At 36.6% G+C, this 144,179-nt stretch overlaps 3 protein-coding genes across 10 annotated transcripts; 1 reads left to right on the plus strand and 2 right to left on the minus strand.

Moving 5' to 3' along the window:
- Positions 1 to 2,856: 2,856 nt before the first annotated feature.
- SPCS3 (signal peptidase complex subunit 3) lies at positions 2,857 to 12,856 on the minus strand. Its single transcript, XM_059470025.1, has 5 exons — positions 12,611 to 12,856; positions 10,091 to 10,166; positions 7,500 to 7,574; positions 5,945 to 6,060; positions 2,857 to 5,501 (listed from the first exon to the last, which is right to left on the minus strand). Exons 1-5 carry the CDS (start codon positions 12,751 to 12,753, stop codon positions 5,369 to 5,371), a joined length of 543 nt encoding a protein of 180 aa, XP_059326008.1. The 5' UTR covers positions 12,754 to 12,856; the 3' UTR covers positions 2,857 to 5,368.
- ASB5 (ankyrin repeat and SOCS box containing 5) lies at positions 12,638 to 52,961 on the plus strand. Of its 5 annotated transcripts, XM_059470023.1 has the most exons (9): positions 12,641 to 12,685; positions 19,311 to 19,467; positions 42,400 to 42,467; positions 45,780 to 45,859; positions 46,922 to 47,029; positions 48,372 to 48,522; positions 48,656 to 48,790; positions 50,791 to 50,982; positions 52,355 to 52,961. In XM_059470023.1, the coding sequence occupies exons 3-9, from the start codon at positions 42,410 to 42,412 to the stop codon at positions 52,480 to 52,482; spliced, it is 852 nt and encodes a 283-aa protein (XP_059326006.1). In that variant the 5' UTR covers positions 12,641 to 12,685; positions 19,311 to 19,467; positions 42,400 to 42,409; the 3' UTR covers positions 52,483 to 52,961. The 5 variants fall into 5 exon arrangements, with proteins under 5 accessions (XP_059326005.1, XP_059326006.1, XP_059326002.1 ...); XM_059470022.1 differs by lacking the exon at positions 19,311 to 19,467 and having other exon boundaries at positions 12,638 to 12,685; XM_059470021.1 differs by lacking the exons at positions 12,641 to 12,685; positions 19,311 to 19,467 and adding an exon at positions 36,827 to 37,028.
- Positions 52,962 to 55,622: 2,661 nt separating this feature from the next.
- Positions 55,623 to 100,371, minus strand: WDR17 (WD repeat domain 17). 4 transcript variants are annotated; one of them, XM_059471102.1, is made up of 30 exons: positions 100,010 to 100,371; positions 97,478 to 97,641; positions 93,759 to 93,887; positions 92,621 to 92,804; positions 90,603 to 90,833; positions 88,230 to 88,481; positions 87,346 to 87,468; positions 86,838 to 87,025; positions 85,409 to 85,577; positions 83,365 to 83,456; positions 78,980 to 79,062; positions 78,004 to 78,090; positions 77,113 to 77,277; positions 76,033 to 76,235; positions 75,747 to 75,896; positions 75,509 to 75,639; positions 73,547 to 73,672; positions 71,347 to 71,502; positions 71,008 to 71,072; positions 70,494 to 70,626; positions 69,209 to 69,297; positions 67,979 to 68,078; positions 66,734 to 66,873; positions 63,235 to 63,346; positions 62,388 to 62,529; positions 62,197 to 62,299; positions 61,254 to 61,355; positions 60,117 to 60,212; positions 59,765 to 59,948; positions 55,623 to 58,073 (listed from the first exon to the last, which is right to left on the minus strand). In XM_059471102.1, exons 2-30 carry the CDS (start codon positions 97,526 to 97,528, stop codon positions 57,954 to 57,956), a joined length of 3,906 nt encoding a protein of 1,301 aa, XP_059327085.1. In that variant the 5' UTR covers positions 97,529 to 97,641; positions 100,010 to 100,371; the 3' UTR covers positions 55,623 to 57,953. The 4 variants fall into 4 exon arrangements, with proteins under 4 accessions (XP_059327085.1, XP_059327086.1, XP_059327087.1 ...); XM_059471103.1 differs by lacking the exon at positions 100,010 to 100,371 and adding an exon at positions 96,337 to 96,382 and having other exon boundaries at positions 97,478 to 97,640; XM_059471104.1 differs by lacking the exon at positions 60,117 to 60,212.
- Positions 100,372 to 144,179: the final 43,808 nt, after the last annotated feature.

The following is a 144,179-nucleotide window of genomic DNA, read 5'->3' on the forward strand; positions in this document are numbered from 1 at the left end:
GGGGACTAGAAAGGCAGGAAAGAAAAAGAAACCCTTGCCTGCTCTTTCTTTCAGAACTAGGAGAGAGAAAGAAAGAAAACATGAAGAAATTTACCTTCTAGAAATAAAAGTAAAGTAAAAAAAAACAAAAATCAACCAACCAAATAAACCAAAAAAACAGCAACACCACCAAACAACAAAATGCAAAACCCAGAAAGACTTCAGCAGCCACAATCTGATCGCTGTTACTTCCAAATTACAGTTAAACTAGTTTTATCTCAATCTTCAATTACAATGTCACACAAAACAGACCTCTGTCTGCCACTCATAACTACATCTAACACAAACCATTCTTAACCATAAACATTTTTACACTTCAACTCAGAAATCAGTGTTTTGGCTTATCTTCTTTCCCCATCTCATAGCTTCTACCACCACACTCTGAAACCTCATCTGTGTATCAAATCCAACAAATTCCCTTCAGCATGAGCACATGGGGCCAGAGCAGTCTCTTGGAAAACAAAAGCAAACTCTGACAGAGCAAGAAGAAACACTGAGCAAGGAGGCAGACTGAATGAATAGCACTGTACCTGCTGTGCATGATTTAACACAGAAGCAAAACTCCACACACGGCATCCAAATCCCAGCTCTGCCAAAGGCCTGCCCAATTAAGAGTTCTCAATTATCCCTTCTGGTTACCAACCACCTGTGCAGCCAGCTGGTGGAACCTGTGGTGGGTTTATCACATGCCACACAGGCAATTGTAGTTATCCCAGGATACTGTTTTGAAGACAGTTGCTTGCAAAAGCACTTCCAGTATGGCTTAAGAATGCCAGGATCTTTCTGGAATTAAATGTGTATTTTTCGTGTAAAGCACTTGGAAATCATTGCATTACAAGTGCAAAGCACATGATGACTGCTGCTAACAAAGTTAGTGGTATAATACAAACATGTCTTCTAATTACAGAAATGCTTGCTCACTGTCATGGTCTTCTAGCACTGGAAATATGTATGCCCTCTAACCCATTTCTGCCAATTTTATAATTTTAAAACGTGCCAGCTATTTCTTCAGAATTTGCTAGCAAGGAACAAAAGGGAATACAGCTGGGAAGCAGAAGAAAGTTTCAGATGAATTTGCCCATGGTTAACCCACAGTTGTTCTTTTTCCACTTTATTTTCTAAATAAAGAAAATACTTATTCACAGAGGATTTAGAATTTCATTATTAGACCATTAATGATTGAAAAAAGCAGTTGTGTTGAAGCTTGGAGTAAACAGGCAGGGGCAGTGAGAAGGAGAGAAGGGTGAGAGGAGGGAAAGAGGAGAAGGTGGAGAGATGGAGAGAAAAATCCTGGCCATGCAGATAATTACAGGGATGGCTGAGAGAATTGGGCAGTTCAACTGGAGAAAGTTCCAGGAACTTCTAATTGAGGCCTTCCAGCACTTGGGAGGGGCCCTAAAGAAAGACGGGCATTAACAGTTTAGCAGGGCTTGTTGAGAGAGGACAAGGGATAATGGTTTTATACTGAAGAAGGCTGGATTTATAGAAGGAAGAAGTTTGAGGGTGGAGAAGCACTGAGCATGCTGCCCAGAGGGGTTAGCTGTCCCATCCCAGGAAACATTCAAGGTCAGGCTGGATGGGGCTCTGGGCAGCCTGATGTGCTTGGAGATGTCCGTGCTCATGCAGATGGGTTGCATTAGATGGCCTTTAAATGTCCTTTCCAACCAAGCTGTTCTATGACCATTGTTAATACTGAATACTCGTTTCCATCTGTGCATCTTCAGCTCATTATCTTCAATAACATTGAGAAAATGGTCTGAGGGAAGTGTTGGAGGGCACCAGAAAAAGATCCAGAAATGATTTGGCTTGTTCAAGCTAAGTCTTGGATATTTATTTTTTGTTTAATAAAAAGATGCCTGATGTAACTACTGCAATATGAATATTTACCCATGTGTGTAGAATGAGACTTTTCAGGCTAAACAATATCTGTCTGCTGCTTTTGAATGAACAGTTTAAAATTTTATAATTTCTAACTGTTTTAATGAAAAAAAAAATTCCAAAATAAAGCAGCCAAATAAACCAGAAAAACTTTTTTGAAGTCTTGACAGTTATTCTGTATGGATTTTCTGACACAAATTTGGAGCAAGATTGCTTCTCCAGTACCTGAGTTTTCAGCTTAAATAGCTTTCATTTTGCAGAACTGATCTGTAAAACCTACCATCTCGAAGCAATTTTCAGAACAACATTTTCAACAGTTGGAATCCAAAAATTATGCAGGAACTCTATTTAAATCTTGCTAGTAAACAATATAATAGCTAGGTTTAATGTCATTGTTCATAAGAAATATATAAAATAATTAACAACTGATAGAAATAATTTTTCTTAATGTCTATTTTCAATAACTGTAGAGCCACCCATAAATAAGACTGCCTGCTCAGGGGAGCAGAGCTCTAAACACAGATTTGTCAAAGCTATTTTGCCCCTCCTGCATAGAGCTGTCAGTGTAGTGCTGCATGTTTTCGATGGCAAATGGAAATGCAGGCTACTTTAAAAATTTCCCTTTTCCAGTCCTTACACAAGAACTCCTGTCTCCAGAACCTCACTTAAAAATTACTATCTGAAATCTATCTTTAGCATTTCAGTTCAGCCTCTCTCCATTAAGTAAATCAATTGCCAGGGAATACCTTGTTTGTACATATTACTTCATAAACCAGCAATATTTGGTCAGCAACACAGCTAAGAGCACACTCAGCTGCCAGCAGTACTAGTACCTCATGAGATGTGTGAGACAAGAGGAAGTCAATGCCATTAGTTCCCACAAAAGCACATTCTTTTTGTAAATGCTTTGAGAATTGTCACAACAAAATACAGTAGCCATTTGACTTTTGGAAAGGCTTTTTTTACTTTTTTATAGAGATCAGTTGAGGACTTTGCCTCCTTAAACTCTGAACGAACACCCCATCTCCGTGGCTCAGGAGCAAAAGCCAAGCTATTACAGCATCAAGTGCTCATTTATGCTGGCCTTTTCATCAGGATAAAAACAAGTTCTTCTCTCCAAGAATTTGAACTCCATGATGGTTTCTTCTTCATCCCTCTAAAATGCTTACCTCAAACATAATTTCTGTTCACAGAGAAACACAAGTAAAGCATCAAACATCACATTTGAAAGCTACTGTTTCTGTGTTTTGAAATTCTGCTACTGTCTGCTGGGAGGAATATACCATTTTGTAGGACAGAAAGTAGCTTTCTCCCTGATGCTCTTTGACAGCAGATCCTTGTCTCTGTAGTTAAAGCTTCTCTTTAATAGGCAGACATTATATTCAATGGAAGAGTACTGCCAAAGGAATGCAGGGAAGTGGTTGAATGCCAAGCCACAAGAAATGCTTCAGTAAACAACTCAAGAATATACTTTATGAAAAAATCAACCACTTATTTGGCAATTAGCAAAACAAATCCACAACTTTGCCCAATTATCTCTAAAAATATTTTGTTTTCCTTCTCTATGACAGTTTTAAGTTCTCTGTAACAGTTTTTAGAGCCATATATACAGTTGATATCAAAGCACAGCAAAAATAATGTGTTTCAATGTGCTGATTATACTACTCTGTGGAAAACAGCACAAGTTCAGAGAACTGAAATTCATGCAAATATGCTGGATACAAATGACAAATTCTCCTACAACATTTATGTAAAAATTTTTTTTAGTTTTTTTCACTTAAAATTTTGTTTGTACAGACAAAGCACCTTTTGGGAATTTTTTTCAAGACTTTTTTTGATTAATATATCAACATGAAGAATGTATTCAATAGTCACTTAGGAAAAACTCACAAATATTAAAGATCCCTTTTTAAAAGCAGGTTAGTTCCTTCAAAATCAATCAGCTCTTAGGTGAACTCAAAGGGAGATACTCTGCTCCGATCTTTTGCATCTCTTTTTTTATAAGGGTTTTCACAATGCAGTTCTCATCATTTTTCCTATTACTTTTTTTCTGATTTACAGCATTAAAACCTGAGTTTTAGTTTCCTCTTTTTCCAAGTGTCCAGTACATCTAGAACATTCCATCTGGCAATGAATTCCCTTTGTTGTGCTTTGTTTGAAGATACACACGTAAATCAGGCATTGTGCCAGGAGGGTGACAGCAGATAGAGGGGGTGCTCCATCTCCTGGCTGTCCCCTGGATGGCCTGAATGCACCAGGCAATCATGCAAGCCACTGCTGTTGCCTAGAGGCATCCTGGTACCCTGCTCCTTCCCTCCTCCACACCCCAACAGCACTGCCAGCTGTGGCTGAGGGAAGGAGCACACACAGGGGGATGTGCAGCCACAGGGAGGCTGCTTTTTCTGCAGAGGTTTTGCCTGAAGCTGCTGCATGCTGCTTGCTACCTTTCCTGGCTCATGCAACTCAGCAAGCCTTACAGGTAGACCCACTGACAATCAGGCTGGGAAATCTGCCTCAATTACTCTATCTTACCACGGGGAAACCCTCTGCTTTGGAAAGGTTTGCCCAGACTGTTTAGGGAACATCTAGCCTATCCCTTGCTGTGGAAGATCCCCTCTGATATCAGTTGTCTCAGCCCATTCTGGGACAAGCACGTTCATTCTTCCTTGATGAACAGATCCCAGTAAAAATCTAGAGATTCCATTTCAGAAAGCCTTTCTCTACCTAAAGCTTTTAGTTTTCTTACTGACTTAGCCTTATGTCTTATGCTTAAAGAAATAAGAACTCATACTGAGTAGATTTCTTTTTATTCTTCCAGTTTGCTGTGTTGCAAGCAGTTATTAAAATGATTTGTAATACAGAACTGAATGTGGGCTTCATCAGTGGCACTCAAGATTTGAGGCTGACTGACAGATAATGAAATACCAGTTTTCCAAGTAGCTGCTGACAGTCCTAGAAAGGACCAAGTTTAGCCTACTGTAACATACTGCATATGGATTTTAAAAAATGCCCTAAAATGGAACAGCCATTTCCTTCTGGCACTTCCAGAAACCAACTCCAGAAAGTATATTTGAGTTCTACACAAAATAAGTAAGAATCACAGTACTTAAAAAGCCCAAACGCAGGAAGACTATCTTCTGGTTTAAAAATATTTATTTAAAAGAAAAGGAGATCTATACTTAAATGGCCAGGAAAAAAAAAATCCTCAGTTTTCCCCCTCAAAACCGTTACTCTGCAATTTACCTTTCCCCTAAGTTGCAGCTTCAATGTTTTATTAACAAAAAAAAAAAAAAAACACCTGAATTTTCATTTCCTTTTCCTATGCTACTATCCTGAGGAAATTAAGCTCCATTCAGTGAAAAGTTGCATGGGATGCAAGAAGAAACTGCAATAAAATGTATCCACAATATACAAGTATAAAAATATTTTGCTTATGATTCAGTACTATAATTTAATAACTTTTTGTTGTTTCATAGGTATCTGGAAAAGGTACAGACACATGTCCTGATCCTGTTACAAGAGGTAGAATGCCAGCATTTGGTACAACATTCCAGGAGAGAGTCAAGGTGATATTCCTGTTTCCCCTGCAAAAGCAACAAAGACTATCAGCACAAAAACTCAAGTTAAGTGATTTAATTACCAGTTACTAGTATTAAATAAATTAGGATACAGATTGTTTATCTGGTCCAGAAACAACAAGCTGTTTAATTTTAGGTAGTTACTGCCTACTTTTTTTTACTTGACCCCTTTGGAGTTGGGTGGACCACAAAACCAATTTTACACAGACTGAAGGCAGAAACCCAGAAGCCTGTTGCTCATAATAGCAGTGCATCTTCCAGTCTACAGAATACATAGGGTATCTGTACCCCAAGGCCATCTTCTACCAATCAAAGGTGCAATAGAGATGACAGAGTATCACACAGAATACAGGCACCTTACTACACCAATGCACACATGTATTAAATGCAAAGTATGTAAGTAAATCAAGATACCATGAATACTAGTAATAAAACAAATATTTACTTACTTGAGACCATTTCCATCATCAAAGAAAAAGTACTTTGACTTCATGTCTTTTAAGGACAGCCTTGGGTTATCTCCTCTCAACATGATCTTGTCCCAAAGGACCACCTGATTTAGGGCCTAAAATCACAATTGTAATTAAGTCAGCAAGGTATCTTACCAGATCACATTCAGACAATGGACCTTCATCGCACTATTCCTCTAAAAATCCCTTTTGCAAGTACATGCTTGCAATCCCTAGCTAATTTAACAAAGTAACACTTCACAATGGGGTAATGTAATACTACTACATGGTGAAGTGCGGCATGGAATAACCGGAAACAACAAGGAACATTTTAAAACACAAGAAAGACATTTTTAAAAAAAGTCATATGCTTTAGAAGAATTACAAAGCATAAAGGGGTTTCCTTCTGAATTGCAAAGTAAGTCACTTTCAAAGCAGTATTTAGACTTTGTTTCAAATAAAGGACCTAAACTGAGTTAGCGTGACTCTGCTTATGTCCGTATCATTTTTCCAACTTTAATGGAAATCTCCATTTTAATTGCAAGCATAACCCCAAAAAATTTATTAACAGTTGAAAAAGTGAGATCCCAAGTTCTTATGTTACTGGAATTTACACTCTAAAGTGTAAATTCTTTACACCCTAAAGTGTAAAGTTGTTTCAAGTAGATGCAAAACAGTCTTGTTTACTAATCTATAGAACAATTTAGAAAAATACATCCCAGTATTTGTGAGAAATGTTGAGTTACATGAAAGAAAAATCTAAAATATGGAACAATACAGTAAAATCACTGTACAATCTAGTACAAACACAATATCCACCACCTTGTTTAATATAACTAAGGTACTTGAAAAAAAAGTTAAAAAAGAAGGACAGTTTTGTACAGCAAGTTAAGAAAATCCTGAAGTTTCACCATTTCCTTGCAATGTCACCACAGCAGCTTTAACTAGAATTCAGTGGTACTATGGCAGCATGCTGTTTCATGAAAGCAATGTTTTAAATGCTGCTCCACATAGCTTCTATCAGATCAGTAAAAAGGGTTTTCAACTATCCCAAAGGGAAGGCTCAGTAGCAACCAATTTAAAGGAACGAGGCAAATTATATTGAGAAGTATGACAAGGTAATGTAAATGAATTACGGGGCTACAGTAACTGGTAGGGCCAACTGTGATCCATGAACAAAACACACACCACATCAGGCCAGCCCAGAAGCCACTCCCTCCTGTTTCTAACAGCAGTCAACTGCAGACATTTAGGAAAAAAGTAAAATGGACAGAAAAGGTGAAAAAACTTATTTACAGTATACTATTGTAAGTATACTGCAACACAAGGCATGTGTCATTTTTCTCCCATTTTACTGGGCATATATCAAGTTAGGTTTTATGGAAGTAAGCTTCCCAGCCTATGATTTAACTGTCAAGAAAATAATCATGAAGGCCAGCGCAGGCTAGTAGGAAATACTGGTGGCCTTAACTCTTCTCAGCAGAACTACAGAATGCTTAAAAATAGCTGCAGCACTAAAATGAGCAATTGCTTCAAACCTCTTTTTAATACTTACATTGTTTTTCGTTGAATATTCTGCAGACAAATATAGAAACAACTGTTTAACATTCCAATCAAATATACTCTGCAGATGTATGCAAGTTAAGAAAAATACCATACAGTACTTACATAACCTTGTTTTATTTAGTAGATCTAAGTAGTCTATAATCATTACAGTGAGCTCTTACCTTTCAACATACCTCATCTTACTCATAAATCAGAGCACTGCCAGCAGTTTGAACACAAGTTTTAGTCATAATAAAGTGACAGGTTTTCAGGTGGGTATTTCTTTTTACTACTTATGAAATCTAGCTGCTATTTCTCCTCCAATAATTTAAGAGTTCTATATTTGACACTGCAAGCTAGTAACCACAATCCTCTGCTAGACAACCTATTATAAAACCTTAAACATAAAAGTCACAACAGAATTCTTCCACAAATATCCCCAAGGCAATTTTTATAGTATCAGAGAACCCTTGCATCCAAATACAATAACGTTAAACAGTATATAAATATAAAATTGGTGAAGACTAGGGAATTCAAAGAGCCTTTAATGCCCATGTTAGAGAAATTAGAATATGGGAAGTATTTCATATTGGAAGGGACCCCAAAAATTAGCAAATTTGATTCTCTACTGACAACAAAGAAAGCTCATTAGACTTGAACAAAAAACTCTGATCAGATTTTTAATCAGCAGTAAAGAACTGATGACTGCCATTTGAGACAGTATAATAATGCTGGGAATCTAAATAGTTGTCTGTTTATTTAACAATAATGCGTGACTGCTAAGGAAAACACTTTTTAATTCACAATAGAGATTAGCTGTAATCTTTTATTTCCTAGTCCTCTTTTCTATTCTATTTGCCATTATCTCAAAAGAATAAATAGATTCCCTAACCAGCCTCAAAATCTGTTTCTCCTTCTTCCACTCATCCCAAGACACACATGTTTTTCAGCTACTAATTCAAAGGGCAAGAAAGGAAAGAATTAAATATTTAACTCCTGTCACAGCAAGAATAGGTAGAAATATTTTACTTGAAGATTTTTTTGTCACCTGGCTCAAAATATCAAACAAGATTTTGAAGATCTCCTTGACAGGATTTCTAATCACTTGCAAAAGTAAACAATGAATTAAATAAGCTTAAAGGAGATTGTCAAAATTCTATGCTCCCTTTCCTTTGCCTAGTTCCTTTTTCTAACTGCCATTTTATTTAACTTCTCCCAGAACTAACAACTTCTTTCTGGTAGTTAAGACAGTCCATGTACCTGTACCTCTTCACAAATTTTGAACAAAAAACCCTACCAGACTTCAACAGCTCTATGTATTGCAAGCTTTGTTTATGCCAGGCATGAGAGATTCAGTCAGAATATTTTTTTTTAAAGGCTGTTACTAGTAGCAGTCATTCAAACATGGAATCTTTATGCTCACATATTGCAGACTAATCCTTTTATAAGAACATTTCTTTTTGCGGTCCTGTCCTGCTTTGCTCTGCTTCTCTCTATACACAATGTGTACAGGTCTGTGCATCTAATTTAGAATTCAGTCTCTGTTTTTAATATGTATAAGCTTTTCAGAGGTAAAACTCAGGAACTTGCTTCTCCTGTTTCCAGTTGATTGAAAAAAAAAAATCCTCTTATTCCTGTGCAAACAGGCCTGCAAAAATCTGATTAGCCTGTTTATCCAGCATTTGTATCAGGAGTTGTATTTTGTGTGGTCTGCTCACACAAGACAGTGTTCTTCAAAAGGGCGAAACCAAAACACAGAGGTGATCAGTGCCTTGCCTAACAGACAAAACCCAGCAGACAGGGAAAAATCCCAGGATTCTCAGACCAGCTGCAAAACATGGTTTAGTGTAACCACCTGAACATGCCACCTATTATTTGGTACTGACTTCTGAAGAAAAACTCTTTCAAGAGCCTAAATGCAGACTAGCAGGGAAGCAAAGAAATACAAAAAAAAACCCCTGCAAAACTGCAAGAGCAATTGAGAAAGAGACCAAAAAACAATGTGATACATCTTTCAGTAAACTGTATGCTTCCCAATGAATTTCATACTATTCAATGCTAAAGATTAGAGTGTTTAACATCTAAGCAAGTAAACTATTACAATGCCTTTTTTATTTTTAGAAAATTATGGGTACTTCTATGCAACTTTTATACAGTCAGGACTTAGAAATCCTCACAACAAATTGAGTTTGAAAGGTGCAGTTCCTACATCAGGTGTGACATTCAAAACAATATCCTATATAAACCCTACCATTAATCCACTCCTCAAACCACTGATACAAACTTCACTTAAAAGTAATAATGTCTAGATGTTAAACTGCATTCCCCATTATTAGATACAGTGCACTTAACAAAAGAGCCTGATTTCAAAAAAAGGCATTAAACAACTTGTCAACTACTAAAGACCAAAGAGCTTGTTTAAGTTCTATTTCACTGCCATAGCTATGCAAAATACTATTTTTAGCTGCTTTAAATTTTTATTTTTAGACAAATTGCTAGTTTTCCCCGTGTCCTGAATATCTGAAGATTATAAGGTAACAAAAATAGCATCTAAGTGTTCTCATTCCAAAAAGTCTGCAAACCATATTTTCTATTAAGGATATCTGCAGTAATGTCAAATGTGACGAATCCCAGATCACTTCTTTCTCTAGGTCCAGTGAAATCTTCTACATTTTTTCTAGGAGAAAACAAAACACAAGATTATCCTTTCTCATTATTTATATCTTACACATTACAAAAATTATGGTTTTTATTAGATATTTCCCACATACATTTTCTGTATTTTGCTTTATATACTTCTGGCTAAAATGCAATCAACATTACAAACTAACACCCACCTTCCAGAAATTATGGTGTCCCAGTTTCAAATGTCAGGCCTTGACACCACAGCATCTAAGACATGTAAGTAGCCTATTGACTTTTTCCTGTTAACAAAAATCTGTATATAAGCTGGACTACATTTCACTTTAGTAAAATATGTTTTAGCATCTCCATATAAGTAAAACTGATTAGGACACCATCAGCATAGCAGTCTGCTGGCAAGCACATTCAATATTATTTCTCAACTGTCCTTGAAGAAACAAAAAAAACCAAAGCCTCTCGTGAGGCTTTGACCATTCCAACACAACAGTTTACATGCATAGTTCACACAAGTCTCAAGATTTATTCCTGTGATGTATTTAAGTAACAGCATGAAGAAAATAGTTATTTTCATCTACATTCTGGAAAATGGTATCATTTTGGAAGGCTTTATTATAAGTGTCCATTTGGAAAACTACCTCATGTTGGCACACTAAAACACAATGCAAAGAGTAACTGGAAAATAACAGACACACAGCAGATATTGCCATATGTATTCATAAAGCTTATCAGTTTACCAAACTTACCATCTACAAAGAGGAATACCACAGGCAATTGGCTTGGCCATCAACTATGAACCTCAACTCTTCATTGAACAATTTTTTTATGTATTATGAACTTCATAGCTATATTTATTCCAGTTCAGAAATTAGTCAATTAAAATATTATTTCATTAAAACCAGGTTTAGTAATCTCAAATTAAAAAAAAAGTTTACAAGTGAAGAAAATACTTTTGGAGATAGCAGATAAGAAAAACACCACTAAATCTTCACAACTTAAGCCCTGTTATGAATTTTCATCTCTTTGCAAAAAGCAGTATTTTTAAGTAGAAAACCTTATCAAGCACTTGACTTCCTCTCTTAACCATTGTCAGTCAGATGGAGTAGCAGGCCTGAGCTTGGGGACTCCAGAACTTCTCAGACATTCAAGAGAAGCAGATTAGGTGTAGCACCTCCCAGTAACACCAGATCTGCGTGCATCACACAAGGGACTGGCAATACACATTTCACCCGAATCAGGCATTTGTATGCTGCCCTATATATGCTCTGAGCTCACCATAACAGTCGAAGACATGCTTTTATGTTAAGTTTGTGCTTTTGCAATCCTCAGTGTAGCATGAATACAGGTTCTTGGTTTTTTTCCTGCGGTATTAAACCAGTCTGAAAGGTGATGGCAGTCCCTTTATTTGCAATCATGTCTCCTTTCAAGTCCTGCTATTAGGCATCCACAGGTGACACAACTTGGGGTGGTTCCAAAGCTCCACAGAATCATCACCAAATCACAGAATGGCCTGGGTTGGAAGGGACCTTAAAGATCATCAATTTCCAACCTTCCTAACATGGACAGGGACACCTTTCACTAGTCCAAGTAGTGCAGAGCTCCATCCAACCTGGCACTAAACACTTCCAAAGTGTGCTGCTTTAGCTCCCTAATCTGAGCCAAAACCAACCTAACAAAAAAACATGAGCTGAGTTAAAGCAGGTCAGTTAAACGTCCTATGACCCAGATTCCCCAGTGTCCTCTGGTAAAGAACCGCGTGGCAAAAACGGGAGCAAAGACCTCCACTCATAGGTGGCTGTAACAGCTGCTCAAATGCTTGTGGAACTACTGCCCTCCACTATATGGAAGTTCTCTGTGAGGAAGTCTCCTTTCAGAGAAAAAACCCCACCCCGAACTAACACCAAAACTGGGAAAAAAGGTTCCCCAGCACAAGTTTGCATCAGCCCATTTTATCTGTGTAGGCAATGCGTTTTGATGTGCTATTGTGTCCTACACTTGGTGCACTTCGCAGAAAAGAAGCCATCCCAATCACTTTGCTACCATAGGACAGAAAGTATGCTAGGTTATCAATGGAGGAACCCAAGAGAGCTACTAATCAAAAGCAAAAGGTACTACAATGGGATAAATGTTCATGGGATGAACTCCACGTTCCTGCAATCCCTGTCTCCCCCCAGCCGCGGGCAGCAGCTGGCTCCGCTCCGCTCCCGGGACCGAGGCGGCCGGGCCGCTCCCCGAGCGCCGCCCCGGCTCCCGCCCGGCCGCGCCGTCGTGGGGCTCCCCCATTGGCCCGCTCGGAGCGCAGGAGGCCGAGCCCGAACGCCGCGCGAGCCGCCGGCCGCCCCTGCCGGCCGCAGCGTCCCCTCACCCGCCCCTGGCTCTCGGCTCCCGAGCCCTTCACTCCCCAGCGGGCAGCGCCTGCCGCCCGGCCGGGCCCGGCCCTGTCCCGCCGCTCCCTTCCTTCCCTCTCCGCGCCGCACTCACAGCGTGACCCGGGAGACGGCGATGCGGACGGGCACGCTGCGCTCCTTGAAGGCGGTGGTGATGAAGCAGCCGAAGGTGAGCGCCGCCATCACGCTCAGCGAGAAGGCGAAGAGCGAGTTGGCCCGGGACAGCACCGTGTTCATCTCCCCGCTGGGCCCGGCCGGGGCTGCGGCCGCTGCTCGGGCGGGGCGGGCGCGCGGACGCGGCAGGAAGCGGGAAGCGGCGGGCAGGGGGGCCGCGCGCGCGACCGCCGGGAGGGGGCGTGGCGTCGCGCCGGCTGGGCGGGCTCCAGGATGGCCACGCCCCCTCGTCAACCCCGCCCCGTTCCGCCAGGAGATGGGCGGCGCCGGCGCCGGAGCGCGACATGGCGGCCGTGACATGGCGGCCGTGGTGGGGCGGGCAGGGAAATGCTCTGTGGGTTCTCTGTCTGCCTCCCCCTGTGCTCCCAGGGCACTCCCTCTTACAGAGCATCTGTCGCTCTCCTGGATTTTTGCATTCGTGTAGTAAAGCGTAAATGAGTTTTAGGCGGAGGCTCGTATTTTTACTTGATGTCTGTATCTTGCTTTCACTGGTGGTGCTATTTGCCATTTCCTCCCTTGCTTCCTATGGGATGTTCCTATTCATTTGCCCTTTGTTACACACGTGCTCAGTGTGTCAATGTTCTTGCTTAGACATTTCCTTTAGTAGCTGGGCGTGTTCCTGGATCTTCTTCTTTGGCGTGGTGATCCCACACCGTCCGGCAGGGTGAGGCAGCCTTTCACCTTACCCCACCAATTTGGTTGAAGTTTCAATTTAAATTGGTACCAGCAAAGATCAGTTTGTGTAGTGAGGTGATTCCTTACTCCTCCTGGGGCCCCTCTTTGGTGCCCATTCCTGCTTCCCGGACCTGCAACGTTATCCATGTGAGAGTCCAGGGGGATGAGAACTTTTCAATGCTTTGGTGCCCTTCTTTTCGGTGTTCCCAACCGCCGTATTCGTGTGTATTAACTATACCAGAACGGATAAACCGGGATTTCCGGGGCTGCCAATAGGTGTCAGCAGTGATTCGGTTACGTTTGATTTCCCAGCCCTGAGGTTGCAGCGCTGCAGACACAGGGAGTAGGAGCAGGACCTCCGAGCCAGGAGTCTGACAGGGTGGGAGCCTCATGGGGACTGAAGGGACAGGGAGAAGAAGGTGGGCACTGCCGGGCCTTTCTAAAATGTTCTGTAATGATGGTGCTGTTTCTTTTCCTCCCTGTAGCCAAGAGCCAGGTCTATGAATCAGGGAAATAAACCTTTGCAGAAAAAGGTAGGAAATAGAAAAGGAAAAAGATCATACTGAGGCTTTTTGTTTCCTCAGACTGAGTACCTACAGCACATGTCTGTTTGGCCTGCAGGATGTGAAGGTACCTATGGAGACATTCCTTTGGGAGCCCTGTGTTCCGCTATCTGTGCATTTGCCACATTGAGATCAGTCACAATCCGAAAGAGGGTAGGCTCTTTTCTGGATTGCATTTCCTAATTATTGGCCTTTTTGATATTTCATAAGAGTTTCAGCAGTACAGAGAGTTTCTTGTGTAAAGATTTTTGTTGGCTTGTTATTATTTTATGCTGTTCAAAATATTAATTATTGTCATGGTGCATGGTCTGGAACTTGTTGTTGCTGAAACCTTGGATTATTTTTACTGAAAAGTGGGTACTTTTCCCCAAAATAGTTGAAGACTTAGAAGCATTAAGGAAGCTTTTACTGTAAGCTTCATTTCATAAGTTATAAAATGTCTGCTGCTTTCAAAAGGATAGTTCAAAAGCGAATGCCGTTTTTTCTCATATCTATGAAGAACAGAAGGCTTAATCACCTTTGTTCTTGTTTTTAGTTCATGTAGTTGCTATTTCGAGTTTTTCATACTAAACAACTCTTTAATTAAAAATAGGCTCTTTGGCAGAATGTACAGGAATGAAGTAGTGAAATTTTGAAAGCAGTAGTTAGGTACCGGCAAAAGATCAAAATCAAAAGGCTTAGCCAAATTAATGTGTTTTTAAGGCAGTGGATAAATATGGCTATTGCTTGTGGAGGTTTGGATTTATTTTAGTAGAAACCTTAAATAAGTATCACTTAAAAGCACAGTAAACAGGAGAAGACAGATGGTGTAATTTATTCAAGGACTGATCTATTACTGTTTCAGAATAAAGAAACCTATAGCTTTTTAATGACTGAAATGTTGCAAAATCAAAATAGGAAAGTATCTTGAAATAAGGCAGTTGTGGGAGAAAATTATTCACAATAGCTGTTTAGTTGTAAGTTCTAGATTGCTCTTTGAAAGGTATAAAATATGATCTTTTGTGAAGAATGGTGACATAATATTAATATCAAAAGTTGATGACAGCTAAATAAGTTATGTTACTGGGAATTGAGCAAATACTATAATTATGGAAACAAATTTGAAGGAGCTTGGGGAAGCAGAAAACTTTGGGAGACCATTTCCAAGATGCAGTGGAATGGTATTCATTACACCCAAGCAGCATCCTTAAGCCCAGACCAGCAAAGCACAAGGCAGTGTCAGTGTTCAGGCTGGCTGTTACTTCAAGAAATGTCATGCTTTTCATTACAAACTCGTTGAAAAAAATTCAGAGATAGGATTGGCAGCAGGTCTGAAATGTAGAATTTGCCATCCTTCTCCAGTCCTCAGCCTAAAATTATCTGACTTTGCAAATGAGTTTTTGTACACTCTTTGATCTATTAAACATGTTCTTTTTTTATAGTGCCGGCACTTCAGCAGGATTGATCCTTGTCAGCAGCTGATGATAAGTGGTCTTTTGAGAGAGAGTAGCTTGCTTTCTTTGATTGATATGTTTCTACTCTGATGTTCAAGTTACGGAGCAATTCCTTTCATCATCTGTAAACAAAATAGCAAGTGTTGACACTGACCATCAACAGAGATTGCTATGAGTTCTTTGTTTTCCCACTGAAGTCATATTGGTTCTAACACAGAACACATAGATGGAAGCTTTGGGGTGTATGTTGTGAATTTCAGGTGAAAGGGAGGTGTTAACTTCAGCCCAGCACCTGTAGCCTTCTTGGGGCTTAAGTTTCTGACTAATTTTACAGCTGAAAATTTAGGTGCCTGTGGCATCTTTGGCACCTAGATAGATGAGGACCTTTTTTTTGATCTAGGTACATGTATGTATGTCTTGATCTTTTTACCATGAATGACTAAATAGTTTCTTGTATTTGTCCTTTATTAATTGTTGAAATGTTAATTCTTTAAGAGACAGTAGCAGCACACAGCCTCTTAGACAGCTCTGGGTAGGTAGGAAGATAAAGATTAAAATAAATGTGATGCTGTCATGATCAGCTGTCTCTTGCAACAGCCCCCTTTCAGTTAACACCTCTTCTGGATGGCTCATTTTTACAGCTGGCGTGGAAAGGCTGTGACTAAGAGAAGAGGCTTTTTGGACTGCATTTGATTCTAATGTTCTCCTCACCTCCATTTTTTAAGCTTTGGATCTACACAGTATGCAGAATAAGAAGATAAGCAAAAAGAAGTTTTCACTTGTCTTTGTGGTATTACTGTGAATCCTTCAGCAAGAAAATCTCGGGGAATTTTTAATTTCTGATTTCAGAATGAAGTTGATATTTTACAATATTGTCTCATTTAGTGGCATAATATATGGTAAAATAAAAGCTGCATCACAGAGAGAATCAAATGTTCTTGGCTCCAAAGTCAATATGTTTTGGAGCCTAACGTAGTTAAGTTTTGGCTCCTGTGAGGTTTGCCCATTTCATGGCCTATGAAGCCAGGTTAGTAAATTCATTCAAACATTACTAATTTAGCTTAACCTTTCTGACTTCATTGTGCTTTCCATTCTGGGCTAGAAACCCGAGTGCTACTGCTCCACCTCAGCTGGGGTTTAACCTCATTCACTCAGCCACTTGCAAGACTTCATCACAAGGTATTTTTATGTCTCTTGTAAAGGCATCAAGCAGAGACTTGTCATGCCTCAGCTTGAAGAAAAAGATGTTTTACTGGCTCTGTCATGGTGATATCATTTAGCTGATACCAATTTTAGTGGATGGAAAAAGCCTTTCTGTTACGAGCAGTAGCCATGGAAGTCAGCATATAATGACATAAGCTTGCAGAATAAACTTTTAACTCTCATCCCTACTATTGACTGTGTAATTTCCTTTTATTAACAACATTCTTAGGCAACAAAATACGCTTTACAGAGAAAGAAGAAAAATTAAACCACTTAACCACTTTTACTTAGTCAAGAACAAAACCTGACAAAGTTTGAAGAAAGGGGGAATAAAAGTAAACAAATTATTTCACTGTTTTGAGAAACAAAAAATATTTTTGAAGAAAAAATTTAAATGGTTAAAGAAAAATTTACAGACAGCCTGTAAGGAAGAATAAAATTAACAATTTTGAAAGGAATTCAAATTGATGACACAAGATTCACAGCTTAAGAATTGTTTTTATTTAGAGGCATCTATTTAATAAGAACAGGTGACATTTTTGCTGTTAGTTGAAGAAAAGATTAAAAACTACAAAAATACCAGGTTTACTTAATGAATTTAGATTAATAAGGTGGTTGCCCTGCCTACTAAAGTTAGTTTGTCAATCTAGTTGAAACACCAAAAGCATAGCTCCTGTGGTACCACAATCCTAAGAGGTTGAGTTGCCGCAGGGGGAATCTCTGTTCTGTAGACATGGTTTGCAATGAAAGAAATTGCTTGGACCCGAGAAAGGAACTCTACAAAGGGAAAGAGGTGCAAAATGAGGAGATTCTTCCCAAGATTCACTGATACACCTGTGTCAGTACATAAGGCCATCAAAAATTATGCCTAAGTATCCTTAAGAAGAGGCAGTGCGTATGTGCATTTTGACATTACTCTCCCCTCATAGTTTGCTACGAGTTTTTCCAGGGGGTCATTTGCCTTGTCACAGAATGGGTTGTAGAGGGTGGGTGTGAGTGGTTTTTTCATTGTAAAGTCCAACAAGATTGGTTTTAATTTATTAAGAGTTGAAATTGCCAGATTTTGAACTGAGGAATGTACCAGTACACATTCCTTCCTGTTGATTTCCAGCAAGGGAGAGAGAGGGGCAGGAACCTTTAGCTGAGGAATGGAGTGGGCAGCTGGAGGAGGTAACTTTAATTTAAACTTCTGGGGGGCAAGATTTGCTAGAGTTTGTCTGTCAGCAGGCTGCGTGTGCCTGCTGTCTGACACGTTTCAGGGGTTAGTAATGTCTCTAAGTACACACATGACTTATTTTGGAATGTTCTGTAATACTCTTAATAGTTGAGTTATGTTAGGTATCCAAAGAGGACTGCAACAAATACTGTAAATAAACTTACTACGTTTCTAGCAAAACTCAGATTGAATTTACTTGTAAACTTGTTGGTCATACCTGCTTCCCTTCTGGGTAGAACTTTGCTGTCAGTGATTAGATGGACTGGTTAAACAGATCAGGCACATTCATGTGATAATGTGACAGCACAATTGGCTGATGCCAGACTTGTAGCTGAAGGGGAATCTATCCCCATTATGAGAAGCAGCTGTCCAGTGGTGCATAACAAAGGGCTACGAACTAAACAGTACTATGTTATTTTTTCAAGGACTGAGAAAGTTAGAAGACTAAAATTTCATGATCACTTAAGTATCTGAGTTACTTTTTATGCTTTTAAATACATGTTATATGGAGAATGTCTGCTGTGTGCAGAGATGCTGATTGATATTTAATCTCTGACCAGTAATCCCATTCTCTGGAAATCCAGACATACAAGTCTGTAGGCTAGAATTATTTTCTAAGATAGGAGTAGTATTTCCAACTACTAGAAAAGGCAAAACACCTCAATGAAACCATTTTTAATTCATTAAGAGTTAGTAGAATAAACAGTCTTTTTATGATGTTAGAAATGAAATCATTAATGTACTCAAATAACTTGATTTGTATAGAGCCTAAACTGTGTCAGACCAACGATTTTAGTACACTGGACCAAAAAAGTACCACTGTACCTCCCAAAAGGATGAATTTGAACTTCTACAGCAGTTCAAGAGCTGTGGAAATAATGTGCTACACCAAAATATAAAGAGAAAGTATATACATAACAAACCTTTGTAAATTTTTGTGTATTAAAGCTCTTTTAAAGGAACTGTTGTGCTTCATTGTTAGAGAAGGCAAATGGTGTCTAAATAAGTAACTGTTAAGTAGAATGGGTGTCAAAAGCCAGAGCTCAACTATGAGGAGAAGTGTTTTAAGACACTCATTTTTCCCTGGTGTGCCACTAAAGTTGTCATTGCATTGCATTTTGAAACAGACTTTTGGTTCAAGTCTTTGGTTGGGTTATCAGGCTATTAGCAGGGATTATGAGAACTACAGAAATTGGAATGAAACTAACTTTGGTTATGAGTTGTAACTTCATGTTGTATGGTGTGTGTAGATCCTGGATAGACATGGCATTCAGGAAGAAATCTGTAAATAGGAGAAATGGGTCTTTCATTTCTTTGGTTTGCAGTGTTATATCTGTTGTAATTGGCAACACAACTCTCAGGTTTTTGTGCTGATAGTATGGCTTTGTCATGATACTCAAGTAATTTTGTAGAATTCTTAAGGATACCAATGAGGTGCAGTGAAAAAGCAGTTCAGATCTAAACCAAGTTTCCTCTTTTCTGGATGAAAAAGTTTGTGTTCTCTCATATTTTGTCTTTTCATTCTCCCAGAGCAGTAGCACACAGTCTGTACTTCAGCCACCTCTTCCCTTCATATTTTATGAAGAGTAGTATTTGGGTTGTACAAGTGGGCTTGAGCTCCTGTTTAGAAAAGGACACAGCAGCTGCTTGATGTTTCCCAGTCACTCCAGCTTCTGAATTTCTTCAGGTAAATATGACTTGTTTGGGTTTATTTTCTGTGCCTAAGCATAAATGCACCATATCCTTAACTTAAGAATTATATTAATGAAAAGAACATTTAAGACTTTTTGAAGACTGATTTATGGTATGTATGCCTTTTTATTGTCTTCACTAAGATGTCAAGGTAACATTTTGAATAGTGAGGAAATAAATTTTAAAATAGTTCTTTTGAGTCTAGATTTCTCCAGTTCAAATGCTTTGAATATAAAATGGTAGAAAAAAGTGCTGAACATAGATTAAGAAGTAAATGATATAACATTCAGTAGCTTTAGATAAGTAGGTAAAATATTGAAGATTAGCATATCATACACTCATTAAAATACAAGTCAGCTGGTCACTAAGCAGATAATTGTTGATGCTGAGTTAGACATTTCCTTTTCAGTAGCTCATGCTTCTCTTTTTTTGAGCCCTTCATGAAGCATTTTATGCTTATATCAGAAATTCAGTACTAAAATTTGATTTCTTACTCATATTTTATTTTAAACTCTTTGTTTCAAGGGTATTACTTTAAAAATTTCTCCTGGTTGGCTGCCTATAATATATAAAAGAATAAATTCTTATAAGCACCTAAGAGTTCCTGTTTCTCTGCCTCTTATCTGAAAATCTTCTCTTATCCCTGTAATTGGACAGAAGTGTCAGAATCAGGATGTCTTGTGTATATCTAGATGTCTCTTATATGTGGAGGAAGACATGCTGGTGAAGTGTCATAGAAATAATTCCTTGTATTGTATTTCATCTTTATCTCATTTTTAAAATAAACATTTTCCCTTTCAGGGTTTTATATGCATCTCCAAAATGGAGAAGATAACTGTTAAGACTAACTGTAATGGAATCTGTGTTGTGAATATAATTACTCTTTTACATCTTCTATCATTTAGTTTAAATAGATTACTTTAAAAAATATAAATAGAAAGAAGTATGTTTTCCAAACGTAACAACACAGCATGTGCTACAAAGAAATCATATTTCTAAGGGTTTTGTAGTCTTTGATGTTAAAAAAAGTGCCTTCAAAGACTAAATATTCTGTCAGTTGTGTTAATTTTCTTTTGTATCTCAGCTTACTGAAAATTAGACACACCAGTCTTCTAAAGCATAGAAGAAAAATTGTGAGAATAAAATAGTTTATGAATGTGGTTATGCAATTAATCATAGATGATAGAGCACAGGTTTTGTGGTTTTCGTTTTTTTTTTTTTTTCCCTTTGGTTTTTTGTTTGTTTGGTTTGTTTGTTTGGTTTGTTTTTCTAAAAATTACTTTGTTTGGTTGAGGGTAAATTGTACACTAGATTTTGGACAGTTTGAATTAGCACAAACAGGTGCCAATGCTGGATACTTTCTTTCTGCACTTGGCTGCTACACAGCAAAGCCTTAAAGGCCAGCGTACTTTGTCTGAGCTCTGGCATTTGAAATGAACCCCTTTATGGTCATTATAAACAGCAGGATTGCTATCTTGATTCTACAGATTATGTTCTTGAGAAATGATAGCTGACCAAGCTACATTAAAAGGGAACTCTAGGACCATAAATTCCAGCATTTGAAGTTTCTTAAGGGGTTTTAAAATTAAAATAGTTAATTGCCAGAAGTGGGGAAGCATATCAGAGGAATCATTACATTGTTCTTGTTTTATTTGCTGGAAATGTGCTAGTTTGTCAAGGTAAGGGTATCCTCATCTGCCACAGTATTACTATCTTCTTAAACAAAATAAAAATACAAATATTGTTAATCTGCAATGTACCTTGTTGCCATTTTCTTGTGTGCTATGATAAAACCCTAAATGCTAAAATAATTTTACATCCCATCTCTTCTGTTGACATTAAGTGAATGAACCATCAAGATTTCATTTTATTTAGGTTTGTAATCTGAATTTTGTATTAAAATAAAAGTTATTAAATACATAGTTAGTTATTCTTTTTACCAGGATACTTGAGTGGTTTTTTAACAGCAATGAAGTTATCTTCAGAACACTCCACATTTTACTAGAGAGGAAATGAGGCCAAGAAGTTTCATTCCCAAAAGTCAAAACTACATGGGAAATGCGAATATCCAGATTAAGCCACTGCTCTTTTTAAGTGTTTTGATATCATTATAGTGTTGTACATTTGTTACATATGGTACATTTCCATTTGGAACCTCTCAATATTCTGAAGTGCTGCAAGATATTGCCATGCAACAGAAAATGTGGAACACTTACATCTCACTTTTTTACAGTCCTTCATGTCATCTCATTGACTGCCAGATCCTTCATTTACTTACCTATGTTTCTGTTTTCTGATTTCCATTGCAACAGCTGTAGCTTTCTGTTTCTGGTTTTCCCAGTCTGCATGGGCTTCCTCTCAGCTATTCTGTGTTCAGATCTCGCATTCACATTGTTGGTTCTCCCAAAATGCTGTGTGGGCGTTAACTTCTAAGCACTTGCTCAGTTTTCATGACTGGGTGCCTCATAGCATGGCTTTGCCAGCAAGCTGTAACAGTAATTTCTGTAGCTCTTTAGAACGCTTAGATTAGGATAGACTTGGTTCTGTGCAGCTGGGAGAGTTTCCAGCTAAGATGGCACATAAGAGTTACAGAGCACTAAAAAAAGAGGAAATATTATAAGACTAATTTTGCCAATTTCTGATGAGTATGTGTGAACTGGAATTCTCAAAACTCATGATTTCATGTATTTTTTCATCCTTATGTAGTTTATTACTGATGAGGGAAATTTTTGAAAGGACACGAGGCAAGTTTTGATACAGGAATAACCTTCCGGTTCAATTTTCATCTTGTTCCTAAAAGTGGTTTTACAAATCTGTGAGGTTGTTTGAAACATTACTTACAGAATACTAAATGCAAGTTAGCCTTATTATTGTAGTTTTAAATTTACTTTTTCTTGAACCTCGACAGAAAAAAATAACTTGAAAAAAGCAATCTAACAATTGAGAAATTTATTTTGTGATTTATCTACTGCAGTTATAAGAAGCAGGAAACAGTATTGTATGGTGAAGATGAATTCTGAGCACTGTTAACTCCTGCTGTTATTTATGGTAATTGCTATTTGGAGTTTTGCCTCTAAAAAGAAAGATTATTTTGTTTGTTAACAAAATATGGGAGAAGTCCAGATGAGAAAGCAAGTACTAGGTGGCATAACATGAAAAAAGGGAAAAGGGGTCAGGTAAAAGACTGTAAGGAAGAAAAAGCTTTCTGTAACACAATTATGACTTTTCCTTGTACTGCATGGTAAATTTGTGAAACAGGTCCATAAGGTGGCTGGAAAATTCTGTGGACTGATCAAGTTAAGCTTAGTAATACTAGTACAAATATGGGAGAACTAAGAAATTCCAGTATTGGGTGTGTTACTAAGGAAAATACCATTTCTATTAATGATTGAAACAGAGCTTGGCAGTGGTAGCTCAGATCATAATGCCTTTTATACTTGTGGAAAACATGACGCCTCAATGCAGTGTCGGATAACAATGTGCCAAATATAAAAAGGGATTTTCATTTGGCATTTTAAGTACTCATTCCCGCTTCTAAGAATGGTATGAGGAAAGCAGTTCCTATTCTGGCTGGATGAGAAAATGTCTATAAATGAAATTTGGTAAAAATTTGGGTATTTTTTTTACTAACTAATATAGTTTACAAGGTAAACTCCTTTTTAATTTCCTTTTCTAGTTATGATTGACTTTTAAGTGGACTAAATGTTTTCAAAGAAAAATACAATACCTGTTGCCTCTTTCTCTCAAGATAAGCACAATTCACTTCCTGTCTGTCAAAAATTTTAATAATTTCTAAGAACATTTCTACTTATCATTGTCTTTTCTTCATTTGTATAGATTTGTTTGCATTTAGTTTCCAGAAAACATTATAGCTTCTTACTCTAATAAATTACTCTGAGAGTCAGATGATAAGAGGTGCCTTATTGTTTCCACTTCCCTTCAGAAGTATGGTTTTGTATTATAGTGCTTTATATCTGCTATTCTGTTCATTGAAGTCAGGGTGATTTGTGGATGCAGTGACATTTGGATCATACCCTTTTATCCTGATGGACTGCTGCCAACATTCTAAAATATCTTTGTTTTTTTCTAATCATCAAATGAGAATCCAGGTTAGAATAGAAAGGTTTAGGATTACTTTGGTTAGAGCATTTTAAGTTATAATTCAAGTCACTGTTTTTTTAATTTAGAAGGAAGTATAAAAGTTTAGGGTAGGACCCTTTCTTGTGCTGCCAGGAATTTTTCCTTTAGGATTATAGTTCACTTAGAAATCTGGTTCTGTCATGCAGCTCCTCAGTTTGTATCATGTTGCAACTCAGCAATTTACTGAGCAATTACTCACACACTAATGGAACAACTTGTGAGTGACTGCTGATGACTGTGAGTAATAGCTTTATGGTATAAAGGCAAATTAATTCTTAAAAAATTGGAGGAATTTAGATTCCCCTCTCTAAATCTGGCCAACAGATAAAGCCTGTCGTGTCATATGATGCAGCACAATGAAATACATTTCATAACTATTAGAAATCTTCCATGTTGAAATGTTACCATTGCATTTTAATTAATTTAATTTTAGGTGCTCCAGGTCTTATGGATAAAAATATCTAGATGTTTGACTCGTATCACCTACTCTGAATACTGTTTTATGTATAGTGCTAAAGTCTAGATACTTTCATTCAGCCTGAGCAAAATAATGAGACTGTCAAAGCTGATATATATTAAATCTCTGTTTATTTATTAATGTGTACTTCAATTATTTACTGATATGATTCTAGTTTTTTAAGGAAAGAATATTAGTATGACATAAAATGAAATATCAGAAAAGAGCAATTGTACTTAAGCAGCAGGAGAACATATTTTAGCAAAAACATGTTATCTGAGTTATGTGGTTTAGTACACAAATTTAAGGAGTTTATAATAATACTTTTGAAGATGTATTTTAAACATGTAAATAAATGAATTAGAAACACAGAATTTGTAATGCAACAGACCTTTTAAGTGGAACAAGTACAATCCAGGATCTTGGAACCTGCTGTCCCACATGAATATCACCGGGCTAGCAAGAGCGGTAGTGAACTCAGTACTACGTACAGTATAAATAATCGTCATATTTTGCGCAGCAGGCATCATGACCAGCTGATATTTTCTTTCCTCGGGACCAGTTGTTCCCAAGAGTGCATGGCTGGAGCCATCTGATCTTATCAACACATTTGAGAGCCCGACCCAAACACTGACAGAGGTTTTGCTGCAGCAATGACTGTCATAGAAGAAAGTCGCCCTTTTGCACAGCAGTTATCCAATGTCTACTTTACTATACTTTCACTTTTTTGTTTTAAACTTTTTGTGAAGATCAGCCTTGCTATACTTAGTCATTTCTACATTGTGAAAGGAAACCGTAAGGAAGCAGCAAGGATAGCTGCTGAATTTTATGGAGTTCCTCAAGGACAAGGTATATTTGTATATACTCTGTTATCTCTACTGTTTGGGGATTTTGTTTTTCAGGTAATTACTTATCTGGTAGCCTCATTTGCATTCAGTTTTTCAAGTGATATGTGTGAGTGAGGTTTTTGTTCTGTACTTGTTGCTGTGTTTTTTATAAACAAAATTATCTGTAGGAGGGTTGTTAGATTATGTGAGCTTTTTTTTTGGGTTTTTTTTTTGTTTGTTTGTTTGTTTGTTTGTTTTAATTAAGTTGAGAATAAAATTCAAATACCACAGCCAGTTTTCTATTTGGAGAGAGGCCTAGATTTAAGATGCCTGTGTATAAATAAGGTTGCCAAATACTTCCCAGTCTGGGACTATTTTCCCAGTTGCTCCTAATGTCCCCCAGATTACCACGCATAGTTGAAATTTTCCAAGTTTGGCATATGATTATTTTGCAATGCTCTAGTGAAACTAGTCAAAATATTTCTGAAAGTTATGTCTTGATTAGGGTAAAATTTTCATATAGTAATTTTTTGAGAGATATAGTCCTCATATACCTTGAATAAGTTGACTCTTGGCACAAAGCAGGAACCTTAATAACAGTTTATCAGGGCCAACTTTTGGGCATGTATGTGGAAATCCTTCAGATTTTACTGGATCGTAAAGCTCTTGTGAAAATTTCTTTTTCTGTTCCCACTAGCAGAACTTTGGCAGAACTGTTGCCCCAAGTTCATCAGTAGTGAGGTACCATTTTTTCATTCAGTTCTTCTGCATTACAGAGCACTCTTTCTTCTAAATTGTGGCATGCTGGCACATGACTGAGCCCTGATTTTGCTCAGCTTGGGATCCCTGCTACCTCATTTGTCTTCATTATTTTTCCTTATATTCTGGGATGGCATCAAGCTGAGTTAGGCAATGGAACAGAAAGACTTGTCTTTCCTCTTGCTGCCTGTATCACTCATCCCTAGGTACCACAAATGTGAAGACAAAGCCCAAGTTAAACATGAGGGAGAAACTATGAGCCAGAAATGAAATGAGCCAGAACAGTTTCAAACTCAAAAGATTTTTTCAATCTTCAATGTTGGGACTAAAGCTAGACATTTTGTGTAGGGGTGTTAAAATTTGCAATCCAGAAAGAAAGGCTTAAATCCTAAAGCAGGAATTAGCTTACTTTGCAGAAGATTTACTTGAGATGGATTTCATCATGTGTTTTCTGCACAAGCTCTGAAACCCAGGGTTTTTACATCTGAGCCTGTTAATGGCACCACTTGAACTACTGTGCATGTGTGTGAGTGTATGTGCAGATACAGGTGTGGGAGGGTGTGGGTGTGTATGTATATGTTCACTACAGTAGGGTAGGAAGGGCACAGGCAGGAATACTTGCAGAGAATGGGAAAGGCCTTACTTGAAGTCAAGAATTTTTTGCCAGACGCTGCTCGCTAGCTCTAAGGCAGCTCTTTATAGGGAGACCAACACACGAGCTGGGCACAGAAGGAAAGAGACTTGGGAGGAACTGGAGTGAAAGGAATAACATGCATCAGTCTGGAGAGTAAAATAGTGTTTATGGTGTTACCTGTTGCTGAACTCAGGAATCTGTAATTCAGGCATTTTTCAAAAGTCTCATACCTAAAGAAATTTTAAGCATTAAGTATTACTAAGCATTATAGTAGCTGGCCAATGCAAAAGGTGAAAATCTATCACTTTTGCAGGTTACTGTTTTGGTCAGGTAGCAGAGGTTTTTATTGATTTTAGGGTCAAACATATGGTAGGTTTTCTAGTTTTCTGCTTGTTTTATTAAAAGAAAATAGTTAATGCAACTATTTTGTGCTTAAGTTGGACTTTTTACAGTTCAACATCAGTGTGCCACTGTCCAGCTTGCAGTGGTTGGTTCTGGATTTGTAACAGTTGTAAGCACATGTCCAGCTAGTGTTACAGAATCTGCTATTCATCCATTAGTTGGGACTAACAGCAGCAATCCTTGCTCGTTGGGATGCAAATAATTCTCCTAAGAATCGATATTTTATCTTTTCTGTATTTATTTCTATATCTGTGGAAAGAGGCATGCTAATGTCTGAAGTCACAATGTGTTGTGGGATTTGATTTTTTGGTGTTGGTGAAACAGAGGGATGCCTCAGTAGACTTCATGTAATACATGTAACAAAATATCCCGTTAAAAGTGGTATCTAAAAGATGCACAACAGGTAACATTGAGCATGAAACTGCTTTAAACATTACATTGTAAAATTAAATACTGAGTATCCTCCTAATTAATGATCCATTCTGTGTTTTTTCTCAAGTAGCAGAGAAACCTTGGCAGAAAAAACACAGCACAAAGAACCACCAAGACAGATAATTAGCCTAGCATCTGTCATTAGCTAATTGAAGTTTATAGTGTTTCAATAAGTAATTCAAATTAGAGGAAATGTTTCTTTTTATTTTCTAGTTTTAACCTGATTACATCCTCTCAAAATTCTGTTAGGAATAGTATTTTAGGTTTGCTGTTAATAACAAAAGATTACTTATTGCTGTTATAATGGCTTGTCTAGGATAGAGTGCTATAATTTTGAAGAAAAAAGAACCTTTGTAAATGTGCTACTAGGCACAGGCATTATTTCATATTTTCTAAATTGACCCCTTGAGTTAAAATAAGTCTTTCTTTTATGAAGTCTGTGTAATTGAGGGTGTTGCAGGTACAGAGAGGTAGTTTTTGGTGGAACCCCTTTTGTCAAACTGAAGGTATAGAGGTCAGTTCAGGAACTGAGGCCCAGGGATCATGCATTTCAAGGCTGACTTGCTTTATTTTGTCACTTTTTCTTTATTAAATATAAAGAGACAGCTTTGCCTGTGTCATCTGCTTTGTGTGGTCTTGTTGCTAAATGGGTCGTACTTTGTTCCTTAATATTTCAGGAATATTTTCAGTTTCAGTAGTCAGCAATTTACACTCCATTTATCCTTTGGATCTCAAGTGTACATGAATGGCTGGATAATGTCACAGTCATTAATTAGAAATTATTATACTGTTTATGTGACATGGAAATAAAGGAACTAGATCAGTGTTCAGCATCAGCTAAGAACAAAAAAGTGTATGTAAAGGCTCTGCTAATTATAGGGCACTTTCATTTGTTTATGGAAATGATGTCTGAGTAAAACATTTCCTGTGTATAGCTCAAAGGTACCTTCAGAGGTAAATTGAATGCTCTAGGATCAAATATACATGAGTTATCTGGTGAATGCTGGGCTAATCTGTTTTTAAAATGCTTAGTAATAGAGATTTCTGCAGCATCCTTATGCAACCAATATCAGGTTTTCTGTTCTCATCACTAAACTGCTTCCCACTTCCTCCAAGGGTGACCTAAATCTGTGTCTCTGCTAACTAAATTCATTAAATATGATTGTTTCTCTCTGTGTATGAGAAGTAATCAATTTAATGACTATTATCATGCATTTTCTTACTTTTGCTGGTTTTTTTTTCTTTTCTAGAATAAAGTAAAAAGCATTTAATTTAGTCTGTCCTCCTAAGTCTTATTTTCTAGCACCTGGAGTTACTGCAGTTGCTCTCCCTTGGACTTGTGCCAGTTCATATATAGTTTACAGACATCTTTACTGATGTATAATTTCCCATGTTAAACAGAGTGCTCCAGCTGAGACTTTATGAGTGTAACCAGGGAACTATTAGTTGTATACAAGTGGAACACTTATGTCATGTGCCATGTATATGGCACCCTGTGTAATACCTCCTGGAATGGTGCTGCCCCCTCAGCAGTAAAGTATTATGGATAGAGGCTGTAGCCTGTAAGCCACATGTTAAAACAAAGTCACTGTGTTGTGCATTTGCTTTTTCCTCTCTATGTACAGTACTTTGTACTGGCCTTCAGCTAATTTCATGCTGTCTTGGTATCAGACAATTTCTCTGTTTTACTTTTCTGTTTTGAATTGCTTCTCTCTGAGCAGTTGTAGCATCTACAGTTTAGTGTCATCTAGTGCCTGCATAAAAATAAATACATTATTCTATCATTCACAATATTAAAAGCCTGAATAGCACCAAATGCAGGACAGAACTTTGCAGTCTTTTTTACATTTGCTTTAAGTGAATTGAAGACCTGGGTCCTAATAAGCTATTAGAGTTGAATTTTTTTTTTTCAGTGAAGTCAGTGTTATTGGTACCATAAAAATTAAATGAAAAAGGGATACATTCTATTATAAAGGTGCCATTTGCTGAGTTATTTTTAACTCTGGCACTAATTTTGTAAACACTTACTCATATACACTTGCTCCATTGACTTGAAAGGGACTGATTAGTTGTTTGGAGCCAAGTGCTTTCCAATTGGGCACTAGAGCTGTGTTAGAAATAGCTTGTGGTGCCTAGTGTTTCTTTATTTATTGTGTTGAAGTGAACATTTACATATTCATTGCATTTGAAATTTTGCAAAAGTCAATATTTTATTGATTTCTTTCTTAATGGGTAAAGACATAACAAGTGTATATGTTTGCTCCATTTTAAAATCCTGTGCCCTACAAACTGATGCACAAGAATAAACTAACCTGAAAATTAACTTTGGGTATATTTAGCTCCTTAGCAGACTATGTGTAATGACAGTGACCTGCACATTAACATTTCTTCTTTCATGTTATTTCCAGATCTGTGAAGAGTTAATAAATCAGCCTTTTGTACAGCTGTTGCTGGATGAACACTGGAGGGTCAAAAGCAGCTTTTAGACTCTTCCTACTATAGCAACTAACAAGTCATATCGTGAAAGTGCTCTGTGTATAGGAGCACTGGGTTAGAGCTTCAGATGAGTTTTATAGTATAGTTGCTTTAGGATGTGGTAGTAGTGCTGTGGTATGAAGTGATTTCAAAGTTTGTGGATCAAATCTAAAGAATTAATAAATTATCAGATGTTTTGGGTCTGTAAGATATAAATTCTGCAAAAAAATACTGGTAAGATCTTGGTTTGTATGAAAGAGCCTATACTTTCTTACTAAAGATAACCTTACAGAAGGAGGCATAGTTCCCACTCATAAACATTTTTATAAGGCAGAAGGTGTCTATTTTATCAAAAGTAAACCTGATACTCAGTAATTGTCTAAATTATCTACAAGCAGAAAGTGATAGAGAGGAACCTTCTTACAAAAAAATTTGCAGAGGTTAACATAGCATAAACAGCAAAGAGTCATGTACATATACAGATATCTGGGGTCTGATAGACAAGCTAAGTTGTTCTGAGAATGTAAAATGATTTGTCTTAAATATCGTATTTTTTAATTATGTCACCTGTCTTCACAAAAATTTGTATAAAATTTCACTTTATCCATAAGTGTGTGCGTTAAAGTTACTTGAAAGCAGAAATTATGTTTCTGGTATGCTTCTCAAAATACATTCTGATTTTGCAGAAAAGGAGAGGTGAATATGGCCTGGTTTCTTGTAAGGTTAAGAAAGGCTACTCTTGAGTGACTGTAGCAAATTCTAAGCTACCCAGCTTTGCTGTATGTGTCTTGATCAGGCATGGTAGGAAAGCTCAGTACACTGGTTAGGCTAAATTAAGCCATCCACGGGATTGTGGTAGTTCAGTCTACTGAGTCTCCATCTTCTCACAGAAAGTGGTAAATACTGGTAAATACTATGAAGTTTTCTGTTTCCTTTTTTCTTGTACACTGAGAACTACTTGGGTAGTCCCAAGAATATGGTCCTTAAAGTACAGCTCATAAATGGACAATAATGTTGTGTTTCAGTGTTAGAGATCTACTGTTTGTATGGCTTGTAGTGAATGATTAGAGCAAAGTTTTCATATTTATTTTATCCTAACAAGTTGCAATTGATAATGCCACTCAGCAACAGTTGTTAGGTAGGGAAGATAGGCATGAGGCATTTTCTCAACTTGCATTCCACAGAGATCACAGTTCTATTAATAAAAGCCATACAAGACCTCTCTTAGCTTCCTGGATACAATGGAGATTCATTTAGCAATGATAGGAATATTGTATGGCATACCTATTCACCATACCACTTGGTGTAAGGCACCACATTTAGCATTTGTTTTTCATTTGCAGCACGTAAGCTAATGGTGTAAAAATGCTTAAGATAGTGTGAATATTCTTTTTTGAAATTTTAGAAGGGTTTTTTTTTTTGATGGAGCTCATCACTTTCTCTTGTATGCCAAATAACTTTGCCTAGTATGACAAATGACTGCCAAAGAAGAGTCATACTGCAGAATAACACCAAAAAGGCACCTTCTTTGAAGGAAGGAAATGACACCACATATTAGACAAATACCAGAACATTCTTCCTTGAAGAACATATTCTATCTTAAAGAGGTTTTGCTCAGAGTTATATGATGCAACTAAATTGACATGGCCTTAGCCCTGACTTATTTGCAGCAACAAAGAGCAAGAACATCTGTTGGCAAGCATGTTACTTTTAATTCAAATTTTTCATTTTTTACATCCCTCATCTGAAAGAAAATTTCTGAGGCCACAGAAAAATCTAGTGAATATGTATGCTGGAGCCTGTTTGCATGCTTGCCTCTTGAAAAGAAACTGGTATAGCCTGTCATGTGGATTTGTTTGTGGGGTTTGCTTTTTACTCTTCTGTAAATGTGAGGACCTCCTTGAGGTCCCCCAGCTGCATTTTTTGGTTGGTTTCATTCAGGTGTGCCTCCTTGAAATGTATTTTTTTTCTGAATGTGGACCTTAACTTTTCACCAGCCTAGGTCCCATTGGCTTGCTTGGAGTGTACACTCTAAACTCACATGGAAATGCCCTTCATCAATAGATTTCTCTATTTTTCTGTGTGAAATGAAGAGTAAGCTTATGAAATAATAAAAGCACAAAGTGAACATTATGAACTCTGATGTATCTTAAAACCTGGGGGTTTAAAGGTGCATAGCAATAAGACTGAAAGGCAATCCTGGATCAATCTGTCTGTGAGGCTTTAAAGAGAACTGGTATTAAAGAAGATATGCAGAAAACTGCAGTATTGGCTTGGGGCAAGCTCAGCTGTACCATCTGCCCTGGTCTTTCTTGCATTGGTGGGGCATAAGGCAACAGGGGAAGACCAAAATAGCAGAGCTCCCTGAAGGTGATGTTCCTTCCTTCAGCCACTGGATTTTTATGGGCAGGGTATTGCTATTCACATTGCTCTCTTGTAGGGAATGTTCTCAAACACTTGCAATGCAGGCAAACTGAGTGAACTTTTGCCAGTTAGAGGATGATGGCTTGGGGGGAATTGCACAGCATGCCTGAGTACTGAGCTCTGCTCAGGACTGCAGCAATCCTGGCTGGCCATAAATCCTTTGTGGCATGCTGCATCTGTTGCACCCGTGGATGTTACTCTCTGTGCCATGTCTGGAGCCTTCCTGGCAATAGATATGCTCTCTCTCTTTATGGCTGTTCTTTCACTGTTATTGACTCACGATTCTCTCTGGGGTGTCCTTTACCACTCCTATGCTGACTACAGGTTTCATGCCTGTGTCTGTCTTGCTGTCAATATCTGGAGCTCAGGCCTGCTTGGTAACTGATTTGCTTAGGTTCTGCCCCATGACTTCTGTAATTTAGTTTAGTTTACATATTAGCAATTTTTCTATGTTACTACATGAAAAGTCTGACAGGTACACATTGCAAACAAGCCAAAAAATATAATAAATGTGTCACTGTTCTGTATTGGACTTCTGGGAGACCTGAGACAAAGCCTTTATCGTATCAGAAGTTTAAATATTTTTTCAACCTTTAGTTATGATTCCAGCATCCAAGAACATAAGGTGTAACAACTGTAGAAAGCTCAGGAGAAGAGGTAGGGAAATTATTGGCTAGACAGCCAATCATCATCATCATAATCTTCTTCTACTACTACTACTACTGATTTGGATTTCCAGCTAAGAGTCAGTGATGAAATTGTATTAAGAGTATGTAATAGATTTTTTTTAGAGCTTATAATGGTGTAAAGAAATGTCATTTTATGCTTAAGTAATTCATGACCATTAAAGCATTCTCTACCTATCTGCTGGTGTTTGTTAAGAGGACTGGTTGGTGACCTGGATAATGCCTAAGCTTCTTGTTGCCTGCTAATGACTTTATATCACCATCATACTTGCCATGAAGAATGGCTTGATGCAAGAATCTATTTAACAAACAAATAAAAAGTTGTTCAGGCCTTTCCCTGTTCCCCTCCTAGAGCTTTATCCCTGTACTTTCATGGTGCATTTATGTTCCTTGGCATTGAGTTGGCACTGTAAAATGTAACACTGGCACTACTGTGGCCTTGTAGGATGCTGTTTTTGTCAGAAACCACAGTTCCTCAATCTTTCCTAAAATTTGCTTCATCCTGGCATCTCCTACAGGGAGCAATGTTCAAGATTTCTTCTGGTTTGTTTTTGGCAATGTCAAATAGCAGGCCACTGCTGAGGTACTGGCACTGAGCCACAGGGAGCCTGTTTGTCATTTCAGCTTCTTGGTTGCAGGGTGTGGATCACATGAGCAGGAAGAATCAGTTTCTAGTCCTGTTCCAGAACTTAGTGTGGCACGTTCCATGCAGTCACTGTGACCCCATAGTAATCCTGGTCACGAAAACAGAGTAACCTGAAAGCACAGAACAGTTTGGGAAGCAAAGTGGGTCATCAGTTTGCTGTTTTGAGATGGTTGCACACAAAATACTGATCTGTGACATTTGAAAACGGTGCAATTTTGTGCAATTTTTCCTAAGATAAATTACTGTTATACGAGTTTGGACGGTATTGCATTGGACTGCATCATATTTTGAAAAGTCAAGGGGGTTTGTGGTATTGTTGGTTTTATCAACACATTTTTTGTGTGTTACCACAGTTGCACCTCTGTTGCCTTAAAAATAGTCTTGAAAATAGAATGAGTTTCCTGCTGAAAGGGAGGAACAAAAATTTACTTCTATTTTCATTCCCACCTGTTAAGAACTGTTACCCCTTTAAACTCAGAGCTATGTGCTGACATGGAAATGTTCAAACTTTACTCATATTTCCTTTTATAAAAATCTGGAATAAAAAGATTTTGAGAGTTTCCTTCAACACTTCTTCCTCTGCGTTATAAATTTGAACAGAACTAATTATTAATGAAATTTAACATAGTGCTTTATTTAAAGCTTGTATGCTAATTTAGGCCAGAATTCCAAACCTATCAGTAAAGTTCTCTGGTTTCCTTACTGTCAGACTGTAGCATCTGTCCCTTCCCCTGGCTGCTTTTTTGAAGGTAACTGCATTGCTTCCATGAGTAACTGTAATCTAAATGCTGTGCCTAACTGCTTCTTTGCCAAGTCAGGAAAAATAATGGTCAGCTGTGTTTTTTACATGCTTGGACATCTCCTTAGACTTGTGTTAAAGGTTTTCTGGCAGATTTTGGAAGTGTTTGAATGTCTTCTACAGAGAAAAATCTGAAGAACATAATATCAGGACTAAGCCTAAGTGGTTTTGTGGTTTTGTAGTTTTGAATGTTAATAGTTTTATCACCTAATGAAGTTGAAAGATACTGATTTTTATTTTGTAGCTGATGTAGTCCAGGGCATAAATGAGAACGAACACGTAGCAAATCCGTGTCAGAGGTGGAACTGAAGTAGCACAGTCTTCAGCCTTACTCCATGGTTTTAGCCATGTTTATTCCCTCATCTCAACTATATTTTTAAAATAATTTTGGATTATTTTTGATGCCATTTTAGCTTTTTCTTTTTTATTTTTGTATTTATGAACTGTTTTAATAAGACTTTTAAATGTTTTTTGCCTGGAGGTTGAATGGTTGGGCCTAGCAGAATTTAGTGAAAAGTTCCTTCTGCAGTCCTGAACTGGATAAGCTTTGCCTTTTTTAAAGCACAAAAATGCATATTGTTTTATTGTTCTCTAGAGTATTCAAATTAACTCTATGATTGGCAAGCATCTATGGAATATCTCTGTGTAATGGAGATACTTTTCCTACAAGCCATGCTTTGGAGGTGGAGGGTTTTGGGGGTGCTCTAACTGCATGGGGAGCTCCTTGTTTCCTGGCAGTTGTCTGCACAGGAGGGCAGGTGATGCTGGCTCCTGTGGGGCTCTGCCTCGTTGAAGCCATGGCAGCTGCCTCTGTACCTGCTGCTTTCCTGGCTCCTGCCAGCCACACCTCCCCGACAAGTAAGAGAGAACAGAGGCTGGAATCAGTGTGGGAAGCATTTGTATGAAGTGCTTCCAGGTTTGTACCACTCCTGTAGAAAGATGCAGATTCATTCTCAGCTGACAACCTCACCCACAAAACTCCTACAAAAAAATGTAGATTTTTTTCTTGCCAGACCACTGTCAATTCCTGATTTGCAGTCCCAGATGCTTTGCTTGATCCTGGTCCTCACCACATTCTCCTGAGAGTCCTGGAATTCCATTCCAAATGGAAATTTAAAACTGAGATGAGCCTCAGAGCCATGGCAAATACAAAAACTGTCAGTTTATTTCTCACAGGAGAATAATGCTGGTATCTTCCTGCACAGGCACATGTTACATGTCCCTAGTATGCTCTCCTGTTAATTGCCCTTCCAATACTTATTTACTTGGAAGAAAGCATAATTCTAGTATTTAAGTGATATATTTATAATGTCCTGTTTATAATGAGCCATTTTGTGAAAGCTCTGTTTCAGATTTACATGCAGAGATTTGATATGTTGAAGTGTTTATTTCAGTCTGGGAGATATTCTGGTTTGTTCAGCTAGATAAAACCCGAGGAAAACAGTTGTCTGAAGGCAGCCCAATGTCTGTGAGAGTGCTGTTTTGTTCTGTCTTGTGAGAAGAGCAGTAGCCCACCTGCTTCTGTTCTGTAAAGGGTGTAGCACTATTCCAAGTGAGACAGTTCTCATGTGCTGCAATTTCAAGGTGAAATTTGCAGCTGCTCCTTCTTCTTCCCCTCGCCCTATCTACCTATAATCTTGCCTCTGATTTTCTCCTAAAGAAAACCAAGAGGGATATAGAAAATTTCGTTAAATATCTGAACATTATTTCAGAATTTTAGGGATTAAGTTTTGTAAGGTACCTGAAAAAATAGTATTAGTGAAACTCAGTAATGTTGAGTTGCTTGTTAAAAATTTACAAGTGGCTACTTTATATATCTGTAGAGGAGAATAATGAGGAAATACTACAAGGAAATGCTGGGGAGGTAAAGGTGACATTTTAACATATTTTTATTAGAGAGAAATCACTGTCTTTTACTCTGATGCAATTTTATCCTGGATTGCTTCTCTTTGCAGATTTCTGTTGTATAGTATCAGCCTGATACATAGTAATGAACAAAAAATTCTAGCACTTTTTGGTTGGTTTTGTTGCTGTTTCTAAAAAATATTGATCTGTGCTTCTTCTGGGAAGACTACAGCCTTACTTTCACAATGGGATCAGACTTTCAAAATAATTTTTTTTAAATCGAAACATGCCTTTATTCAGGATTTAGTTTCATTGACATTTGTAGGATAACTTGCCCCCTATTTAAAAAAAAAACAAAACCAAGAAACAAACCACAGAAAATCAGGAGTGTTTCAAAATTTCATGGATTCTCCGGAATTCTAAAATCACTCTTTACTGCACATTACATATCAGTAAAACCTGATGCAGTAATAATTGTTGTTACTATTATTAAAAGATAAAATAATTTTGGGTTTCTGTTTTAGGCTGCTTGGTATTCAAGCAGCAAAACATTTGAATACTTATGCTTTAGGAATCTGTTTCTTTTTTGTGTTAAATGATTAAAAAATTAACACCTTTCCATTTAAATCATGTAAATAGTTAAGACTCATGCTGTAGCTAAGCTGATTCTTTCTCTGTTTTAAAAATAGAAAATGCTGGAGCAGTCCTTCCCTTCCCCCACTCTGTAGTCACTAGTCCAAGCTAGTAAATGTTACTGAATGGATTTCAGTGTTGTGGCCATTCTACAGTAAGTACAGCAAGATCCTTTGTGAGAAAGCGAAAGGAGGAAAAAAGGTGCTAGAGATCATTTGTGGATGTTCGTCAGAGCAGAGCACCTGCACCAATGACAGACAGGCTTTCCTCGAGAAACAGATCATGACAACAAACACTGCTGTGCAGAGGAGCCAGAATCTCCCCAAAAGACGCCTAGAAAGTGTAGGGGAGTGCCCTGCAAAACGGAAAGCTGGCTGGGGCATTCTGACCAGCCAAGGTTAGTACAGCAGCCATTTCACAAACCGGTACTGAAATATGCTAAGCTGACCCAATTGATGATGGTCTAGCTATAAAACTGATTTTTGGTTTTTTAGGTTTTTTTTCTAGCTGTAATGTAAATGCATGCTTTTGTTAGTGGGACTTTATTGTCTTGCATGGGTTAACACAAGGGTACTGAGGCTATTTTCGTTCTTTCTGCTCTCTTATCAGCTGATCTAAAATACCATTTCTTGTTTATCTGCCCTATTTGTTTTATGCAAGTGTTTAAGGCTTGACTTACCCTGACTTTTGGTGTCCTGTCACAAGGTAACTGGATACTAAAGGTTAATTGTTTACTATAGGGAACCAGGGAATGAAAGGAGGGGGAGGAGTAAACTTTACATATAACTTTATGTGTAAGGAGTCTAAAGATATCTGAAATAGAAGGCGATAGAGGAACACAGGTGACTGAATTATTGTCCTGTACTAAGATACTAAGGACAAAATATAATTGTAAGGCTTTCCATAGAGAAGTACTTAGGAGGTTTTTAAGTTGCTGAACACTGACATTTTCAACAATGAGGAATAAACTCTGTTAGAAGTGTTTAGGACTCCTATTGCCTGTGCCATATTTTCCTCTAATTTTTTTTCCATAGTCCAAGTGTGTAAAAGGGAGCTTTGAATAATTGCAAGAGTGTTAAGAGGAATTTTTTTGAAAGAGTGATCATAATTCCATGATTTAATATTGATGATATCGTAAGGTTTAGAGTGAAACAAAATAAGAAATGAAGGAAGTCAACCTTGAAATTCATGATCATATGATATAAAATAAAAAGATGGAAATGTTAAAATAGTCAATGAAAGTAGTAGACAGGAGTGAGTTCATATGTTTTACATAAAGGAACTGTGAATTTACCATGTAAAATATGGTTTAGCTATATGTTAGCTAGATTCTTAAAATATATTCTTATTCTTAAAATAGCTTTGATGATTTCTAGTATTGACAGTTTTAGAATGAAGCAATATTCAAGAATTTAAGCATGTTTCCTTATCTTCCAAGTAACCATTTGAATGAAATGATACTGTATGATTGCATTTATTCATCAGTTTTAATATGCAGAGCACCTTTTGCCCTCATGTTTTTCACTGTTTGGGCTAAGATTTCCTGACCTAAAGAAACTTTTATTTATCGTCATTTTAGCTCGTTAGGTCAGTATTTTCGAAAAAAACTTGGACAATATCCCTCAGCTGAAAAGAAATTTCACAAGAGTTTATCAGTGTTAGTACTAGCCACTCCATTGTATGGTTGAAGGTTAGGCTCTCTTGATACTCTTACAAAGAAATAGCCACAATTACTCTAGTTTTGAAATTCTCAGAATCTAAGTAAAATATGGGAACTAAAATTTTCTGTAGAATCCATCTTAACAGGGTCTAGCTACTTAGAGCCTCTTTTTAATTGCCATGCTGGGAATATACATTTCTTGATAGGCATCCTGAAGTACTGAGAGACCTCTGTTGCATTTAAAGCTTCTGATTGTTGCAGTGCACTTGAATAGCAAATATATCTTTTATAAACTCTGAAGGATGCTTTTTTTCCTTCCTGTCTATTTCATCCATGCAGGTATCCAAACCTGACTTGGCTCTACAGGCACCCTTGCAGAGCAAAGGGAGAGAAAGTCATACTGCAATGCAGTCTGTAATTAAATAAGCAGATTGGAAAATGGACTGCAAGTGATGCAGAGGGTGGAATATATCATAAGATTGGATAGAAGGGTGAAAGGATAGAGTCAAAATGGGAAAAGGCCTTCAGCCTGCTGGCTTGAGGGGCTACAACTCCAGAATCTCATGGATGTGACAAAAATTACACACGGCACAGATTTGCTGCACAAATGCTTTCTGTTTATAAGGTTTAGGATTAGGCCCTAGGCTGCATTCACACTCAGGCAGGCTGGGAAAATGCAGAGAATTCTCAGCAGTTTGGGGAAAATTGTTTGTACTCTCGATTAAGACTGAGACTGTGTTTGAGGAGCAAAATTATTCCAGACTTTAATCTTCAGAGTCTGAACTCAGCTCAGAATGTCCATAGGCCTTTTCTGTCACCTTCTAGTTGGGAAGGGGACTGAAAAACCCTTACTTTGTTTTTGTGACTTGTCCAAGGAAATAATAACAGCCAAAGAATATTACCAGCTGCTCCTCCTACTCAAGTCATATCTGATGATGATCTAATAGATTACTGAATTTGGAGATTTATGTGATTTTACATCTTGGCATTCTAGCTAGGGCATACAGACTTTGCAAGCTACTTTAGGTTAGAAAAACATCCAGACAGTTGTTGATGCTTCAAGAAGATGGAAACACAACCTGTGCATGAGCAATGGATGTGGAGCTGTGGCTGTGCTTTCATGTGACACGAGAAGGGGCCTGACACACTCCTTCCCACACATGCAAGGCTGAGGACAGCCAGCAGTGACTGCTGCTGCTCCCACCATTACCATTGCCATCATCTTCACATGGCTTAATGTTAATTCTGTTGGGAACCAAGCAAGCTGTGTTTGGAAATTGCTGTTGTGTCATTCTAGGCTTTTTTGTAGAGTTCAGTGGCTTGTGTTTCTGTGGGAAAAGTATGGAAAAGTGCAATGCCAAACACTCAAAATGTTACCTGTGCCACCCTGATTTGACCATTCAGTGCATTATAGCCCAGTACTTGACAGCCCAGTCACATGATGTACTCTTCCTCAAAGCCCCAGCCTCCTTAGCTGTGCTCCTTCTCCAACATGAATGATGTTCTGAAAATGCATTAGTTTTATACCCAGAAAAAACATGCCCTATGTTCTGCTGTTTGATGCAAAGGTGAGAATCATGCGGTGAATGGTAGGGAGAAAGGGTTAGTGTTTTAATGTCCTTAAAAGTAAATTCCATTCTTGTCTTTGGAACCTATGTGTTTTAAGACCAGTCACCTAATGTAAAAGCTTTTTGGCTGATCATGGTTATTATTATCTAAAACTGAAATTTCAGATGCTCAGAGCTCTCATAACCATAATTAAACTGTGCTTTTAGTGTGCACTCTAATGTTTAAGAACTCAAAAAAAAAAGCTGTTAGAATGGTTTTATAATTCAAGCATCAAAACTCTGTCTTTTAGTTCTTTAGTTATAAAATAGTATGAATGGATGATCTGAAATAGCTTCAGCAGAGGAGTTAAAGTATTCTTTTATCATTGGGACAATACCATGAAAAAGGCAGTAGAAAATCAATAACGTTACCGTGAGTTTGTGGTTTGGATGACATATCTTAAAGAGATCCTGCTAGACATGGAGATAAAAAAAATTTTGAATACCAACTCATTCACTGAATGCAACACTGGAATGGCAAAACTAATGTGTCATGTGGTGCAGGTGCTGTTAGACAGATGACTGTGTGGGAAAGCTTTGTATGGCTTTTAGGAGTAGGCAATTGCTAGCATTTACCTTTGGAATGAAGCCCCCAGTTTGTAGATTTAAAGTCTACATTATGATAAACAATAGAAAGTTTATCATAATGTTGTATACTGGTTTGAATTAATCAAGTTTTCATTGTTTTTATACATATATGCAAATATATATATATGTACACTGTTATATAGTTATATTGTTAGAGAATTTTCATATTACTTGAAACATTGAAATGACATATGTAAATACCACTTTAATGACATCTTCTCTTTCATACATATTTTAATGCTCTCTAGCCTAAATTCTAATTCTCTTGGAGTTCTTCATTGTTGACTGTTTAAACTTCATTTATTAAAAAAAAAGTGCCTTTTGTTTTTCTGGTCATATCTAATCATGATAGTTAAGCATCATAGATATATTTCTTAAAGTTTAAATCCTTCACTGAAGATTTTTTAAAATAGTTTTCACCATAAAATATCACTTGAGTAGTTGACATGCTTCTTTATCCTACAAGGGATTTAGACAAATGAGTAATTTTATAGTCCCACAATAAAAATCTTTTCTAACCTAATTAGATATATAAAATGTCAGACACTTTGAACAACTGGGGTGAAGTGATTCTGTTGATCTTGGGACTCTGACGTGCCAGGTTTTTCTCTTTAGTTATTGATCCTGTATGTTGCTTCAGTTGCCAGAAGCTGAAGCACTCAGAATGCATCTTAAAAACTAAAAGGTAACAGTGCTTGTGTAAATACATAGCTTTTGTTGGTTTTGCAGAAATAAATATTAGCTGCAATGCTTTCCAAATACTCTGTGTTTTTCATCTCCCTGTAATGAGCTGTGTCAGGCTTCTATTTTCAGTTCTTCTTTGATGATAGTGCTTCTTCTTATGACTGGGACTCCATCTGTTTAGCCATAGACCAGTAATTTTTTTAAGTGCTGAGCCCTGGTATAAATACTCTCCCAAAAAGAACTTATTCATTACAGTTCTCCTTTTGAAAATCTAACCTTTAATTTACTTTTTATACTGAGTTGGGGGTTGTTGTTTTGTTCGGTTTTTGGTTGGTTTTTTTAGAGACTTCACAAATTTTTAGAAATTAATACAAAAGGAATTATATGACTGGAGGTAAAGACTGTTGTGAAAATATTTTTACTTAGTATTTTACTACTATAATTATAATTTCAGGAATGACTTATAGATAATTGCAGGTAAAGGATGTAAAGGAGTGAAGTCTGTAGGGAAATGTGAGGAAAAGAACATTAATGACTTAGAAATGAATCAAAGTCAAGAACTGCAAACCCCCTATTTTTGGATGTTTTCACTGCTGAGAATAGCTATCAATGCCCCAGTTCAAAAACCAAAGAATATTTTAGAACATAATTGAAGGAATAGCGAACTACTAAAAGAAAAACACAGTTCAGGTACAGCTCAAACAGCATTTGAAACATGTTCAGGATATCTTTGCTTTTCTTTCTAGATGTCTTATGAGTAAGTAGTAAAATAACATAGGGACATTTGGCAGTGCTTCCCTTAAAACCTATGTACTGTTACTGATTTTTGAGGACACAAAACTATGTCTTTGCACGAGGTTAAAATAGAAGGAGTTTTTCCTGCAGTTTATTCATGTCAAGGTTTTCTTGATTTCACTGTGAGTTTCTCTTGTGCTGAAATTCTGGTTAATCTGTCTTGGAAAGCCAATGCAGATACTGGCACTTTGAGAAGTTGATATGTTAAAGAAAGAAATGTAAAAAAGTGACAAAAAAGGGCAGCAGTCCTTTGCCATAAGAAACTGACAGCTTGTACGCGCTCACATATTCAAAGCTGTGTTTACTGAAGGCTGGAAGTTCGTATTACAGGGAGCTGCTGATCTTCCAAACATAGCCAGGGTGTTTTAGGAACAGGTCCAACTAGCAAGAGCAGGCTTTTTTTATTATTATTTTAATTTTTTTTTATTTTCCAGATTGAAAGAAATGAGTAGGATTTATAATTGCAATTGGCTGGAAGTGCCATGGGGAGATGGAGATTTAGGTATTGTATAATAATTTGCAATTTTTTTTAACTTCACCTGTTAATGCAGTGAATCTATTTCTTCTTTCTTGTTAATGCTTACAAAGCATTGATGCTTTGTAATAGTTTGCCTTTGTGGTAAACTATACATCAGAGAACTTGAAACTAATGTGGCTTCTGTATATAGTTAGAGATACTTTGTATTCAGCATTGTCAGGGGCCATAGGGAATTAATGCATTATCAATTTTGGAGTAGACTATTTTTGCTTTTATTGCTATTACAAACACAATGAATGAAAGTGTTTATGTTTCTGCTAATGACTTCTAAGTGAGAGACACTGTAATTTATAGATTAGCAGAAGGCAGTAATCTAGGCAAAGAGTTCAAGAACACCTTTGATGTTTATTTATGGTAAATATTTATGTTGAACATATTCTTGTCCCTGTGGTATTTAATGATGAATTACTATGTATATCAACAAGTCATTTGGAATGTGAATTTTATTTTTCCAGACTTGGTTGGCACAAAATTGTTCTGCAACTTTTTGCTTTTAGATTTTATTTGTAGTAGAGATGATACAAGCATTTTGCTTGTATCCATCATTTTATGGATTTATCAGAAACAGCTGGCTGCTGAATATCTCTGCCTGAAAATAGGGATATAAGGTGGGTCTAGGTGCAAACCAGAGCTTATAACAGGATCTGGCATAATTTGATTATCAAATGTCATTGGAGTAATTAAGAGGCATTCTTCTGATCAATCCAAGATGGAAGGAGGTGAAGGAAATAAAAGCAGAAAACTGTTGCTTTCAGATCCTACCTGCATCTTTGTTGTGTTTATACATGGCTAAAAGAATGTCTGAAATGTAAGTGTATTGAATGAGCATAAAAGCCTCATAACTCTCATGATTTTATAAGATGTTTTTCCATAGAATCAGTTCTTTTTTTTTCTTTCCATTGAGTAGGATAAACTGAGAAAGAGATGTTCTCATCTATAGAGACAGAAGGCCAAAATTACCAAAAGCAACCTCTAAATACAGATTTAAATTTGAGGAATTTTTTGCAGCAGCCAGCAGGATAACTTAATGGATCTAATTTATTTGAATTAGAACAACTTGAATGCTCATTCAGATACTACTGCAGAAGAAGAAAAACACTGATCGAAATACTCATAGTGATTACACACATCCAAACCACAGTACAATAAATCTATCTAAGCTTGTTGGTATGACAAAGAAAATATTGATGATTTGTCAAAATTGGGTCACTTGAAGGTTTCTGAGCTCAAGGGTTTTTTAATGTATAATAGCCCTTAAAATCCCAATCACTTTGTGTGTGGGGGGTTAAGTTGGTTTCTTTTTGGTGGTGGGTTTTTTTTGTTTTATTTGTTTGTTTTGTTTTGTGGGTTTAGCTTGTTTTAATCTTTTTCTTTTTTTGTTTTGATTTGTTTTTTGACTATCAATAAGAATTTCAAAACTTTACATTAAATAAACCTGAAGTAAAAAGTACAGGGAGTAATGTGTGTGCATGTATATGTACATGCACACACAGATGACCAGAGCTTAGTGCAAATAATTCTGACAGAGGATTGGAAACTGGATCTTGCCAATAGTCCATCTACTGCCACAGATGAAAGAGTTCAAGGAGCTTCACACATACAGGATACTCTGACATTATAGAAATTTCACTGCATTTTTAAAATCAGGTTTATAAAACCTTACTGTCATAGTTTTAAGTTTCTGCAATCAGCTCTATGTAGTCTTATGATAATTTAAATAATCATCCGTGCTTTTGTTTTGCCAAGTTTTTGATGTCAGTAGTATTCAGTAGTGCTGAGTCACAAAGTGCACCATGTTCTCCAAGATGCAGTCATACTTCTGTGTAAATTTTAGTCTCATTCACTAACACCAGTAGGAAAATGGAGGTTTTATCTACAATTTCCTATTGAGCACTATTCCATATGATTTAACTAGGCCCTGATTTCTTTTCATGTTGAATAACCTTAAACTTTCTGTCATTCTTGATGTGATTTGAGGGGGTTGTTTATAGTAAACAAAAGTGTACTTTCTGAAACAGGCTAGTGGACAGGAGTCCAATAGGAAACAGAAACAGGGTCTATTTCTGGGGTGTAGTTATCTTAGAGCTTAGGCTGGTGACTGCCAGTGATTGAGCAACAGCCTTTGCATTTCAGACTCATTGCTTTGCCAGTAAATGCAGTGGCTGGCTCTGTAGGCAGTCCCTGCCCATGGCAGAGTCAAACCTGCATGCTTGGAAAAGTCACCTGCCAGTGTTAGCAATTCATCATGCCAGGCAATTCTCTCTGTGTTTCTTCAGGAATTTTGGGCAGCTTGATATAACTCACACAAGTTATTGTATTGGCATTTTACAGTTCTAGTGATTTTGTTCTTAGAGGAACAAATACTGATAATTCATAGTACATTTTGAAGATGTTTTTTTCCTTGCCCAGCCTCTCAAAACTGAATTTTCAAAATTCCTGCCATAAATCGGTTTCAGCTCTGGCTGCAGCCTTGGCTGGCTAGAAGGGACCTGTGAGTGTGCAGTCTTGCAGAGGAAAGGGCAGGTCCTTCAGCAAGAGCTTCAGGATTGCTCTGGAAGCTGGGCTGGGAGTTATGGAGGGTTATGTGTGTGAATGCAGGGTTGTTGTTGGGTTACTATTCTTTTTTACCTTTCTCTTTTGAGGGTGATAAATAAATGAAAATTAAGGCCAAAACTTTACAGTAGACATATCTAATTATTTTTAAGCCTAATAGTTTATGGAATGAGAACTTAGACTTTATATCTTCTTTATACTTTTGTAATTTTTTTACTGTGATTCTCACTGTATTGTTCTCCTTGCACTTGTGTAGCAGCTTCAGATTAATCTGACCATACATAAAGATTCCCACATTGCTTTTCATATAAACCAACTTCTTTGTGACTTCTTCAGGCAGCTTTATGTCTGGTTTAAGTTCAAATAATGCCTATATTCCAGCTACAAAGTTTTATTATGTGTATTAAAAATGAACAATGCAAAAATAGAAGTGGAATATGGTAATTTATTAAATTTATTAAATTTATTGAATAGATGACTGGTATCAATATCTCTATATTTTGTACTGTGGACTGCATAATAATTTATTAGAGATGTGTTACAATTAATAATAGAGCACTATTTTACTGCTTAGAAACTGATGATTTCAGTCTCTAAAGAGGAAAAATTAATTTCATAGGACATTTGACTTCATTCTGTGTATCATATTTTCTGCTTTGGTCTGTGCATTCCAAACCCTTTCTAATTCATATGGCTTATTCAATAAATGTTGTTGTTATATAGGTTCTTGGGCAGATCGCTCACCTCTGCATGAGGCAGCCAGCCAAGGACGTCTTCTTTCTCTTAAGACTTTATTGTCACAGGTGAAGGCTCTGTTTTTACAATTGCTTTCATTTTTAATGTCATTTAATTTCTCAGCATAGATTATTAATGCAGATTTAGTATGCTTTGTTATGCTTTTTTCACTTGAATTTTTCAGAGCAATACATATTTAGGAATTTTTCATATGATAATATTTAAGCTAGTATTTAAAATATTTCCTCTGTATGTTTCAACCCCCATCCACCCCTGCCCCCCCCCCTCCTCCCAAAAAAATCCCAAACCAAAATTGTGTCTAAATTTATGTCAGTCATCCCCTCTTGCATGGTATAAATCAATATAAAGCAGTTTCACTGCTTTAAGCCTTTGGGTAAATAGAGCAAGTCAGGAAAATACTAGTTAACAGGAAGAATCACTGAAAGATTCTGGGTTTTGCATTGTTGTCATTTAAAAAAATTGCTAATATCAAAGGGAGAGACTGTAAAGGCTAAATTTTAATATTAAAATATTGTCCTATTAGCTATTTTCAATATTAAAAATTTTCAATATTGAAAAATTATACTACACATTTGATGAAAGCAGGTAGACAAAGTTGTTAGTTCTTAAGAATCAAACAACATCTACTGCAAAAAAATTAGAAGGCTTGGTGATTTTACCAATTCAATAAATGTTTTCTTTGCTAAAAATTCATAGCTTTGGATATTTCACCTGTTAAGTCACAGGTTGGAAGAGTCATAGGAGAGTGTAGACTCAGGACTTTGTGGGGTTTTAAAGATTAACAAGAGTGGAGATGCACCACCCTTCCTCTCATCTGTTTCAGGGTTTCACTGCCCCCCAGTTAAATTTTGTTCCACATAGCTACTTGGAATTTGCCATGTTCTGACTTGGGTCTGTTGCCTTTTGCCCTGTCACTGTGCATCTAAGCAGTCTGCATATTTTATGCCTATTTCTGATTAAAAATAAATGTTCACTGAGCATTAATTTATTGCGAGTTGAATTTTAAGCCTATTTAGAGTATTGTAAACTATTCATTTGAACAGTAGTGTGAGGAAATTATTCTTAATAGGTTTTGTATGATCTTTAAATACCATTCACATCTATTTTAGGGGTACAATGTAGACACACTAACAATTGACCAAGTAACTCCACTCCATGAAGCCTGCTTGGGAGACCATGTAGGATGTGCAAGAATCCTCCTTGAAGCAGGAGCAAACGTAAGGCTTTGGTATTGTTTTCTTTTATATGAAGTCCAATTCTAACCTTTGCTTAACTAAGAAGGAGATATTGCTTGATTTTAATGTAACTGGTCTCTACTTACCTTGTTCATCTCATGTAATTACAGCTGCCATCTGAATGCTAGCAAATGAGTGATGGGCAGCCACTGAGGCAGTACTGAGTTGGAGTGAGTCTGTTAGCAGTCTTCATTATGATATTTCACTTCAAAAATATGGAATGCATTCCTCTACTGGGTTCCTCTTGTTTGAGGTGGCTTTCAGGAGGCTTTTCTTTTAATCTTCAGAATGTGTGCTGTCACACTGCACCTCTGTGCTCTTAAAATTCTTTGGTATGAGTAGAAAAAAGCACAGTCTCTTTTCTATGCTCCTGGCATAAATGGTCTTATCTTTTATCCCAAAATGAAAATGGGACTTCATGGAACACTTTCAGTGCAATATCTGCTGACATCAGAGTTCAAGTGCATAGTCTCTGATCTTTGTAATGGAAATATTTACTGTTCTTAAAATTCAGTTTGCAGAATCATGTGGAAAATGTCTGTGTTATTATAGAAAAATAAAAAAGATACATAGATATTTCCAAAGCAAATTTCTCCCTACTTCATCTAGCACAAGGAGTCTAAAGATACAAAACTATAAGAAAAAAAAAATTCTCACCTGGTTATTTTTAGTGTTTGTAATTGTTTTGGTGGGTTTAGGGGGTACATGGAAGAAGATGGGCCAGAGTCCTGGAAGAAGCCTTCTCCTCATACCTGTTTTCCTTCCTTTAGTATTATTAGGCCTCACAAACTTGTCTTCTTTGTCTCCTTTCTTTCTCACACTGGAAATATTCAGTTGAAGAGTGAGGTTGGTATTAAAGCAGTGAGCCTGTGCTATTAGTTTTGTCTCCATGCTGAGAAATATCACTTGAATCCGGAGACTAAAACTACAGAAGAAAATGGCAAATAATCCTCAATTCCTGCCAGAGCTGTGGAGAGAAGATCCCTTTGTCCCATTAGTATGCAAAGTGTAAATTTTCTGTTTCATTGAAACAAGCTCAGTGAAAGGACTTTTGAAAATTATTTACTGCCCAGATGTCAATATATGCTCTTTAGTATTCCAGGTGTTTTTATCCAACATACTTTAACAAGAATAACAGTAAACTAATTCCAACTGAGAAGCATGGTAAGAGAAAGACAGTTTCACAGAGACTGGTCAGTTAACTTGTTATTTTAATGAGTACTTTTTTTTTTTTTTTTGTATTTTATGCAATTTCTAGCTATTTCCTGTTTAAAAATATACCTTTCTTTTAATTCTTTTTGTAAATAGATTTTATATATTCTAGGTAAATGCTACAACAATTGATGGAGTGACACCTTTATTTAATGCCTGTTCGAGAGGCAGTGCAGCATGTGCTGACCTCCTGTTACAGTACGGTGCCAAAGCTCAGTGGGAGTCCTGTCTGCCATCACCAACACATGAAGCAGCCAGCAGAGGTAAGAAATCAGCTCCTCAATAAACATGGAGCAGCTGAGCAATGTCTCAGTAAGAGGGTTAAGAAATGTGTGTGGTTTTGTCCATGAGGCAGCATGCTGAAGTCCAGCAAACTGTCGTGCTTTGTACTGACAGGTCACAGTGAATGTCTGGAGGTACTGATATCCTGGGGTATAGATGTTGACCAAGATCTTCCTCATTTGGGAACACCTCTGTATGTAGCTTGTGTTTCACAGCAGATCCATTGCATTCGAAAGCTTCTTTATGCAGGTATGTCATGATTTAAACAAAATATTACTGGTCTGCAAAATAAGCATATTGTACTCACCTTTCAACTAGCTGTGCTCAGCCAATTGAACAGGAACCCTTGCTTGCAGGGTTCTACTTCAAAGTTTAGGCTGAATAATATTTTCTTATCATTTACTTTTTTTTTTTTGGTGTCACAGTAAGCTTAAAACAAAAAAAGTAAGCAAAACTAGTAAGAATTGAATGTTCAAAATTTCAACACATAGTGCAGCTTTGTAGATATTAATTTTCTGTCGGAAAAAGAAGGGTAAAAATGAGCTTTGAGAAATTTCATATAGTAATCATTGAGATTTCAGTCAAACTCCTTTAGCAATGAAGTCCTCCTTGCTTTCATTCTTCAGCAAGTTCTGACTGATCTTTGCACAAGGCGTAGAGGCTGAGTTGCAGAGGGAAGGGGTGAGGTAAAAGGCATCTGATCCTAAATTTCACATTATTTTTTTAATCAATGGATTAGAGATGTTGAAGGCTGGCTCTGTTTCAGCACAAGGCCAGGGACACAACTGGCATAGCTGAAAGACAGTTTGGTGCATTTCAGGTATTTACATACAGGGCTTTTACATCCTGCAGAACAAGGAATTAAAATGCATATATGAATAATTCAGTCTTGCTATCATTGCACCAGAATAGTTTTTCTAGTTGATTGCATGCTATATTTAGAACTTAAACAAGCAGTTAAAGTGTTTCTCATTGAGTCCATCTTCTCGGATGATTAATTATTCTATGTCATGATTTTTTATGTTTAAGAACAGCAAAAGTATAATTAGCATACTTTGGGATTCAAATACTACTATACAGAAAAAACAGTAACAGAAGGGCATATTCTGCATTTGTTGGTGCCCTGAAGTAGAAAAGGGTATGTAAATGGAGAATTTAAGTAACTACTTATGTAAATTAAATTTTTTCATGTTTTATCAGTTTGTGACAATGTACTAGAAGTTCAAAAGCAGGTAGACAATGAAATAAGCAAGAGAAGGCAGAAGCATGCTCCAATTGTTAATATAAGAACAGGGAATTATTCAGATTTCAGATCCAATTACTATAGACCTGTGACATTATTATTTTACTCAAATGGACATTTAAAATGCAAAAAGTGTTGAATCAGGGAGTAAAGTTGGTACAGAAGGCAATTATTGGTCTCACAAGGTCAGTAAGAAGTCTGAAGAAGGCTGGGTTTTAGATCAACCAACAGCTTCCATGTGTAAGGGAGATTCTTCCACACTAGCTAGTTTAGTTTAACTCTCGTATGGGTTTTTTTTCTTGAATATGAATGCATTATTGCAAATTAATTTAGTCCATTTTAATTTAAAACATGTTAAAAATTACATATTAATATAAAAGTGTACTAATTAGAACCCATTAGAGATTAGAGAATTATTGGTTTGGGATTTTTTTTCCTATTAGCTTTCTTGACCATGTATCTCACCTTAACTAAAATTAAAAAAACTAATTTATAGATTAATAAATAAAGGTTGGATGGGATGGGAGTTTATTTCAAACCCACTGCCAGCTTCAACATGTGAAAAATTATAAGGTATTCAAGATTCTTTCTTGAGTTGGTGTATTCACAAAAATATACATACAAAACTTCAGTTTAGTGATATTTTTTTAAGACTTAAATAAGGAAAGTATGTTTTTTATGTAGTGCAAATTTTCTTAAATATGAACAAAAAGTGCTTTTTATGATTAGGCAATGGTGATGCTTCTGTTATCTGATTGGTACCTGATGCTTTTTTAGCTGGTTGTACTTGGATAATAAAACCTAGGCTAAAAAACTAAAACCCAAACAAAACACTGATGTGATTAGTTATAGTTCTATGCAATAAAATAATAATAAAGTGGCTAAATGCACTATGGCAATCCAGACCAGTGGTGGTTTTTATTTGCTTTGTAGCCTCATCTTTCTTACTCAATGGCAAATTTAATTAATCTCTTCTTACGTCTCTTTATGTGCATCTGCCCACCAGGTGCCAACGTGCAGAAGGGAAAGCATTTGCAAACCCCACTCCATGCTGCTGCCCAGCATTCTAGTACAGAGATTGTAAACTTACTCCTTGAATTTGGGGCAGACATAAATGCCAAAAATTCAGATTTTGAGAGGCCTGTTGATTTAGCTGCCCCAAGCAGTTTAGTGGAGACACTGCTGCTCTTCCATGAAGGTAAGTTTTAGATGTTTATATTTGAAAACTGCAACTTGTGTTATCAAAATAACCAAACCTACCTAGAAAAACCCCCAATTTAACAGTCAAAAAAACCCATGTTATAGAAGGTAACACTAGGCTGTATGAAATGATTATATGAGCATTCAGGTAATTTCCTTTCTAATTATAAACATACTCAGCAATATTTAGCCTCAGGCCAGAGCCCATTGACCAAGCAGCATCAGAATTCATACAAGCTGAAAAAGTATCGCCGTATATTTATTGGGTGTTTACTTAAGTAGATATTTAAGCTACATTTTTATTGGTTTTTACAGAGCTTTTTGAAAAGAAACAGAGTATTTAAATTTCAGGTTAAAAACATATTTCATTTTGTTCAGCTGTCATAATATTTTAAATATGTATTTTATGTGCATATAAAGCAAATTATTTTGATTATGGGCAATATAAAAAGAGTAAGAATTTTAATTTTCTAAATTTTCTTTACAAAATTTTCAAAACCTGAGAAACAGAAGACTAAAGAGTCTATATTTCCTCAAACCTCTTAAAGGTCTATCTGCCTTGTCAAGAGAGAATATTGCAAAGAGAACTGGACTTGTTTAGACTGAACTATGTATAATGTAAAAATAAGCCACAAGAGAATGCAGCTATTTCAATAACCATGGGCGTCTCTTTAGAGGTGAACTGACAAGTAACACTGATTCATGTTTACCTCCAAAAAAAAACCACCCTGTAGTCTGAATGCTGCTAACAAAACCCCTCGAAAAGCTATATGTTTTCACAAATTTACCAAGACTAGTAATGTTTTTAAAAGTTAGAGCAAAGAAAAATATTACATTGCATGAAACATATCCAGGTTTATTGTCCAGAGAAAATAGCATTTTTAAGGAATGGGGGGCAGAATGATAAAGACATTACGATTAAGTAGTAAGACCATTAAATATGGTCCAGGATCTTGGGGTATTTTTCCTGCTTATTCTTGTTGCAGTGATGCATTGGTATTGCAGCTGGTAGTGCTGTAGCAGGTATGGAACCTGTGCTGTGAATTAAGAAAACCAAAACAACAAGTCTGCAGTTTTTAAAAATTATTGACATCAGATATTTTCTGGGAACTGGTTTTTAATTTAAAAAAATCTGACCTTGTCTTGCTTTCTTTAGTATTTCCCTAACTGTTTATTAAGGTTTAAGCAGCCCCAGTCTTTGTCTTTGAGGGGAGAAAGACAGTGAAGGAAACGGAATGAAGAAAAAGGTCATATTTGCAAAATATGAATTTTTTTTTCTTTTTTTAGAAATCTATTATTGTGTGAGGCAGTTGTAAAACAAAGTGCTGGCTTTTATAATTGTACAATTAAACTTCTTTCTTTATTTGCAGCCACACCATCTTCTCTTTGTCAGCTCTGCCGACTATGTATCCGAAATTACATAGGAAGAGCTAGACTGCATCTTGTTCCACAACTCCAGTTGCCAACAATACTTAAGAATTTCTTACAGTATAGATAACATAGTAATTAATTGTTAGAAACTTAAATATAGCAAGTACATTTTTTTCTGTTTATTGTACATTTTATCTAAAGAACTGCTGGGCAGAAAAAAAAAGCCTTTCGCATATTGCTTAGAAAAATGGTATCTTTGACACCTGGTGTTGGAAATGTAATAGCAATTGGGAGCCATTCAGCAACTAGTGCCAAGGTGCTAATCCAGCTGAATTGAATAAGTGTGCTGATACTCTGGGACATGATTGTATAACTTTACCTTAACCCTTTATAGCTTTAGTGCTGTTAACTTCAATTGTGTTTATGTTTTTAAAATCTGTTTCACACACCTCAACCACAAAGAGTTTCTTCATTATTATTTGTTAAGTTTGTCCATTTAGAGTCAATATTTTATGTATTTTCCAATCTCTGTTGTTTGTGTACCTAAAAATACTTGGTCATGGGTGCACTATATGCATTGATAAAAATAAAACAATTAAACATCAATTCTTTTTCTTTTTCTTTTTATAGACAGTTCATTAATCACAGTGAGAAACTTCCTTTACTCTTCCTCACTGCCTGTGCTGTGGATTGTAATTAAACTGATGTTAACATAACTTCAGTTTTTTATAGAATTCTGTTTACTGGTACAATTAGGAACTTACTTCTCAAAATCCTTAATACGGAGATACTTTTGGTATCCTCTTATAAAAAAGAATTTTATGGGCACTTCGGTTATCTTTTCATAACAGTGCTGTATCACAAGAATTTAATGGGCATATTAAATAATTACTTGCCTCAGAGAAAGATATATTTTAATATGTAGTGTCTGTGAGATTTCTGAAGGCATATAGTAGGAGATGTGGATACTGAATCTTCAAGCTCAAATTCAGGAGGTGAATACAAGGTTTCAAAAATGTCAGTTTTCTGTATTAAGATGGGTACAGCTCATGAGAGGACATTACTTCTCTTACTACATATTTTGTAAACATTTACCCAGCTCCAAAAATCCTATTGCAAATTCCCAGAATACTCCAGCAGGCATTTCTGTGAAAAGGTATTGTTCAACTCTAGCCAGAGACAGAATGGTGACACCCCCAAGGGACATTAGAAAACCCTGAGGCTTTGCTTATGCCCTTGAATTTTTGATGATTGTGATCTGAATAGATTAAGATGCAGGACTCCTCCTTTTCCCTCTTCTCATTTGCTGTTCTTTTGAGAACAGATTACTTTCTCAGTGACTGATGCTCAGTTCCTGCAAACCAAAGCACGGGACATCTGAAAACTTGCCATTTGCCCTTGGTGATTCACCCTCTTCCATTCCTTTTCAGTGACTCCTTTCAGTATTTATGTTTCTACTGGAAAGATGATAAGTGAGGAACTAACTATAGAGGAAGCTTTCACAAAAAGGAATGCTTACTCAGTTGCTAAATAATATGCTCCTAATAAAAAATGTAGCTGTCTTGACACTGTTTAATAACCTTAATTTGCTTCTGTTTACTGCAAAAGCTCTAGTTAGGGGGCTTTTCTGGAGTCCTTGGAAAGTCAAATGCAGATATGAGGAGCTGCTTAGGAGTCCATCATATCCTGAGTCTGTACTGGGGTGTGTGTAGTGGTTTTTATTTTCATCCAGAAAGTAGCAATTTGTGGTTTTAGGTACAACACCATTACTGTGTATTACTCCCACAAACAAGCCAACTTTGAAGTGCCAAGCCAACCACAGCACTGCTGAACTTCTCCACGTAGAATGAGCTCATTTAGAACCTCACCTTCAGGTGTACATATATTTCTTTTCAAGTTTCATTCAGACAAAGTGGCAAAAAAAGTTCTCATGTTCTAGACACCTGTATCAGATTGGAGCAAACACAGCTATTCTGCAAAACACCTATTTGGAGCACAACTAGATAAGGTTAAAAGTTTTGCTGATTGTCACACCAGAGTTCAGGCCATCTCACTGCAAATAGGTGTGTTCATGCTCTTGTGGCATTTGCAAAATTTATTCCCACCATTCTCCATGATCCCTGCCACCATCCAAAGAGTGAACAAAGACCATCTTGGTAGTTTACAGGTATTTGGTAGTATTTTTGTATGTAATTATACAGAATAGGGCACTAGTCAGAAGAAACTGGCTTGTGGTAATACCATTACTTTGATCTCAGGCAAGAGGCACTTTTCAACATAAACTTCCATCTTTTGCTAAGAGATAATTGTGTGAAAATTGAGTTCATTTTGTCAAGATGAGCTGAGTTGGATTGGGCATTGCTTCTTTTACTATGTGACAGGGACAAACAAATGAGGGAATGGATGTTGTTGGCCTGGCAGGACTATGCACTGGGACATGTCTCTGGCAGATCAGAGCCCTGTGCTACTTTCACATACCAAAAACACAGGGCAACAAAATACTTGGTGTTAGTGCTTGGTAAAATCCCTTCCAAAAATGATCCCTTGTTTTAGCCAGAAATTACAGATTTGTTGCTCTTCTCATGTTGTCAGGGCCCTATTCAATGTGGCTTTGATGGGTTGAATTCTTAGTATGAAAAAATGTTATGTATAAAAATGTTAGAAACCAGGATCTGAAGCAAAGAGTGACCCAGGTCAGAGCACTGTTTAAGTGCCCTATTACAATAAAGCTCTTACTTAAAGAACTGTTATACCAGTTTAAAAGTGTTCTAAGGCATTTTCAGAGGAAAAGAAAAAAAAAAAGTATTCCAGAGACCCACAGGAGGCACTGCACTGGTGGGTGAGAAAGCACGTGGAGTACAAGGTTCTCCCTGTACTTCTCCTGGGCCTGCCCTGGGGCTGTGGGCTGCTTGGCTCCGGCCATGGCCAGGGCAGCATCACTGGCCCAGCCTGGCAGGAGCCCTGAGCAGGGTGGAACAGACAGGGCACCATTCCACACATCATGGCTTTAAAGTCATCTCAGACTGCAAGTGCCAGTGAAGCTGTCTCTGAAGATAATAAACGTGTCAGTACTGTTGGGACAGATTATTTCCAAAAAACAATGGATTTGGTTTTGCACGGATGTTGAACATAACAGAGATTTAATAGTAATTGGAAAGCACTAGCTGTGTAGCTTCGTATGTTTTTTTCATTTAAATGGAAATAAGACTTTTACAGAGGAGTCAAACAGTCTTTTGAAGACAAAGTATTCTTTAATATTAAGGGGGAGATATCTGTATTTGACTTGCTATACTAGACAATGAAGCTACACATTAGCAAACAATCTGAAATTATTTTTGAAACTGATGAAGCAGTTGACAGTTGCAACCACAGCTGTAACAGCAGACACAAATACAACCTTTTCTGCATATTGCCCTCACTCACCACTGTACAAACAACTTCAAGGAAAATACAACCTCGTGCTATTCACAAAGACTGTTACCTGATGGATCCCCAATATAAAAAATGCCCTTTGACTTAATTTTTGTATTTTAGCAAGGAATGAATTCCTAACCCTCACTCTGTAATTTAGAGGGAGTAGATTTGCCCAAGATTCCATGTTAAGTCATAATTTATGTGCAACACATTGATGCAGTTATTCTACATATTCAATATATTTTAACTGTGAAATATTAATAAAAATTTTTATGATACAACAAAAGATTTTAAATATAGTAGAATGGCAGTTGAGTTAATACTTCAGATCCCAATCCTCAGTCATGGGGCTTCATGATCAGTTCTTTTTTTGCTCTCCACCTCTGTATCAAGAACTTTTACATACAAGGTTGTAAGATTTATGTGCTAAAAGACAGAGTCTTTCATTTGACAGAAGCAAGATCAGATACTGACTGATGGAAAATTCTTTCAAAAACTATGAATTTTAACTTCTGAAACTGAATTCTTCTTCTGCAAGTACAATGGAGTAAACAAAGGAAAAATATTTTCAGAGAATACTTGCAGGAAGTAAAAGATTTGTTTCCAGCACCCATGTATAAAAATGGGGGGTTTAGGGTACAAAACAGCTGTGTTCCCCACCCAATATTCTTACACCAGAAACCCTGTAATAATACTCTAGAACATTAACAGAGGATTTTAAAGAGGGAGGGCAAAAATCCAACCCAGGATTTTCTTTGATTTCTAATCTCCATCCCAACATTCCAGCATGGTGGCATTGTTATTTCTATAGTTAAATAAGGGCAAGGCTTGCCTCTAAATTGAGGCTTTTTTGATAGGATCTACTAAATAAAGACCCGATACTATTTCCAGTTTTAGAACAGTTGCTTTAGAAATAATTCTGCCATTTTTTGATTGTAACCTCTTTATATTTAATGTAACTATCAGGAATTTAAATAAATTTCAAAATTTATTTTAAAGTAGCAGCAAAAAAACCCAGATGAAATAGATTTCTGCTTATGTACTAAGCTAACAAATGCTTAGCTTATTAAGCTAACAAAAAGTATTGCAACCAAGGCATCTTTTCTAAAAGTGAGCAATTCTGCTTATAAGAATTATTAATAAGAATAATGAGTATAATATTTGCCTTATAATAAATTCCATACTATACACAGCTTTTAATATTTTTAGTATTCTATTGCCATGACTGCTTTTCCATTTGAGTGCAGATGTAGTAAATAAAAATATAAATGCACAAGTACTTACTTCTGGTCTGTCATATTATATGCATGTTTATAACTAATACAAAATGTAAAGAGAAAACAAGCTTTTTAAATGTATATAGCATAGTTAAATAACTTCAATAAATATGCTGCTTTTTCTATACAAAGCCTTTGTTAAAAAAACCAAGAAAATTTATAAAGAGTTTTAGCCTCCGGTGAAAGCATAACGGAGAATGTTGCCAAATATGATCCTATTAGAAAATACAATTCTGTAATCTAGATAATCTAAATAAATAAATAAAAAATAGATAATCTAAAGAAAACATAGATAATCTACACAAAACATAAGTGACCTTCTATTTGTACTGCTATTAAAGCACAATAACAAGTGGATGAAAAAAACACCTACTCTTAAAATTTTACTTTTGCTATAGAACCCTGTGTGTAAAAATTAGTTCAAATTAAAAAGGGGGACAGTGTGAAACAGCCAAAATATTCCAGTCATTCTAAAATAAGTTTGGAGTTGCTGTGAATAAAGTAAATATTTCTATGATTATATATTTGGAAGGGTGTTTATGGGTTTCACAGTTTATTATCAATATTTTGGTAATATGTAGATAGTTACTTACTTTACAAAGCATCTATTCACACAAAGTTGACAAAAATAATTGTCTGATGACAATATTCTTACAAAAAAATGACATGGCTATATATGAAATTAGGACTTTTTCTTTGGATTATCAAATAACTCTTTTCTTTGGATTCTCAACAAACATTTGTATAGAAATCCTTTCATTCTCATGTTAAAATTTTCAAAGTTCAAGTAACTGACCTGCAGGAGGAATCAACTACCACCTCTCTGTCCTTTGACAATCAAGGTTAAATCAGCATTAACTCCCAGAGTGTTATTTTAAGCTCTATAAAGTACAGAGGAAACACCTCATCAAAATGGGTTAAGTCGTATTCCTGTTCCTAATGGTGAAAAAGGATTCACTTTGGCCCACATCAAAGCATCGTTCAGTGAAATAGTAGATTTTCCATCTTCGAGGAAGAACACAGGACCCTGTGAAGCAAAAATGTTTGGGAAGGAAGAGAAAATGAAATTATATACAGATTGTGTAAAGGCCACAACAAAAAGCATATTTTATCTCAGAAGAACATAAATGCCTTGTTTAGACCTATCCACTATGTTCATACAGATATTTTTCCCCACTCACTTAGAACTCTGATAGCAGTGACGTGTTATGAATTGAGGGCACTTATGTTCCCAAATCTGTCAAGCCAACCTTTCACAATATTGAAATTTTTAGTTTGATGTGTTTTATTGTTATTTTATATAAGCTTGTCAATTATTCTAGAGTTAAATTTAGCTTGAATTAGAAACTGAGGTAACAAGCATTTTTCTTCAGAATACGGTCCCTATTTCATCATGGATATGATTATTATTTCTGCTGATCCTTGCTTTTCCTAACCACAAAAATCCTCTTGATATAATGTCTCCATGAATTGTTTGAAAAGACAGTCTATATGCAGTCTAGTGAATAATTTTAATTATTCACTATGAAAAGGACAAAGTACTCATTCATGTGATGGAAAAAGAGCTATTTGCTAATTTATTGATTTGACAAAATGTGCTCTGAAAGCTGCATTTCAATTTCAGTGCTTTCTTAAAGAATTATGCTCTCCAAACTTGCTACATAAAACTTGTAAACCCATACAAGTAGGCTGCCCTGCTTTAGTATTAACTGATTTTGATTGTTGAGCCAATCTGCATGCCCAAAGACACCACTCCTAATGTATGCTAATCCAGAAATACGGATCCTGTCGATGAGAAGCTGGTGACACCATATTTGCTATTCTTGTTGAATGGACTCTAACATTGGCAGCTTTACATGTCTGTTAGAAAATGTTGAGAGTACAGCCACGGATAGAGACTACTCATCTATTCTGGAAGTGTTGAGAGCAAGTTATTTTAGATTGATGGTGAGTAGTTGAGAATTTTTTTACCTCAAAAATCCCACTAGCATTTTGTAAACTCTAATTTTCATCAGAAAACTATCCATCCCTCTTAGTCTTTAAACCACCCTGTTACTCTTTGGGCTGACATCTTACACTGGACAAAGGAAACAGATTCAGTATCACCTAGGAAAGTAAATTCATACTGAGGCATTTTCTGGAGTCAGGAGTAGTGTTTTCAAAATCTTTCAATTTTCTCTTTATTAAAATAACAAGATATGCTAAATAGGTGTTATAAGGACTAATGTGTATTAATCATAAAACTCAATGTGAGCGATGAATAAATATATTTGAATATTTAGTCTTCTAATGTCTGGATTTAATTAGTCATGAATTCCAAGTTTTACATTATGCATTTCCATAGAGATAAAAACCAAAACGAGAAAAATATTAGTATGTGGTTGAAGACAAATAATCTCCTGGCTTTTATTCTAGCGGTGGTGAGGGATTAGCCAAAAGATACATGCACTTTAGATACAACGTTTGGCAAAGGAAATCTTTAATGTGTAAATGAAAAGGTTTTGGATTTTGGAAATGACAATTATTTGACTGGAGAATTCTTTATACAGTCTTTCTTATATAGCAGCTGTCACTTCCTGTCAATTTAAGTCTGCTTCTGTGATAACAGGGTAAACCTTTTTCCAGCCAAATGGTGGGAGAGACCTTTGATTTATGGCAACCTCACAAGTAGTCAGTGCTATCAGCAAGAAAGAGCACTTCAGCTCTCTGAAAGCGTACCTGGATCTTTAGCCCTGTCAAACAGGAGGTGTGAACATCTGAATGACTGGGAAGATTTGATCCAGTGACACAGTCTGGCCCAACCATTCCTTTCAGAGGCTCCCCCTGAATTCGTGAGACAAGTACTGAGTACAGAGCTCTCTGTGATTCAGAGGGCGGGGTGCATGGCAACTCATCCGTGGGCCTAGGAACATAAAAGAAATCTGGTTTTCAACTTGGCTTCCTAATTTGTGTGAAGAGGTTAAGATCTGCAAAGCAGTTACATTCAGACTTTACAAAGGGAATAAATTTACAGCTAAACAGTTAAATACTACTAGTCTCACTCATGGTAATTTTATACTTTTCCACCTACTTGTTTAATTGTGTGCAAGCTCTCCATGCATCTAATTCCTCAGAAAGCTGTTCAATTTTCAAAGGTACAGATACTTCCCGTCTTTTTAAAAGCTGACTGAAAAGGAATGGAAGTAATTAAAGTCCTAATTAATCCTAATAATGACAATTTTCTTAGAAACAAGACATGATAGACAGTAGTAAAATAAAACTATTTCCGATTGGATATGGAATAACTATGGAAATAAATTGATCCTTCACAATATACACTATATTAAGCTTCAGTAATACTCATACAAGTTATAGAAGTATAGCTTTATATTTAAATTTTATTTTAATTATCCCTATTTACACTTTATTTCATTTGCTGTATTTTTTTTAACTTGAGGCCACTCTATATTTCAAGGCTACATGTGGTTTTATTTCTTAATATTGTCAACTTTACTAAAATTAAGGATCCCTTTTGCCTGCACATACCATATATGGTAAAAATGCAATTAGAGAAACATGGTTCAACACATACATTGGGACAGCCTTGTTTCACTTGCAGAAAGCAGTTTCAAAGCCCTTGCAGTAGGTGCATTTTTTTGTCAAAATATAATATAGGTGGCAGTTACTACCTGACCTAACTCTGCCATCTTTCATTTGTTTTAGGATCCCTTAAAAATGTCCTGCTTAAGCATATAAATTGTCCACCTTAAGCAAGTAAGTGTCCAGTTTAAGATGGGCCAGAAACTACAAACCAGTGAGTCTTGAAGATATTGGGCAATCCAAGAACAAAGCTTTGAGCGGTGTTGTTTTGTGGTTCTTTACATAATAAATAATTGAAAGCTTTACAGCCATAAGTAAAAGTATCACAAACTGAGTCTAAAAGACTGCTTGTTACTAGTCTAATAATATCCATATCAGAATAGCCCTTCTGTAAAAGCTTGTATTTGATCTTGTTATTTCTTTAGGTTCAGAAAAGAAAAAACCAAACCAACAATAAACAAATGCTCCTTTTCCTTTTCTCCAATCCTCTCACCAAGTTTCAGACATGAGGATAGCTAAGAGGAAAGACATGTTTTCATTTTTTTGGGATGTGATGTGAAATGGGATGTATGGCATATGTCATAATAAAGACTGAGATTGCCCAGAGTTAATGAAAACACTGTATTACCTTGTATACTCATATAGTGCAGGTACAATGCTGTTGTACTCTCTTCTGATAGCAAGTAAAGCACCAATGTAACCACACAAAATCAGTAACTCATTCCGAAACCTATAAATGAACAAGTATCAATCATGAAAAACAACAAGCATTTGGAAAAACATTAAACAAACTCATATTCCATCCACCTTTTGTGGAGAATATATGTTCACTGATTATGCTTACTTTCTGTGTCATGGACTTGTTTAAACAGACTGCATCTGCTTCATATTGATTTCCATCATTAAATTTTAAATGACATTTATGACACAATTTTTAAGCACAATTAAATAGAGTTACACAAACAACATCACTCAGACCTTTTAATGTGATAGAATGTAAATGTAAATAAATGTAAATAAAACTGCCCCAAATATTAGTGTAGATTTCAGTTTCACCAAGTTTCCCCAACTTTTTTCTCCTTTTTGTTCTTCACACATATACTCGTGTAGGCACCTAGGCCTAGCTGCAACCATCCATCATAAAGGTGAACCAGTGCTATCCATCTATTTTAGAGTTAATTCTGAGTTAATTCTGACAGCTCAACGTTCCTTAATGCTTTGACATAAAAGCCCACATGATTTGTGATACCACTTCAGCAAACTGAAACCAGAGCTGATCAAGGTGAAGCTCCTCACATAAGACCAATATTGATTCACAGATTGTAAATGCTCCACAGAGAAAGCAGCAATAAAATATCTTTTTTTTTTTCCTTGCTAAACCTTCATAGTTTGGGAGAGTCCACATTCTGTTCTCCAGACTGGAAAAAAGCATGCTTGATGGATTTTTTTTTGTGTCCCTCCTCTGTTAAACAAAAAAATGATACTAACAGTGTGCACCTATATATATATATAATCTGAAAGATTCCTTAAAGGAAAGTCCCACTTTTCTAAGTCAGGGAAAATATACTCACTCACTACACTTAGGCAACATTAACTGCTCAGTCCGTATGTAACTTAAAAGATCAAGATATGGAAAGACTGAATCTAAAGTCCAATCTGAGCCACAGAGTTGTTCTGTTGAAAAATAAAAAGAAAAATATCTCATAAGGAAAGTTATACAGACAACTTTTGCTTTAAAATTGTTCTTCATCCAACTATGTACCTTTCACATATTGAATGCCAATAGGGAGAGCCTTTTCAGGTTCTGTGCTTAACAGATAGAACTTCATTGTTTCAAATACATCCCCATCTGCCTGAATTGTCTCTGCCACTCGCATACATTCTTCCACATCAGGAAGATTACACTGGAAAACAAACATTTTGCCAGAAAATTACTGAAATGTTCAAACACTTTTTTAAGATGCAGAGAAATACTGATGTTTGCACACAACAAGAAAAAATTCTGTCTGAAGGAGTCATTGAAAGACATACCTGCATATATTGCGCATTAAGAAAGTAATCTACATCAAAGCAGCAATGGAAAAGGCTCTGTAACTTTAATTTAAGCAGTACCAGTTTTCATTGCTAATGTTTTTGTGAAGCTTTTACTACTGTTTAATAAATATGCAGTCTGAGTCACACCCTAAGGGAGAGCAACCAAAGCAGACCCTTCTGCTGCTGAAGAGGAAAGGGGACATTTATGGACATAACAGGCGTAAAATATAAAACAATTCAGACTACAGAAAGTTGATCTGCCAAAACATGATTAGGCTGCACATCTAGTAGGTTATAAATTGTACTGACAGGTAATTCTGAAGATCATAAGGTACTTCAGAAAGTAACGTGTCAGGGAAAGAGTGCACTAAAGGATAGAAATTAAGAACTAAATTTATTGTACAATACTGAAGATAAAGTCAACAAAGATTAATAGAGGAGAAAAGACTATGTTACATATAAGATGTGAAAGTCAAATTCATCCTGTGGTTTTATATGGCCTTATGTTTTTTGAAATTAGAAAATGAATCAATACAAAACCTTATTAGATTCAGGTAAATTCTTTTACATTGTACCTTTTCATGCAGGTCATTTATTTCTGCTGTGCATCCAGGATAAAAAGCACATAGTTTCACTAACTGCAGTTTATTATCAGGAATCATCATAAGAAGATCAACTGCTAAATCCCTGCACAAACAAAAGATGACATATAGTTACTCTTGATGGTTTTTAATAGAGGGAAGCTATTTTCCCTTTACATTCCTAATAAAAGAAGAGATTGCTGAAAAAATACTATTTCCAGAGAAGTGCAGAAGCAAGCTCAGTATCTAAGAATATTTTTGTTCAATAAATGAGGCTTAATTATTCATCTTACTGGGAAGGTCATTCATTAATGTTCTGTTGCTTCAGTTGGTTGAATTAAATAGTTGCGCAATTCTTAAGCCTCAGAACCATCTCAAAGTGAAATGGAAGAATTTGTGAGCAGGGATGGGAAAGGAGAATAGGAACACTCCAATGAGAGATAAGATGATAATGTGGTTCCGTGTCATGAAGCCATCTTCAAAATTCCAGGCTTCTAAAGCTTCATGACATCAACATAGGACATCTCTCAGTCATCCAGAATGGCCTGGTGCTCATGCGACACAGAAATAGAGAGATTATACGGGAAAAAATGTGATACCTAATTTTATCCTTCTCAAAGGAATAGTGTTTGAGCAAACTGACATTTCTTACATTTTCCTAAACTTTTTACCATTTGCTACCCTATCCTTCACACAACAAACAGATGAAGGGAATGTATAATATTAGGAAATTATTTGGAAATTGTTCTGTTTAAGTTTTAAGAACTGCTTAATCTCTGACTCTTCTATTCAAGCAGACATCATTTCTCCTGTGAACCTCAAGACTGACTTGCCCCTTTGTAAGGCAAAAAATGCTACTGATCACCTCTGGATTTTCAGAATGTGGTCCTTAGCTTAAAAATGTTCATTTAAGCTATTATCCAATATTTGCAACTGCTTTCTATCTCACTTTCAAGTGTTAATAGCAATTAAAAATTAGGACACTTAGAGAAATTTGAAAAGCTTGTGACTTTATTAAGGGAAAAAAATAAGCTTAAACTTTCTCCAAAAAAGTAAAATACCTGTATCCAAGTGATGGGAAGCTAAAAGGAAGACATTGAAACAGTATTGAAAAAAATTTTGCAATAATTAGAGAGAAAATATCTGATAGAAAACAATTAAACTACAACAGCAAATCTATGGGTCAGGGCAACTGACTTCAACAGCAACAACAAAAAAAATAGCTTTGTATTTTATGCCTTTTGACAACATAAAGAAATTCATGCCAAAAGGTCTTTAGAAAATCTGTCATAGTATTACTGTGCAACAGCTACTTTTCCAAGTTACAGAAGCATTCTTCCAGAATCTAGGATATTTCACAAGTTCTTAAGCTATATTCAAGATCACTTACTTACATGTACTAATCTTCATAAGCAATTTAAACATTTTTTAAGTTATTAGAAATTTTCTTGTCAAAAAACTGAAATCAAATATTCATTTGAAAAAAAGTACTTCAAAGAAGATAATGGCCTACAAGTTGTGCTACGTGGAATGATTTTTAAGAACCTAGAGATTCTAAGAAACTGGAATGATTTTTAAGAATTAAACTGAAAATACTGTTGGTATAAAGATCAAAACAAGGTGGCTAAGTTTGCATATGCAGAATTCAGTATCTCAGGTAAAATATGACTAGCTTTTTGAATAGTAGAAAGTTGCTTTTGACAATATTTAGGTGTTAAATACAAACAAAAATGTGTCCTTAAACATTCACTCATTTTCTCAAGGCTTTAGATTTGGGAAAGTGCATGAATGTTCAGGGGGGTTTTGGTTGTTTGTTTTTTTTTTGCTTGATTTTATATTTTAGAGCATTTCTAAAAACAACCAATCAAAACCCAAGAAACATTCCACCGTTCAGTAACTGATTTCTTTATTAATTCATCAGGATCCTTCTGGTATTCCTTTTGCTGTCTACAATAAAGTGCTTCACTACAGTGAAGCATATATCCCTAAGCATAACTACCAGTAAATTTAAGAAGGGAGCCCTTCAAATATCAGAGACCCTTGAACTCCACCTTCCCTATACATGATCTTATGAGTGCAGTTAACTAAAGGGATTATGCTGTGTGAAAATCCCTTTATTACAAAACAAAGAGATTCATGAATCTCTGATCTTTTCCTACAGATATGCTGCAAGGCTGAAAATCAGAATCCAGGATTGCAAAGTGTTCAGCACAGTGTGTGAAACCCATTGAAAAGTCCAGATATATACTTGGGCAATATGCAGTACATCACTTTAAAATTTTATCACGTACAGACTTTATCACCATGTAGACTTCAGTGTACACATGCTATAAGCTTACAGCACCTTTATGGACATAAACATAGATGCCATACCATTATAAGCAGTAATTACAGCCCTGAGATGAGAACAAGCTTTTGTTATGGAACTGGAAAAAATATGCACTGTTTCTTTAACTCCAGTACTTCTTATTGGAGGCTATATAAAAATCACCCTTAACAATCAAAGAGCTTCAGAAACCTTAAAAGCTGCAGATGGAGTTGCCAAAACAACCCTATTAAGACTGGTGCAATGCAGACATGCTAAACCACTGCAAAATGAAAGCAGCAAGTCACCAGTTTCTTATTTTATCTTTTTCTACAATGCTTCATTGTCTAATGAAAGCTAAATATTCTAATGTTCTAATCTTCTCTCTAATGTAGAGGAGTTCCACTATGTTTCTCTCAGACTACCTCTAAATACATTAGCAAATACTAACTGTAGAAGAAAAACTGATCTTAAACAGTTTAAGTACATACTTTTTGTGAAATGTTAATTGCAAACCAGTTATACAGCTGCCAAATACACCTTAGAAAGGTTTTCTGCTTTTTCATTGTTAGACAGAAAAACAAGAAGCTGATTTTTTCAAAGTAAAACCACTACAATGAGGAAAAGAAAATTTTCCACAGAAGGCTTCCCCTATATGCAAGAGAGAAGTTACTCCTGCAGAACTAAATAGCAATCTTGTTTCATCCTTAAATCATTGCAGGAGTCTTGTGTTCCTAATACCAATAGAAGATAATTCCTCAGACCCATAGTTTTATATTTTTCAATCAAGTACTTAAAAATCACTTCACATATCCTACTTGAGCTGTTCCTTTTGACTTTTTAACTCAGTTCCAGCCTTTCTTTTTTTGAAGCAGTTCTTTTTACTCAGTAAAAACTAGGACTTCATAAGCTACCTGTTGCCCAAGTATCTAGGGTGTTTTTTTCAGTGGGTTTCATACTTTGACAATGACTCCTTTCTCATTTACAATGCATACAGAATATATTTTGAGAATATTTGCATGCCCTGTACTTCAAAGGTCTAATACAGCAATCCTTATTCAAGCAGCAATTTTTATTCTCCCTTCCCATTGTGGTTTGATCTCTACAAAAGTTTCACAACGACAAAACTTGATTGCTTTGTCAGGCAGAAAATTTTAAAAAATCTTGTTTGGATTAAGAAATTCTTACCATGTTATAACTGCCATACATTTTCTTGCTAGTAATTCTAGGGCATAATGTGTTGCTGGTGCTGCACTTTCTCCCAACACAGTACCCACACTGATTGCCAGCTCCAGTTCATTTCCACGAATCAGGTTTGCCATTGCAAGCTTGCTCAATGAAAAAATTATATAATTAAAGGACAGAAGCAGTTTTGGCCATTCATCATGTTGAGCATACAACATTCACCTATGACACTTTTTACAAACGGACAAAATATGCAATAGTTAAACCCAATTTTATATATTTTGGGTCTCTCGAATGAGTAAATAATTGTGCACCATTTGTTAATGTGTTTTTAAACTACCAAATAGATTTCCTTTAGCAGTATCTTCCTTTATTCAGCTGAAGAGATCACATAAATACAATACCTAAAATGCATGCTAGGAATTCGATCTAATCTTAAGGACACTAGCATTCAGAGATTATATTTCCCCCTCTCTTTCAATGAAAGGAGACTCAAAACCCCCAGAAAACAGGAAGGATTGTCCTGTTCTTACTCTCTCTGAGCACAGTTACTGATAGGCATAGCAGAATGTCAAACCCTATGAGACTACACAATAACTTCAAATATGCCTGTTTAGAAATATAAGAATTTACTGATTCTCAATTTCTCTTTGGGAAGAAATTATATTTTTTGGGGGGGATAGAGGAGGAAAAACATGTTAAGCTAACAACAACAAAATCCAGCTAAAATGAGGAAAAGAAACAATTTGTAAAACTACAAGCAAATAAAAAACATAATAAAATGTTTCCTACATGTCAGTTCTATTTTTTGTACTGAGGCGTGGGGTTTTCTTTTCCTATTTACTTCTTCATTTAGACTGCAAATTCTTCAAGGTGGATGATTGCATCTTCTTTAGCACAATAACTTCCAGTTCTGAATGGGTATTTTGGGTCACCATAAACAGTAACACTTAGATGTATATATTGAAGGTACTTAAGTATCTTACCTTGTCTAATATAACAAGATATTGTAAATAAAATTCAGCAGCAACATGCTACCTTCTGTGCATGAGAGAGACCTTGAATTTAACAGAATCAAGGGAGTTCTGCTACTAACTTTAATACTACAACTACCTAACTTTGCGTAAGTATAGAAAAATCAAATGCCAAATACCATTTTAGAATATGATACATACATTTTAAAACGTGTAGAGATGTAAAAAGGAAGTAAATATTGGCTTTTTCATTGTTAAATAAAAAAAAAAATACCTCTATATTTTCGACAGCCAAATGACAACATGCTGCAAGCACTGCACGACCATCCTGGAAATACCAATCTGCCAGTTCTTTACTGACCTTCTGCAGGAGACTGCAAGAACAAAAAAGAAATTCTACAAGGTCACTTTAAGGTTGGAGTGCCTTGGGTCTTAATTTATGTAGTTTACCACATTTGCTTCTGTACCCTAAAAGTTGCTATATTTGGCTCACAGATAATGACACTACTAGCTTGAAAAATGCAATCTGTTTGAGGTTCATCCACTGCTTATGTTGGTACATACTAAGGTGGGTCAGTTTCCCAAAGTTTATATCAGTAGGAAATGTCTCTTCAGATTGACAGAAGGAAAATCAAATACCTGGATATCCAATCTGTACCTGTAAACTCTGCACTAGTACTTCTCTAATTGCTCAAAAACTGCTTATGTAAATGAAGTAACTACACAGCCTCCAAACTGTTTTTCTTTAACTACAACTATAACTTGATCATGTAATTCAGGTTTTTGAGTGCTGTTCTAGACAATGCAAGGTGCATATTTGGTTTTTTTTACGGACATGGACAATGAGAATCATGAAACTGCTCGTGTTGGAAGGAACCTTAAAGATCATTCTGTTCCAAGTCCCCTGCAATGGGCAGGGATGTCTTCCCCTAGACTGGGTTACTCAGGGCCTCATCCAACCTGATCTTGAACACTTCCAGAGATGGGGCAGCCACAGCTTCTCTGGGCAACCTGTTGCAGTGCCTCAGAGTAAAGAATTTTTTCCTAATATCTAATCTAAACCTACTCTCTCAGTTTGTTTTTTATTTTACATTATCAGAGCCTTCACTTATGACAAAGAGCAAACCTTCAGGAGGAGATTGTGTGTAATAACAAGGGATCACAGATACTTGTTAATGCTAAATCTTACTCACCAGAAGTTCTCAGTTAATACACTATATATTTTAGTGCACAGGAATGCAACTTACATATTGAGCAAGAGAAAAGGACATTTATAATTATAATGCACACATATGAAAAATCCATTTTGTGCCAGGAGGCACAATAGGGAAGTAAGTGTAGCATCAGGTAGTTAGTAACTCCACTAACTAAGTACTACAAGATGCAATATTTTGTTGAACACTACATTGCTGATGCCAAATTAAACCACCCTGCTTTATCACCCTTAATGACTTTACACTCTGCAGTAAAATGAGTTTTATAGTTATAAACTAGAACAACTTACTCATTATAATCATCTGTATTGTTTCCAGCAGAATTTGAAGTTCCACTTGTGGAGAGTGTCAACATCTGTATATTTCCTTCACAAGCTGCCTGGAAGTGAATGAAATATAGATTAATTAATCCAGAATTCAAACTGAAGATGAAATGAAATTTTTCAATAACAATAAAAATAATCTAAGATATATAAAAATCATTCTAAAGCCCAGTTATAAAAAAGAAAATATTTTAATGTATAAACTAATTAACTTATTCATAGCTAAATCTTAGTCTAGTTTTATCTAGCCATACAAGAATTCTACTGAAGCAAGAGACTTCTTCCTTCCTATGCATTGGTGCAGGATTCTTCAGCATTTGGATATAATGGATGGTGAAGGCTACAATTGATTTTTACACCCCAAGTAGCAAGCAGTTCTGAGGGAAGGATGAAGTCCATAGATACTGCTCAGGAAATCTGGAAAGATTTGCATATAGTGGCTTAAGGTGAACTTTTCTTTGTATCTTACAAAAATTTATTTCTAACATTACATACAAAGAGATCAGTGTGGGTTAAAGTGAAATCAGTTGACAAAGTGGTGGTTGGTAAAGGGATGGACTCAGTGATCTCAGAGATCTTTTCCAACCTAATTGATTCTGTGAATTTTTTGAAATTCTTTCACATGCTTGAAGATGTAGCTGGGATAACAGCATTAAACCTCAAGGCTCAGTTACAAAGGAAGGTAAATCCTGGCATTTTGTTACTCATTATTATCTTATTAAGCCTTTCAGACAGACTATTCTATGAATTGTAGTAGCTCTGCAATACCTCTCTTCCAAGAAAAATTAAGATCTTTCTGGAGCTTTAACTTGCTTTAAAGTTCAAACACTATAGTTTGAACTATAGTTCAAAACAATCTAAGCATGTGTCAAAGTTACATTCTGTACATTATTTAGCTAAAACCTACAGATGATTTCTCAGTAGAAATTAATGAGAAAGCAAATCCTACATGAATTTGATGTTAAGGACAATACCAGCTGTTGAAAATCGGCTTCCATTTAAATTGAAATTGAACACATTGGTTTACATTATGGTCATTTGTTTCAGTTTAGAAGAATCAGGCTTTAAATCTGTAAATGTGAGGTACCTCCTTCTTGTGATTTCTGTATAAAAACTGGTCAATACCAAATGGAAGTAAAGACTAGGGCATCATTATTCAGCTATTTTGCCTTTTAAATGTGCATGTCACATTCTGACTTAAAAGCTAAGAGCTAAATACATCTCCCACACTGGTATATATGTATAGTAATACCTGTGCAACAAGTAGAGCCTCTTTAAGCTGACCTCTTGAAGTAAAGAATGAAACCAGTTTCTTCACATCTCCAATAGCTATACAGTATGGGATGACATCATCATTTTCTTCCTGAATTAACTGATCAGCTCTCCTAATTAAACAAATGAATAAATAAACAAGAAGGAACCATATATGAGCAATCACCAAAGTCAACTACATGGTGTAGGTGTTAGATGAAGCCAAATAAAGTTCACTGAAACCCATCTGCCTTTCCAGACTTACAAAGTGTGAATACTGCACTTAAAGAGTTTGTAAAGTTGCAATTTATTTTCAACCCTTTGATTCTTGTACACAAAGTTATTGTTGAAATGCTCCACAGTTCTATCCCAAAGCTTACTGAACAAAAAGTAACATCAGTAGAATGCTGTAACAAAAGACAAGTGTATTTAGTAATAGTAACCATCCTTCCTACTTGTCTGTGTCCTTTTATGAACTGAAGCTACAATCTACCATCATATTTTAGTTAACTTACCTTTGCATTAACTTCCTCCAATATTTCATTGATACACCAGGTGCAACTGAGAGAGCTTTGTCCCACTAGAAGAAAGCAATAATACATTTAATGTGGTAATTTCCATTTGAGAAGCAGCCATATTTTAAACTAGTGTAACTTTTCTTCCATTAAAAATATATTTGTCAAAGTGAAATAAGGAATGAGTTATGCTTTAGACAGCATATGTTAAAAATAAGTGGAACAAGATTATTGTTTTGGGGACTTGTGACCCATTCATTGCTTCCCCATCTTTGCTAGGGTAGCTGTTTTCAGAAACTTCAATAAGTTTTATTCTTCAATAGTGTTCTGATGTTTTACCTCTCCAAGTTCTACCATTAGCTCACAATATCGCTGAATTTGTCCTAATCTTAAATGTATTTCTGCAGCTTCTTTGAGTCTTTCCTCTTTGCTGGGTGCACCAATACCACCTCCAAATTTAGACATCTTTACTGTTGTCAGTTCTTGTGCCTTGGACTGAGGGGAAAAAAAAAAAGATTTAGAAGTTTTCTGTGATGAAAAAAAGTTTCCTTAAGAATGAACTATTGGTAAATATTACAGCAGAATATAATGGTTATAATTTAAGAAAAACATTAGCAAAAAGGCTAATTAAAAGAGATTTCAATGAGATTACAGTGAACTATATTTATGTTGTTAAAGTAAATGTGTTAGTGTTTTATTGTGCATATACATTTTCATTTATTATCTTCCTATAATAACTTATTTTTTTATTCTCATATATAATGGTAATTCATCCAGATGTCTCTCATAAAAATCTTGATATTTTGAAACTTAAAAAAAAATCTATTTGTGTACATAAAGCATAGAGAGCTGAAAATTGTACGTATTACCATTATAATGATGTCCACACAAAGAAATAACAAAGACAGTAGGCTTAACTGGTAGACAACAAGTTCTGTGATCTGATCTGTCATGCCCCATTAACCTTATAGCCAAGAAATTATTTATATTCCCAACTTCTGCAATTTTTATATTAGTTGCGAAGACAAGGCTTAATTTCTTCATCTGGCAGAGCCTGAGAAACAAGCTGCAACAGAATTATATGTACAGGAAAAAAACAAAACAAAACAAAGGGAGATTCCCATTTCAAGAATTCTCAGTTGAATTCTATCTTCAATGCACAATGATGGCATTGGGCTATTCATGACTTTGCAGAACCGTATATGGAAGAGGGAGAATGAATTCTGAACATTCTTCCTCAAACTAAACTGCCACAAAGACCAATGGCAGCTCCCAAGAATCTGGCTTTTTTAAAAAAAAATACTACATTTTTTTTATCTCAGCACCTCTATATTTTTTATTATTTTCATGCTAAAGTCATCAATGCATCCTCTCTGTTTACTAAGACCAGAAAAACCAGAGCTTCTATACATCCTTACTTCATCCTGAAATGTATAGGTGCTGCAGTGCCACTATTTAGTTTCCTAAGGAAAAGAGAATATTAGCAGTCCTTAATAAGCAGGCAGCATTACCCTACCCCATACTTTCTCTTAAAGATTTCAAGCACCGATTTTGAGTCAGCAAGAAGGGGAAAATGCTTTTAATTAATGTGAACACTTAATTCAGGTCCACAGAATGACCAGCAATTACTGTAGTTACTCTAGGTCACTGGAGTTATAAATGCATGAAATAATTTTGCAGGGGTAAACAGACTGCTGGCACTGCACAAGTCAAGCTTTAATGTCTTCTCAGGCCAACTGGCTGAGAAAATTGGTTTTTTGGACACATGGACACACAAACAGAGCTTCACAGGATTTGCAGAGCAGCTGCTATTATTACAGTTAACAACACTACTAAACTTAATCACTTGAGAGTCTCAAGGAACGTAAGACACTAAAAAAGCCTGTGATTTTACAGCAAACAACAGGTGATACCTGGCAAGTATTAGCCCTGAGGATGGCAAGCGCATTTCCTCATCCATATCAGCAGATCATCTTTCCTCTATTTACAATCCAGTCATTGGAGTATGGGATTCTTTAGTACTCATCCAAGTCACTCTTAAGCTGTGTATCTGTATTAAGGACAGCTTCTTTCCATTCCTTCTTACAGAGAGCTACAGAACACGTTTCTGATGACTCTCCCCCATTTTCAGACATGAATTCCCCTGTCTTTACATCTGAACATAGCTACACACTTCATGTTTATACAAATAAGTAATTTAACTTTACTGAACATGAAAGTACAGTGTATATAATAGGCAAGACAAATCACTTCATAGCTGAAACTGTAGTGATGATTGTTTGCAATTGATTTTGTTTTGAAATTGCTTTTCTAGTTAATAACTGTAACCTAGCATTTTAACACTTAGTATGCATGAAGTCACACAGACTCAGCTAGATGCTATTGTAACAGACAAGTATTGCAGTGAAGAACCAATATTGCACAAATATCTTTGGATATGAAGTTGTGACCCTTTGTAAAGCACTGAGTGTTATTTTTAAATAGTGAAACACTACATGGACTAACAACCATTTTCACATACTGTTTGTGCTTCACTTACCAGTCTAAATCTAATGAGGTGTTTCATATGCATAATTCCTTTGCAGTAGTTTTGTGGAAGCAAACTGTCATCCTGTCCCTTTATTACAGCAACCAAATCCCACAAATTTTTGCTGCCTCCTGGAGGCTAAAATTGTTAGGGAAGAAGAGTTTTATTACAGTTATGCTCAAGAGAGAAACTTGAACTTATAAAGATATTGGAAAACATTTGTCAGTGAACTCCAAGAAATACAATTTCAGACAATTCCAATATTAGAACCTTTATTATGAAAACATGAGTTAGTTCAAGAGACTACAAGTCCTTCAGTCTTCTTGAAGGCTGTAAAGATACAGTGAGATCCATGAACCTATTTGGTTATGTGTGGACATAGCTGAGGGCTCACCATTAGTTTTGCCTTTTGCTCTCAAATAAATGCAAGCTATCTTGTGTCTACTGCTGGCACAAACCAACAGTCAGCTGCTGCCAAGCAGAAGCTGACCCAGGACTTCCTTACTATTTTCTGTAAAGCAAAGGCATGGGCCAGGTAGAAAAGAATTTCAAAGCTTGACTGTCACAACCTGGTTTACTATCCTAATATTAAATCTTAAAATAGACACATATAGTATAACGGTATATGCACAAAATATTGTTTTAAAATAAATTTTAAGCATTTCTATTGGTCTAGCCTTTGAATCAATCCTTCTCTAGAAACAGGACAACAGTTTAACACTGAATGAAGTCTGGAAGAGAGTGAGTATTCAAAAGCTTAAAAAAGTCATTAAACCTTTGACCTAAAGAAGCTTTTCTAAGAATAACAGGATCACAAGAAGTCAAATTATTTCTGAGCTGGGAAAAAGTATAAAATCCTACTAGGGAAACCTCACCCATCCAACCTCCCTCCCCGCTTTCCCCCCTGCCCCCCCCCCCCCAAAAAAAATAATAAAAGAGACTACTCTCTCTTTTTTCTCTCCCCTAAAACTCTTATCAGATTCCTCATAGTTTAGCACAATACCTCCTTTTCTGGAGTCAAAACCACTGCCCATACCTGATCAAAAAAGCTTTTGTTCTTGGAAAATTCTAGTATTCTTAAAACAGTTTTACTGTCAAATCAACAAGGGAAGTCAAAATTTATACCTTATGTAAAACTAAGAATTCCATAAATATATTTTTAACAAAAGAGAAAATGTCTAAGTTTGAAATTGATTATGATTGTTTCATCATTTCTCAATTGTTCACTTCAATTTAGCTAGAACTCAAACCAAATACTTAGAATGAACTAGGTCTTTTTAGATCAGCGTTTTGATTTAAATTACAAGAGTATTGGACACAAATTTCACTAGTAGTAGAACCTGTAGTTCCAAGTAATTTTGTCTTTTCTGTACCTCAAGTACAGCTTCTATTCAGGTAAGAACTCAAAGTAACCCATATTTTTTAACTCATTTGCACTGAGAAGCTGCAGCAATTTATAGAAAATATTACTGTGCAATGGAGAAAAGTCAGTAGATGGCTACTGAGGCACAGGTTATCTGGATCTACAGTTCCTAAAACATAAAAAGCACTTTGGGCACAGACACAGGGCAGTTGAAAACTTGTCAGTAATGAAGGTGTTCTTTTAATAAAAACTCTAATGCAGTTTGATTAAGCACATAATTTCATTTTCTTCAATAGCAAATTGCTGTCAAATAAACCTTTCCTATAGAAAATTATATTATTTCACTAATTTAACTTTGCAAAAAGATGATTTGTTTTTTGCAAAGCCAAATTAGTGAAATTTGTTTTTCACAACTGACAAACAATTCAATCATGGACATTTTTATATGCTGACCTCGTCAGAAATAAACTTATTTCTGTCTATTTTCTAAGCTCCCTTCAAGAAAGAGAGAAAAAAATGGTAGAGAAAAAAGAAATCTCAATTTTAGATTCTGACTTCAGAAAAGAAAGTCATGTGCATTAACAACATCCCTAATTTGGCGGAATACTTACTGAAAAAAATTCTGAAAACCACCTTAGTTTTTTTCCTTGGAGACTTCCTGACAATTTTTCCAATTCTTGTTTAATATCCCTGGAAACTTTACCACACAGCAAAGGAGGAGCTCCAGACTCCACAGCGCGATCTAACACACACAAAGATTTATATATGAAATTAAAATACAAAACAACCAAAGGAATAGGAATATTAACATAAAGAAAATTAAAACAATGGCTTATACAATTTGCTTACCTGTATTGCCGATAATATCATCCCAACATCTGTCTGTTATGATATTTATTTGTAGAGGGTTTATAAGAGGTGTCAATGACCAGAGTCTCACAGTGGAATCACGAGAGCAAGATGCCATCATAAATGGACGACTAGGATGGCACGTTAATCCTAGTAGAGGGAATATTTTAAAATGCAGTGAAATAAGTTTATGTAATAACCTGTTTGATTAAATTACTTTATAAATTTCAAACCCTATTGGAATGCATTTCAATACAGAAATAAAACAAAATTTAAAAGATATTACCATACACATCTGCACCATGATCATAAACTGTGTCCAAACATGTTCCATCTCTTGTGTCCCAGACTCGAATTGTATAGTCCCAACTGCCAGATATTAGAAGGTAAGGAATTTCAGGATTCCACATCAGTCCCCGTACTGGAGCTGTATGTCCACTAAGAACATTTATACAAGCATCTTGTGTATAATCCCATATCCGAACGGTACTGAAACAGGATAAAAGAGAACAATTTATATCAGATCACCTATTGAAATATAATTATCTCTCTACTAAATCAATATTTTAAACTTCAAATTTATCAGAATATTTATTTGCATCACAACAGGGCTCAAAGAGTTGTAGTGAAAGGGGCTACATCTGGCTGGCAACTGGTCAGCAGCAATGCTCATCATGGTTCGATTCTAGGGCCGGTCCTCTTCAATGTGTATTTTATTGTCAAGAAATTTGCCATCAGGTTGTCTTTTGTCATGAATCATTGCACTGTGAACTAATAGATTTTGCTTCAAACATAAACCTGTAATGAATGATAATGGGAAAGCAATAGAAGCCAACACTCCAAACTTTACAAAAATATCTTGTATATTCTGCAGGGAAGTGGCTTAGAATCACAGAAAAATGCTTCCTTCTGCTTAAAATGGACTGATGTGCCCTCCCTCAAAAGCAATGGCATCAAACAAAAAACCAGAAAGATACAATACTCATTAAAATTCTCTGCAGATTCTACTCAAGTACACTTTTGAAAAATATCAAATAAGGGCAGGTCTTGCACCTGTTTCTTTAGATGTAATGTAAGCATGTGGCATCCTCCTTATGCCATTCCTCACACTAACAGTATCAAGCACTGAGCCTACTTTTGGGAAAGCATATGGAAACTTGCACTACTGCAGCAGTTGTGACTATTTTAGATAATGATCCTGCAGTCCAAATACTACATAAAGCTAAGAGCAGAGCTAAAACCTGTATCTGAACAAGACAGAGATTTAGATTATTAAGTATTGACAACACCATTACAAGCAAAGATGTAAGTTTCTCCAATAGTCCTGCTTGAGTTTTAAGTTTTCTAACCATTCAGAAATACTCACCCATCATCAGAGCCACTGCAGAGGATTCCTTCTCTGAGAGGAGACCACCGTACATGAAACACCTTTGCAGTATGCCCAGTAAAAACTTTCAATGGTTGATCAGAGCTGGTTGCCAAGTAGTAAACACGAACATTTTTATCCTCACAACCAGTAGCTATCATATCTCTGCAAAATAAAAACAGCAAAATCCTTGGTCACAGAGATCATAAATACTTCTTTGAATTTAAACAAAATAGATGTGCAATTTGCAATTATTTTTTTTAAATAGCAATTTTTTGCTTCTCCTTCATCTCTTCAAGATGTAACTATTGATAATCTGATTAAAAAAACTAAATCAGAATAAACCTGATAAAGATCCTTTAGTTGCAATGGGGAATATATTTCCACTCGTCTGACTATGCACCCAATACACAACTATGATTAAATCAAATTACTTTTTTTGCAAAAACTTCTCATTCATTATTAGGAATTATCTACAAAATTTACATGTAATCACAAAGGTCTAGAGGTGTAGATTGGTGTCCTTGAAATGACTGCTACATTTTTACCTTAGCAGTCATTTCAAGGACACCAATCTACACCTCTAGACCTCTCTTTCCTGGTATTGAATGTCTTCCCCCGCCTTCTCCCCCATTATATATTCAGCTAGATAATTTTTTTTCTCATCAATATGAAATGATCCTCCTTTGAAAGTTAAGAAACTTCATGGTAGTCAATGAAATATACTACTGGGAAGAGAGAGCTGCAATAGGCATAACCTACTTTGGAATAGATATTTTCAGTGTTTAACTATCACAGTGAATATCACATTCTACATAAATTTGTGTTACTTTACTGGTAATCAATTTAAATAGTAAATGTTGTCAATTCTTTGGGTTAATTTTTACTTACTTGTTGTTTTGACTCCAATCACAGCCAAACACTGCAGCTGGATGTTTGTACTTGTGAAGAACATTGCCATCAATGGTTCGAATAATACTGAAAACAATTACAATGTGATATTATAAGGAAAAATACATTCTGGGTAGGCTATCAAAAATTAGGTTTTATTCTGTGCAAATAAACCAGAGAGCAAAAATGTGTACACAAAGAATCGGAGAAACAGTCACAAACAATATCAGCCCCTCAATCACAACATTTAACTGGATGTTGATTCTACAACATCTAACTTCACTTCAGTTATCTATGTTTCTTCAGAGGGGCTTTAAAGATTCACTGTGGTACATATTTCTTGAAAGGATCTCATAGCCCAGAATCAAAGCTGTAGTCATGGCTTTAAGGTACAAACAGATCTTTATGAATTAAAAAGAAAGTTAATTATTTTCTAAAATTTTGGCCCATTATGTTCAAGCTGGAATGACACAGGTAGCAGAGGAAACAAATGAAGAAAGATTTTTAAGATGTACTGAAAACAATATTTGCAAAATTGCTTTCAATGGACATTCATGCATTTTTAGAAAGGGGGTATTATACTCCTGTGATAGTGCACTTGTGGTTATTTAATTCTAAAATAATACTTTTTAGTCCTTGAAACAACAAACTAGATAAAATTTTAAAATTAAGGCAAGTAAAGTTGGATATCTTTTGAAAAGTGTCCTCTACAGATAAGAAACCTAGAAGGATATTCTTGTCCAAATAAAAATCACTATTTAATTTCACTATCAGTGTGTCTTAGACACTATTCCTATTGAAAACATTTCCCTTATTTTTTTTAAATCATGAAAAATGTACCCTAACAAGTACAGAAGAGTAATAGAATTTAAGTTTTGTCCAGTAGGAAAAGTTTTTAAATTAATTGAGAGTATTGTCAAAATTTATGGACTTGAGAAGTGCATTTAGCCATTTGTTTTCTTCCAATAACACTCACCAAAATCCATCACTGCTGCAGGTTGCTATTCTTTTGGAATCTTTATGACTCCAGGCAATGCAGAAGATTCCATTCTTTCCATGCTTCAAAAAATGCAAAATACCTATCAATAAGAAATAATTCACCCCTTTTTCTCTCATCTACTGACTCATCTTTTTTACTTTATTCTCCTATGGTCTTCAGTCCTTTTCTCCCAGTATAGTATACTGTACAAAACCACATGATAATGAGTACCCAATATAAGCTGGATGTTTGAGAATCCAAGTCCAAAACATTGGGACTATGGAGATATGTAGTAAAACCATTATAGCCTCCAGGATCTAAGAGACAATACCGGGTCAAGATGAAGAATGAGCAATCTGTAACTATATAAACCTGAAAGTTAAACAAACAACATTGTGGACAATCAAGAGGGGCCTTTGGGCCTTGAGGCAACAACGTGAGGGATGTGAAGCACAAGTTGTGTTCTCTTCTGTCCTGCCAGTTGCAGGGAATGATGTGGCAAGAATCAGGGAGATCATGCAGATGAACAACTGGACTTGATGCCGGTGTTACCAGCATGGTTTTGGGGGTTTTGATCATAGGTCAGTTTATACAATACCAAACCTGGTGGCAACAAATGGGGTTCAGCTGTCTCCAAAGACAAAAAGGATCTTAGTTCAGGAGTTCACAGGGCTCACTGCAAGAGCTTTAAACTAGTTTGGAAAGAGACCAAGGCCAGGCTTGCCAGAGAGAATGTGTAGGGAAGGAGAGAACCATTGAAACCACTCTAGTAGCATTAGGAGGCTTAAGAGACAGTACCTTGAGCAAGCACAAGCAGCCAAAGAAGTAATCATTAGACAGAACTACAGGGAATCCCTTTGCACCTCCACTGGGATATGGACAGAATCAAATACTTCTGTTAGATGCCAGTACCCCAACAGACGCAGTATGGGGAACAAACTGGATGAACTAGATATCTGTGTGCAGTCACAAGCCTTTGACTGCACTGTGATTACAGAGACACAGTGGGATACCTTGCATGACTGGAATGTTGCCACAAAAGGCTACATAATGTTTAGGAAAGACAGGCCAGAAAGTCACATTGGTGGAATTTTCCCCTGTGCGAGGCAACACTTAAGATGTATCAAGCTCTGTCTTGGACTGGATAATGGGCAAGTCGAAAGCTTATGGTTTGGATAAAAGACACTGTTGTGGGTGTTTGCTATAGGCTGCTTGATAGGTAAAAAGAAGTGGATGAAGCCATCTACAGCCAGCTAGAAGCAGCCCCAAAGTCACAGTCACTAGTCATTGTGGGGCACTTTAACTACCCTCACATCTGCTGGAGAAGCAGCACAGTGAAGTACAGAGTCCAAGAGCTTCCTGGAAAGTGTTAATGACAACTTCCTGTCATAGATAGTCTAGGATCCCACAAGGAATCTTGTGCTGCTTGAATCTCATACTAACAAACAGGGAAAGCCTTGTGAGAGATATAAAGGTTGGGGGAAACCTTGGCAGTAATGACTATTGAGACTGTGGAGTTCAGTATCAAGCAAGGTGGAAGCAGGGCAGCAAGTAAGACACAGTCATGGACTTGAGCAGAGCTACCTTTAGTCTCTTCAGGGATTTTCTTTGAACAGCTCCATGGACAAACTCCTTGCAGGGAAAAAGGTCCAAGAGAACCAGTTGATATTCAAGGATCGTTTCCTCCAGGCTCAAAACAATGCACCCCGATGAGCAAGAAATTGGAGAAAGGGGGCAAGAGATCTTCATGGATGATCAAAGAACTTCTGTCATTAAGCACACGCAGGAAATGCACAGCAGATAGAAGCAGGGTCAGGCCCCTTGGAATTAATACAGAGAGGCTGGCAGAATAAATAGAAAGGAGATAAGGAGCACAAAGGCTCATCTGGAATTAAGTCTGGCCAAGGATGTAAAGGAGAAGAAGCAGTCTTTCTTCAGCTCTATTAATAACAAAAGGAAAACCAAGGATAATGTAGGCCCATTACTAAATGGAGGGGGGACCCTGGTAGCAGAGGATGCAGAAAAGGCAGAGTTATTGAACAATTTCTTTACAACAGTCTTCACTGACTGAACCAGCTCTCAAGAGTCTCTGACTCAAGGAACCACCATAGAAGAATGCTGGAAGCAAGACTTTCCCTTGATCAAGATGAACTGGGTTAGAGAACACACAGAAAAACTTGATATCCAAGGTCCATGGGCCCTGACAGGATGCATCCAAAAATGCTGGAAGAATATCACCACAGCGAGGCTGCTCATGGCTATCTTTGAAAGGAAGGCTGTGGCAATCTGGAGAGGTGTCTGAGGTGAGAACTGTAAGAAAGCAAATGTCACTCCAGTCTCCAAAAAGAAAGAGGAAGACCCAGGGAACTACTAACCAATTAGCCTCACCTCAAGGGATGATGAGGGGAGAGCAGTGTGTATTGCTCACCTTGACTTCATCAAGAATTTCAACACTGTCTCTGACAAAGTCCTCATAGTCAAACTCAGAAAGTGTGGAGCGGATGAGTGGACAGTGAGGCGGATGGAGAACTGGCTGAACAGCAGATCCCAGGGGGTCGTAATCAGTGGCACAGGCTCTAGTTGGAAGCCTATCACTAGCGATGGCCCCCAAGATTCAATACCAGTCCCAGAATTGTATAGGTTGTTCATCAATGACTTGATAAAGGGGCAGATGCATCCTCAGCAAGCTGACTGACAACAGAAAGCTGCGAGGAGTGGCCAATACCCCAGGGTACTGTGCAGCCCTCCAGAGGGACCTTGGCAGGTTGGAGAGGTGGGCAGAGAGGAACCAGCTGAAATTCAGCAAAGGCAACTGCAGGGTCCTGTACCTGGGGAAGAATAAACTCATGTACCAGCACAGGCGGGGCTGATCCACTGGAAAGCAGCTCTGTGGAGAAGGAGGGTGGAGTGGGAGTTCTGGTGGACACCAAGCTGTCCATGAACAGTAGTGTGACCTTGTGGCCAAGAGGCCAATGGTGTCCTGGGGCGCATTAGGAAGAGCATTCCAGCAGGGCAAGAGAGGTGATCCTGCTCTTCTATTCTGCCCTGGTGAGGACAGAATTGTGCCCAGTTTTGTCCTCAGTTAAAGAGAGATATGGAACTTGTGGAGAGGGTTCAATGGGGGTCAACAAAAATTATTTCTCTTAGAAGAAAAGGCTGAGAGAGCTGGGCATATTCAGTCTTGAGAAGTCACAACTGAGAGGCGATCATCAATGTCTGTCAGTATCTGATGGGAGTATGCCAAGAGGATGGAGCCAGGCTCTGCTCAGTAGTGCCAATCAAGGGGCAATGGGCAGAAACTGATGCACAGGAAGTTCCAATTGAACATGAGGAAGAACTTCTCTATTGTGTAAGTGACCATGCACTGGAACAAACTGTCCTGAGAGGTTGGGGAGTCTCCCTCTCGGGAGATATTCCAGAACCATCTGGATGCAATCCTGTTCAAAGTGTTCTAGGATGACCCTGCTTGAGCAGGGAGGTTGGACCAAATGACTCCCTGTTGTCCCTTCCAACATTAATCATCCAGTGATTCTGAATAAAGGTTAGTTACTTGGTGGAATAATGAAGTATATGGGCATGAAAAATTGTGGTATGAGAAAACTTAATTGGGATGTGTATCAGGACCAGTATTACAGAAAAGATATTTATTAGCACAAATGCCAATATCAGTATTAGAATGCCAGAAGTCCTGAAGGTAGGCATATTTGTTTTCTGCTCGTGCCTCTCCTCACTCCCCCACCTCTCTTCTTAAAGAGCATCCCTTGTACATTGATGTGGATCCTATACTTAAATGATGATGTCTGTATAATCTGAAGATCACAGCTATATACCAGGAATACACAAAATAGTGTAAAATACTACAGCATAATATTACACAACTCCTTCTGCCAATAAACATTATGCTACTATTTCAGGACTTAAAAACGTCTGGATAAATTTCAGGTAATACAAGGCAAGCCACTGAATGAGTCATATTGCTTAGTGTGCTGCAAAATGGAGCTTTACTGATCTAGGCTTCAGGTACTTCAAGTTTTTTCTGGCCCTTATGTTTGAAAATATTGATGCTGAGTCTGTATGTCCATATATCACAGGTTTACACAGTTAAGGAATTAGCAATGCTTTTGCCACGTATCCCTACAAGACCAATTTTAAGATAATGGAGTCCATCTGGTGCTTCACCACTCTCATATTACAAACCCATTCTGAGGAAGTAAAAATACTTCTGCCACACATGTAAACTGGCACCTAGATAACTCCATAGACTTTTATTCTATAGCACCTTTTAAAAATATATGTACTTTGGCCATCTCTACTTATGGACACTAGAGGGAATGACTAACTTGCATTTCATATAGACAAAAAAAGTAGCAATCCCATCTTACCTCACTGAATCTGGTTATTATTTTGCCTTTTCGAATATCCCAGATAAAGGCACCATTTCTGGATGTTCCACCTGCTATGCAGTTCAGATTTCCTTTAAAAAGAGATGTTTATAAAATATTACAATAAGTATAAAATCACAAGATTGTTTAACAATGGTTTTGCTTTAAATTGAAGAAATGTAATATGAACATAAGCCATCAATGGTACATGAACATGAGGCTAGCATTTGCTACTAAGTCACAAACATCAATTTCAGTGAAAGCCTGACCTGTCTTTCTACATTCCTGTTTTGAGGAATGGTCAAATAAAAATTGTATTCCTGTAAAAAGCGTCTTAATGCCTGCTAAAAGTCTTGCATGTAAGAAATTATTGATCATGATGCATATGACTAAACCTGAAAGAGAGGCAACCTCAATGTTTCAAGCCTAAAGTTGTAGCAACTAGAGCATTTCCCTTTAAAGTTCACTACATATAAAGACAAATCCTAAAAATGAGACAGAACACCTAACAGTATTTTGTTTCCTTAATCTTGCACCACTGCTGCACCTAAGACCATCAAGGATGTACCTGAATCTGTAACCACACTCTACAGGGTGGAAAATCTGAGTACAAAATTCCACAGTGAGAACCAGAAAATTCATTTCTGGTCTAACCCAAAAGCCACCAAAGTCTCCTCACTACAGTGACTATCCCAATATAGCTACACTTTTCATTAAATAGCAGATTTATAGGAAACTTTTGACTGTTATTTTATTGCAAGCTTCAGAGGCAGAAAAGACAATCTATGCAGGAGGAGTCTAGCAAGGTAAATATACAAAATGGGAGTAAACTCAGGTAGGAGAATGATGGGGAGAAAAAAGAAAAATGGAGTAATCACTTTTTTCAAAGGTCTGAGACCAAACAAATTGGGGCATGCATTAGATTACACATTAGGAACAAAGTACAAGGCAGGAACTGTCTAGGAGTAAGCACCAAACGTTCTGGCTGGGAGGGACAGGAGCTTTTGGACAGGATACTAAGGAACAAAATTGGAGCATGTACTTCCAATTTATCTTAAAAAAAAAAAAAAAAACAAAAAAAAACAAAACAAAAAAAAAAAAAAACAAAAGCAACAAACCTACACCCCTCCTGCAGCAAACAAACTATTGAATCAATGTGAGATACAACTAAACACTGAATTTAAACTTCAAAATTAAATAGCCAAGAATAAGCACTGTATTTCATATTGCCATGATTTCCATACAGCAAGAAAAATTATTTGTGAAGATACATACATATACAGTGCAAGAGACTCTCTGAAATGAAAAAGTGCAAATTTATTTAACATATGCAGACTATATTAAGCTTCCCACCACAATATTTTTCTTCTGTCAGTTATTATTTTTGAAGAGTTTAAAAGTGCAGGTGAGAAGAGAAAGGTGAATTATTTAGATTTAAAAAAATACATCTGCTATCCAAAGAAATAAAACATGACAGGGAAGTCAACTTATTGTAAACTATTGACAACTATCAGATGTGTATTTTTATGTATACCAAAGGGGGTTACAGAATAGCTTTGAAAACAAAATTTCCTAGTGAGTCCAGTGATTTGTCTAAGAAAAAGTAGATGCTTTCCCCAAAAGACACTTCCTATTCTAATAAGGTCAAAGCAGAGTTATTCAGTGATTAGACTCGTACGCAAAGAAGGAAGAAAAAGACCTAAATACATATCTTCCACTATTTCAGCAAAAATATAATCTGAATTCCTTTAAGTAGCTGCTTCTTGTGCAAAGCAGGACAGTTTGTCATCTGCATAATGCCATGTTAGAAGTGTTCCAGAGATTTTCATCCCTCCATTCTGAGTATGAAATACTGTGAGCATTACTCAGAAGGGTAAGTTTCAACAAGGTCTGAAGAATTGAATTCTACTGGTTTCACAGATAATTAAGTTTTGTTTAAACCTTAGAAGATGCCTTTCTATATAAAACTAATACTTTTATATGACAAACTCTGCAGTTAATGCTAATTGAAAGAACACTTAGACATACAGCAAAATATTCTTACCTGGAGCCCAAGAAATGGAATAAATAACCCCCTCATTACCAGGAGATGTATAAACCGCTGATAAAGTATTTATGTCCCAAACTTTTATTGTGCCATCAAATGAAGCTGTAGCAAGAAGATCAGGGTTATCAGGTTTGAATTTGCAATCAAAGATGGTCTCAACATGTCCCTTAAATGAAACAAATATTTAATCCATTTTTATTACATTTGATTTTCTTCATAAGTCCAACTCTAGATCAACCTCTAAAATACATTGCATTTAATTTAATTGTCAGGTCAATTAAGAGTTCCAAAACCCTTTTATATTTAGGCTTATCAGTCAAAATAAAAGGTATAAAATAACTTAGACTACAACATGCTCTTTCATAGGTTATAATTAAAACCAGAAAAATTCTTTTCTGAAACAATAGAGTAATGCAATGCCAGGAACTTGTTAGCATTTTCTGTTGAACACATGTTGCTAAAATATTGAATTAAAAAACTAAGCAAAAAAAAAAAAAACAAACTTAATTTTTTAAAACAGGAACAGTTTTTCCCTTTTGGTTAAAATACCTGATTGGGAAAATAAAGTTCTGTATGATGAACATGTTCTACAAGTTGTCTAGTGCCCCACTGAATATTCTGTGTTTCTATATACAGTCTATGCTCTATTGCAGCTTAAACTTCAATCCATCAGAGTTTTAATGTATCAATTGGTTGTTTTCCAAGACATGCCTTTGTAGAATTTAAGTTTATAAATATATGAAACACAAGTATTATGTAAGAATTTTTTTAAGCCTCAGTTGCTTTACAGGATGAAATTCAATAAAAATGGAAAGACAAAACCAACCAGCAGCCTCTATTCAAATGCATATGGGAGTACAGTTGAAAATTGTTTGGGGTTTTTTTGAGTGAAAAGGGAACTTGGAAAGAGGAAAAGAGAAATATCCTCAAGAACCTCAGTAACTAAAAGCCTGGTGAAGAAAAGAGTCATCTAATATATGTTAAACCTGTTTCTGAATTTCAGGTTCAAAGTAAATTTAATAATACTTTGTAATGTTAAACTGAGTGCATTCACCATATAGCTCTCTGATTTGACTCAAACTTTTATGCTGAATTATAGAAAACCCATTAGAGAAAATTTCTGAGAACTAAAATTTCAAACTAAAATTTCAGTTTAAAAAATAAACAAACCAAAAACAAGTCTGTAACTCTTTATTTCTGTTTTTAAAAAAGCTGTCAGAATACTTCCAACAGAATTCAGTAACTTCCAATTAAAAATTACTTTTAACTTCAGAACTGTGACTTTATTTCCTAGAAATTTGGGCTCTTTTTAACAATAGAAACTGCTTTACAGTACTGCAAAGCCTTCATTCTCCATTTTCTTGCTGTTAGAAAAAAGTGCATAAGCCAAATAAACTCTCTATTCAAAAACAGAGATGAACCATACCAAATCTCTAAGGAAATCCCACTTTTTGGCTCCCATGTCATAAAGCCCCACTCCACCATCCATGAAGCAACAGACGGTATGACCAGGAGGAAGAGAAAATGCTTGGTTTTGGGTTAAAGTTGGAGGAGGAACAGCCTCACTTGTTGAAGATGTATGGTGATTTTTAGGAGGATACTGTGATGAACATGCTTAACAATATAAAGCAAAAGACAGAGAGAAGATTATTTCTTATTACAATAATAAGCAAAATTATAAAGAGTAAAATGCTTGTATTCTAATAAGATTTAAAACAAAAGAAATGGAGAATTCCTGTATGAAGCCTGGCCTACTAAAGAAGGACCTTATAAAGTACTTGTCCTTTATGCATTTGTCTAATCAACTAGCAGCAGAAGATAATTTAATTAAGAACTAAATAGCTGACCAACACTACAGAGATTGATCTGGACTCATAAATAAGATTTTCTAAATTTGCAACCATTTAACTAATAACAATCAAAATTACACTTACACTTTTGTTTTGGAGGAGAACTTAGCACATGCAAGCCATGGAAACCAGTTTGCTTCAATTTAAAATTCTCTATAGGTGTTGTACGTGAAACATTCCAAACACGTAACACACCAACCTGAGAATCTGAGGTTTAAAAAAACAAAACAAAACACAGAGGTATGTGGTTTGAGGACTGATTTATACAAAAATACAGCAGTGAATTAAACTTCAAGTCCTAAGAATAATTTTATAAGCAGGCACTGTCAACTCCTGTCAACTATTCTATAGAATCATAGAATAGTTAGGGCTGGAGGGAACCTCTGGAGATCATCTAGTGTAGCATCCATGGCACCCTATTTGTCCTCCATTCACCGCAATGAACATATCACTATTAACAACAATCATTATTAATATTGGCTATTTAAACACAGATAAATTCTTCCTCTATTTTTATAAAATATTCTGCCAGTCTTAATTTCTTTATTCATTAGTTCAACCTGAGCCATAATGTCTATGGTGTAGAAAAGAGGCAGGAAATAGATTACTTTCTTCTTTTAATCTTTTAAATCTCTGAAGTGGCATCAATTACTACAATGCATTTTTATTCCTATTACCAAAGGAATTAATATATTTTTTTCTAAAGGGTGCATGAGGAAAATATTATTTAGCAAATTGTAGAAAGTCACATTATTTATGTAGCTAAAACTTTTAAAACATGAAAAAACCACTCAGTGTAGTTTTATTATTTTCTGGTTTTGTGTTATGGTCTTTTTTATGTACAATTCATGTATGCTTCTACTTTTAAAAATATTATGAAACATAAAAATCAAACTTGGAGTATCAATTTTTGAAGACTCAGTCCTGTATTTGTTATCTTTGTATAAATCAGGAAATAAAAGCCTTACCTCCAGTTATAAACATTCCAGGTGCACTAGAAACCCAGGCTAAACACTGAACAGATGCTGCTGCACTGGGAAAACTAAAAGTTGTGATACAGGACAGAGATTCAGAATCAACTAGTCGAATACCATTATGTAAATTAGCAACAAGAAGGTAATCAGTTGACAAAGGGTCCCACTCCAGAGCAGTAACTGGATCCTCTTCATCTGTTCCTTCAAGAGACTCTGGTCTTAAGACATGTTTCTGATTTTTAGAACCTTTAAAGTGCACAAGAAAACAGGTTATTTAAAAATTAAATCAAATACATACTTTCAATAGGTACAAGATTGGCAAACATAATTTTTTCCTCTCTCCCTGAAATTTTCACTAGCCTGCTCTCTTGTCTGCAGCAGTGAAATTTTGAAGCTTTCTTGGCAATATTTGACTTAAGAGTATTACTTTTTCTATCAGATTTGACTTTATGTTTAATACAGCAGAAAACAGAAACAGCTATCAGAGTTATAAACATAATTTTATAGGAAATGAAAGTATGTTAAATCACATACATTGTTCTAAGAATTTCTGTGAGTAAAGGTCTGCAGCACAGCATAAAATACAAGCCATTTGAATGCAAATAAATCTTCACACCACAGCATATACAGGCAAAATAAAGGCAGTAAGAACCAGAAAAACACTGTGGCAGTAAAGGCTTATTCTGAAGAACTGCCTTTAGACTTTTTTTCTTCTTAAAAATTGTGTGTGCAACTATGAAGTGCTTATAGATTCTGTAGCCAAAACAGATCATTCATATCTAGTCTGACACCCACAAAAAAGATTATATGTTTCACTTGATGATCCAGATTATTGAAACACACATTTTTAATATTATATTTATCTCCCACTTTTTTATTTTTTCAGAGAGATTAATCTTAGTTGTATAAGACAGAGTACAGTCCAAATGAAATAGATCTGTATTTTTGAAGTTGTGATCTTATAACAAAAAATATTACTGCTTTTCTAGAAATAAGGAATTGACACCTTCCATTATTCATAGACAGACTTCATGAAAAGTATCAGTCTGATAAATACTTAGATGTTATCATATTAAAATTGATTTTCTTTTCCCAGTGCCAGTGCTAACTCAGTCAGCACTACAGAAGCAAGAGAATCTATTATCTGTGAAATCCTGTGTGACAACTTAGTAGAGTGAACTGAAAGAAAATAAATTTTGCATGGTGTGACAGACATCTTTTCATAAAAATCCTTTCTTTAGGACTTTTCCCCTTTCTGAGAAGCTGTGGCCTCAGCAATAAAATGTAAACAATGGTTATCTGCTGCTGTGGAATGCAACAGGTGGATCCGTGATTGGTCTTGGGTGAATGTTTGGATTTACTGACCACTCACGGGAGAGCTGTTCTTGCTTTCTGCCAGGACACAGAACTTTGTTGATTCATTCCTTTTCTATTCTTAGCTTAGCAAGCTTCTGAGAATTTTTCTCTCTATTCCTATTAGCATAGTAATAATGTAATATATAGCATAAAATAATAAATCAAGCCTTCTGTACATGAGGTCAAGATTCTCGTCTCTCTCTTCACCCTGAAAAACCCTTGCAAGCTCTGTAACAGCATGGCTGTTGGAGAACAATACTATGTAAAATTAACACATTATTAAAGAACAATTTTTCTCACAAAGTTGAAAATCAATTTTTATACAAGGAAGAAGCAGCCAGGAAAAAATTCAAATAGTCAACCTAATACAGATTTCTGCCTTTGAAGAAAACTATGAAAACAAGTGGAATTTTACCTTGAAATGAGCATATCAACCTGACACCTTCTTAGCAGAGAGCTAGACTATTTCTAAAGTATGCACAAATGTGTGTGGTGGATTTCAGACAAAAAGAGATAAATATTTTCCCATCTATCCTTTGACAGAACAGAACCACGAAGACAATATTAAGTATGAGGTGAGATTCTACCAATAAAATTGCAGAGGATTATGGAATATGAAACAGATGACTCCAGAAAAAATGCAAAATTAGGAAAGTAAACAAAAGATTCAAGTCCTTCCATTTAGAAAAATAAAATTGCAGAAAAGTATAGTTCAGTAGAAGATCATGGCTGTTATCATTTGCAAAAAAAAAAGTTTATTGCAGTTGTGAAAAAAATGCAGTCTTATCTTGGTCTCAAAAGGCAGGAGACATAAAGAAAATGCTCTGAATTCTGTATCTAAGAAAGAATATTTTTGTGATATGGAAGGAAGGAATAGGAATATTGTGAATCAAGAAAAATGTTATGTATGTACCTACATTATAGAATCTAATTTTAAAAAGTGAAGAATTATATATGGAGAAACAAGAGATACATATATAAAACTAAATATTTTGTCATATGAGTTTTTACCTGATTGAAAAATAGAGAGGCTTCCATCAGTATGTCCAAATACCACCTTTCCTTTTTTCTTTGGATGCCATCTAAACAGACTGATATCTGACAAGAAACTATGTGCTTCTCTATGCACAGTTACCCCGCTGTCAGGTCCTGAGATAGTCCAAATGTACAGTGGACCTCTGTGCGACACAAATGCAACTGCGTCACCTGCATTCCAGCACCAGCCAAGGGATGCAGGAATTCCTGAAACATACAGGTACACCTTATAAGAACCAGGACACAAAATTCAGGTAGTATTCCTCGACCCAGTATCAGCAATGGCCTTGAAAAACAGCAGAAATAATTTTTCTACATAGAAGTTGCTAGACTGAAATTTAGAGAAGTGTGTGAATATCTTACAGTGTAAAAGTAAACTAGACTTCCAGAGGCAGGAAGTAAAATAATTTCCCAAATTATGTTTATGCTACTTTGATGGGCTGTATTTCATGATATCTACACTTCATCAGTGCCAAAGACAATCACACATTTGAAAGAAGATAAGCCTGATCCTGCAAACAATACTTTCAGAATTTCATTCACTACTTTGCTTTGCTATAAGTTATTTACCACTAAGATAGTAAAATACCAAGAATTTCAAAATGCCTGTTTTAGCAAAATACAATGAAATTTAGAGAGAAATCTAACTGAAGCAGATATTTTTGACAAGATCAGATATTTTAGTTCTGTAATAAAAGGGAACTCTTGATAGCTTTCTTCTGGATACATGACAGTTTTAATTCCGTTGTCTAATACCTAACTGTAGGCAGTCCTATTTAAGAATTTTGTTCTTAATGTCTCCAACCCTCATAATCCTCATAACTTAATAATATGTGCCTGAAGGAATAAATGACAGTAAGACAAATTTCTGAAGCTGAAAAATTAAAACTGTATTTAGACACTTTTATGTGGCAGTGTAAAAGGGACTAAAAGTGAAAGCCATAAAAGGTTTAAACATATTATCTTAATTTAGTTTCTAAAAATATTAAAATAGTAATAACAATTTGTCATGTGTAGTCATTGGCTTAAGTAGATTTTTAAACAAGCCATGTATTGAAAAAAAGTAACAGCAATTATATTTATGCATATTATTCTTTTGGAATAGATTAAATCACTGTGGAATTTTCTTTCGCATTATATGGAAGACATAAAAGATTTCCAGAGGTATCCCTAAATTCTCTGGAGAAAACAGAGTAGGGAGTCCCAAAATAGCTTATTAGATCCTGAGATTCTAACTGTTCTTGGTTTGCACCCACTTTCTGACAATGAAAATGTAGGAGTCAAGGATACCTGATGAGACTGACTGCAAGAATCAATCTCAATTTGAAATACAGGTACTGGTATTGAAATACAGGTATAGATTTTGACTGGCATAAATCAGCACTGGACATGGAAATGTAACTGTAACAGATGCCTGACCCCCCTAGACTTGTAATACAAGCTCCAGCAGTTTCAAGGCCTGAAAGTTTCAAGGCCGAGACAAGATTCAGGTGGACAAGCATTAGGGTATTTAAACAAAAGCTGTTGATCAAATTCACTTATGATTTATACTTCAATCTGTTCAGGCCACCTTTTGTTTGCTTTCACTTAGCTAAGTCATTGTGAAATATTTTATTTTAAAATTTAATTGTTTATCCTTTATACAGTGATGAAAATAATGTTTGTTTTGGGATTTTTTTTCTCCCCTACTCAACAAGAAATCACTAGCAAAGTTAATTCTTGAACTGGTTAAGTTCTTTAGAGAAAAAGAATAATGTCTTTCTTAACCAAATGCAAGATGGTTGAAGGCAATTTACTCACATTACCATTATTTTCTAGAATGAACCGCAACAAATCTGACAAGAATATTGTAAGATTGTGTTAGGCAATTGTTATTGTGCTAGGCAAGCGTTAAATCTCCACCCTAACAACTATAGAGTTTACACTATATCAAGTATTTTTTATACCCATGGATCAAGCTGTATGGATAAAACAGATCTCCATGTCTAAAATACCTTTTGTATTGTCCAGCTTGGCCACAACTTTCTGTTCATTCACATTCCATATGATCACTAAACTATCTGCACTGGCACTTGCAAACACATCAGGGTTGTGGGGACACCAAGATATGGCTGTGATTGTCTTCTTGTGCTCAGACATAATTGCATGGAGCTTGAATTCATTGTATCGGTGATCCAGCTAAACAAATAGTAAAATTCATTTTAGAAACACATTTTTTGCAAACTTGCTTTAAATCCCTCTGTGTTGGAGAATACTTCATATAACAGTATTAGACTTATGGATGCATTTATAGTGCATTGAACTATTGCCAGTACCTCACATCTCAATAAAATAAATTTGCATATATTTGACTCAGAAAGAAAGGTTGCCTGATATCCAACTATGCAAAAAACGGTTTTATGTCTATCGTCCTGTCACTTAAAAATTATTATATTTCATTTAGAAGTGTACTCAAACAATCCTAAAATGTTTTATTTATAGGCATGGTAGCAACAATTTAGTAATCTCCAAGGTGGTAAACAGGAAAGAATATAAAAATGAGTTTGAAATCCTTCTCACTTTATAAATTACTTAGTACAGTTAAAAATACATATTAAAATAAAGCCCAAATATGACACAGTAAATTTTGTTCATTTTAATCCTACAACCTGTATAACTCTTAAAATTAAAGTACATCCTTTATTTCCTCACATATTTCTCAATCTGAAAATTCTATGTCACAGCATTTCTGGTTTTTTAGTTAGATGTTAATATACAACAACTAAAAACTTCAGAAGACCACAGTGCTGAGCTGTTTGGGCTCCAAATTAAATAAAGGTAGGTCACTGAATCCTCAACTTTGGACCATGAAACCCCTATGCAAAAGACTATTTTATACTACAGCTTCAAATGGAATTGTGGAATTACTTCATTTCTGCCTCAGAACCCAGTCTTCTATCACTGAGTTTCACACATCTCAAATGTTTGCTGCACTGTAAGCATGTCTTCTAAAAATAACTCTTGACACACACAACTTCAAGGGTACCCTGAATGTAATATTGAGCTTTGCAAAAGATTTTGTTGAAAGGGTTCAAATTGAGATCAACAACAATATAAAAGCGTAACTAATCAGATAAACAAGAATAATCTTACCTGATAAATATAAACAGCAAGGGTAGCACAGTAGGCAAATCTGTCACCACTAGCGGCACATATATCCTTATTCCAGGGCTGACATCCAGCAGCTAAAAGTCCCACTTGTTTCACATGTGACATTTTTGTCTTTAAAAGAGAAATTCATTGGACCCCAAGATTACAGAATATTAAAGATTAAAATGCATTTTTGTTCCCATAAATAATTTATAAATGTCTACTTTAAAAATACAACTTTCCTAAGATACAAATGAATGTATCTGAAATAAAGACAAGCAGATGTTCAGAGGCTTCAGTGCTACACAAGAAAGGGTGCCTAACACCATTCACAAAAAATTCAGTTGGAAGAAAAGAAGGGTGCAGAGGATCCCGCCCCTAAAAACTTGAATACTTCTTGATTTGTACTAGCTGCAACTGTTCATCATGTCCATTTTCTTCTGTGGTTCAATACTTTCTCTATTACAGTTTACTGCCTTCCTCTGCTCTCCCATTCATCTCCCACTGACAGCCAGACAAAATAAACCATATACTAATAGTTTTAAGGAAAACTGACATGTAGAAAGGTCTTCAAATCACTTGCATAGAACAGCTCTTTATCACATTATTCTCATTATCATCCTTTCTGGAGAAGCTTTCTAAATTCTCTTCATAATTACTGCCTAACAAAAAACTTTGAAGTGAGCTGTGAAAAATCAAAAGCAAAGCTTAGGGTAACATTACTGTACAGCAAACTATGCTTTCTCTGTCCAAAACAAGTCTCACAGTACCAGCTGTGCTCAGAGTGATAAAACTGAATTCAACATAAAAATGCAAGAAATGCTTTGCTGGGCCAGACCAATTATTTACCTAGCCCCCATTTCATTCACGATAACGTCAACATGTTACCTAGCAACAGAATGTCTCAGGGCCACATTTATGCTGTGGATAGATTAATGGACTGAGGGACATCAGGTGGAAAAATATTACATGGAATATGGAGGATGACATCTTTAGGTCAAAGAGCTAAGACTATAATCCTGAAAGAGCAGGACAGCCACGTTAAATTTATCAAGTGTTAGGTACCGTATCAAGTTTCACAAAGAAAAGGGAATTAATGAGAAATGAGACTTCAAATGCAATAAAGCATTTTGAGGGAGCAACTGTTGATGAAGTACAAGGGTTGGTTCCTCAATGCACTGCTGTGTAACAGTTTAGCACAGATATGTTGCTGTAGATCAGTCTTGACCTACCTGATGTAGAGGGGAATGTATAGAGGGGGAAATATTTTTCTGGATGACAGTAGTATTAAGACACTTACAGAACAAACTTTATACAGGTGTTGCAGTAGTGATCTACAGTACCCAAAGAAACCAATTGGTCACTATCAACTAAAAATTGGTTGTCTAAATATTATCAGAATTTTATTTTAATGCATTTATACTAGGGATAAAAATAAACTTGAATTATTAATTTTATTTTTAATTTTTCTCCTCTGCTTGGTATATCTGCTTAGCAGGTAAACAGTAATGAATAATTATAGGTAGCAAATTTCATATGTTTCTCTCACTTTGGAAAGTGAAAAAAAAAATTGAGAGTGACTTATTTTGGGGGCTTCTTTAGCAGAAGATCGGGATCAGCTGAATGTTTGAGATTGATATCTCTCAAAGATATCACTGACGCTAGTTACAGTGCTTAAACATTCTGAGTGACTACCAAATGACTGAAGGAAATGAAATGCTCACATGTGACCTTTGAAAATTTGGTGAAAGAGACTGCAACAGCAGAACAGAAATATACAGAAAATCAAGTTACAAGATATAGCTTTGTTCCAGACTAGGGCTTTGGCTATTAGACTTCCTTTCTATCTGTCAATAATTTTTATTCTTCCGACCTTTGCAGTAAATTAGAGATTCCAGAGAGAACATTTCTATAAATTGCATAATCTTGCAACTTCTTTGCAATCCATCTCATGTTCTAAATGGTGAGTTCTAAATGATATGAGAAATTCATCTAATTATTTAAAGAATCAACATCATCAAGTGGCAAAAATAGCCTCCAAACTTCTTATTTTTCCATTTAATGTTCTTTTACTGCTTAGTAAAATTACAAATTCCAGAGGTCCCTTCTATGCAATTAAAATGTAAATCACATATGCAGAGAAATAATTTGATTTGGGGCATTCAGAACAGACTTCTAGTTCCCACGAAAAAAATAACTGGCACCATTAGCAACCACTTTTACTGAAATTAACGTCCCCCAGCTGATCCTCCAGCTGATTAGATAATTATTTTAGGAAAGCACAGAATACCTGGAACTAGAAATTTTGGGTTCTGCTCTTGATTCCAGGGAAAACAATGGTTAAAACTGTAGGTGTTTCAGCAAATTGAAAAGGGATGTTAAAAAAAGGCACGGTGAAGTAGGAGAGAATGAGCTGTAAAATATTAGATTATCATAGGTTTAGTTTGCAGGTTTACTGCCTGAAAACCATCAATGTAAGACTGATAAAAAGTTGACAACTATATAGAACCAAAGACTACACAAGCCTTTACTTCATAATAATAAAAGATTTTTCTCACTTTGTACAGATACTCTTTTTTACCTTCTCATATGGGAGCTAAGAATTCTTGATTTGATGAAGTTTTAATCTGTAAGAAAAAATGGTTTAAGACTTGTTTAATTTGCAGTTTGATTCCACGTAAAATTAATTGCAAAGCCAAGATCTCTTACAGATACTAAAACAGAATTGTACAGATTTTTCTTTTAGAGTAACAACAGATTTGTCTTGTAGGATTCTGCAGCAATCTCTTTTAAAATACTGCTAATAGGTGAAATTTTTCAATTTTAGATGAAAAATGTTGGTCTGTAATATAGTGTTATTTCACTGAGCTAAGAATTCATGCTTAATAAGTATTCTTAAACTTTGATTAGATTTTCCCCATTTAAATATATGTAAAAAAGTTACATATATAAAATATTCTAAACTTTATTACAGAAAAGAATTTGCATTTTAATAACTAATATTTATTGTTTAAAACTTGTTCTTATTTCCTCCTCTTTGTAATGATATACAACTTGACAAGAGGAAGCATTTGCCTTGAAATTCAAAATGACAGTATCTAGAAGAAGAAATGACAGTTGTGTGTGGAATACTGACTTGCTCTCTCGTTGGTATCATGCCTTAAAGCAATTTCCTGCACATCTTTTCAAACATTATAGATTTCTGTTAAGCATAATTAACCGAATAAGCAGATATAAAAGAGAAAGATGTATTCATCAAAGCAGCCTGAGCAAAAGGACAAAAACGTAGAAATGCAGCATAACTGAACATATGTATGATTTCACACTTGGTGCATTTTCATACAATGGAGATGTTTTATACTTTGTAAAGAAGTACTTTATTTTAAAGTAATTATATTTGACTCTTAAGTATACGATGAAAAAACCTCTGTGTGTGTAAAAAAAGCATACCACATTGGGAAAGCTAGCAGTGTGGGCTCACAGTTTCCAAGGAGATGAAGGAAAGAGGGAGGACAACAAAACCCTTTCTTTTCCATTGGCAGAAACAGCAACATTCTAGGTCCTTCCTTGTTGCTTAATATAGAAAAAACCCCAACAACCAACCACATTAAACTGAAAATTGGTATATCATAAATATTATTTAAAAACAGCAACTGAATTGACTAGATACATATCATGGCTTTATATCAATAACTTAAAGATAAATGCCTAATAATCCCTACCTTAGCATAGGTATCAATTTTTGGAAAGCACTTTAGAATTTCCATGTTCATTCCAATACCTTGCTGGTCCCAAAAATGGAAAATATTGTTCTCATTGTAGAATGAAATCACTTTACTTGACAGATGGAGGAACTAAATCTTGATGTTCCCGAATAATGCAGTTACTACAGGATGCAGGAGAAAAGACTGAGTGTTGTGTCACACCACACACAAAACTGCAGTGCCAGTAGCCTGGCAACTGCAGCTCTTTAACAGGCACCATTTTAATTTTAATCTAACTCCTTTTTCTCTGCTTCAGCTACTCAGTGTATTTCAATGCTCATTGTATTTCCCAATTGCACTATGATAACACTTGTAGAATAACAATAGCTCTTTAAACCCATCACTTAACACTTTCATTATCAATACAGTGCAGGCATGTCATCAGTATCCATAAATATCTAACCATCAAGCACAAGCCACAACAGATGCTCACATGTGCTTTGATTGTGGTCCATGTGCTGTAAGACCTATCCAAATATGCAATATGGCATGCATACAAAAGTGGATATAGAGTAGCCTTATGTTAATCAATATGCTTCTGTGTATACAAAGTGTAGTTTCTTAACAGCTACAAGCAGTAAAGTGCTAGTGTCCTCTGCTTCTGTTCACTCTATTGTCATTATTTTCCATCAGGTTTGTCTCTTTTCTTATGTGGAAAGCTTGCTGTCACTCCTGTATGTCAGACATATAAAACTCTCATATATCTCATCCACACTACTGTCCCAAGGCACCAATATTTTTGTCAGCAAATCAATGATAACATAATAATTAGTAAGATCTTTAGTGATATAAAGACATTATATCATGTTATTTCTCCTTGAAAACATTGGGTGTATTTACCCATCCTTGGAGATGAAAATGTCACCTGTGAACCAGAGTTTCAAATTCATTACCCTATCCAGTGGGACCAGTTAGAAGCACTGGATAGTGGACAATCATTTTATCTTGCTAAAAGCATGAAGGTGTTCAAACTTATGAAGAAATGTTGGCATGTGTGCAAGACAGAGCAGAAAATGACTTCTGACTGAATGTCTGCCTCAACAGCACTGAGATGCATGGAAAAACACAAACATAATTAGCATTGGTGTTCTTCCATTGGAACTGGGAAACACCAAGCACATTATAGCCATGTTAGGAAATTAAAATCTCAGTAATTCTTCCTGACCCATGAAATGAGAGTAATTGGAAATACTCTGGTATATATGGAAATATTCTGGTATATATACAGCTTAAAAGACAATAGATAACTTACAATATGAAAACTTTAACAAAACAAACAAAAGTTCTACCTGCTTTGGAATACTGCAAAATACTAACCAATCTGTAGTCTTGATGTGGTTTAACAAACTGCAGTTACTACTACAGGTGTCTGAATAGTCTGAGACAATGCACACTACTCAAGCAACTCCTCTGGGCAGTGATAACCAAGCCAATATCTGCAGAGTATTGCTTAATCATAGTTTGCAGATAATGTGTACAATACACAGAGATATGTATACAACCATGTCTGATCACATAATGAAGCATCTAAAAGTCTGCATAAGATTCTGTTCTCAACTTCCAATACAGAGTTACAACAATCACCAGAAGACTGCTTTTCTGCTGGCAAATTGCCAAGACTGCTCTGATTTCAGATAAAGTTACCTCTTGACACATCTCACACCCGAATCCCTGATGACAGCTGTTAAAAGGTAATTCTACATCTGAAGCACCCATATCATGAGTGACATGTAAAATGAGAACAGTGGAACAGTATTAATAACTGCCAGTTTTTTATACTTATGAGCATATAGCTGGCATTATCAAGTAATACACATTAATCCAATGAAAGCAGCTGTTTTCACTAGCATCTCCTGCATTCTAATTAGCTAACTATATACTCTGAAAACAGAAAAAGAAATCACAGAAATGTAAGGTACCATAAAAGAGCTTAATACAGTGAGAGAAATGTGACTTATACCCATTTCCCACCATAAATCTATGAAAGCAGCTGTAGACATGCAGCTAATACATACTAAAAATAAATCCAAGTAATCCTGCAAATGTTGCTATAGTAACAACTCCTCCTCAGAAAAATGGTAATAAAAACATAAAGCTATCCAAGATAAAACTTGGAAATGACCCTATGTGAATTTAATCTCTCCCAAATATTTGTGGTTTACCCTATTACAAACTATAATTATTTCATTTTACTCCATGCATGGTATATTCATTCCTTCTAATACAACAAAGTGTAATGTTTGCTTTTCATCTCATTGCACGTTAAAAAATTACTACTTGTTAAATTATGCAACCTAAAAGATGCAAGTAGGTGGCTGTCATACTTCCAGTACCTTTTATGCAGCTAGCAACATTAATTTTCAAAAAAGTCATTTTGTCTCAAACCACGACAACTACTTTTGATATAATCAATATAATAATAAAGAGCAGCTTAAAGAAGAAAAATATAAAAATAGTAAAAGAGAAAATATCACTTTAAGCAATTCTTACTCTTTGTTGTCCTTCATACCAATCATCTTCATCAAACCAGTGGGAAATATAAGTCATCCAAGCCATGAAAGAAGGCACAGTTGAAATAAAAAATACAGAACCTGAAGACATATAAGTACAATAAATCCTGTGCTAAAATTTATTCAACAGTATAACAAGCTATTCAAAGATCAGATCTGAAGTCTGTGATATGATTTGAGATTAATAAGTTTTAAATTAGTAAATATGTAATCTGAAATACTTTTAACAGCAATTTAAATGTTCTATCTATTTGATTTTCTAATGGAAATCGGAATTCAATACTACAGTAATTATTAGATTATATATTCCAGTATTTAAAATTGAAGCAGGTTAGTGCTTCAAGATTGATTTTGCCGTGCTTCTGAGCTCCAAAAATGAGGTGCTGTTTGAGTCATTCTTATCTGTCTTCTAAAAAATTACTTTCATTTTTTAAAAATGTACTATCTACAAAATGTAGTTCAGTGCACAAAAGCTTGTACTGAAATTTAAAATATGCTCAGAATCATGGGGAATGATTTGTTTTGGTTATGTAGGGAGTGGTTTCAATTGGCACAGTAGGAGGGGCCAAAATTATCGCAAATACCAAGCGTCGGTCTAACTTTTTTTTTTTGTAAGAGGAAAAAGAAAAACCTGCAAGTCCATTGTTCACAGCCAGCAGAGCCTAAAGGGCTCAGCTGCAGCCACCAGCGTTGGCTGAAAAATGTAAAAAGCCTAATTTAACCAATTCATCAGAATGGATCTGCTTCTTTTCTCTTCCTTAGAAGAGTTTCACATATCTGACAACATTTATGCCTTACACAGGTAGTATCCTTTTCTGGTATGCCTCCAAGTTTCACATTAGGTTTCACAGTGCATTATGCCAGTGAAAATGAAGGGTAAAAATGAATAAAAGCTGTACTACCACATTTCCATGCTGCAGCAATATACTTCTTCAGCTGTGCTATGTAGGAGACATTATCATACAAATCTTCCTGACTGCATGGTTACAGCAGCTCAAATCCTCAATAGACATTGTGCAGACCTAAAAAAACCCAGTTTCTTAAGAAACCTAGGATCCAAATATGCTCTGTCTTTCTACGCTGACTTAACAAGCTGTTCCTCAGTTTGTAATATAATAAATGTAAAAACTAAACAGGGAATTCTATTGCTTAATCAAGAAAAAAACAAAGCAAAGTCGGAAAGTAGCTGGAAGTACCAGCTACTAACTGGTTGACATTACATGCCAATTCCACAGAGCAATTCTGTGTTATTACCTGTCCTACCCCAGAATGTGTAGTTTCCATTAAGGGTACTGTATAGGCAGGTGAATTCTCCAGGGGAATAAAGAAAAACAGCAATATTTTTGGTTCAAATCTCTTATTCAGAAATTCTGACAACCAAGGTGAAAAAAAGAAAACAAACCCAAAACAAACCACACACGCAAAACCATAAATACTTAAGTCAAAGCACCCAGTAATAGGAAGTAGCATTCCAAGATTATCAGATTTTTTGTAGTTATACAGTCATCCATGTAAATGGATACAGACACAAGGATATACAGAACTTCCTACAATACTGCTGAAATTTTTCAAATTAATTGCCCTTTGAGATTTCAGCTCAAACATAAGCATAAGCATAGTGCATAGAATTGCATGGTCTCATAAACTGTATGAGAAACATGGCACCAATTCAGTCACCTCAAATGACAGCACTGAAGACACTCCTGACCATAACCATGGTCTATGAGCAATCAAGAAAAACATTACTGATGTACCACTTCCGTGAACAAAATTTTAAAAATTGTGAAAACGTATCCACATTATTACTGCTTGTTACACATGAAAATCATGGTTTCAAGTAAATAAATACTTGCCCATTATGGAAAGTCTTTGCTTTCACGGTGTTGTGTCTTTTTTATAAGGGCACATAGTATCACTGAGAATCTTGATCAAACAATGACAAGTAGTTCAGTAGTATCAAACTTGTTTCTCTTTTATGCCTGTAGCTGTTCCACCATCTCTGAAAACGTGTTTCTTTTGTATGCCTATGTATTGGTTTTGCACCCTCTGGCTTTTGGTAGTTAGGGGAGCCACAGAGGCGGCTTCTGTGAGAAGTTGCTGGAAGCTTCACCATGCCAATTCCTGATGGCTCCTGAAGATGGACATGCTGCTGGCCAAAGCTGGGCCAATGAGAGAGGCTGGTAACGCCTCTCTGATAACATATTTTAAGAAGGAAATCAAAACAAAGTGCAGGTGGTTTTTTATTGTCAGACAAGAGGAGGAGGTGAGAACATGTGAGAGAAACAACAGAAGCACCAAGATCAGTGGAGAAGGAGGGGAGGAGCTGTTCCAGGTGCCACAGCCATGATTCCTCTGCAGGCCGTGGCGAGACCAAGGTGAAGCAGCTGTGCCCCTCAGCCCTTGGGGATCCACGGGGAATGCAGAGATCCACCCACAGCCCACGGGGAGGTGTTCATGCTGGAGAGGGTGGATGCCTGGAAGAGGCTGTGATCCAGTGGGAGACCTGGTGGAGAGAGAGGGCCCCTGCTTCCCGGCTGGAGCAGCCTGTCCTTGGAGCACTGCGCCCCGTGAAGAGTGACCTACACCACAGCAGCTTCAGGAGCACTGTGTGCCCATGGGAGGGGCTCACATTGCAGCACTTTTGGGAAGACTCCTGCTGGTGAGGGTGCACCCACTCTGGAGAGGTTCATGGAGATCTGTTTCCTGTGGGAGGGACCCCATGATGTAGCAGGGGGAGGACTCCTCTCCCTGTGCAGGGGAAGAATGCCTGGGGTGATGAACTGAGCAAACCTCCATGCCCTGTCTCCCTGCACTGTCGGTGGGAAGGAGGAAGGGGTTGGGGAAAAAAAGGTGTTTTTAAGGGCTTATTTTACTAATTATCCTTCTCTAATTTAGTTAGCAATAAATTCACTTTGTACCTTTAAGTTGAGCCTGTTTTGCCTTTGGACTTTTTTTCTCTCAATCCTTACCTCAACTCATGAACACTTCATTAATTTTTCTCCCCTCTGCCCAGCTGTAGCAGGGGAGGGTGAGCAAGTGGCTTTTGTGGGCACCTGAAGTTTGGCCACTGTCAAACCACAACAGCCTGTACCTACTCCACCATCTATGTGATCTGAGTTTTCCAGTCTCAATACCAACCTGTCAGAAGAATGAGTCTCTCAAGACAGACAAACACTGTGACTCACATTTAGTTTCAGCATCATCAGGGAAGCATGGGCTAAAATGGATATGGATACTGTATTATCCTTTCAATAAACTGGTAAATATCTTCAACTGAAAAGTACAGATATAATTAAAATCATCTCAGGATAGCAGATGGGAACTTAAACTGCTTAAAAATATCTGTTACAATTACCTGTGAATAAATTAAGAAGTTTGGTGCTAAATTATACGTGAAAAATTAAAGACAAGAAAGACTGCAAATGCATTATAAGGCAATTATATGTTTTTGCCTACTTCATCATTCATCTCCAGGTGCTGGGAAAACTATTATATTATAGTGTGCTGGTTTTGGCTAGGGTAGAGTTATCATTCTTCCCAGTGGCTGGTATGGGGATGTGTTTTGGGTTTGTGCTGAACAGAACTGACAACACAGAGAATATAATTCATGGAGATTACAAAGAGCCAAAGCATTTTCTGGGGGTGCATATGAAGCTGTAAGGAAATTCAGGCTGGGACAGTTGACCCCAATTGACCAAAGCAATATTCTAGACCATGCTACATCATGCCAAGTACATAAAGTGAGGGGAAGAAGGAGCAAGGGGAGACATTCAGAGTGATGGTGTTTGTTTTCCCAAGTAACCACTGATGGGGCCCAGCTCTCCTGGAGATGGCAGAGCACCTACCTGCCCATGCGAAGCAGTGAAAGAATTCCTTGTTTAGCTTTGCTTGTGTGCTTGGTTTTTGATTTCCTCCTTAAACTGTCTTTATCTCAACCCACAAGTTCTCTGGCTTTTACCTTGCAATTTCTCTCCCTGATCCTGCTGGTGGGGGAGTGAGAGAGTAGGTGAGTGGGTGAGTGGGGCTTGGCTGTTGGTTGGGGTTAAACCATGACATACAGGTATAACAAAACTTATGTGTAGGATGAATAAAACTATGTGTACTAAATAGTGTAATAAAAATATGAAAAACCTCAAAATGTTCAATCCTTTAAATTGTTGTAATTAATCTTATTAAATGTTTTACAAGTAACTTCGTATGCTCTTAACCTAAAGTCCAGCTGGTACTTCCAGTTAAGTTTTCATTGATCTCAATTTAAGGACAACAAAATGTACTATAATAGATCAGACCAAAAGAGACATCTTCAAGGCATATACAGTCTTGTCTATAATATATTGCCCAATAAATTTGTTTTAAATATTCTAGAAGGAATAAAACCAGACAAAACATCCTATTGATTTGATGCAGAAACAATTGTTTAATTCTTGAGCTGACACAAGAAAAGGGCATGAAACTGTGTCAGGACATGTTCAGGTTAGACATTATGAAAAGATTCTTCACTGAGAGGGTGGTCAGTCACTGGGACAGATTCCTCCTGAAGCTTTCATGACATCAAACCATTCAGATTTCACTGAGCATCTGGACAATGCTCTTAGTCATGTGGTTTAGCGAGGAGCAGGATGTCAGACTCAATGAGCCTTAAAGACCCCTTCAAACTTGAGATATACTATAATTCTATGATCAAACTTGTGCTGCAGACATTTCACAATCCTCCCTTTGGAACAAGGTACTCTTATTTTAGCTCATTTCAGATTGAGTAGGCCTAAATACAAAAAACTTATAACTGTCAGAAGGAAAAAGTGGAAGGGATGTTGAAAATAATAATGATTTACCATATAAACATCACAATGTGTTTTTAAATTTCAGAACTACAATGGTCAAGAATTACAAGAAACCAAATGCAACCAACCACCCCACCTCCCAAAGGAAACTCATTAAAAAAAAACAAAACAAACAAACCAAAACAAAAACCCCACTCGTGGTTATCTTCTCTTTGTATTTCATACTAAAGCTGATCTTCTGGACATTCCAGTGCTGATATCTGTTTAGCATGAGAGCAAGCTGCTACCTTGCTCTTTACAAAAGACATGGCCTTAACAATCTGGAAGAATATGCTGGAGAGTATAGTGGCCTCAATCTCTACCCACTGAAAAAAACTGTACCTAAATATAACATACATGTATAATTTGCCTAGAAAACAGAGGATGAAAGATTACATATGAAAATAATATCCTATATTGCATCGGAATGAGCAAACTGATGCTACTCTCCCGTGTTTTCTGGCAATACCAGAAATCAGCAATGCACTTTAGTTATGAATACAGATTTTTCAGAAATGGATGATGAGAGGTAAGAAACCTCTATTTTGATCTTCCACTTACACCATGAAATTTGCTCTTATTAAATAATTTGAAGTTGATATACTGTGACAAATCAACCATGTACTTTTTTTCAAATACATCTTTAACCACTTTCTGTTTCTGCTTAACTATTATATACAGAAATATTTAGACATTTTCTGTTAAACCTCTATAAAAAGTTATGTTGGATATATTCTTGTCATAAATTAGTAGCATTATATGTTTTTCAAAATTAAGAATTATTTTAAATTAATCCAATTTTTACCTCAGAAGTTTTTATTTTTGCTATACTCAACTATATATATTGTCGCAGACATTTCTCCACAGAAATCCTTTCCTTTTGGATTTCTGTGTCTTCGGGAGGCCAGAGGCCCCCGAAGAGAAGGTAAACAATTATTATCAGCTGCTGTGGAATGCAATAGGATTCACCTTGATTGGCCCATTTCCTATGTTTATAATTAAGAGCCAATCACCAGTTCAAGCCAGGGGACTGAGTCCTTGGCCACAACTTTGTTGTGGGTTCTTTTCTATCTATTCTTAGCTTAGCTAGCAGCTCTGCAAACCTCTCTCTATATTCTATTTAGTATAGTAATAATATATTATATCATATATTAATAAATCAAGCCTTCTGATTCAAGAAACAAGATTCACCGTCTCTCTCTCACCAGCAGCGACCGACACAGGCCGCAGTAATAATATATAGTTCTCTGAGAAAGCTTCCTGCCAATCTATATAGACATAATTTCATACTATGTCCCACCAAAACTCTAAAAATTATCTGTCTTAACTACTGAATTACTAAAGATTAATATGCTGTGACTTTGCACTGAAGACACAAAACTCATTAGAAGAATGTCTTAATAACAAAAATGCACAACAAATAACCCAAGAACAAAATACTTTAACATTTCCTTAAATTAAAAAAGCCTAGAAATTAATTACTTTCATAATTTATATTATTGCCATTATGCAAATTCATTACACCAACATATACAGTACAGAAGTCAGTTAAATCCTCAAGTTTTATTTATTAACAAGCACTTTAAGAATCTTTACACTGAGAACACAAAGCATGTAATAATGCCAAGTATCCTAAAATAAATCCTAAAATACAATGTTTAGGGTAAAGCTGTGCAAGAATCAATCATATAACGACAAAGCAAACTTATACCTCAGCAATCTTATGTCATACAAAGTCAGGCAACAATTAGATTTCCCTAGACTTCCCCAACTCCTATCAAGCTCAAACATAGCATGGCTCTAGATAGGTGTCCTTTTTATTTTTTTCTCTCACTTGCTCTTTCCCAGCAAGCTATATGGATTTATCAGGACAAGATGACACACAGAACAATCAGGCCACCTCACAGTGATTGGAATAAGCTTTTAGTAACAGATGTACAACATATCATCACCACCAGACCTACACTGGGCTGAGACTTTCACACAACCTTCTCACAAGCTACTTTTAAGATTGAGCTTTATCAGGAGATTAAGCTTTAGCTACCAACAATAGCAGTGGATTGGACTTGATCATGTATCTTCTTAAGGATGTTCTATAACTGGATTTTAAAAATAAATGCGATGAAGCTTTATAGTCTTTTTCCAAGAAAATAAATTACCATCTCTTCAGAAAAAATTATAAGTTTATATGTATTTATAATACCACTTTTACTATGGCTTAGCAGATACCATTCTAATGCTGTGAAGAATACATATAAAAAAATGACAATTTTAAATATCTCCAATTGTGTCCTTGGTCAAAAAAGACAAAAAGGAATATATTTACAGAGAAAAATTACAACCTCATTCATAAAACCATGTGTATATTGAAATATTTGTATCAGTTCCGTAATCACTACTTGTATAAAATTTGAATGCAGCCACCATTAAAGTACCCCAGTTATGATTTAACCAGGCAGGTAGCTAAGCGCCCATGGCCACTTGGTGATTTTTTGGTCTGTCAGCAAACAGTTCACATGCCAAGAAACATACTGCATGTATTTTTTGATATTATCATCACAAGATTTTATTTATGTCTAGTTAAGTCATTCCATTGTAACATATTCTTCAGAGATGGATTCTAATAAATTTAGACTATAATAGTGCAAATCCCTGTCTGCAGCTATAATGCACACATTATAAAGTAAATATTTTAATTACATCAACTTTTTATACTATAGTTGGCTGATTCAGATGTTAAGATAAATATAAATTAAATAATTACTATAAAGCTACATTTCTAAGGCAGACATAAGAAACAACATAAGCACTCTCTCATGTACCAAAAACTTATCTATCAAGAAAAAAAATGTCAGCATCTGTAGGACAAAAAAGACCACAAAGAAAATAAAATGAAAGTAGGAAAATAATTTCATGAAATAAAACAAATTCTTTCTAGCTGTGAAACTTGAAGTAAGATTTCAAATCAACTGTATTTGTTAATGGATTTGCTGAGATAATAAAGGTTGAACAGTCAAAGTGGGGATGACATGCAGTTGTATATCAACTTACTAATTTTCCAAATTTGAATTGGTAGTTAAAGCTGGACATGGGCAAGAAAAACTTGTTTTTATTAGAAAAAGAGGTCAACTCTTGAAAAGTTTACCTCCAATACAATGTTCTAAAACATGAGATTTTCTGCCCTAGGAATTTTTACAGAGCAGTCAGTTTAACAGGTTTTTTCAGACACTTCAGAGCCACTTGTGCCCCAATATCCATAAAGGCAAAAAAAACCTCAAAATATCCATAAAGGCAAAAGAAACCTCAAAAAGCAAACATCATAATAAACCCCAAAATAAGAAACCCTTTAATTGCAAAAAGATTGCCCTTGATTCTCTGGGAAACCAGTATGGGATACAACTACATAACCTGATGACAGCCAGCAGTTAGCAATAGAAGATGTGCTTAGGTTAGCAACAAATGATTAGTGTTGAGAAGAGCTCTTCTCAACACTAACCTCACCCTTGACAGCAGAAATCTCAGTCTTTCCTTCCTGAAATCTAAACCAATGTATGAAACTGATCTCCTGGATCTGGCATATCCTCTTTCACTCAGTCATTACCAGTCACAGGTATTTTCAGACAATAGGTAACAACTTGAAAAGAAAGTTAGAAGAATGAAAATAGTAGCTTTAATCCGTTCTCTTAGACCTTGATTAACCTATATGGGGTTAAAAAATTAAATATAATCAACTCTAACATAAAACACCCAAATGATTTTTAGCCAGATTGAAAAAAAGAATACAGAAGTTTAAAACCAAAGAATTAGGTTTCAGACTGTCAACAAACTAGGCCATTTATGTCTCATAAAGAAAGAGGTTACAAAGCATGTTATCTAATGGTACAAGTAAATGTCAACAATTACATCTAAGACAGAAACAAAGTGATGTTAAAACATACAACTCAAAGGGATGAGATAAATGCTGTGTGTTGTGTCTCCCTTCTTGCCCCCCCCTAAGAAAAATGCAAATAGATGTGGTGGGTTTTAAGAGACCACGAAATTGAGTACATACTACACAACTATAGCACACCAAGCAGAATGGAATCAGTCAAAAGGAGAGAAAGAGGGGAAAAACCCCTTTACAAGATCAGTCAAACAATGGATGTAATAAACCATGGGAAAAGTATGAGCCACCTACAGGATGTAGCCAGAAGAGATGTACAACATGTTAGGAAAGATATTGTCAGCACAGAAGGAGGCCTAACATTATTTTACTAGTCATTCATGCATTGTGTTTTGTTAGCATGTTCAAGAAACACTTAAATACAGAAGTTTAAAAAATAATGAAACAAGGAGGCAATTACCAGAGATAATAGAAATGTTATTTGAATCAAGATACCATTTGTGCTAAGCAGCTGGGTTAAAATTGGTCATGGTGCTAGAGGGTAGGTAAAGGTTCCTGGACCTGAAGCAAATTTATAGAAGCATTAAGAAAAAAAAAATCATTAAATAGGGGAAAGGCTACTACTAACCTCATCAATAGACACATAATATACAGCACAAGGGAAAAAAAAAGATTACATCAATCTTTTTCCACTGCAACAACTGCTTCTGAGACCCTCTACTATCAATAAATAGGAAATTAGATACTGGACAACAACAACCAAAAAAAAGATTAATCACTGATGAAGATCTTAAAAATCACTATTTATCAACTTGTTTGCTTACAAACAATTTTCCACTTACAATTAAACAAAGTAGTCCAAGAGAAAAAGTGTAAGGAAAAGACTTAGCAGGGACAACAGTGCTAACAACAGTCAAGGGCATCAGCATAAAATAAAACACCAACAAAGAAAGAACTGGAAGAAGCAAGTTCCTACACTTGACACTGCTTTGAGAACTAATAAATTATATTGTCAACAAATAAAAAAGTCAGCAAAGTTCTACAGGCCTTTACTGATAACCAAATAAATCCCACATATACCAGAAAAACCAAATTCTCCCACCAGTACTAGAACAAGATATGGAAAAATGGCCCTAATGGATACAGCCAAGGTGTGCTTATAGGATGCAAGTGGGGAAAAGATTACCATAAAAGCTTCTGTCTTTCTCCAGTGCCCACAGTACAGCTCAGCTGCTACCATAAGTAATGGCTAGCCTGAGAGACAGGATGTCACCAAACTGCCTATACCCTACAGGGGAATTCACAGTTCTTGTAGCCACTTTCTGGAATTCAAATGTTATATTGATATTTACTTATCTTCTTGGGCTGCCTACATTTGCTTTATAAAACAAATAATGTCAGTTACACAACATCACCACCAGGACTTGGTGAAGTTACTCTTACTGGCCACATCAACTTTAATTCACAGACTGCAAGAAGAGGAAATACTGCTCTCCCTAAGTTACAATCTCCTATTACCACTGCTAGAAATAAAATACTGAATTAAATGGACAATTAGGACTCACCAAAGACCTCCCTTACTTCTTGCTATGTGGGAATTTTCCTCATAGCAGATGACCAAATGACAAGTTTATTGCATGTCACAGGTCCTTTAAACAGCCAGAGCTACTCAAAGAGTCAAAGATTTGGTATAACAGAACACAGAGAATGTTGGAACTGAGAAAGAAGCCTGTAGATATCTTATCAAGGAGAATAATTAATAAATTTAAAAAAGAGTAAGTAAAACAATAGCCCCATGATATTTTTAAATTTTTGCATTATCTGTATTCTTCTATGCATACTCCATATTACCTCTCTAAGTTCTTTATACCACCATGTCTCCATGTGGGTTACAACAATTTGTTGAAGACGACTACAGTCTTAACTGAAGCTTTTGAACAGTTTTGAAATACAAAATATAAAAATGATATCACTAAGTCATCTACCCTGATTCACGCAAGGCACTTATTCTCAAACAGAAACCTTGAAATGTATCAGTATCTTACATAGTTGTGCCTGTAATTAGGAAAGAAACACAACAGAAGTGTATTTTCTCTATTTTAGGACTACAAAAAAACTGAGAAGTGCAATGATTAGAACCTTGAACTTATTTTAAAACAGTGGGAAATATGTCTTTCCAGAAATAACTTAAAGCAAAATAACTGTACTAAAGTTTGAAGAACATCTTACTGTTACGTGTTTCTTACCAGAATTCTTCCCCTGTTCTTAAGAATAGCAGTAGCTGCATAATGTCAGGGCAAAATTTTTAAACAAGGTACAAAACCACAAGGCTCAACACTCCTATAAAAACCCTCTAAAATTAGTTTGAAAGAGAGGTAAAGAACTTCCTAGCCCAATGAAATTTTGAAAGACTAAGTGCATAGCAATCAGAAAGAGGCTCTTCAACCAATAGGGTTTAGCCCTCAAAATGGACATTTCCAAGTATTTATTTTCTATATCATTCCATGGTTAAGTCCATTATTAAGAACAGTATGGTCTTTGTCGAGTCTAAAATCCAGGATTATGTTCTTCACTGCAGCATTACCAGTAATTAAAGATCTTGCTCAACAGTAGCAAGATGAGCAAGTTTCCAACGCAGTTTCTCAAATTGTTGAATGACAATGTCTATGTAAAGCAACATCTTTAAGCTACTAGAAGAATTTACTGTACAGAAAAAAACCCCTTAAACTTATTTCTTCATTTACAGAGTCTGCTGTCTTAAATTCACTCTCATAAGCTTTTCTTGTAGTTTGCTTTTGTACTTGAATGATTTTTTTTAACTCTCTAAGCTTGATTTTGCTTCCCCCTCCCACCCTCGTCCCAGCTGGGAAAAACATTTATAGTATAAAGAAGCCCAAAGCTCTCCCTCGCTGCGGAGGGCAAACGTTCGCTTGCTTCTTTTAGAGATTGCTGCCCCCCGCCTTTACTCGATCTTAAGTTCGCGTTTCCGCACAAGCACGTTTGTAAAGAGACGCACACAGAGCAGGGCAGTCCCCAGAACAGTGTAAAATCCCGACAGTACCGTCAGACGGCTCCTGGATGCTTCAGACACCGCCCGCAGCCCGGAGCGCTCCCCGGGGCCGCTCCGTCCCCGGAGCGCAGGTGGGCGCAGGGCGGCGCGGCCGAGCCCCGCGCAACCTCCCGGGCCGTGCCGCACCCCGAGGGGCAAGAAAAGCACGGCAAGAACGCAGGGCAAGAAACGCAGGGCAAGAAACGCCGCGCCGCACCTGCCCTGGCCTGCCGGGCCCGGCCGCCGAGCTCTGGCCGCTGCGCGGGGGCGGCCGCCGGCGCTGCTCCCTCACCTGCCGGCCCGCAGCGCCCACAGCGCGGCCGCGGCAGCGCCGTCTCCGGGCAACCCGCGCGCCCGCCCCCGCCGCGTTGCCGGGCAACGCGCGCGCACGCCGAGCGCGGCCCCGGCACCGCCGCTGGGAGCGGGGCGCGCGGGCCGTGTGGGGACAGCGGCCCTGGCCCGGCTCCGCTGACACCCGTGTCCGGCTGGGCCGTGCGGGCCGTGGGTTAGCGGCTACGTGGCCTTGAAGGTCTCTTCCGACCTTAGGGATGCTGTCATTGTGTGACTGTTCCGTGCCGCTGGGGCGGCGGCTGGGAGGGCAGGTTTCAGGGCTCTCAAGCCGCATTCCCCGTTACTGGGAGGGCACCCGAAACCAGCGCCAGGCGGGAAGGGCGGATTTTGCGCTCCCCGAGGATCTCCGGGGCTGCCGGTCCGTCCCCAGACGCCCCGGTTGTCAAGCCAAGCACTTGGAAAGTGACATGAAATTGACTCGGTTTGATAAAGTGACATGAATATTGACTCATTTAGCTGTAGCTGCCCTTCGTTCGCAGGGACCGTGGTTACATGCTGAAGGGCTGAAGGAAACTGCAGCTAACGCACTAATCCCATCAAACAGGAGTCACAAAATGCATCCCACTAGATCCCACTCTGCCTAGAGTTATCATGTACATATGTGGCTTTATGATTCACAGACACTTATTGGGCAACATCCACCTGTTTGTCTCTTCTACTTTTTCCCTCCTCCAACTGTTTGTGCAGCTGGGTGGTGACTTGCTGTGTGAAACTTGTTTAGTGAAAAGTATTTTGCCTTGAATTATATTTCAGATAGAAGAATTTCCTGGTCCAACTCAGTTTATCACCATTGCTGTGTTTGTGTCAAAGTGATGCAAACAGTGGGAAAGTACCCAATAGAGTGTGAAACTACAGTCCCGAAGACAGTTCTTGATTTCTTTCAATAAAGCTGACACAATCCACTGTACCTGACATGTATGCAAATAAGAAAAAATGTCTTGTTACCCTGTTCTCTGCAATAAAGCAATGTGTTGTTTGAGAAGATTTGTTGTACTGTGTAATTCCTGACAAATTCTTATTTAGGAGAAGGAACTGAGAAGAGGTGGATAAAGAATCACATTGTCTAAGATTTACTGGGCAGAAAATATACAATATACATCAACTGTCAGTGAAACATTTCTTTAATTTGCTTCCTTCCTTAGAAGACTATGCTATGTTTCAACCAAAAGGATCTTGAAGATCATAGCACCCATACTTGGTCATAGTCTCAAGCACTATCTATTTTCCAAATCCAACAAGAAGTTGGATAGTACAAGAAGTCAGTACAAGAAGTGGGAGCAGACAGAGAATGGAACAAAAGGCCCTTAAGCACTATACTTCAAGAAAGGCTTCTGGCAGAGGTAAATGCAAAAATTGAAGGAAAAATAAATGTATTCTTTCACTCTTAATATTTTATCTTTTGGCAAAAATAAACTATGAGATTTTTATACTAAATGTTGCATTTGAGGTCATGGTTATGTACCCTGTACATTTATCCGTCATCCTAGACTTTTGATCTCCAAAACATCCCACAACACTGAACACTATTTTTAAAGTCAGCATTTGCATTTGTTATTTTTAAAACATCCATCTGGAAATCCATGTGCTCCCTTTTTAATACTAGATAGCGAATAATTTTCTGTTCAGTTTTTGTCTGGTCATGCTTCCCTAGCTCTTTTCAGCCAAACCTTCCACCAGCTGAAGAGATCCAGCCAACTTTCACTCTTAGACAAGATCTAACTGATAAGTGCAAATTACCACATATGTTGCCTTTATCTTTTCTAGTTAAATTGGATGGCCTAGGGTGACTGGAACTGCCTTGAGCTTGTTCCTAGAAAAGTGTCGGTCTGTGGATCAAAGGACTGATTCACAGGACCATAATATAGTAAAAGAGGATGACTCAGATTAGAGGGACCTTCTGAGACAAGCTAGTCAAACCTCCTGTTCAAAGCAGGGTGAGCTACGAGGACAGGACAGATCGCTCATGGTTTTATTTTGGCAGTTCTCCACTGAACCTACTCCCTTTTGTTGATGCCTTTCTTGTGTTGGGGGCCCAAAACTGGAAGCAGGTGAAAAGATGTGGCCTAAAAAGTGCTTAGGAGAGGGAAATAATATTTTAACACTTTCTCTTTTACATGCTAAGGATAGAAATCTTTTCTTTAAATAGAACTAATCACATTTAAGTGCATAAAGTAATTTTCTCTGGATTCTGAGATTATATTTAGCACTGCAATCTTTGCTATGCTGTGTTTTATTTTAGTTACTTAGAAAAGAAATATAATTTTTACTATTAGGAGTCTTGATTAACATAGGCATACCTAGTAAATGCAAGGTGTCTAACACTACCACACTACTAAGAATAAATCCTACTTTTTCTAGCTTCTCTGTGACTCTCAGCTCAAGAAGTAAAGGTATCAAGGTGAAATGCAGTAGTTTTATTGTCATCCATATCCACCATACACTGTCTTATCTAGACCATTAGTTGTCATTACTAGAGCCTTAAGTTTTTGCAGAAGTTTTTCTTGTTTTTCCTCAGTCACTAAAAGCTAAGCAGTTTATTCAGCTAGTTGTTTCTTATTCTTACCAGAGCTCTGTATTTTCTCCTGCACTCCTGTTATTAAAGAAGGATACATTTATCCCAATTATGAACATTCAATAAAATCAGTAGAAATAGATACTTAAAGATATTGAAAATGCAATTTCAATTTCCATCATATGTCGAATCAACAAGTACTTAGAATTTTGGTTACTTTCATTTTATTCCTATGATATGAGTGACCTCTGGTGGGAATATTTAAATATTGTTTTAATTTCTCACTAAGAATATTTTTTCCCACTAATGATCCTATTCACTTGCTGTCTGGCAGGAACCATATGCCTTTCTACCTCATGTTAACTGAGGTCGAAATTATATCCAGCAAATGATTTCATGGGGGACTCAGGCTGGTGGTTATCTTCTCCCATTTTTTCTAAGAAGTCCTTAATGAAAGGTGTCAAAATGAGAAAATACTTGAAAGAAGCCTAATTAACTGTTCATGCAGTTTTTTTATTAGGTGCATATAGTCTCTGCTGTGACTAAAATCAGTAACATTTTATAAACTATTTTAAGCAGAGGAATTACCACCTTGGTGCTGGTGTTGTTGGTACTTACAGCATTGGGATTGCCTAGAATTCATTCCAGGAAATGAAATGCAGTGAGTCCAACATTTGCAAATGAGATCAGGCCAAATCAGAAAGTCCCACTTATCCTTAGTGACTTGCACAATGTAGACTTTGAACAGCCACTGCAGGGGTGAGGAAGAAGAAGGTGACAGACCCTTCCTGGCTGATGATTAGTGATAGTTTTCAAAAAGCAGTAACCAGGGATAATCACTACTCTGAACAGGCTCTGGTTAACAAGCTCTTAGCAACAGTACATACAAACCTTTTTGTTAAAGGCAGTGCCTGCTAATGTAGTGCTCAGGCCCTACAGCAGTTACTCATGTCTGTGTATGGGTCTCTACAACCAAGATTTATGATTAAACCATCAAGATTCTATTTGAAATCATTATTTCCTTGTTACAATGTGTTCTGTAGCAGCCCACTATAACATTTTCATAGAATAACAGAATCATCAGGGTGGGAAGAGACCTTCAAGATCATCAAGTCCAACTATCAATTTTGCATCATTAAATATCGAATGCATAAACCTAAAATTATAAACCCAAGAATTAACATTTTAGCTCTGCTGGATATTATAGGATGTGCTCAATGGACCCTTTGATGTAGAAGTACAGTGTGTTCTCCCTCTCGATTGCTTCCTTCTTCTCCTGTATATCCTTCTTCAGAGATAAGAAAGAAAGAAAGGGAGAGAGTAGGATGGGTATAAATTGTTTACTCATTCCACCCCACCAACAACACATCTTATTTCACGGGCAGCAATCATATTTTGTCTCAAATATTTTATTTAATGCACTTCTCATTAAACTTTCCCATCTCACATTTAGCTTGTGAACACATCTCATATTAAATCCTGTGAACTAGGTTCCTTTCTTTTTCTTCTGAATATCTTGACATTATTTTGAACTAAGAGATTACATATGAGAAGCTATGTGTTATCAATTCTGTTTTATAGCAACTAGGCAGTCATTTTTTTTAGGTTTAGATAATTGCAAAATCTGGGGTAATATCGGGTCTTTAATGATGGACAACTTTTCTACTCATTATTAGTAAGTCTTCTGGTAGAAAGGAAGAAGCTGTGCAACTGTTTCAATAGCAACAATAATTCAAAAGCAACAATAGATGCCAGCTGTACCACAAATTTGTGTTGTTTTAAATCTATTGTTACTCATGCTGCAAGCTCTTAACACTTCCAATGAACTTTGATATTGTGGAACTGCTAAGGCCCAGATCTGTCAGCAGAAGAACCAGATCTATCATCAGACACAAAGACTGAAATCACTCTTTGGCTAGGAAAGTCTGTCATGCTCAAACAGCAGCGTCTGGATGGAGATGAGGTGGGATTAGGTGATTTCAAAGACAGTGCTGTGTCCAGTGCCAGCAGGGCCATGGAGCTCCCTGGGGCGCACCACAAAACAGGGATATGTGGTAGAGCTGTGTGCTCTGGGCAGGGGCCATGCAATGTTGCTGTAGGATGACACTACAAAGCACCTGGCAAGCATGGGCCAGACATCACATCTTCAGGAGGTGGACACTGGAAATTGGTTGAAGTCAGGGTTTTCTGGTTTTGCTGAAACTTCTTCATTGTCAGCACATTAAATTGTATAAATACAATCTGATCTCTTCCCTCATGGGTTTATGAAATAATTTCTTTAGAGTTCTTACCATATCTTCCGCCTTCTGTTCTGCCTCCTTCTTACTTCCTTCAGTTCCTCATCTGCACCTTTTATCCTTGAGAAGCCTTTCAATGACCAGGTACATAGTTAGTTTTCTTCTTAGCCCTCTTCTTACTGTGCTTTTCAGAGTGTTTAAATCTACCTCAATGTAGCCTCCCTTAGCAGGAGTTCTCTCTGCTTTTCTTTTATCTTCTTCTACCATTATCTCATGATTATAAGTAAAATCTGACAGCTTAAATAACGGATGGTAATATAGTCAATGTATAGTAAAATTATGTCAGACTATGACAGTTCTGCTGAAGAATTAAAAAGTTAGAGTTCACACAGTCTTTTTTTTCTGTAGAAAGACATTATGAACATTAATCCTTCATATGCAAAAAATGGAAGATTAAAGAACAATTCTACTTATTTAGGTTTTCTTTTGATCTTTTTTCCTAGTCCTTCCCTCCTGCTTGCTCCCTGATGCCATTCAAACTCTTCAGTTTCCATTCAATAAAGTAAGATATTATGTTTCTTGTCAAGTGCTTTCAGGCAAATATAATTTCTTAATGCTTTCTTATTCATCTCTGGAGGCTAAATCAGTCATTTGCAAGAAAGCAACACAGCAGATGTAACGGGAACAGGACTAAGTTCCAGAACTGAGATCTTGTTGCTTTCAAATTTGGAGCATCATGGCATCTACATAAAATAAGGCTAATACTATAGCTGCTTTTATAGAACCAATGCAGTTTTTTAGATAACTTTATAGTAGTAAGATCCAAGAATAATGAATCTCACCTTTCATTGTATCAGACAAAAGTTTTGTCCCTTACAACAGAGGCAAGGTTGTGCTTGGACATACTAGAAACAGAAAGATAAGGTCTGTTTTCAGCACATTTTCGACATGATAGAATTTTCTAAAACATCAAACATAGCATTAGGAAAGTACAGCAGAACTACTATAGCAGATTAATGTGTTGTATGATTTATAAAATATAATGCAACACTGAAAAAGGGTCAAACCCAATATTTTTTGTAGTCTGCCACACTTGTTAAATAATGGCAAATATGTGCTTGACTTGCCTAAATGAACTAAACATAAGAGTAATGTACCCTTCAATAAAATAGCTAATTTTTTCCTTTCATAATGCTGAACATTTCATAATCCAGTGTCAGTGGATACACCAGTACATTCAGTAGAGGCAAAATCTAGTACTTATTCTGTACCAGATGATTTACAAACTTATGATTGTAATAACTTATAATGTCCCCTTTTGCTGCATAACTGAAGCTTAAAAGCAGGTAGAGCATTATAATTTTCCCTTTTATCTTGAAGTAGTTAAGGATATTTTTCAATTCCCTGCTCTTTTACTCTTCCCCCTACCCACTCTCTTTTTTCACTTTTTTCTTTATGTTCTTATTCTGTGCTATTTTTACCTATAGATCTGGAAAAAAAAATAAGTGTTTCCTCTCTGACTGCAACTTTCAGGGCACTTGTCTCCCATAAGCATCTCAATGCTTTTGCCTTGTTGCTGAGAGACACCATCTCCTGACCCTGCAAGCTCTGCTTGTGGAACTTGACTGTTTCATTCAACACTGCTGAGAAATGCATCAAATAGCAAGGTTGGCTTTGTGGATGGAGGTGTGCTTTTTCAGGAGTTTGTGTATTTGACTGGGGGATCTGGAAGAGTAATGTTATCCTCTTTGGAGAGGAATCAACCCACCACAGAGAGTGGTTGGCTGCTTTTTAGGGTTTTGTTTGTTCGTTTCCTGCGCTTTTTTTTGTTGTTGTTTGGCTATGTTTGGTTTTGGCCTCGGGTTTTTCTTTTTATAGTGGGGGGAAGGATGTTCTATAAATTGCTCATGTTACCTGCACGGCAGGATGTTGTGCTTTTTTCTGAGAAACCGTGCTTGGCCCTGTAAACAGGGGAGTGGTAATAATGCTGCCTGCCTCACCAGCTCTGCACCTCACTTAGGCTTGTTTATTTATTGCACAACAGAAAGGTACATTTGGTTTGCAGCGTATGCAAGTGACATCACCGATTTGGCTCTGCTGAATAGCCTGAGCCGCTGTCTGTCCAATGCGAGGCGTTTCTTTAAGGCTTCCTTTACAATCTGGTCACGTTCCGACACCAAAAATTTTCAGACCAGCTATTTAAAAGACGTACCAAAAAAGAAAAGAGAGGAAAGAAAAGGAAAAAAACCAAATAAAACAAACCGGAGCAAGAGCAGGGTGAAAACCTGCGGCAACATTTGCCGGCGGGTGGCGGGCGGAGCGCAGCCGCTGCAGCGGTGATGTCATGCGGAGGGCGCTGGTGCGGAGCGCGGCCGGCAGGGGGCGCCGCTCTGGGCCCGCAGGCGGCGAGCGCGGTCCCCGCCGTGCCGGGGGTGTGGGGAGCGGGGCTCGGCTGGCACCGGGGCTTTGCTGGCACCGGGGCTCGGCTGGCACCGGGGCTCGGCTGGAACCGGGGCTCGGCTGGAACCGGGGCTCGGGGGGCACCGGGGCTCGGCTGGAACCGGGGCTCGGCGGCACCGGGGCTCGGCTGGAACCGGGCCTCGGCGGGCACCGGGAGCTGCTCTCAAGCCGCGTGCTCATCATCTCTGCTCCATGGAAAAACAAAACAAAACAGCGCCCCACCTTCCCCCCCCGCGCCCACCCCCCCCCCCAAAAAAAAAAAAAAAAAGGGAAAAGCAGGGATTACGTCATTTGTTTTTAAAGCGAGTGGAAATGCTTTTTCCTTGAGGAGTGAAGGGAGACTGTTTTTCCCGCAGCCTCCTGCAGGTGGAGAGCTGAAGGATAATTTAAGGTTTGATGCGGGCGCAGAAGACAACGCAGTTACTGATCTCAGACAGGAATTTCTTGTAGTCAGAATGGTCGATCTTGATTCAAGTCGCCGCCCCATCATAAAAACAACCTTTTTTTTTCTTTTCCTGATTGATTAGAGCTGTTTCGGTTCACAGAGGAATACAGTTCGAATGAAAAACAGTGCTTCCATTGGACAAAGCCGAAGCTTCTATGAGCTTCTCAGAGAAGTCTCCCTGTAGTCCTCATCCCCTGTTACAAAACCTCTCCGCATAACCCCAATACAGCTGCCAAAACACATAGTCCTGGAAGGTGATTGCTTCTGTCTTCATAAGCACGTGAAACAGTCCAGTGTTTGCTTCAGAGCTGGGTAGACAGTGGCTCCACAAAATTCCAGTAATCAGTTTTCTGCCAAAGAAAATAAAATATACAGGCAGTAAGGAGGGTGAACGGAGCATGTTGAAGAAGGCTTATTCCAAATTGTTGCTTGTGAAATATGCAATATTTTGGTGATCTTTGAAAAGAAGAATGCTCTGCACTGTGCAAAAATCCCCAAACCCTCTTTGTAATCGCATCCTGAGTAATTTTGTGTTCTGTGAGAATCCTTTTGCTGGTAGTGAAACCAATTAGAGTATTGTCAGATGCACTTTGATACTGTATGAGAAAGCTAGTGCAATCATTGAAATTATTAGCATGGGAAAAAAGAGGATGATAGTAGCATAAATGAATGAAGGGACTGAAATAGGAAAAAATACTGATAATACTGAAAACATTTTGCTGATGACTTGTGTTGAGAACTCCTGGCTTTTATTAACAAAACAGATAAAATATCAGAGGTATCCTAGGTAGACATTATTTCTTTATCCTGAATACTAATTCGTTTTACTGAAGCCTTTTTGATTTGTTCTTCTCCCCCAAATCACTTAGATTCATTGACAGAATCCCAGTATTCTGAGAGGAAAAATTTTCCAGCTGACTTTAAAAACTATAATTATTTCAATAACATGGTAAAGATAGTAATTTGAGATTTTCCTCATCTTTCAGTGTAAAAGTTGTATAGGTCATGGGACATGGCTAGTCAGGATATTTTTGTAGGCGTAGACTTTTGCATTCTCTTCTCTTCCAGCTGTGAAAATACAGTTGCAAAACTAAATCCAGTTTATGTTGGTAACCTTTTTTTCCCAAAGTTCCAAAGAAATTATTACCTCTCTGATGAAGGTCTCTACTGAGGAAGGTGTGACTTCAAATGCAGCAAAAATTGGTGAATATAGGCACCATGCAGGACTCAGATGTTGAATTTAAAGATGATTATAATGACAGTTTTTATCACCCAAGTAATGCTAGTATGATGAGTGTTGATGAGATCCTGTTGCTATTCTTCCTTTAGAAGATGTTGGAGCCTATGCAGTAGAGGAAATAAAATAGTTGGAAGCACATTTTGAAGCAAAAACTCCAGGCAGAAGTAGCAGGGGAAAAAAGGTCTCTGTCCTTCAAAGTGTTGCTCTTCATATTTTGTTATGTGAATATTTGTGCTGGTGTTGAGAGGCAGCAGAAGGAGTAAGCCAGGAAAACACTTAACTCAGAATGATGAAACTGAACTTATTAGACCAAGTGTTTTCTTGAAAAGAGAGTTAGAAGTGTAAGATTTATCTGCTTTTGTGTTATTTGGGCAATGGGGAGAAAAGGTTTCCGTTTGATCTATAGTAGTTTTCCATTTCAAAGCATGATTCTGATCAACAATTAAGTACTTTGTGACCAAGTCAATGTCAGGTCTTACATACGAGGAAACTGCTTAATAAGTCTGTCTGAAAGTACTGATATTAAGCATGATATCTGTAATGTTTATTCATCCTTTGCCATAGCCCAGAGAATGGCTTGGACCAGATGCCCTTCTGCAGTCATCTTCTGAGAAAAGTTACTTTTTAAACAGTTCTCTTACAATAGTGGCCCAATAATATACCAAATATTGACACTGAGTTCATAAATTGTGCCTGTCTGAAGGCAGGTGCAGTTTGCTCGTATGTAATATAGCTAATACACCGACTGTTTTTCCATTTTAAGATTTGAAAATCTTAAGGTGATATCTTTGGGCCTCTGGTCACTAGCCTCCCAGACCTCTGTGTCTCCTGGGAAAGTCTGGGGGGGAGGAATGCTGACTATGTGAGAGGAAGACTGAGACTGCAGGATGTGCATCCAATATTGCTATTTCTTGTCTTTCTTTAAAGATTGTGGTGATTATGAGAGGTCTTCAGTAACTGGAGAAAGCTAATTAATAGTTTTCAAAAGGGAAAGGAAAGACATTCAAAGAGCTGTACACAGCACAGTCTCATCTCAGTTCCTGGGAAGATTATGAAAGAAATCTTTCTGGAAGCCATTATTAGGCACAGCAAGGTAAATGATGTGATTCATAAAGCCATCCTAGCTTTACTGAGAACAAACCATGTCTGACTAACCTGATTACATTCTGTAATGAGGCACCTGTGTCTAGACAAGGGTACAAGAGGTAAACAATGTTGTTTACCTTGACTAAACCAGGTATTTTGACATGGTTTCTTAAAGCATTAGGGACTAGTGGCCAGAACACAGGTGAGAAAGCAGCTCCACTGTATGTCTCAAAGGACAGAGGTGTACAGCATGATGTCTGAGGAGTGGCTGCACTTTAGAGGCTGATACTGGTGCAAACATTACATAACAATTTCATCATTGACCTGGATGATGGCAGGGAAAGTGCCCTTTTCTTTGTGAATGACAGCAAAATGGGTGGCAGAGCGAGTCAGCCTGTATGCTGGGCTATACACTGGGATAGCATTCAAAGGGACCTCAGCTAATCTGATTATAAGGTACCTGGTGGAATTTGTTAAGAACAGACTTACCTGGGCTGGCATAGCCCCATGCAACAGCATTGGCTGGTGAGTGACTTGCCAGGAATCAGCTCTTTCAGAAAAGACCTGAGGCTGAGTGAGGATTTAAACATGAGTCAGCGCTGTGTCACAAAGGCTGTCTGCCTGCTTGGTGGCCACAGTATGTGCAGCCTGCATAGCAAGGGAAGTGATTCTTCCCCCTCAGTCAGTACTCAGATTGCATCAGGTGAGTACAGGAGATGCATCCATCCTTCCCCCACACCTGTCAGGAGGCTGCTAAACTGGAACATGCTCAGAGGATGGCTATCAGAACAGCTAAGGGGATAGGGCACCATGGAGATTTTCAGCTGTTGAAAACATGGAGTTCTCATTTCAATAAAGGATAAATAGATACAATTATTTAATACAGAATGGTTCTTTAAAAATGGTGTGCTTTTAACACCTAATATTGTGTGGGTAGAGAAGTTCTGGAGTGAAAAAATCTAATAATTAGGAAGTAGTTTGGAAAGAATACTGTTCTTTCCAAACATACAAAGGTTAAAAAAGAGTAAGAAAGTAGTATTGACCTTTAGCATTCCACTTTGCACTACGAGAAAGATTAAAAATAAACAGATTAAAGGAGTTTTATGATTGGCTTCTTTGCTATTCTCCTTTTACACTTATTCTAGTCTGCTTTGGTTTCCATAGCTACTAGTTTAATCATGATGCACACAGCTATTTCTAATTACAGTATATGCCAGCATAAAATTAATTCTTTGAGTATCTCAAGCAAAAAAAAAAAAAAAAACCCAGCTTGCAGCTTGTTCTTTGACATTTTATTATTGCAAATCCTGAAGTAGCACACCAGCACATCATATTCAGTCTGTTCAATTTTATTTAAAAAAAAAAGAAGCTTTAAATATATACCTGCTTAGATCTGTGTCAAGGGAGACAGGTTACAAAAGGAGTGTATTATACCCAAGTCTGATGCATTAATTTCAAATTATATAGCACTCCTAAATGATCAGTGGCTATTACAGAAAAAACTTGTCATACTGAACATCCAATGTCATCTATTTCTATTCTCTGTCTTTTATCAATGTGAAGTTTCTGTGACATCTTTAAATTCCTCTTAGGCAAATATATGTTTTTTCCTTCCAAAACAAAAACAATGAATTAGATATATCTTCTGTCTTGAAGAACTTGCAAGGACTCCGGTTCTACAACAGAGTACAGGTGAACCAGACATGTAGTTCAGTGAGAAGTTATTCAAGTGCCACGATTGCAGGCTAGGTCAAAAATTAATCTTCCTTCTAATTCAGTAAAGGTCTTTCTGTTAGTAAAGAATGTGAATTCAGATCTGAATACATTTATAAATAAGACCTAGAATTTTAAACTTCTAAAATGATACACTGCCTCTGCTTGATTGATGAGTTTTAACAATGTTTAATTAGTTGGAAAAACTTATGTGCATATTTCCCTTCAACAGAATTTGGATCATGTCTCCCATTTGCTTCTTCCATAAACATCCTTGCTATATTGTATAGTGAACTCTGTGTTTTTATATAATGTACATTATATATTTCTATTTCTTAAAAAACTTTGCCAACTTTATTGATTCAATCACTTTAGATGAGTTTTCACGTGTACATCAAAAGATGCTGCACTCGTAAGATAATCATTTGTGTCTCATTGCTTGAAAAATTATCTATAGACTGAGGGTTTTAATTATTTTTTTTATGTTAAATCCATCTTGCCTCATCTTTACCCTTCATCCCCAAACTTTCTAAGTTTTTTTATGTAGAATTTTACCTGTATGATATGGCTGGTCTACTAGACTTTAAAGGTATCTTTTATCTTTATTTATGTATATGCTTTTTTCAGGTACCTTAATTCTGGACTTGCATTGTACCAAATTAGAATATGATTTTACTGAAAAATGTGTGACTATGTCACTTTCTCATCTGTAAAGTATTTTTTTTTTTGAGGGTAAATATTAGTGTAGTTAAAATACCCTTCTGTGAGCACTTTGTAAAAACTTGTCTGTTCCTCCAGTACTGGTAGAGCTACCAATTTAAATTGACCTGGCAAAAAATAAAAAAAAAAAATTAAAAACTAAACCAACCAGCCAACCAGAGAAACCTAATAAATAATAAAAGTAGACTTGCTAAGTTTGATGCAGAATGCTTGGAATGTTTCTTTTTATGCTCTCTTAGCTATTGGGCCTTCTCATCCTGTTGTGATAAAAAAGTGCTGTCTGAGTAAATTAGAAAGAGTAATCAATAGAAGTTGGCCTATAGCACAGCACACTCAAACAAAATCCGATCTAAAAACTCTCACAATTCATTATATTCTTATATATTCCCATGAACACTGCTTTAAAGTTGATAGGCATATATTTGTTTCAGAAACTATGGGGCTGTACTGATATACAAAATGGAATTAACTGTGAAATTCCTTGTAGAGTTTCCATAAGGAAAATGCTGGCTTCAAAATGTATTGACATACTCGAGTATATTGGTATGTTATTTGAGCAGAATGATTGGCCATCATTTATTATTGGCAGATGGAATTGATAGCTCTGTGTTACAGATTACAATCAATTCAGACCTGGTTCTGTCCTGATTCTTCAAGCCTAATAGATACAGCATAGGGTAGGGCTTACATCCATTGGTTTTAAATGTCTTGAAAATTCACTTTGTTATTTCCCTTTTTGAATGATCTTATAGCTCTCCTATTGTGTTTAAATAACCAAATAATTGCTAAATATTTCTCTGGTAAACTGATGAGGGAGAAAAATAGCATGGAAGATATACAAGAACAAATGGATCATATGATCACCTAATTTCATTTTTCTTCATATTAAGTGGTAGAGGAAGTATGAATTGATCCCACAAAATTAAAGGAGTTAGTGTTAGACAGTTCAGAGTTAAAATAATATGGCTTGTTTTGATGGTGGCTGAATCCAGTGAACCTTGCTAGATGCAAGGTGGCAGCTTCTCTGTGGTTGCAGGCAGTCTCTAGCCAGGCCACTTCCCAGTGGGCACACAGGCACACAGCCACAGCCACACGTATTGCAGGGACAGCCAGCCATTGCAGACACCTGCAAAAACACACAGAGCATTCATCAGCATGAACAAGATGAGCCAGAAAAACCTAATGACCAGTAGCTTGTCTACATGTGTCAGGTATCTCTTATTCCCTGACTTGTCTCCATTTTGCTGGTCTTGTTTCTTGTTGATTCATCTTGATCCCCCCTCATCTCCATCCTTGTCTTCCCGAAATAAACAATTTTTATGGAATTATTTCTACCCAATGGGTCACCATTGTACCTAGACACCACTGGCTTTGCAATCTCTACTTGGTAAAATCAGACAATCTTTTCAACTAACTGAGCAAGCGATTCATATTGCTTTGTCTAAAATGATGTGTGAGGTTGTTATTGTTGCTAGTTGGAGGAAATAGGGCATTGCCTTAACAATGGAAACAAACTTGGGTAACAACAGGATTGTTCATGTTATAGTTAAGTTTTATCAGCCCTTTAAGTGAAAGATTGGTTTAAAAACTTATTCTAAAAGGCTTAAAAAATATTCTGCATGACTCATTTAGGGTTTGGGGCTTTGTTCTCAATGTACACTGCAGTAGTGTGATTTTTGTTTTTAATATATAATGGCTTTGAAATACAGTGTATTCTTTATAAGCAAAAAAATTTACTGTTTAAAAAGCATGAAATGCAGATGTTTAAAATTATGCAAAGTGCTTATTTTGACTCAATGAGTGTTCCAATGAATGATGATGCAGACATTTAAATATCATAAATGGTTGCTTTTCAGAATCACTGTTAGTGGAACTGAAAAAATATCAGGATCTCTCTATTTTAGCCTTGAGCAGTACACAAGGTCTAGTTTGAGATGCAGTTAGGAAAAGGGTTCTATGAGGAGTTATATATATGTTAATAGTAACACATTTACATTCAAAATCTTTGTAGAAATAATCCACCCTTTCAGTTTAGTAGTGGTTATGTAGGGATTAAAATTTTTAAAGTGGGAATTAGAAGGGCCCAATAAATAGATAATATGCTTGTATATAACAGGGAACTTTTTAGAATGTGAATAGAAATAAGTTGAGCATTCCTAAGCAAGTTCCTGTCGAAAGTAAAAGGATAGTATTTTTGAAAGTGAAAAGTCTAAACACATGAAATAGGAAAAGCTCAGACAGAATATTGCAGTAATATGTTTAATTAAAATGAAAAGAGTTTGAGGCTTACAATGTGCACAATGTCCCCCCTCTCCTCCAAGTTGTTTAAGTCATATAGATGACTCCAGGAGGGAACTTGGAGATCACTGAGGTGTAAAATTTGAACTCAACAAAAATGGAGCTTATAGTTGGCAATGGCACTTGAGAGTCTCTAGGTAAGAATTAAGGGACAGACAAGTAATGCAGATGTCATTGTGGGAGTCAGTTATAGAACACCTAGTCAGGATGATGACACCAAGGAGTTTCTCTTCAAGGAACTAAGAGACACCTCCAAATCAAGTGCCCTTATCCTTATGGAAGACTTCAACTTGCCAGAAATTAACTGGGAGCATCACACAGCTAGCACAAAAAGGTCTGGAATATTCCTAAGGCATTTGGATGATAACGTCATGGTCCAGGTACCAAGGGAGCAAACTAGGAACAATGCCCTCATTGATTTGTTGATGTTAACAGAGTGGGTCTGATGAGTGAAATGGAGATTGGTGGCTGTCTTGTCCACAGTGACCACAAAGCAATCAAGTTTAAAAGCTTTGTTGACAGAAGGAAAAGTTTCAGTGCCTACAAAACTTCAATGCTGAGTATGAAAGCAGACTTGAGGCTCCTCGGGGTACTAGGGAGTGAGGTTCCCTGGGAAGGTGCTTCTGAAGATGCTTGGGATCCATCAGTGCCGGTCAGTTTTTCAGCACTGCCTTCTGAAGGCATGGGACCTGGCAATTCCAAACTGTCAGGAGTCAAGCAGGTGAGGTGCAGAAGGCCAGTTTGGCTGACCAGGAATCTTATTTTGGAGATAAGGCAAAAAAGGAAAGAATATGGCCAGTTGAAGCAAATGCAGATAACATGCAAGGGACACAATGATCCTGCTTGACAGTCTAGGGAGAAAATTTGTGTGGCCACAGCTCAACTGGAGTTGAAGCTGACAAGAACTATGGGGGACAGTAAAAAAGTTTTTAAAATATATTAATGTCAAAAGGCAGTGCAGAAATTACACCAAACCATCACAGCCAGGGACATTGACAAGGCAGATGTGTTTAATGCTTTCTTTTCCTCTGTCTTCAACATCATTCCTGGGCTATGGGGATCCCAGCATCCTGAGCAGGAGGATCATACCTGTGAGATTAATAAACTCCCAGTTGACCTTGAACTTGTGTGGGATTTTCTGCTCCAGCTGGATCTCGGTAAATCTATGGGACCTGATAGGATTCATCTGAGAATACTCAAAGAGCTTGCTGTCATTACAAGGCCTCTCTGGATGATTTTTGAATGATCTTGGGAATCTGGAGAGGTCCCAGTTCACTGGAAACTTAAAACAGATGTCCCAGTTTTCAAGAAGGGCAAGAAAAATCACCCTGGAAATTTCAGGCCTGTCAGTCTCATTTCAGTGACTGGTAAAATTACAGAGAAGATTATTCTGGAGGATATTGGAAATCACCTAAAAGACAACAGTCGTTGGTCACAGCCAATATGGCTTCATTAAAGTCCTGTTTTTCAGACCTGATTTCCTTTAATGAAAATGTAACCTATGCAGCTGACCAAAGGAAGCCAGCAGATGTGATCTTTTGGCGTTCCACTAAAGCCTTCGTACTGGCATTCCACTAAAGCCTGTACTGTCTCTCATACTATCCCTCTGAACAAAATTATTCAGCTGGGTAAACACATCATGTGATGGGTGAGCAGCTGGCTCATGGGTTGGGCACAAAGGGGGTTACTGTGATGTGATAATATCAGGTCAGTGACCGGTTGCTGCAGGACTCCACTGTAGGGCCAGTGCTCTTCAGCACCTTCAGAAACAATTTGGATGCAGGACTTGAAGGAATGTTAGTAAGTTTGCAGATGATAGCAAATTTGGAGCAGTTGTTGACTCCCTTGAAGGCAGGAAGGCCCTGAAGAGGACCTGGATAAAACAGAGGGCTGGAAAATCACCAATTGCATGAAGTTTAACAAGGGCAAGTGCTGGATTTTGCACCTGAGAAGGGGCAACCCTGGGTGTACAGATAGACTTGAGAACAAGAGGCTGGAGAGCATCACTGCAGAAAGAGATCTGGGGGTCCTGATCAATGGCAAGTTGAATCTCTGCCCTGGCTGGCAGGTGTGCCATCCTTGTCCTGGGGAACATCAGACATGGCATGGCCAACCAGGCAAGGGCAGGAACTGTCCTGCTCTGTCCTGCACTCTCCTGCACGAGGGGTGGCCTCGTCTTGAGTCCTGAGTGCCATTTTGGGCACCACAACATAAGAAAGATATTAAGCTATTAGAGAGTGTCCAGAGGAGGGCAACAAAAATGATGAAAGGTCTTGGGGGAAAAAAAAAAGAGGAGCAGCTGAGATCACTTGGTCTGTTCAGCCTGGAGAGAAGACGACTGAGGAGGAGACCTCATCATCATCTATAGGTTTCTCACAATAGGAAACTAAAGGCAGATTCTCATCTCTTCTTCCTGGTGATAAGTGACCCTAAGGAATGGTATGAAGATGTGTCAGGGAAGGTTTACACTGGGTATTAAGAAAAGTTTTTTCCTCCAGAGGATGGTCAGGCACTGGAATAGGCTCCATGGGGAAGTAGTCACAGCACCAAATGTGACAGAGTTTGAGAAGTGTTTAGACATTATCTGGCACATAGCGGTGTTTTTAGGGCTCTGCAGGGTCAGGACTACACTTGGATGATCCTTGTGGGTCTCTTGTAGCTCAGGATATTTTATGATATAATAAGACACAGCCATAACACACAGAGATAAAACATTGTGGTCATTGCTAACTCCATTGTTCCTTAATCTACAGGAGCAAGATTCCACTCAGTGAGGAACAAACCTAAAGCATTGCATCAAATAACATCTAATAAGTCTTTAATAGTGAAGATAGTAACCAACTGTGACAATCACAGAAGTAGTCTGAGACTGCTGAAACCTGAAATTGTTTAACTGGTAACGATTTGTTAAAATAATTGCTTAACTGGTAACTGTTCAATCAACAACTGAAGCCAGCCTTCATGGTACTAGGTAAGTGGCAGATATCAAAGGAGTGTTTGGGTTTTTTTTCCTTAAAAGGAGGCTCCCAGAAATTTTTTAGAGTGCTACAGATTAAATTTGTTTGAAAACTCAGGCTATAGTGAGGTATATTCCTCATTTTACTTCTAGAGGAGTCTATTAATGAACTCTTTTTTGAAAGGTGAGTATTGGGCTATTAAGATGTCTGCATTTGATACACTAAGAATATATTGAGTGGGTTTGTGGTTTATTATCTTGATTGAATTTTGATTAAACTTTTCTGTATAATGGTTGAAAGGTATTTTAATGATTGAAAGAGCCTATAAAATTTAGACTAACAAGGATATGTCTAATTTTCCATAAAATGTGTCCACTAACATCTAATGAATTAATATTTTGCATAGTTCTCAACATGTGTATCTTTATAGTCTTTCAGGAAGTTCCTTATAGCCTGTATATTGAGCTTAGTAGCAGTTGTGAAAGAATTTAAAAATATGTAAGGAAGAAAATTAGTTGCTAGTTTAGGTTCTTAAATACTTGAAGTAGCAAAAGGAGATTGAGGTTCCAAACTGTCACTTTACTATCCACTGGATTGTAAGAAAAATGTAAAAAAAACCCTTTGGATTAACTTGGCCCTGGAAAGCGTAAGAGAGGATCATTGAGTTCAGGTTGTCTGAAAGCATAGCAGCTGAGACAGTGATCTTCTTGGGGAAAAGTCAGAAGACAGAGATCAAAATACAGTCTGAAGAGTTGATAGGGTTTGGGATGTGGGTGGGGTATCTGTTTTTTTCTGAGCATCAGCTGGGAGGAATGAGGAATGTCCCACCCAGAGAATGCTACAATTTGGTAGTGGGAATGCATCATTAAAACAGTATTTAAATTGCCTCAAGCAGAAAAGGAAAATGAATTAGCATCTTCCATTTCACAGGTGAGTGTTCTTGGATTGTACTGTGGTATAAAATATGTTTTCTTTTTTCTCCATCTGCATTTTACAATAGAATATTTATCTCTGAATTATTGAAAGAGAAGCAGTTGGCATTTACCCTCCTTCTGATGCCTATTTTACTGAAGGTATGCCAGAAAAGGGATAGATTTTTTTATCTATTCTTCATTTCTTAGCCTCCCTCTTGGTTAATCCTAGACATTCCTCTGATTGATGAACATTATATTATTTATATCCTTTGAAATATAAAGCTTTGTTTCTGGAGTCTTCTCATAGGATCCTAACTTTCAGACTTGTGACCAAACAAATAAAATTAAGATAACTTGTAAATGCCTAAATATTTTTTATATCTAATTCTTATCAAAATATTGAAGAGATCTGAGAGCATATATGAAAATTTAACTGCACTCTGATATAAAATCAGCAAGAAGCAGGAGACATGGGAGTTACTTATGTAAACAGTTTTTTCTTATTCTAGTGCTGTTCTCTGGGAAAGTATTCAAGCCTCAAAGAAAGAACTATTTAATAAGAATCCTTGCTATTGCCAGGGAGCACACACACTTCCATGAATTAACTGACTAACTAGGCCAATTTCTCCTTTTCTTGTTATTTTTTTTTTAATACATTGTTTTCATCAGATTTTTTTTTTAGGTATTATAATATGGTATTATAATATGATATTGATCTATCATCACCTATTACTCTATTACATGCATCAGTTCTAGATGGATGTATTGAGCCTCACCCAAATGTTAGTGATTTTAATTACTTGTTGTATCCCTTGCTGGGATTGACAAATGTGTAACTTGCTTCTGAGTCATTTCTGCACAGAGCATGCAGGGACTATCATGCTGAACACATCCCCAGTCATGTGACTGAAAAGTCGGATGCATGATTTATCTTGAATCATACCCTGTATTTTTCTGGAACAAACAAGATATATTTGCAACAGCCAGGAGCATAGCAAACCTCACTGGTTTTCTAAACAGACATTGCAGTAAGCTCTTTAAAAGAGTAGAAAAGTTAAAGCTTACCCAAGCTTGTGCCAAGAGATTTAGATTGCATTCCCAGTTCTCTTTTCTTTCTTTTTACTTTATATGCAGGGACAACTTAGCCTCCTTGCTTGTTTCACACACATTTTCTTTGCCAGGTATGACTGTGGTTTTGACTGCATAATCCAGATATTGCTTATGTATTAGGTAATCTGTGAGTTTGAGCCACAGAAGACGCAAAATACAGTTCTATGGTGCAAAGCCTGCCTTGAGTTACTGAGGAGTTTTTTATTTCCCAGACCCATGGAAAAAAGCAGGCCCTCATATCCACTGTTTCTGTAGGCAAGTTCTGGATTGTTACCTGGCTTAACCTGGGATGCTGTCCAGAGGGTCTAATTCTGACATGCTTTAGGAAAGGAGTTTAGGTATTTAAATGGGAGAATATTCTGTAGCTATTACTATAACTATGTAACATTAAAACAAAGTCTGCAGTAACAGCTCTCAGGTGACTTTAGAGATCTTTTTGTATGGATGCTTTCTGTTTTTTTCATTTTATTTAAAGGCTAACAAATTTGTAGAATCTTAAATGCTTTGTTCTTTAAATAGAGGTTTTTGAAAATTAATATTCCTGTCACTAGAACAGTACTGCAAACAGAAAGCAGTCATACTGCCAAGTGACAGTGAATGCAACAGTTGCTTTTGGAAGTGAATAGAGTTCTTTTGATGTGGTTTGTACTGTGAAACATCTAAAAATGTTATGTGCTTTTCCATACTATATAAGTAGTAGTAAGAGTATGTCAAAATATATAGCTTTAACATAAGTGGTATGTTTACTTGCTGATTTTACTTTGTATGCCCCGGAGTGTAAAGATTACTTTTTTGCCTTGTGAAATTCAGTAAGTTTTGTGTTGGATTTGTATTTATAATAGAAAATTTATTTCAGAAACTACTTTACTCAAAAGACTAAGCATGTTGATTTTAACTAGTCACAATCAGCTAAGTTTATTCCTAAAGTAAAATAGAATTTTTTTGTTTATTACTGTACTATTTCCTGCCTTCTAGGCAAACTAAAATAATTTTGTTCCTTCCAGTTTTGAAATTACCACTACCATTGCATTCTGAATCCTAAGAAAATCTACAAAGATTTACTCTAAGATTGATTCATCCACTATTTGAAAATACTGATACATATTTTTTGCTATTTTAAGAAAGGATGATGAAATGGCTTTAGCATGTGGTAATTCATACTATGGTATCTGTATGTATATATGCTATGGCTTTGCCTGTATTGAATTGTATTTGATTGGAAATATGCAACAGCTTATTTTCTTTTTAATTATATAGTTGGAAAAATTCTTTGAAGCAAGGAGGCTGACATGGGTACTAGCAAATGTTTATTTTTTTTTGTGTATGTGCAAACTGCAAGATCGTTATGGTTGACATTTCTATCTGATCCACGCTGGCAAAATATTTTATTTAAATGTTAATTCTTTTACAGCATTTCTTTCCATTTCTGCATTGCCTATAGAACTGTTAGCAGCAGAATGCTGCATGTTCAGATATTTCTATTTCACTCTCCAATGGATATCTGAAATTAAAAAGTATTCCAACAGCAGTCATATATTCAATATCAGTCCTGTTTAACACTTTTATCAGTGATCTGGACAAAGGGGGTTAAGTGCATCCTCAGTAAGTTTGCAGGTTGGATCGATGGGTTGAGGTCAGTGGTACAAGGTTCAACAGGGCCAGGTGCTGGGTCCCGCACTTGGGTTACAACAACCCCCTGCAGCACTACAGGCTTGGGAAGGAGTGGCTGGAAAGGACCTGGAAGTGTTGGTCAATGAGAGCAGAATTTATTGGTCTAGTATGTGGACACCTGGAATTTCCTTTGGCCTCCAATAGAGCAATAATACATAAGGGTTTTTCTTTTATCTTTATAAGGTAGTCTAAGTTTCAGTTATTTGTATGTTCTGGTCAGTTGTTTGTGCTCATGATGATTTTTTTCAGATATAGCACCTACTTAGAACTATAAATTCAATTCTTACTTACTAATCTTTGTTCTATATTAATACTTTGGATTTTCTTGTGGATCATCTGAGAATTGGATGGTTTTGTCAGGAGTCCAAGTGGACATGAGTGTCAAATGCCCACATTTCAAAATTTGGTGGCATATACTGGCCTGAGAGTCTGCTGTCAGAAGGTGCAACTTTCAGGCTATGCCCTGTTCTCTTGTCATTACTGCCTCTATGTGATAAAGACAGCTTAAAATAGGCACTATTTTAATGTAATCCTATGTTACCTTGATGCAAGAGTCTTATGGAGAAGGTACTGTGTGCTGCCAGGCAGTCAGTAGTGGTGAGCAGGTAAAGGGGAGCAGGCAAAGTATCACAATTTACTGGTAATTCTCAGCAGGCATTCTCATGAATTGTTTTGGCATGAGTGAGAATTGGTCTCCTGAATGAGTTCTTACAATACTTGCATATCAATCTCATTAATTTTCTCATCATTCCAAGTGCAAAGAGCTACCAGAGAAAAAGAGTGAAATCGTATTTTTCTTTAAATATATTCTATATATAAATATTGATTAAAAATCATAAGCAAAACCCAGACCATCTCCTAAGAGAAACTCCTTTTTAACATATGGCAGGCTAATGTTTTGTCTTCATTGCTTGACTACAGTTCTAGCATCTGTATCTCTGGCCTGAAGGCCTTATTCTTTCCAAGAATGGTCTTCAGCCTATACCTGCTTTTATGTAGCTGGACTAAGATGAAACAGATGGCTGGTTGCAAAAGATAATATAAAACTGCATAGAAATATTCTAAAAGCTCTACTGCTTTTCATCTTGTTTTACACAAGGTCATTTTGTGATTTTTTTCCTGTCTAAGTCTTTCCTGAAGACGAAAATGTGCCGTGGGTTGTAAAACTCTTAATTCCCCACCCTTAATGGCCTGATGAAAGATTGAATAATCCTCATGCATGTTAGAACATTAGCATGAAGTCCACAGAGGCAGAAGGAAACCAGGAAAGCCTAAAAAAGAAAGATCAACAGCTTCTGATTAAACAACATGTTATTTTAATTCTGTCTTGATTTAGTGGATGAGTTAAAATCGGTGGATTTTGAATAAAATCTGCACAGTAGATGTAGCGTATGTCTAATGCAAGTTGATATTCAGACTAGAGGTTTATAATCATGGGAAGCTGTTTACTAGTTTGGGGTGACCCAGCTTTTTTGATCCTTAAGGGATAGAGTTCTTACTTTTAATGAGCTTGAAGATCTTTGTGCTTAATTGATTAGTTAGATTTTTAAAGCAGTAGTGCATGAATTTCTTAGCTTGAAAAATTATTTCTGCCTGTAGTCCACAGTGTTTTCCAGTTTAACCATGGAGGATGCAGAACTTTGTAGTCTGGTAGTGTTTTCCCTTTCTCACTTTTTCTCTGATTATCAACCTTTAACCCTGGGTATCCTGATCTGGTTTTGGTTTAAAATATTATTCAGATGGAATATTTTCATGCTAGATTATCAATTGAAAAGAGGAGTCAGTGGAAGACTGATGAGTCCACTGCTGCACTGAATAGAGTAAAACATGTCTACTACATAATAATACTTATTCCTGTTTATCAAGTAATGTGCTTGGCATCTCATCTTCCAGGGCCTGTGCATCTCCTGATGTACTCACCTGAGAATAATTTGAAGTCTGCATTGAAGTTCCCCATTTTTGGTATTTTGTTTTGAAGACTGTACTAGTTTCATCAGCAGTTTTTTTTTAGACAGTTAGTGGTTTTTGTTAGACTCTTCCATGGGAAATGGAAAATATGGCAAAATAAGGAGCTTTCATTGTGGCTGATTTCACTTTGTTTTGGGGTTTAACTGGGTCTCAAATTTGACTTCTGTATTTGAAATCGAAGACAGTAAATACTGATCTTTTGCTCTGTGGTTCAGGGAATAAAGTAAAATGGTTGGGGCTTATCTGACTTGCTCCAAATCAATCATGACTAGCCCTACTAAAATCAGTGTGGATAGAGCAGTGTAAAATCAGTGTTGAGTGTGTGTCAAATTAAAGTTAATAGTTTTTAGAAGTGAGCACAATCAATGTAATTTCTAAAGCCTGGTATTTTATTTTATCTTTTACTATCACATAGAACACCACTGCAGTCTCCACAAAGACTTCCATAGGACCTCTATGCCAGCCTAAATTCTAACTAAATCATTTTGAGAAGGAGATGACAGAAGACCTTGTTTATGAGCCCTATTTACCTACTAAAACCAAAGCTATAAATAACCCACCTTCTCTCTGTCTGCCTGCTGGCATGTTTGCTGACTTTGCCTTTCTTTTTCTTAACTGGCATAATTTCTTGTGATATGATATGTGAACAATGAAGGCTTTTTTAAAAATGGTTTTTGATAACTAGCATTTTAACTGTTTTGGACTTCCATGACAGTGCAAATTTGATAAAATTTCTCTCAAACAGCAAGTGGTAGTGCTGCTTCAAAATAAATAGTTTTGCTTAGAAATAAGACAAGAAGTCTCATCTAACTGCTATATTTCCAGAAAGGCCATCTCAAAGTGGACTAAAACTCTCTTGAGACAAGTTCAAGATCAAGCTTTAATACTCTATTTATTTATTTTTTGTGGTATTAGAAATTACAAAGAAAAGTTTGCAGAAAGCTCATTGAGGGTCTGGATTGGTAGATTAAATTCCAACCTTTCAAGGAGCTCAAGGAACAGATGAATGAATGTGTTTTGCACTTGTGAGCATGATTTTATAGCTTCGTTGATCCAACACTTCTCTAGAATAGAATTCTCCTGTTTAGCAGAGAAAAAGTAGTCACTCTTTCAAAGCCTATTTCTAATTTCCTATCTGCAAAATATTTATTCTACTTGAAGATCTACTAGATGTTCTGGAGAAGGTAGTTTGGATATTTTAAATGTTAAAAGAACTAATTATTAATTGGGATTTAATTTTTGGAAATCTGGCAAGAATTTTATGGTTTTCAGAGAGAACAATAAAGGTCAACCCATCCTGACTCAATTTATGTATAATAGCTGATATTTTGGTACGTGAGTACTATTCAGAAAGAATTAAAATTTAACTAAAGGAACACGTGTTTTTTCCAGCATCTCTTGTAACCTATAGGCTTAGTATGTGTGCCCTTGCTTTTCACTTTCATAAATCCTTCATTTCTCCATGTATTATATCTAAATACTTCTTAATGACAATATCTTAAAGCATTGAAGAAGTATAATGAAGGGAGATTAATTATTTCAGTTTCATGAGAACATTATTCTTAAAGACAAGAAAAAAATTCTGAATTTTCAAACATCACTTTTTCTGTCACAATATTTTCATGATGTAAATATATATTAGATGTTCTGTGAAAAAGTAATGGTTCTAAGGACCTTGGAAAATGTATCCAGGTCTTTAATTTTTAATATTGTGACCAAGTAGCTGTTTTTATTTCCAAATGAATTTGATGATTGTGTTTTAAATAATGAGGTAGCCTCTGGTGAGGCAGAGCTAGTGATGCCTGTAAATACCAGGAAAGCTCCTGGGTTGTTAGAAGACAGGGACTGTAATCCCCCCAAATGGATGGACAAGAGGATTTTATAGCAGTACTAAATGGAAGCTCCTGCCCAAAGATGTGTTAAATTGCAATATACACTTTGGAGATGGGAGTGCTTGCTGGTATATAATTCTTTCATATCTGTATATTCAGTTGCTATAGGAACAAGACTTTAGATAGAGTAAAGTAGAGAATAAACTGAGAACTTAATGTACAGCTCTTTCTGATGAAAGAGATGTCCTTTAATCCTCACATCTTGATGCCATCTGGACTATAGTTCAATATTATTTTACTATGCCATCTAAGTTTCTTCTAAAATATACTTCTGATCATGCCTTGGCAATAAATGCTGAGTACAGTAAACTATTTGAGTGAAGGAGCTGTTGTTCTGCAGGGGGTGGGTAATTCACAACTATAAGTAGAAGGCTTAATGACAGATCTCAATTTCCTTTTACATATGTTGCATACATGCCTGTAAAATCCCTGCATACATGAAATTTGTGTAAAACTTCAAATAACAATTCTGGAAATAACTGTACCAAATTCTGTTTAGTCTTCTGGTGGAAGGTGGTGCCTGTCCAGTGTCTGTTTTCAATGTTAATGAATCTTTCCTTTGGTTATATTGACTGAGTAGAAAATGGCATCAATGACTCAAGTTCTTTGTGTTCAAATATAAGGGCTGATACTGAGAAATGTGAGAGTAGTCATGAAGAGGAAGATTTCAGATTACATATTTAGATGTTTAAAATAGAGGAAAAATAGTCAAATTTGAACATTATATCAGTGGAAGCTGTATGGTGAGGATAATGATAGATTTAATGAACTGAGAATGAGACAGGCTTTAGAAAAGCATGGTGAAAACAGAATTGAAATGCACCAAAATATTTGGTTTTTTGTTACAAAGAAAAAATTTCTGGGTAATATAGACTGCTACAAAAGCTTTAGATGCTTCTAAATACCAGTTTCCCTGTTCTCAGTCATGGATGTCCAATAGTGACCTGAAACTCAGTAGCTTCAAGAAAGATTCTGTGCTCTCTGCTGGATCCCCATTGCCTCGCTGCAGTCTCTTTTTTCATTTTTATCTTTTCTTCTCCATTTTTTTTTAATCATAGACAACCCTGTCTACAGTTCTTTGAATAATTTTCTTTTATCTTTTGTGGGAAGAAAACTTGCATAATAAGTGCATGTATAAGAACTGAAAATTTTATTACCTGACATTTTCAATATGAATTATTAACAGTCAGATTTATTTCTGTGTGGCAGTGTCTCTTCAGGTATGATTGAATATCTGCTACTGATGGAGCACTCATAAATTTTCAAAAAGTCAGTTTCTTGTTTAAGAATGTATTTCAGATCTGACCTATAATACTTGCTTAATATTATGTTGATGTGGTACTATGATAACTTAGATTGAATATACTAATGCAATAGAAGTTATTATTCTGTAATGGGTCCCAGAGAAGTAAAGTTGTGGAGTTTTGGTGTTTTGTTTTTTTGTGTGGTTGGTTAGTTTTTTCTTTTTTGAATGATCCACAAAATCCAGGATTTATAAGAATAAAATTAGAATTATTACCTTATTAAATACAGAAAACTCAAAAAGATTATGTCAGGGAGAACAGAAATAAAAGACAGTTGGAAAATTCTGCCCACAGTGGTCTAGCATGTGGGTCTTACTAAAGTTAGTTCAGTGGCTTTCTGCTCTACAGGAACATCTGTGGACTCGTGCCTGGTACGTGGGGTGTTTGTTCTCTGAGGCTTGCCTGCTTCTCACACTGCCCTGCACTAATCTGATTCTCTTTGCTTGAAATGCAGCTGAAGCTCTTCGGTGCTGCTCTTACTTCCTTCTTTGTGTGCTGCCTACTTCAAAGCATCTCCACCATAAGCATGCTCAGCTTCTCCTTGGGAAAAGGGCAGCCTTCCCCTGCCACCCATTCATTTTTGAAGTTTTTTTTTTTTTTTTTTCCTAAGAGGTCTTACCTTAGGTAGTCTACTAAAGTCATATACCATAAAAGAAGAACAACCAATAAAGCATATTATTTTAATTTCAGTATTTTTAAGACCAATGTATCATTCATATCAGTAAACAGAATTACAACCTTTTGCTTCAGTTCCTTAGGGACTTTACTGTAGTGTAATAAAACAAGTAACATGAAAAACCTTTTAGCTGTAATGAAACTCAAGAAATTGTTTAAACTTGTATGAAGTAAGCTGATCTCAAACTGAAATAATCTGAATGGGTATTCTAGCTACATCTGGTTATGTAATAAACGCATCAGACCAGTGATATTTCCCCCTGGTATTAGAATGAGGGGAATATGAGTGGGAATTTTAGTTTATAAGAGCTGTCTCTCCTATATTTCAAGTCTGTTTTTCTGCTATTTCTCATGTCATTTGCTTCTCTGATTCATTATTCTTTTCACTCTTTTCTTTGAACCCTTCTTTTACAGAAGAGGGCTTTACAGAAGGGATTGCTTGAAGCTGTTATGGAGCAGATTTGACTTGAGATGTTTCTCACTCCTCATTTTATTAACTTTTTCCACAATTCTGGATTGTGCAGACACTGTTTCTTTCTTTCCTGCTGACTTCTTATCACATAGCTGCCCACTTAGTCTGCAGTCAATTCAGTCCACTTTGTTTACAGAGGCAGTTCAAGCAGCTGTTACTTAGCCAAACTGTGAAGTAAGCATTAGACCTTAATTGTTGCATATTGGTCAGTGCTAAAGTCAGTCCAGTCTTCTTCTGACTGGGGATGAGATTTGCATCCTAAAGATTTAACTAAAGTATGAGTTTCAAAGGCAGTCTGCATCAACCTGGTTAATATGTAATGCTTTTTTATTTTCTTTCTTCTTCCATGGACTTCATGAAGTTTTCTTAGTGTAAGTGGGGGTAATAACTTTTTAGTCATGGTGGATGATCCCCAAAAGACAGTTCTTTTCATATCCTTTTACTCATGGTAATAGCAATATGGAACACTAAGCAGTCTTCTTCTGTGTTCCAGTGCTTTTCCATGGATCTTTCGTAAATCTAACTTCTTCAAATGTGAAATTCCCCTGTAAAAGGTGTTTTGTTTTGTTACTTATTCAGTTTGGACAGAAGACTAGTGGGGAAGGAGAATAGTGCCAGTTTGGATTGACATAAGTAAGTAGAGTGACTGGAACAAAACTGAGCAGCTGCTCCCTGATAGATCTGTGTTACTGAGGACATAAGGTGCCATGATAAACACTCAGCTCTGTGCACCCATAGTGCACAAGGGCAAACTAAGTGATCTCTGAAGTCCTGAAAATAGCTTTACCTTTTTTACAAGTTTGAATCTGGCAAGCTGACAATGTGTACCTGCACTCTGACCTAAAACTCAAACATCATCTGTGAGGATGTCACAGGACTTAAATCCACAGATTCCAAAGATTTCACAGAATATTCTGAGTTGGAAGGACTCACAAGGATTGTCAAGTCTAACTCTTAAGTGAATAGCCTGTGGAAAAGAGATGAATTGCACAGTATATGAGAGATAGAAAGGCAAATATTGTGGAGGGATAGAATGTAAGGAAATAGTGCAGAAGGTAGTCTCATACTGAGGAGTTGCAGCTGTACCAATCACAAAGATTAGGAGCAGGCCTGCCCTTAATAGGCCGCAGCTGTGTCCAGTAAGAAGACGAATGCTACAAAAGAGTGGGTTAGCTGGGTGAGGGGAGTTGGGGTTTGTTGGCTGTGCTGTGAGGAGAGTTGGAGTTTGTTGGCTGTGAAGGAGTCACTGCTGTGAGGAGTTGCCCATGGGAAATCACTGAGATGGCATGAGAGCTTTGCAATGTGATTACAACAAAATATTGTACATCTAAGGGAACAAAATACTCCATCTTACTAACGCTCTCTCTAGCCATAGTGATCCTCAATGTCCCAAACCTGTCATTGGGTGTGTGGTCTGGTAGTTTTGTTACCATAGCATAATTCAGCACTAACACAAAAAAACCACAGATTTCTCATGCAAGAAAATGCCTTTGTACTATTCTGTGGAGCATCCTGAAATGCACTATAATTAATATTGTTTTCAGAAAATGTAAAGATAATAGATGCATTTTCAGTACTTAAGGCCCACCCTATTGTGTAAGATAGGCTATTAGCCATAGAGCCATACATCTGAATAATTATTCCATGACTTTTGGCTTATACCATTTCTTTTTACAATTAGTCTGGTGACAGCTTGAATGAAAATTAGTTGAGTGACATTATCTAGATGAATAGCATTCATCTAGTTATTAATAGACCTTGAAAATATTTCTGTCTTCTGGAATCATTCAGCTATTTTCTTTGGCAGCTAATGTCTTAATGAAAATTAAGATCATAAAGGTTATGCTTCTGTTCTTACTCAGATCATTTAGTGCCTTTTGAGAGCTGTGTTTTTGATTCCAAAAAGTGTTGTACTATTTGCTCTATATTATATCACTGGGCTTAATAAATGCAATAATAAACATTTAAGAATCATAATAAATATTTATTTTCAAAGAATGAACATTACTTGTGTGTGCACCTGTTCGGATGATACTGTACATGTGTGTTTGTATGCATATATATAAAACAGTTACATGCATTTGAATAAAAAATTAATAAATAATAAGATAATAATCTCTTTTCCAAGATTTAATTTTAAATAATGTAGTTTTATTTGCACCTCAGCTTCTGGATTGGAAAATGGCATTTGTTGCCATTTTGGATATAACTGAAACTGGAATGTGAGCTGATTGTTTTTTCCAGTACTGATATACAGTGATGGAAGCAGATTATCAGACAGACACTTAAATTAAAGCATCTAATTTACACTGGAATTTAATGGTAAAATGCTATTTTCATATATCCACCAAAGCAAGGTTTACTTCATAATATTCTAATAAACTCTCCAATAATAGCTGAATTTAAATAACAATTAATATAAACACAACTAACATTGCAAACCCGTTGAAAACAGTTCATAATATCTTTTGCTACACCAACTAACATATAGTCATTCAGTGATTATGTAATCATCTCTGGTGGAGATAACACAATGGAGCACACTTAATTAGAAGGGATAATTGCTGTGATAATAACTAAATAAAGATGTGACTCTTTAGGGTTCAGATTGGTTGTTAGAATCATAATGACTTTTTAAATTTTTTTTTGTACTCCAGCTTTATTTCACTTTTGCAAAAGATTTTTCTATTTATCTCACACTTAAGCTTACCAAAACCATGCAGTGAAAAAGGAAATGCAAGCTACAAAAAGCTGCAATTCATATTGCAGTCATAATTTGTCTTGATTCATTGCTTTATAGTGTCTCTAGGTTAGAATTTGCAGCGCCCTGTAGAAAGAGTGTCAGAAATCCTTATTAGAAAGATGATGTGAATGAATCTGCCTCCTGCATTGTGGCTCACTGACATCTACCTTGAACATGAGTATTTATTTTCAGTCTGAAGTTTGGTGTCTCTAATTAAATTTCTGGATCTAGATTTGTCTGGTAATTTGTTATTTTTTAATGTTTTGAGTAAATAGTCTTTTGAGGTTTGAGGAATAGGGGAAAAAGTACATTTGCTGAATGAGAGTGTTCAAAACATCTGATTTCATAATGGTTGTGATTTTTAGAAATGATGATGTTGAAACCTAATCATACACATTTAATAGAAAATTTCATTTTTGCAGCCTTTGCTTGTGGTACATCTTGCAGAAGTCCTAGGGGTAGAACAGGGATAGAAATGTCCAAATATTTGATTCTCTAGATTTTCTGTAATAGACTAAGGGCCTGTGTGTCACAACATTCACACCAAGAAATTATAACTGATATTTTTTCTTTACTGTAGATGTGGCCCTACTATCTCTAACACAAGGATGTGATTTGGATTTCAATTGATTTTTTTTAGGTCCTCCTTGTTAGTGCAAATTATTGTACATCGATGTGACAAGTATTATGGACATATCCTTATGAGAGGCAATAGAATGACAAATATCTATTTAGATGACACATAATTTATGCCATAATTTACGAGGAGAAAATTCCTCACATAGTTTTACTTAGAATAGAGATATAAGGAGATATGGATTTGGAGCCGTAATTTCAATGTTATTTCTGTTAGACAAACTCACCAAATCACAAATGAGTGTAGGCTGAGATAAAACAACTCAAATTAACACCATGACAAGTGTTTAAGTCCAGATAATTTATTTCATGCTTGTAGAAGGTGAGAAGGGAGGATTTGGACAGGTTGTTATTATTAAGTGATTAAATACAGTAATTTATCTTGAAAACAGAGATACAAATAAAGTAACAGAAATGACTGTGGTTTGGTCTTGCACTGAGTTTCGTGTTAATGTAGCAACTTTTCTGGGTCCTAGGTCACCAAGTGGCTATCGTAATAAAGTTATGAATGTCAAACCTCTGTTACTAATCTTCAGATGTTTCTTATCATTCTGTTGCACTGATGCCCCATACCCCTGCTTAGATTCTTATTTTAGTGCCTGTTTCATATGTTAATGCATTGCTGTTTTGCTCCTTTTTGTGATAGAGGATTCTTTTTAATGGTTGAAATAAAAGTACTCTGGGGCATGGTCCATGTCTCTGATTTTTTCTTTTAACAGTGCATGATGCTGCAGTCTGTGCTACTTCACTGCCACATGTTAACTGGAAAAATGTTGTGGTTTGCTTCCACTTTCCATGTAATTAATATTCCTGGCTGAATAGGAACTCAATATTGTATACTTCAAATTCTGTATAAGAACTCCAAGGGAATAAGATCAGATAAATAGTATGGTATCTTTATCAATATTTATTATAGAAAGTTCTACATATGCTGAAGTGCATATGTTACATATGTTAGATATACTGAAAGTGGGATCATCAGGTTCTGCTAATT

The sequence above is a fragment of the Ammospiza nelsoni genome, chromosome 4 (genome assembly GCF_027579445.1).
Source record: "Ammospiza nelsoni isolate bAmmNel1 chromosome 4, bAmmNel1.pri, whole genome shotgun sequence".
Taxonomy (NCBI): Eukaryota; Metazoa; Chordata; class Aves; order Passeriformes; family Passerellidae; genus Ammospiza; species Ammospiza nelsoni.

What these genes read in the sequence shown, in the direction of transcription:
- SPCS3 (XM_059470025.1), bottom strand. Translation starts at nt 12,753, where the DNA reads ATGAACACGGTGCTGTCCCGGGCCAACTCGCTCTTCGCCTTCTCGCTG. An exon ending in GCCGTCTCCCGGGTCACGCT is followed by an intron (nt 10,167 to 12,610) that starts GTGAGTGCGGCG and finishes GTTTTCTCCTAG; the next exon opens with AAAAAATGTAGAAGATTTCA. An exon ending in GATGATGGAAATGGTCTCAA is followed by an intron (nt 5,502 to 5,944) that starts GTAAGTAAATAT and finishes TTGCTTTTGCAG; the next exon opens with GGGAAACAGGAATATCACCT.
- ASB5 (XM_059470019.1), top strand. Translation starts at nt 24,723, where the DNA reads ATGACTGTCATAGAAGAAAGTCGCCCTTTTGCACAGCAGTTATCCAAT. An exon ending in TCGAAAGCTTCTTTATGCAG is followed by an intron (nt 48,791 to 50,790) that starts GTATGTCATGAT and finishes TCTGCCCACCAG; the next exon opens with GTGCCAACGTGCAGAAGGGA. An exon ending in ACTGCTGCTCTTCCATGAAG is followed by an intron (nt 50,983 to 52,354) that starts GTAAGTTTTAGA and finishes CTTTATTTGCAG; the next exon opens with CCACACCATCTTCTCTTTGT.
- WDR17 (XM_059471102.1), bottom strand. Translation starts at nt 97,528, where the DNA reads ATGAACATGGAAATTCTAAAGTGCTTTCCAAAAATTGATACCTATGCT. An exon ending in TCATGGTGCAGATGTGTATG is followed by an intron (nt 75,897 to 76,032) that starts GTAATATCTTTT and finishes TCCCTCTACTAG; the next exon opens with GATTAACGTGCCATCCTAGT. An exon ending in TAATGGTAGAACTTGGAGAG is followed by an intron (nt 71,073 to 71,346) that starts GTAAAACATCAG and finishes GCTTTCTTCTAG; the next exon opens with TGGGACAAAGCTCTCTCAGT.